The sequence below is a fragment of the Tetrao urogallus genome, assembly GCF_951394365.1.
Source record: "Tetrao urogallus genome assembly, chromosome: 6".
Lineage (NCBI taxonomy): Eukaryota > Metazoa > Chordata > Aves > Galliformes > Phasianidae > Tetrao > Tetrao urogallus.
The window spans coordinates 38,094,679-38,235,308 of record NC_136819.1 but is presented as its reverse complement, the minus strand read 5'-3'; the positions used below and the strand labels follow the sequence as shown (position 1 = coordinate 38,235,308).

The 140,630-nt window shown below is 50.6% G+C and overlaps 6 protein-coding genes across 6 annotated transcripts in view; 4 read left to right on the top strand and 2 right to left on the bottom strand.

The window, feature by feature from the left end:
• The window catches only part of AREL1 (apoptosis resistant E3 ubiquitin protein ligase 1), a gene marked incomplete at its 5' end in the record, with an annotated part of 19,193 nt that extends 12,230 nt beyond the window's left edge, over positions 1-6,963 (top strand). Inside the window, 11 exons of the mRNA XM_079537467.1 lie at positions 679-820; positions 1,212-1,333; positions 2,998-3,073; positions 3,435-3,544; positions 4,395-4,574; positions 4,732-4,857; positions 5,049-5,178; positions 5,266-5,324; positions 5,503-5,592; positions 6,474-6,649; positions 6,828-6,963. Of these exons, the coding sequence (XP_079393593.1) occupies positions 679-820; positions 1,212-1,333; positions 2,998-3,073; positions 3,435-3,544; positions 4,395-4,574; positions 4,732-4,857; positions 5,049-5,178; positions 5,266-5,324; positions 5,503-5,592; positions 6,474-6,649; positions 6,828-6,930 (1,314 nt within the window). The 3' untranslated portion in view covers positions 6,931-6,963. The remainder of the gene's footprint in view (positions 1-678; positions 821-1,211; positions 1,334-2,997; positions 3,074-3,434; positions 3,545-4,394; positions 4,575-4,731; positions 4,858-5,048; positions 5,179-5,265; positions 5,325-5,502; positions 5,593-6,473; positions 6,650-6,827) is intronic.
• Positions 6,964-26,282: 19,319 nt separating this feature from the next.
• LTBP2 (latent transforming growth factor beta binding protein 2) lies at positions 26,283-85,197 on the top strand (the record flags this gene model as incomplete). The annotated part of the gene is made up of 35 exons (XM_079537888.1): positions 26,283-26,731; positions 33,169-33,239; positions 36,808-37,045; positions 52,985-53,166; positions 54,470-54,640; positions 56,087-56,287; positions 56,685-56,950; positions 58,521-58,623; positions 65,983-66,057; positions 70,004-70,126; positions 70,436-70,600; positions 71,200-71,430; positions 71,987-72,009; positions 72,320-72,359; positions 72,607-72,702; positions 73,417-73,542; positions 73,797-73,925; positions 74,217-74,336; positions 75,210-75,329; positions 75,489-75,611; positions 75,740-75,865; positions 77,388-77,510; positions 77,790-77,915; positions 78,013-78,135; positions 78,315-78,446; positions 79,207-79,332; positions 79,930-80,073; positions 80,316-80,507; positions 80,619-80,699; positions 80,877-81,005; positions 81,208-81,348; positions 81,508-81,675; positions 82,184-82,459; positions 82,677-82,826; positions 85,031-85,197. 35 exons carry the CDS (start codon positions 26,283-26,285, stop codon positions 85,195-85,197), a joined length of 5,256 nt encoding a protein of 1,751 aa, XP_079394014.1.
• A 2,012-nt stretch (positions 85,198-87,209) lies between these two features.
• NPC2 (NPC intracellular cholesterol transporter 2) lies at positions 87,210-88,692 on the bottom strand (the record flags this gene model as incomplete). The annotated part of the gene is made up of 4 exons (XM_079537742.1): positions 87,210-87,296; positions 87,883-88,055; positions 88,409-88,516; positions 88,614-88,692. 4 exons carry the CDS (start codon positions 88,690-88,692, stop codon positions 87,210-87,212), a joined length of 447 nt encoding a protein of 148 aa, XP_079393868.1.
• Positions 88,693-92,086: 3,394 nt separating this feature from the next.
• On the top strand, positions 92,087-93,153 carry ISCA2 (iron-sulfur cluster assembly 2; the record flags this gene model as incomplete). Its single annotated transcript, XM_079536608.1, has 5 exons — positions 92,087-92,136; positions 92,248-92,419; positions 92,554-92,669; positions 92,833-92,944; positions 93,040-93,153. The coding sequence occupies 5 exons, from the start codon at positions 92,087-92,089 to the stop codon at positions 93,151-93,153; spliced, it is 564 nt and encodes a 187-aa protein (XP_079392734.1).
• A 32,352-nt stretch (positions 93,154-125,505) lies between these two features.
• On the top strand, positions 125,506-128,977 carry SYNDIG1L (synapse differentiation inducing 1 like; the record flags this gene model as incomplete). Its single annotated transcript, XM_079537387.1, has 3 exons — positions 125,506-125,934; positions 127,077-127,214; positions 128,819-128,977. The coding sequence occupies 3 exons, from the start codon at positions 125,506-125,508 to the stop codon at positions 128,975-128,977; spliced, it is 726 nt and encodes a 241-aa protein (XP_079393513.1).
• A 6,836-nt stretch (positions 128,978-135,813) lies between these two features.
• On the bottom strand, positions 135,814-137,835 carry VRTN (vertebrae development associated; the record flags this gene model as incomplete). Its single annotated transcript, XM_079537740.1, has 1 exon — positions 135,814-137,835. The coding sequence occupies one exon, from the start codon at positions 137,833-137,835 to the stop codon at positions 135,814-135,816; it is 2,022 nt and encodes a 673-aa protein (XP_079393866.1).
• Positions 137,836-140,630: the final 2,795 nt, after the last annotated feature.

Below are 140,630 nucleotides of genomic sequence, written 5' to 3'. Positions count from 1 at the left end.
GGCTGAGGCGAAAATCATGACTTCTCTTGCATTTTTATTGTTTTCCTCATAACCTTACTAAAATGCTGTGACTGTGTCCACTGAAGTCCACTGGGAGCAAGCTTTGAAGCAGACTCCCAACTGGAGCCCAGATACTTGGAAGCAGTGTTCTTGTTGACTGCCTCTACATGAGTGGGCAAGAGAAGATCTGAGAGTGCAGGTGGTCTTGTTCTGTCTGCTGAATGTGCTGTTGGAACACTTCTCCTATGAGGGCATGCTGAGAGAGCTGGGGCTGTTCAGCCTGGGGAAGGCTCTGTGGTGACCTGGTGGTGGCCTTTCAGTATCTACGGGGAAAAAATGGGACAGACTCTTTAGCAGGGTCTGTGGTAATAGAACGGGGGGAAATGATTTCAACTTCAAAGAGGGTAGATTTAGGTTAGATATAAGGAAAACATCTTTTACAGTGAGTGTGGTGAGGCACTGGGACGGGTTGCCTGCTGATGTGGTCGATGCCCCATCCCTGGAGACTTTCAAAGTGAGGCTGGATAGGGCTGTGGGCCTGATCTAGCTATTCATGTCCCTGTTTGTTGCAGAGGAGCTTGAGTAGGTGGCCTTCAGAGGTCCCTTCCAACTCTTAAGGGTTCTATGATTCTTTTATCTGCGTGATGCTTACCATTTCTTGCATCTTTTTGCTTCTAGTTTTCATATCTTGGTCCTGACCCTGTGCACAAACTACTGACACTGGTGGTAGATGATGGGATCCAACCCCCTGTGGAGCTCAGCTGCAAGGAGAGGAACATCTTGGCAGCCACTTTCATTCGCTCTCTGCATAAAAACATAGGTAAAAGGGTAGGGAGGTAGGTATAGTAGTTGGGAAGTTAGCAAAACTAGCAGACTCAAGTGCTTGGCAATGAAGAGTATCAGCACTGAATGAACTTTGAGAATGCAGTGATTCCTGCAGTCTCATACTCTGTTGCTGTTGGTGCTTTCAGTGAGTATATTTCATTGTGCCATCTGTTCCTATTCAGTTTGGCTTTCCTGTAATGCTCTTTTAAAGCACACTTGTGAGTATTTGAATGTTAGCAAGAATAACTGCAGACTAACTTTAGAGTTCTGTCCCAAATGTTGCTGTAACAAACTCTTGGACTGTAAAGCAGTTAGGCTTAGGAATGCCTTCTTACTGTTCCAAGCATTGACAGCTCAGACCTGACCCTAACTTTTGCTGTTCCCAGGAGGCTCAGAGACCTTCCAGGACAAAGTGAACTTTTTTCAACGAGAACTGCGTCAAGTGCATATGAAGAGACCTCATTCAAAGGTCACGCTGAAGGTCAGCCGTCACTGTCTTCTGGAGTCGGTGAGTGAGTGTAGAGGTCACCTCCGTCAAGTCCAGCACTTCTCCATCCTTTTTCTTCATCTCGATGCCTAAAGAAATCCAAACTGGCACTTATTAGGGCTGCCACACTAAAAATGATTAGTCCTTTTGCCCACAGGCAGATGCCAGTAGAAAGCTGGACACTGGAAAAAGAAGAAAATCTTAAGGTGTGTTCTTCCTCTACAGCCAGTGAAATGTTGTCTGTTTCCTTAGTAATGAGGATACTTCAGCTCTGATTAAGAGGAATAAATAAATAAATAAATAAATAAATAAAGCAGGCCCTGAGAAATGTCTCACATAAATGCTTGCATGGCCTGTAAATGCAGGAATGCTGGTACTGTTGTCGTGATTTTGGGGGCTTGGGGCTCAGACAGAGACTGATCATTTGAATTGGATCTGGGGTCAGAACCTAAGAGTTCCCAAGTCCTTGCTTACTCTTTCTTCTATACAGCCATTCAGTGACGTGAGCTCTCACATCAAGTATGACTGAACTGCACACATGCATTGATGAGCTTGTAGCCATCAAATATTCTGTAGAGTCCTTGATTGAGTCTTCACTGAAGCTGATCTGATCTGACATATTCATATAATACATTTCTTAATTGACGTTCTGAATACCATGTAAAGAGAGCAGGCAGTTATCCTGACTTATTGTTTCCATATGTCTCATAACAGAAATGTTATGAAGATGGAAAAGAACATTTCTGGAGAAAGCAGGACTGGCTGGGATATATTCAGTAAATCCATGTTTTGGATTATTTTTTGCACGTACAAGCTTGTGCTGTTTACAAGATTATGTTTCAGTTAATAGCGTGATACAGAATGGCATTAGTCATAGAAATGCTGTTAGAAGGATTTTTTCCTGCTATTTTTGGGAATTCCTGCACCATCATTTGCACTGGTGTTACTGCCTAGTAAGACAAAATAAATTCAGTGCCATAATAATAAGTGTAAGTTCTAATGTACAAGGCTGGCAGGCATGAAAACTGTGACCAGTGCTTATCCCAAGGAATTGACTAGCATGGTGCCTAACCTGTTTGAAGATGGATTAAGCCAAGGCAAACTGTATGGTTGAGGACTGCTAAATAATATTTTCCTTTAATTGAAATCCATAACTGGGACAAAAGAAGTTCTAGGCACCTGGAGGATTGCTACTTTTTTGCATTGTGAATTGCTTTAAGTATGAATTCAGTGAACCCTTCAAGCTATTTTCTAATGTTCTCTGAAAGATTCCTTTTTTGAATCTGACTCGTGGGCTGAAAGTGCTTTACAGAAATTGTTCCTACCCACAAGCATTTTAATACTTCAAACAATACTGCAGCCATGGGAGGGATATATCTGGGTTGTGCTAAGACTATTGTTTTTGAACCTCATACTGGTTTTAAGATGAGCTAGATCTGCGTGGATAGTGCTTCTCTTCCCTTAATAGAAAATGAGTAATTGACTTCTATGGCTTTCAGCAAGTAGGAATTAGACCTCAGGAGTTCCTAGTTCTCAGTTCTGTACTTTAAAGTACTGGACTGTGTTTCTTATATTCTGTGTAGTTTCACTTGTCCATCCACATGTGCAGTATTGGTTACAGGATGCCAAGCAGTAACAGCTGCTGCTATTTTACATTTCTTTTCTTTTTTTTAAATTTATTGCAGTCTTTTAAAGCAACACGAAATTTTTCTGTTTCTGACTGGAGCAAAAACTTTGAAGTGGTTTTTCAAGATGAAGAAGGTGAGTTATCCTGTGACTTTGTTTGAGGAGGAAGTAGAATTCTTAGTCTGAAATTCTGGTTTCACGTAGTCTCTGTCCTTTGTGATTTTCTAGCTCTCACCTTCTCACGGATGTTGGTGAATTAACCTTCTGGTACTATCTATCACCACTTCAGATAGATACCTGAGGCTTAAAGTAAAAATGTGTGTATCAGGACTCAGAGAACAGAACCTGGTGTTCTCGAGTCCCTGTTTACTGATTTTTCTGCTATGAAGAGCTGTTCATTGAGATTAGTTCTCTCATCAGATAGTACTGAACTGCATGCATGAAACTCTTGAACTGATGACCTGTGGGTGACGTCTAAACTTGTTTTGTCTTATAGCTCTGGACTGGGGAGGTCCACGCAGAGAGTGGTTTGAGCTCATCTGTAAGGCATTATTTGATACCACCAGTCAACTCTTTACCCGCTTTAGTGATAACAACCAGGCCTTGGTGAGTCTGCAGTTTTCTGTACTGAATAGTCAAAGCTCTGCATTGGCATGCTGCTGCCTAAATAATGCTGCTGCTAAATTTAGTAAGAGGCATGCAGCCTTACCCATCCCTTAGGAGGCCTACCCAGACACTTTGTTGCCTTTCTCAAAGCTTTGCTTAATGATCTGAATCCACTGAAAAGTGAAAAGCTGGATGAAAAGCAGAGGGTAGTCACTGCCAGAGAATATAGAGACTCCAAGTGCACAATAACACGCATGCAGTTTTAAGATAGGCCAGACAGCTTTGTTAACTATGAGCATAGCAAGAGAGCATTTGAACAGTCAACAGGGCCAAGTACCTGCCTCTGGGAGGGATGGAAGAAAGAATCAAGCAGTGAATTCTTTGTTAATATGGAAAGATGGATCTTGGTGGACTCTGTAGGAATGCCACGTCTGGTATTACCTTAGCTCAGACTGCTAGCTTTTGGTCAGAAAGAACAGAAGTTATTTAATTAGGACAAACTTAGCCAATCCTCTCAAATCTTGAGTATCATTAATTTTACCACTATACCAGTCAGCAGGGAAGACTACATTTTTGGGAAAGAGTAGGTGTTGTCAGAGTGTCTAGATGTTTTATTAGGTCTGACTCTTTCAGATTCAATTTGTTCTCTCACACAGCCTCCAACCTGTGAATGTGAAACAATTGATGTTCTTCACAGATAGACTCAGGCATTTCATTTCTGTTGCTTGGCTCTGAGGGTATTACCCTGAAGTTCCTTGGGCACCTAGTGAGATGCAACCTAAACTTTATTCCTCATACCTACTAGCTGTGATAGCCTTGTCTAGTACTTCAGTATTTTATTTCTTTACAGGTGCATCCAAATCCAGGGCGTCCCACGTATGTACGACTCAAGCTGTATGAATTTGCAGGCCGCCTTGTAGGAAAGTGTCTTTATGAGTCATCACTGGGAGGTGCTTACAAACAACTGGTGCGAGCTCGTTTCACCCGATCCTTCCTGGCTCAAATCATAGGACTTCGTATGCATTACAAGGTAAAAAGCTTCCCAGCACTGTCTGAAGATGGGATCCGGGAAACAGATGAATGTTAGTGTGGTAGGAGCATATTCAGAATGCTAACTAGCAATATATGTAACTTTCAGAAAATCTCTCTTCTTTCTCATGTTCCTTCCTTCCTTTTTTTCTACTTAGTATTTTGAAACGGATGATCCAGAGTTCTATAAATCAAAAGTTTGTTTCATACTGAACAATGACGTGAGTGAGATGGATTTGGTCTTTGCTGAAGAGAAATACAGTAGAACAGGACAATTGGAGAAGGTGAGAAAGGCAGTTCCAGAAGGTGGGACAGTTCAACCCCTTGTACCTGTACCAAGGGAGACCAAAAACTTTGTGTGCCCCAGAAATGGACCTTGTGCTGGGCGTTAGCCAGGGGTGTTTGTTCTGGTTGGGACTTCAGGCTTGGGGATTGCTGTTGGTCATGCTCATGTCAAGTGATCTTCTGTTTTCAGGTGGTTGAACTGGTGACAGGAGGGGCTCAAGTACCAGTAACAAATGAAAATAAAATATTTTATCTGAATCTACTTGCACAGTACAGGCTGGCCAATCAGGTTAGAGAGGAGGTGGATCACTTCCTGAAAGGTAACACGCTGTCTGCTCCCCTCTCTTTTCTGCCTTCATGTCCCAAGGGCAAACACCTTCTTGCTCTTCTCTCCTCTCTTCTTCCAGGTCTTAATGAGTTAGTTCCTGAGAATCTACTGGCTATTTTTGATGAAAATGAGCTTGAGGTAATCACTGCCTTCCTAAGCATGTCTACCCTTACAGTGCCTCCTCTCTGACAAATGAAGAGACTTCTGATGTGGAATAATGTCAAAGTGTTTATTTTCTAAGGATTTATAATTTGGACAGTAGCTGTCGTCTTGTTTCCTGAGCTTCTGGCTTTGACTGCCATCTCTTGCCTTTCAGCTGCTTATGTGTGGTACTGGAGATATCAGTGTCTGTGACTTCAAGGCACATGCAGTAGTGGTAGGAGGATCCTGGCACTTCCGAGAGAAGGTAAGTGGTAGGGTTTCTATCTCTTGTTTGCTGTTACTGGTTAGCCCAGCTACAGCAGAAGACAAGTTAAACTGGAAACAGCTTTGCTTTCTTGGTTGGAAATTCGGCTTTCAGAAAGATGAACACGAGGATCTGAGTCAAGAACAATACTGCAAGTATTATGAAATAATGTTTAATCAAGTACAAGCAGGAAAAAATTAGCAGCAGCAGTCCTTTTACAAAAAGCCAACAATTTGCTAATTAAGAGCAGTTCAGCAGGGATTTGAGAGGAAGTGGTGGGAATTGTTGCTAGTGGGGATGCTTTAAGATCATGACTACAGCCCATGTGGTGTGTTTGGAATTCAGTGCTACAGTAGACTACTAATGTAGTAGTCTAAATTTGTACCCTTCAAATCTTTCTAGTGGGAACAGTATAGGAATGTAAGCCCTTCATTTGGAAAAATAATGGAAACTTCTAAAACACCCAAGCAGAAGAGAGGTGAGAGTACAAGCTACTGTCTGTAAGCACTGGAATGGTTTCACCTTCCTGCAAAAGTAGCAGAGGATGTGAAAAAGCAAAAGATGAGCATTGCACAAGAAGCAAACGAGCTTCTGTGTTGTAAACTTAGTTGGTTGTCTGTACAGGTATTTCTAAAAATAAAATCTGTGGGGAAAGCAGAGGTCTTTCTATCTTAAAGGAATGAAGTAGTGGGAAGAAGTGTTGAGACATCTTTTAACTTAAAGGAACTACGTAATCCTTGTCTCATCCTGGTAACAGCAAATTGTTACTGTAATTAGAACATTAGGTTGTGAGATAAATTGCCTGATCTTCTTGTGATCTGCTTACAGGCTTATCTGATTTGTTTACCTGACCTGGCTTTACCTTTACTGTTTCCTAACAGGTCATGAGGTGGTTTTGGACTGTGGTCTCCAGTTTCACACAGGAAGAGCTGGCTAGGCTGTTACAGTTCACAACTGGTTCATCCCAACTGCCTCCAGGAGGGTTTGCTGCACTTTGTCCATCTTTCCAGATCATTGCAGCTCCAACTCACAGTACTTTGCCGACAGCTCACACTTGGTAAATATCCTGGAGTGATAGGACTTCTGGCACTGTGCTTTGGGCATGATGCTGGCTATTTGTGATGTGTGTATTATACATAATTTGTGGGACACTTGTGTTTACCCATCTAAAATCAGCTGATGGAGATTGCTCCTTTTCAATCTAATCTGAATGGGATTTTTCTTTTGTCTTACAGTTTTAACCAGCTGTGCCTCCCTACCTATGACTCCTATGAAGAAGTGCACAAAATGCTGCAGCTAGCTATCAGTGAGGGTTGTGAAGGCTTTGGCATGCTGTGATTTCCCCTTTCCAGGAGGCCATTTGAACATCGTTCTTCATGGCAAGAGCCAGGTTCAGTCCCTTAGCTGTTCTCCTTCCCTTCACCTGGGCAATGGGGGCAGAGCAAAGACTCTGTATAAAGGAATTTGTCATCCAGTTGTCATGTGGCCTTTCTGTATCTCAAATATGTCATCAAGAGTTCATAGTTTTCCTTTCCTTCATTCTCCCTTTGGTTCAGTGTGAAACAGCAGAAGGAGTGTGGTGCATTTATCCAGGAGACACTGCAGGATTACCCTGCACACCCATCCATCTGTGAGATGACATTCATGAGCAGAAGTTGCAGTGAGGTGCAAACAACATGCTGAGCTGCCTTTATTGTAGCTCTCAGGGAAGAAGAGGGAAGGCCAGTGTGGAGCTCTGCTGGAAACCTGGCTCATAGGAAGCCTTAGTACTTCCCATGTCTTGGCTCAGCTCCCTCACTGATGCACCCCAACAGCTCATCTAGCTCAATCACTCAAGAAGGGTGCAGAGTGATTCCTTCTTTCAGCACCTGGCCCAGAAGAGTTTCTTGTTCTCCTCCATCTTGCTCTGGATACTGTTGTCTGTCACCTGTGCCACAGAGAAAAATGGGCACTCTGCCTCACTGGAGGGGATAGCCCAAAGGGGAGAGCAGTCTCATCAGAGCACAAGTGCTGGCCCTGACAGTCATTCTGTACTACCTCCACCAGGGTCCAGCAGCAGAAGCGTCCTTCTCCAGCACCAGCTGGTAATGAGCCTTTGCAAATGAACTGGAAGAGGAATTTCTCCTCCACTGAATGTCTATGATAGCGATTAATGATGTTGCACAGGAAGCTGTCCCACGCCCTTGCCTTCTTTCTCCTTCCTCAGGAGAGGGGGCACGGGCACGACTGTGATCCCTTATTGCTGAGCACCAATGCCTATCCCACGTTCACCTTCAGGGGTATATATGTTATATAAGAACAGCGACAGGTCAGTAAGCAGCTACAATATACATTGGTCTTGTGTTCGTTCTTGGGGTGATGGCTCTGGGCACAATGCCGTACCTCCACCCCAGCATCCCCCAGGGTCTTGGCTTCTACCTCTGTTGTGCAGCAGTCTGAAGCTTCTCTTTCTTTACTGCATTTCAGGCAGGGTTTCCAGAGGGTTGTTGGTGCCTGGAGAGCAGCTGGCTTTCTGTCCTCCCAATCTTCCTGCCTGCTCTTTCTTGAGCTCTCCTTTCCTACTGCTCTATTCAGGGCTGCTGGCTTTCCAGCAAAAAATGCTAATTAGAACTTCATTCAAATGATCACTCAACAGCCTGCATGATAGTACATTGCACTCACCATTGTATGACTTGTGGGGAGAGGAGTGGACAGACCAGCATGATTGGTTTGAGTTAGGTTGGCAGTTTCTTCAGCCCTTCTTAAGGAAAAAGAAGGAAAATGAGTCTGTGAATGCTTGTAGGTTCTTCAGTGAAGCAAACTTTTTGAAGATCTTTTAAGTGCTCAACAGTCTCTTAGTTCAGGTCAGGAGACGGCGGGCATCCTGCATTGCTAATGCCTGCAATTTAAGCTTTCACTGGATTATGGAATGGCTGGATTTCTTCCAGAGTGAAGTCTCAAAGTGGCACCCCTGAGCTAACTTTAGAACACTGTATTAAATAAAAATTCACATCATCCTCCTTAGCCCTCTTTTATCCTCGAGCTGATCCAGGCGTATTTCTGCACAGTATGGATTATTTTTTTCTTTAGATAAGTGTATGCTTTTTCAGTGTACCTTAGTTGAATTGACTGGGAATTTGTGGAAATGCTCTTCATCTAGAGGATGTTCTTAGTAAGTCAGCATCTTACCTATTCTTGGGCTGTGCAGAAAGAAACAAGCCATTTTGGTGCCAAAAACCAGCAAGCTGAGTGTTGAGTCTACTCAGGGGGATTTCTTTGCCTTGTGAATTCATTCTGCCACTGGCGCCAAGGTGCTAGGAGATTGCCAGCTTGAGAGATTGCCACCATTGCGCTCTGACAGATCACTGCAGTAGGATCTGGACTCCCTTTTCAGTGCAGGCTTCTTTTTGCAAGGTCCTGAGCTTTGGGTAGAAAATGCAGCACTAGCTTTGTGCTTTGGATGGCTTCTGTGGCCGCTGCAGCTGTGGCTGTGTTCTCTGTGCCACCACTTCACTGCTTTCTCTAGGGACCGAGAGAAGGTGGCTTGTCTTAGCTCCTGTTTGTTGGGAGGTGAGCCTGGTGCTCTTCCCACATTGCAGCCTTGTCTTTCCAGCCTTGTAGCTGTGGACCAGGTCTGCCAATGACATCTTCCTCAGGAATTCTCCCTTCTTCTACTGAGCTGGACTGCTTTACTCCAAGGACAAAGTAGCTGGACATTGGGCACTCTTCCTCTGCTGGAAGAAGCTCCTAAAATCCTAGTGCATTGCAGCCAGCATCCTATGCTTCTCAGAAGCTATACAGAGCCAAGGAATTTCTTCTTAACACAAGCGCAGGCGGAACTGTGGTGGGTGCAGGTACTCTTAGTCAAAGAAACCCATTTCCATTGTTGACACAGGCCCCCAGTTGGTTCCGTGTTCCTGGATCTGTCGCAGTGTTTCTAATCTCTAGCTTTATACTCTTTTCCAAAGTGTTCACTTTTTATGCTGCCCTTAACGCTGGCAGCAGGTACGCTCTGGTTACCTGTACTATATGTTTCTTCTGACAGGCTTGTTATTTTCTTTTTCTCCTTATTTATTCCCAGTTTACTAGAGGCACTTACATAAAAAGTTTTAGGACCCTGGTGCCGTGTCAGACAGTTCCATGTTTCTTGAAGTAGCTTTGTAGTGCAGAGGGTCTGGCTTCAGCCTGCACCTGCAGACCATGTTGCATGTTTTTAGAAACCAGGAGCTGTGGATGATACAGATCAAATCCTAGTTCTCTCTGTTGAAGTTCTGGCAGAGCTCAGCCAAAATTTGGAAGCCTGTGGTTGTAGTAGCTGATTTTGTAAATAGTTTGTACAATAAATAAAATATTTTAAAAATGCTGCCTTCTCACTCTGTGTTCTTTCAGGGCTGGCAGAGGTAACCAAGCTGGTTAGTGCTGTCTATGGATGAGGAGCCACTTGGGGTCTCCCAATGTCTCTAGGGCCTAGTGGGAGGGGAGGGAAAGGGCAGGTCTCTACCTGTGGCTTGCAGGTGCCTGGCTGAACCCAGGAGCTGTGAGGTCCTAGAAGACTGCTCTGCTTCAGGGCTTGCAGCCTGCTGTGGGACTCCCAGAAAATGCACAGTAGTTGGTAAACCCAGAATGTATTGTAAGGAATCTGTAATGTGAGTCAAGAATGCAGTTGTTGCAATTAGTGGTTAACTCACTGTGTAGTACCTGACTTCTAAGCTACAGGTCCTGGCACTGCTCATGCTTCATTGTATTGTCCAAGAGGGTCTGCTGAAGTCAGGAAAGATAAGCTCTTTGAGACTTTTGTGTGTTTTTATGTTGTATGGTATGTTTCTATCCTGCAAACATCCTGCTGGATGACTTCAGCATGAAGTAGATACTAAAGTTTCTGCCCCTTACCTCAGGATGTGTACTTTCCTGCCACCGGTTTACGCTGATGGTGTCTTGGAGAGGGAGCAGTGGCACTGACCTGCTGCTGAACCTGTAGCCGTTTGGTTTGGCATGTACTTGGGTCTGTGGCCTTCATGCTGGAAATCTGCATTGCCCCAGCACGTGTCTTCAGTAACAGCAACTGTCTGTCTGATGGCTTGGAGTCCTTGGTTCTACGTGCGGCCGTTTGACCTGAGATGTGTCCAGGTGGCTGTGCCGTTGTCAATGGCTTTTGTGCACTCAGTTCCACTGCTAAGCTTTTCTTGGCTCAGTTGTTGAACAGCTGATAAGGATTTTCTTCAGATACCTGAATGAGTGAAGCATCTGGGGAAATGATGCTTTATTTGGATATGTTTTTTTTCCTCTCTTTCGTAATGTTATGGCTGAATCTGCCAATTGAACCAAACAGTAATTCCTTGTTCCCAAAGTGAACGTGTATGTTTTTGGCTATTCTGTGTCTGACTTGCCTTGCACATGAGAGCAGAAAAAGTCTAAGTATGTGATTATGGGAACTGTAAAAGGAAGAAACTGATGGGAGACCCTCAAGTCCACAAGAACCTCAGTCTGTCTTGGCAAGAGCCTTCTGGTGCCAAATCTGTGATTTTAAAAAGAAAATTTTAAGCTTTCTCCTTGTTTGTGTTTTTCTTTTCTTTTTTTTCTTTCACTGAATGCGTGAGAAACACTAATCCCTGCTCTCCAGAGCATGGAATTTGATTGTAGGAGGGAGGTGTTGCTGCATGAATGTGTTCATTTTTATACATAATTTGCTATAAATTTTTTTTCTTCTGCAGTAAAACAAAACAGCTGTAGTTGAAGTTCACCCAAAATTCCCAACCAGTGTTTCCCCACTACCCTTCAGCAGGAATGGCGTGCTACAGCATACGCTGGGCTGGAAATGGAGAGTGAGGCTGAGAGCCAAGCTGCTCTCGGGGTAATGCTGCAGTGAATGCAGGCAGAGGAAGCAAAACTCTTGCACCAGATGAGGGATGGAGAAACGAGAATTGGCCTAAGGCTGCTCCAGGTCTTTCTACAAGGCACGTGAAGGCCAGAGTAAATTTGGGTAGTTTTTTGGGGAGTGATTCTATGGTGGCCAAAACCACATTCTTCCCTCCCTCTTGAGACAGCCCTCTGATAGGCTGTGAGAAGTGTGCTGGCCCATACCCATCCCTTAATTTAGAGATTTATGCTAACATAATTCTGAAGCCCTGTAAACTGATGCAATTTTCCAAATAATGTTAGAAATCTCTTACCAGAACGAGCAGCTGCTTAGGGCTCTCGTGCTGCAGTAGCTGAAGCGTGGGGCTGCCTTGAATTTCAGCACAGCCACTTAACTGCAGCAGATAAAGAAGTACAAGGAAGCACAACTCTCTCCAGTTCTCTTGGAGGATGAAACCAGCTTTGAGAGGTTCGGCTGTGTCTGGAGAGGCACTTTGCTGGTTAGGGGCTGGCTCAGGTTTGTGGAAACCCTCACAGCTGGTGTGGAGCAGCTCCAGATCCTTGCTTAGGAAGAACTGGCAGCGTCCTTCCCTTTTGCCTGTACTTAAAGGAGCGATATGCAACCTTCCCACTCCTGGGCCTCGGGAATAACATGCCCTGTGCTATTATCAGTTGCTGAAACTAAAAATTACAGTACAGAAATGTCACCTTTGTGTCTATTCAGCAAGAGGTTGGTGCAGCGGCGTGGCCACCAGGGGGGGGCCGACGGCTAGCTGGAGCCTGGCGGGACCAGGGGCTGAGGCTGGCTTCGGATCTCCTGCATGTTGGGGTACTCCTTCTTTTCTCTCTCCCATTTTTTTTTTTTTAATTTCTTTTTTCTCTCACTTTTTTTGTTTGTTTGTTTGTTTTCTCCGTTTTCTTTATAATTTTCTTTCTCTGTTTCTAACCCTCAAATTGGAGTGTGTGAGAAGTTAGCATCCAGGAAGCATCCCCTTGCTCAGCACAAGTCCCTGTTGCACTCCTTCCACTCGCCCTGTTGTTTTCCAGCAGGCAATGCATTAAAAATGCATGAGAGGAAGTTGAATTTACATGTGTACGTTAACCTGCAGCACGCTCTCGGGAGGCTCAGGACAAATAGCTCAGTAAGAATAATGTGCTCGATAGGAACAAACAACAGCAGTAATGCAAACCAGATCAGATGTGTTCCCTTGGGATGTGAGACACAGATTAGTCGTCACTTTGAGAGTGGAAAGGGAATTTTAACGTGTGGACCGGCAAAGTGTAGTTGAGCACAGAGAGCTGATGTTCTCTTTTTAGGGCCTGCTATAATTAAATGGACTTTTCTATTAACTGCAGGCATTGCCAGCTTCTCTACAGAGTCAGTCTGCATTTCTCAACTGCACGCTCATCTTTGCTCTTCAGGTGCTGGAGGCTTGGGAGTGCATGAGGGATTGGAAAGAAGTCTGCATTCTGCTACAGACTGAAGTTTTGAAGGAAAAGTTTATAAAAGAGGAGAGGTGCAGAAGAAATGTGCAGCTCCACTGGGTCCCTTGTCAAACAGGGGCAAAGTGACAGCCAGCAGGGACTGCAAAGCAGCGAGCACATAAGCAAGCAGAGCTGTCTGCTCCATGGATGGACCAAGGATAGGGAAATGTTTCTCCTTGTCCCCCACAGGGGAGGATTAGAGTGTAACAGGGATATGGGTAACAAAACCAGCCATGGCTAAATGAGATTTAAAGCAAATATTCCTGTTATAGCCCACACCCTGCCTCTGACAGGGGTTAACGAAGCTTTCTCCATTTCCTCTCACCTTCCTCACAGCCTGGTGCAGGATGCAAACCTGGAGGAGTGTTTGGCAGCTGGTGGCTCTAGGCAGGAAGAGGAAGGCAGAATCCGCTTTAGCCCTGTCATAGCTCTCAAGATAATTAGGATTGAGCTAATTTAACACTTGATTAGGGAACAGATAGGCAGCTTCTTCACAGAACTGGCTGTTAACAGCTTTCTAGAACCCCCTCTCCTTGGGGAAAGGCCGCCTGCAGCATCCTCCACACCTTTACCTCTCCCCCTGCATTTCATCCCCTGTCTTATTCTCTTCCTGTGTTGCTTCTTCACTGCCCTGTGTGCTGGTGTGACCCTGGGGAAGACCAACTGTACTGATCCTGTCTAGCTTGACTGTATCCCTTCTCCAGTCACTTGCACTGGGAGGGTTCTCTCACCAGCTTTTCTGGCTGTCTTTTGCCCTTCCCATCAGTCATGGTCACTTGCCCTGGCAATGTTTGACAGGGGCTGTACCCTAGCATAGTGAGCAACCAGGGTCAGCTGTCAGCCTCTGAGCCACAAGCCTAATGCAATGGAACAGATGGAACTATTTTTTCCAAGTTTTCCCTGGGCAGCAGGATTAAAGTCTCTGTTCTCAGCTGGGGTTCCCAGCACAGTCATTTCCCCCTATGTTATACAACACCCTATTAAGGCAAACAGCACAAACGTGTTCATTGGGATCCCTTCCCCCTACCCTAGAAGGCCAAAGAACAAGGGCGAGGGAGGCTTCTGAAGGCTGAGAAGCTGCCTCTGATTCAGGACCCCTGAGCTAATCCTGCCCAGATATCTCTCATGGAAGTGTCCTGCCACCTTCTCCCCAGCCCCATCCCTGTGGTGCCAGGGCTGAGGGGGAAAAATGGGTAACAGAGCAGTGGGACCACATCCCAGTTGATCCATCAGGCTCTGCATAGACTTTGGGTGGATATAAGGGGAGAGAATTTTGTATAGCAGCATCAGATCAGTCCTGATGTCCCTGCCTGTGGGTGCGTGCATGCATGTAGCCTGTTTGGAGATGGCTGCAGGTAGCCTTGGTGAGGGAAAAGCTTGCCAGCAGGATGAGGGCACATGTATGGAATGAGAAGCTGCTGCTGCCTCTGTGCACCAATTACTTGCTTTATTGACAGAAGACCATAAATGAACAAGGGAATTAATTAGGCCTGCAGCAGGCCAGGCTGGATGCCTGCAGTGCTGAGAAGGCTGGAGCTGGTTCAAAGGCACAGGGGAGTTGACAGCCCGGAGCTCTGTGTAGCAAACAAAGGTGCTGCTGGTTCTGCTCCTGGGGAGTGCTGTGAAAAGTACCTCTGACCAGAAGGACAGTCTGCAGGAGGGAGAGGGATCACTTCCTGGCATCATCTGTTTGTTCAAGACTCGGCTGAAGGACATAAGCAGCTTGTTAATTCACTCTGTGTCCAGCTGCAGGCTCAGGTCCTGCAGGAGAGCCTCAGGGCTGTGCGTGCGGCTGTGAGCCAGCTCCCACAGCCTGGGTACTTTTCCTGTGCTGGGCTGGGGCACACTGCAGCTGTCTGGCCCGGCTCTAGGAAAGTGCTTGCAGCAGGGCCTTTCCATCTGTCTTGGCCTAAGGGTGACCCTCACAAACCTCCTCTCCCTGTGGTCGCCTCAGCAGATGGTGGGAAAGCAGAGAAAAGGAGGAGTAGTAGAAGCTGCAGTGGTAGGAGAACCTGACCCAATGGTACCAATTGCCCTGATACCCACATGTATTTATTTTCAACCAGCCAATTTATTTACCTCCTGAGCTACGGCCTCTGCGTTCCTCCTCCCACCCATCTGAGCACCTCATGCTCCAGCCTCTGGATCCCCATAAAGGCTGTGGGGGTGTCCACAGCTCCACAGGCAGAGCAGGATGGGGAGCTCAGCCCAGCAAGAGCTGAGGAATGCTAATGCTCTTGATGTTGTGTTGGTGCAGTCTTGGAGCCCATGAGTTTGCTTTGGGCTGTTGATCTCTCGATTCTCCCCTGTGAAAGAGCCTGCTCTGGGAGGAATGCAGGGACCGTTTCCTCACCTATTACTGCAGGAGGTCAGGAAGGTGGAATAAGGCACTTGGTTCACTGTAAGGGAAACTTCAGTTCAGCAAGGGTGTTCAGGACAGCTGAGTCATGTATCACCCACAAGGCTGCACCAGCTGCTCTGCAGTCGGAACTCAAACCAGCACCAGACTTGGTCCTAGTTCCAGACTTTTCCTTCACCTCATTTGTTAGCAGCTTCAGATGCAAATCCTGTGGCCAGTACACAAAGGCCTAGCTAGCATGCAGGGCGCCTGTCCAGCTGCCCTCCTCCTCCTGGCAGGCTTGGATGGATGCGAGCACTGCAGAGGGCTAAGAGGGAATTTAAGGAGTATCCAGGTCACAGCCCTTAGTGCTGTTGTGCTGTCTCTTCAGGTGGCAGCAGAGGCTGACTATGACAGAGAACAGTCCTTCCCAAAACATGACTCAGACAGGTGTGTCCCAGCACAACACAGAGGTGTAAGATTTGCTTTGCAGAAATAATTCACCCTCCTTGTGTTATGTGCAATGCTGATTGCTCGTGAGAGATGACCTTGCCTCCTGCAAAACAGCTTGAAAACAGGCAGTGTGGACAAGGAGCAAGAAACAGCCCCAAAAAAGAATAGTGGGATGGCGGAGAGAAACTTGGAAAGGTTGTCAGGCCTTCACAAATGCAAAAATGTCTGGGGGCCATAAAGAGGGGCTCTATTGTAATGTTTGGTACCATGCCCAGCCTGAACCTCTCGCACCATTTTGCAGGCTGAACCAGTGTTGGACTCTGGCTTCTTTGGCTGGATGGAAGTACTTGTCATTGTGTCCTGAGTACTGCATTGTGCCACTCCTTAATTCTTCCGAAGAGGTGTTGCAAGTAGATATGCATGTCTCGTGGCTATACTTTGGATTTGGATCTGCCTCTGGGGAAAGGAGGTGATAAGTGTTAAGAGCTGTTTAGACCCCTAACTGTTGTTTCTGAACTGGTTTCCAGCAAGAGCAGAAGATGGGAGTGTAGGGAAGCAGCTGTTTCCCCTGCTGGAAGCATCCCCAGGGGTCTGGGAGGAGCTCCAAGCTCACCGTGCCCTCTCAGCAGCTGGGTTAATGGCCAGGCTGAGTCTACTGGTAGCATTTTCTGACAGCAGTTAACTGGGTTTGCCCTTGTTCAGTGCCTGTTCCCGGGATTTTGCTTGTCAGCTGCAGGGGCAGGTTTGGGTCTGTCCAGGCAGTTCCCCTGCGGAAAGAGGCTGCTGTGATTAATGATCAGTGATGAATGAGAGGGAAAGGGGTAGGAGGAGAGACCTGCCAATGCTTTGACTTCACTGAGGGCAAAGGTTCAGTCTGCTTTGGATCTGCCGATGGGAGGGAAAGGCGTGTCCAGGTCCTCAGCCAGCCAGGGTGTTAACAAGCGAGAGGTGAGCCTGGGTGATTAGGATGTCCACGGCTGCGCTGCATAAATCAGGCTTTGAGTGCCAGAAAAAGTCTTCAGGGAAATGAAATGTCTAAGTGTCGTCAGCTCTGCAGAGAGATAATTAGAACCAGAAAAGCACCAGGAGTTAAAATGGTACAGATCAGTGAAAACAGGCGTGTGGGATTGGGATCCTCGTGGGTTTGCACTGTCTGTAAGCTGAGCAGGAGGGAGGAAGGGATGGCCGTGGGGGAGTCAGGGTGTTTATGGAGGAGTCATAGGGGTTAGTCCTCCTCAATCTTGGAGACAATCAGCTCTGATAGAGGAAAGTTTTCCTGCCAAATGAGATCTCCTGCTCATTCAGATACCTTGAACAGAAAGCAAGAAACAGAGGAAAATGGAATGGGCCAGATTCACTATTACTCTGTTTGCTCAGTCAGTAGAAGGAGGAAGACCCCATCTTTTCACTCTGGGCCTCTGTGAATTGATAAACCACAGCCATGTAACTTGGGAGTCAGCATCTTCCTGGTGCAGCTCTGGTGCGACTGGAGCCAGGAGTTATGTGGGCCTTCAGATTGAATAGAATCATGGTGTAGGTACAGCATCCCCAAAAGAGGTACCAGTATCTCCTCCAGTTGTGCCAAATCCACCGTGGGCATAAAGCCAGTAGCCTCCTGTTCTAGAGGTTAGATGAGAGTGAATCATGCAGCAAAAGGTTGTCCCATCTATGGAGATGTCCAAAACTCAACCAGAGACAGCCCTGAGCACCCTGCTCTGGCTGACCCCACTCTGAGGACAGAGGTGACTGGATCTTCTGAGATCCTGTTCCACCTCCAACCAATCTGTGAATGTGGGAGAGAGCACTGGACTGTGCAGAGCCACAGCCGAGGCTGGCTAAGGCAGCAGGAGCGCTCTCAGACATGCTGCGGTGCTGCTGGAAGGCTCCTGCACTGTGCAGACAGGCACAGAGCTGAGCTGCTGCAACACATCCACCTCCAGGCACTGTGCTGGTGAGGCTGTTCTGTGTCCAGTTCTCCCTGGCGGAGAAAAGCTGTGAAGCAACCTGTGGGAATTAAGCATCAAAGCCACATGAGCATCAGGTGTCAAGCCTGACCAGCTGGTAGTAATGATTAAAGTTATTTTGCAAAACAGCAATGAAGTATCTGGGGATGTTTTGTTTTTTTAGCTGCCTTCTTGTTGCTGCCCCAAAGGTTTGTGGTGAAGGACACGTGTTCAGGTCTCCCATTGTACCTGCTTGTGCCTCAAGTGCTTGACAGCGCTGTTCCCATCTCCAAAGGAGCTCCTTGTTGTCTGTGTAACCTCTGTCTGGATTAAGTGGCAAAAGGCAAATCCTCAGCTTATGGGAAGAGCATACTTGACCTCTGCCTCCTCAGAGCTGCACTCTCCCTGGGGAGGAAGGGTTGGCTCAGCTGTGAACAAAGCACTGGCTGTAATGAGTGAGACTTTTTTGCCCTAGCAGTGTGGGGTTGGGCCTGAGGTCAGATCTATGCTGCAGTGAGAAGGAAGAGACAGAAGACCCAGTGATCTGGAAGTTTAGAAGTAGCCAGCTCAACTTACTGAGAAATGTGGAGCTGCATGAACCCCTCCATCAGCAGAAATACACTGTCTGGGCAGGTGGTCCCACTGGTACATCTAGATATGAATTTTCTTAGCAAGATGCAAATGAATTTATTTTCCTCTTTTCCAACCCATTCTCCTCTGTTGTGTCTTACAGTACTTCTTGCCCTGAATTGTGGTGCATTCTTTGCAGGTTCTCCAAGTCCCATGGAAGACATCATTGGCAGTAAACTGTGCCCATGTATGGGCTCAAGACAATGGTACATGTGCTCAGTGGTAGGTGCAACTAAACACATCTGTTTTGCCTAAGAACTGGTTGTGCATACCACTCTCACCTTCATTCAGAATTCTTCCCTTGCACTATGCTCTTTGTTTCAATATAACCTGGCTCACTCCAGTGCCACAAGTCCCAGCAAGGATGTGGGCAAACAAGTTGTGTGTGTGGGATGGTCTCTTGTCCATTTTGTCACTGAGGGCCAAAGCTAGGTGCTTATCTGAGACAGAAGAAGAAACTTGTATCAGAGCCAGACTGAACTCTGGTCCCAGTCTCAGCACCCTGGGGCACTGTCCCCAACCCCATCATCACAGGCTCTGTTTAGAAGTTGTCAGCTCTCTCTGTGCTGATGCTCTCAAGTTAGTTCCCCTGAGTAAGGATGCATTTCTTTCCAGGCCTTTTTGGGAGATCTGTGGCTCCAGCTCCAGACTCTTAAAGTGAATACATAAGGATGAAGAATTTGATTGAATGCAAATTGCTATAGAAATGCATTTGCACCACTGTCGTGGAAGGTACGGTGCCTGCAGGCATGGTGTTGCCTCTGGCCCTTCCACTTGTGTTCCTCCCCAGCCTCTCCCATGGAAGCGTTCTGAACTTGGAACTACTTTGAATTGGTGCCTCTAAAGAATAGGTATGCTCATAGTCAACAGCAAAAGAAGTAAAGGTCTGGTCCATCTTGAAAGTAGTGTCTCCTTTTGTGCCATTGGTTCCTGTAGATATCTGTGCAGAGCTCAGCTGCAGGGGAAATGAAGAGGTCTCCCCTTCAGGGAGAGGCAGTCCAGAGAAGGAAGCAGAGCAGTGAGTGCTGCAGGATGAGAGCATTGCCTTACCTGCAGGTAGACCAGCAGATGGGAGGTGAGTGCAGACTGCAGATTCTGCTGTCAGCCAAGCTGCTGTTGGGTGTCAGCAGGGAAAGAGTGGTTTTCAGGAGTACATCTGTATCTAGTGTCACTTGCTTTACCACTGGGAGAAGGTTTGATCATCAGCTGCTGTGAGCTCAGACCTGGGACATCCAATGGTCTTGCAGAAGCAACAGCTACTGCGTAAGCCAAGCAGATCTCCTGCTACAGCAGCTTACAGGTCTTCTGCACCTCCTGCCCCCTTGTCCCTCATGCTCATAAGTATTAGCTGTGCTTCTGTTGGCAAGGGATGGCTGGGAAGACAACCAAATCAGTGTTTTACTCCGCATTTGTGTGGGAGGTCTGTTGTGAGCATGGGTATGAGCGATGCACATCTGAGAAACTCATATAACAGCAGAGCTGTGCACGTGAAGTGGCCCAGGGCAGCGGGCCATGATCCCTGCTCACATCCGCGTGGTGCTGACAAACCCATTAGTGGCAGTGTGATGCTGCTGGGAATCCTGGAGGTTGCTGACGGCCATGCCTGGTGCAGGACAGAGCTGCCGGAGCACATCCTTACACACAGTGGAGAGCAGCCCCATGACCATCAATACGAGCACAGAGCTTTGGGGAGCTGCTGGCCTGGGGCCAGGATGGGTGCGCTGCATCAGCAGGCTCGGGGTTGGGAAGGGCACTGAATTTTCCCTTTCCTGCTCCCTTCTGAGAGCCTCACTGACATGGCTTCCTGGAGCAGTGCTGTCAGGAAGAGGCATTTTGGGTTTTCAGGGACACGTGGGTTTGTGCAGCTCAGCCTGGCCTGTGCGGAGCGTGAGAAGGGTGCTGAACCATCCACCCAGGCCAGCTGCTTCCTCCAGTAGAGCACTGAGACAGAGCCGCTGCCATACCCAGACTATTTGGAAACATGTTGATAAACTTCCAAGCGTCTATTTCACAATCCAGATGTGCTCGCCTTGGCTGTAAACCCTCATCTGAAGAACAGGTGTGCTATAATGTTTCTAGCAGTGGCCCCAAAGCCAGCTGGAGGCTTGAGCTGAGCAGGGGCCAAGGGGCTGGTGCCATATAGGATATGGATGCCGGGGCAGGGACAGGTGAGGCAGAGAGCTGTAGGTCAGACGTAGTTCATAACAACTGGAGTCAGACTGAGGGAAGAGGGGGCTGTGCCACAATGTCCCCGTAGCCCCCAGCTGCTAATCTGCAGCACTGGAGCCAGCTTAGGAGAGGCAGCCCTGGCTGTATGGGCAAGCACCTGTGGGGTGCACCAGCCCTACGTTTATTTCCTTGCTAAAACAATGAGGAATGAGAGTTTATTTCTGGTGAGAGCCCGCACCCAGCTGTGGGTCCACAAGCGTGTGCCACACCTCTGTGAGGGTGGGTGACAGCGGGCAGCTGGTGGGGGCAGCGCTCACAGCTCTGATGTCAGCAGAGAGCTGGATTCCCAGCCTGTGAGGTCATAGCTGGGAAACTGGGTACGCAGCCTAATCCCAGTAATTACCCAGTGGGACTGTAAAGTGTAAATGAACTACTCATTGCCTGGTGACTGACTACTTGAGCGCCAACACATGCCACCTTATCACTCTCACCTTTTGCAGCTCTCTAAGATTCACTTATTATTAAGACACTTAAAATTGACTTGAAATGATAGCATTGTAACAAACTGAGATCACAGTTCTTCCAGCTCCCAAACTGGAAGGAAAGCACCTAAAATTTGGTGCCATCTTGGGATGACAGAGTAATCAAGCAAAAATACAAATGCGACATCAGCCAGGTTCCTTCCATTTTGGGGTCTGCAGGGCTGCCACCAGTTTTCTCCTGACACATCAATCTGCTGGGCTAAAGGACTTCTAGTCTGAGTTCCCTATGCATTTAGCAGTGGAATGTTGTAAAGCAGGACCAAAACCTCGAAGAAAACAAAAGTCATAGCTTTTTAGGAAGACTGCTTTGAAATCAAAAGCATTTAATCAGAAGATTAAATGACTTTAATCCCAAACACTCAGTAGAATTCAAAGCTTGATTACAGGCTTGTTTGTTTGTTTGTATCTGGTCTTTTTGATGTGCTGAGAAAATGCAGTGCTGTTGAGAAGAGTTCCGTATGGCAGGATATTCTCAGAACAAACTCTTTCATCACTGTCTGGCATTATCTTGTTTCTTCTGTCCAACAACAGTGTTGTGTTACCTTGCTTGGATCTGTCTTTTCCTTCTTTCAGGTCGTGGGCTCCTTGGAAGCACTGTTCCTGGGGTGGTCCCAGCCGCCATGAAGGCAAGCTTTCTGCTGAGAATAGCGGCCCGCGGACCTGACCTCAGGCTGTCCAGTGTGTGACAACCTGCCCCTGGAAAATCTTCCTCACACTCTTTCTTTCCATTTCTCTTTTCCTGAGAGGCACCGAGTGTGTGCTCTGCTTGAAGCCTCATGGGGTGGACACCCTGAGCAGCCTCGCTCCTTTGAGGAAGGCATGATGGAATGGGCTTCGGGCCAGGGCTGTCCAGTCTGTAGGGTCTTCTCCCTGCCACATGCAGCTCCAGCCACAGCTATGAGGAGACACAGAAGCCAGCCCCAGCCTCCTGTGGTGAGGGGAGGCCACAGTCAGATCAATGAAAACAGGACTTCATTAATTATAGATGGACAGGTTCCTCTGAGCTACGCTAGCTCTGCATGAGTCACATTCTAGCTGAGTTTTCTCTCTGTTTTTTTTTTTTTTTCTTCTTTCTCTTGAAGAGTTGTTGAAGGGTTGAAATACCGTGATGGATAAATAAGGAGCCAGCTGTGCTCGGCAGCCAGCTCCACCAGAGCCTTTCTGTAGCAGTAGCCCACAGCAATCTCCTCTCTGCCTCACTCTTCACTCGTATCCCCTGGGTTCTGCCATCTGTTCCTGCTCTCCAAATTTCTTCTCCCTCACAGTGGCATGTTTTGCTCTCATGCTGTAAGCTCCTTTCCAGCATGTGGTCTCAGCCCTCAGTAATACATGGACACATGTTCATATAACAGTATCACCAAAGTGCCCAGTGGTGGGACACCCACTTGGTTCTGCTGCGCCTCTCTCCTTCATCTTGGAGATGGTTAGACAAAAGGAGAAACAAACCCAGAAAACCTTGGCTTTCTGTTAGGGGCTGCCAGACAGTTTTTGTTCTGATTTCTGACAATGTGCTGGCCTTCTCCTCACAAGAGAAGGCTGGGATGCGTCCTGGGGCTCCGAGGGATAGACCCATCAAGAGCAGATGAAGGTGGCTGGAGGGGGCAGCATGAGTGTCTGGACAGAGCTGTTCCCAAAACCTGCCTTGCAGCTTGTCAGTCCTTTGTGAACATCTTCCCTGGGCATCCTGTCAGTGTAAGCACTGAACTCTGTGTCTCTCATGGGAAAGTCAAGGCTTGGAGTGGTGTTTCTGGAGTCTTTGCTGGCCATGCTTTCAGGTCCAGAAACTGCTTTTCTTGCTTCCTCAATGTCCTTGGTTCTAGAAGTGCCCTCAGAGATGAATTGCTGCCTGGAAGCTGTTTCTCCATCCAGCTCTCCGGGCTACTGTGCCTTTGTTCCTTGAGGTGGCTCTTTTCAGAAGCTGTGACTTGTGCCTCCAAAAGACTGGCTGTGCACCCTGATCTGTGAACCTGGGGGACTGGCTGGCCTTCTCCTGCACCTCAGCCTTCAGCCAGGGAAATGCTCCTTCTTAGCCCACGAGCTTCAGGCAGCTCCTGAATCCATGGAATGTGTCCCATCTGCAGTGCGTTAGGGGTCCACTCGCAGCAGAGGAAGAAGCACATGTGGGTTGTGAACCCTTCAGAAGAGGAAGAAAACAAGCTAATTTATCTAAGGGATGTGGTGCCAGGAGCTACATCTGCGGGCCAACTGGCCTGGAAGCATGGTTCCCGGGTGCTACCCAGCCAAGGGGGTGTTGCAGAGGTGATGGGGACATGAAGGGTAGAAGAATGAGAGTGCAAGGGGTCCAGGCACAGTGGGACCCCTGCTCCGTATTCTTTGAGAGGGCTGAAGGAGAACTGAATCTCAGCCATCCCTCCAGGGTACAGACACCTTTTCTCACTCAGCCTCTTTCACCAGGCACTGTGACTTTGATTTTCAGCTGCCCAAGCACTCCTGTTTCTCTACCACAGTGATGGTGGGAAGGACGGGCTATGCTGGTAGCATGGTGCATCCTTGCTCCTCTTCTCTCCAGGTTCCAGTGAGCCTCTTCCTTTCTGCTCTAGCTCCAAAAGCTGCCTCATTCACCTTGTTATGCTGCTAGCCATGGAAAGTGTGAACTTAGGGAGGTGCCACAACTCCATCTGAACTTGGCCTTTCCTTTGGTGCTGTCTCAGTCACCCCAGAGCTGGTGCAGGGAAGTACAAGGATGTGGATGCGGTGCTTCTGCTTTGCCCACCTGCAGCTCGCCCTCCTGCAAAATGCTCTCTGCTGTTGAACTCCACTCACCACCCTCCCCTGCTGCTAATCTCTCTTCCCAGGCATGGGTTTGATCTCGGCGGCGAGCCGCTCGATCGGCCGCTCTCTGTCTGCGTGAGTTCCTGAGAAATGAGGTATTTCATGTTTGTCTGCTGAGCCCCCGCTGAGCAGCGTGCTGCAGCCCAACTTGCAGCTCTCCACGCTCCCTGTGCTTCCCAATTTCCGACTTATTTTCAGGGAGAGCTAAATACAAGGCAATCCTGTACCTGTGCATTGCCCCTGGCTCACCTGCATCGGGGCTGCCCTTGCTCCCTGTCTGATTGGCACACGTGCTGCTGGGAACAAACAGCTCTGGAACACCCTTGGAGGAGTGCCTGCTTGCATGGGGAGATTGGGTAGGGCTCAGCATCCAGCTCCTGGGGTGGCTGTGAGTGTGACACCAGGCTGATTTGAGACGGGATGCCAAGCCCTGTGCTGGCTCTGTGTGGGGTACTAGATGGCCGGTGAGGCTGTGCTTGGTTTGTAAACCTCATTCCTCAGCTGTCAGAGCCCAGGACTGCATCTTCCAGGGGTGACCCAGTACCTCTGGGGGGGGGGATCCCACTGGTGCTCCAACTGAGTCCTCTGCAGGGCTTCCCGCAGGGCCTCCAGCACTGCCAGTGTGCTTTGAGAAGCTTTGTTCATGGCTTTGTTTATGGTATTGATAATTTTCTTGTGTCAGGTTTAGGCACAAACATTCTTTCCACTGCTGCATAAGAAAGTAATTAGGTGAGGATGGAAAGGACATTCCTCTTCCTCAGAACAAAGAGCTGAGCCTCAGCTCTTATCTGGCACTGCTTGCAGCTTTCAGTAGCTACGCCAGATTCTGCCCAAGTAGATGGAGAGGTGATGTCATCCAGGAAATGCCAAGGCACCTACTGTCCCTCGCTCTGATGCCACTGCCCCACACAGACAGCTGCCAGTCCTGAGGTCAAAGTCTGAACCTGCTCAGCCTTGCTGTGGGTACCTGCAATGGGAAAGGCTGGAAGGATGCAGAGGGCAGTCAGCAGGCCCTGTGAGGGCCTGGAGGAGTGGTGAGCATGGGAGGTGAGTCTGTGTTTTATTGCAGCTCCTCCGTGCATCAGGTGGGCAAGGGGGAATAGATAAATTCATGGGTTAACATAACTTTTCTGCTAAACCCAGTGGTTGAGCTGCAACATCTGGCCCCAAGAGTCCCTATCCTGAAGGCAGACATGAGGGTACAGTGAAAGGGCTGCTCCATGCACACTCTGATACTTGTGTCCTCTTGCAGACATTCAGGAACTGCTCTCTGCATCAAGATGCTTCAGTGATCTGTACCTTCCACCTGCCTGAGCTTGGTGTAATGAGTCTGGGTTGGTGTGCGCTTGAGTGCACTCAGTGTGTTTCTCTGCCCTTCTTGCATGCAAGGGCTGCAGTAAGCAGCCTGGAGAGCCCACCCCAAATACCTCATGGTGTACAGCTGACGCTGAGCCTGTGCTCCTCGAGGAGGACCTGCTCCTGCCCAAGATGGCCAAGGGCAGTGGAGAGCAGCAGAGACGTGGCAGAGCATGAGGCCAAACCCTGACCTCCTTCTACCTACTTTCACTCTTCGCCCAGTCCTTCTCAGTGCATTTAAAGCAGCCGCTTGGAGCCACCTTTCCACCTCCATGTGCCCACACGGAGGAAAATGGAAGGGCTTGACGTCTATTGATGGATGCGACTCCTGGGAGGTGTCTCTTAGCCGAGGGACCTGGAGCTTTCAGGTGAGTCCTTTTCTACAAGTAAATGCGTAAAGTTCCGAGCAGGGTTTGGGGCTGTCCGAGAGCACAGAAACCAGACTGCGATGGCAGTAAGGCTCTTCGCACCGGGAGATGCCACCAGGGCAGTAGGCAGGAGACTGAGGAGACGCGGCGGCTCCCGAGGGCCCCAGACGTCGGGGGGCGGCGGCGCGTCCTTCTGGCGCCCGCATCCCCGCTCCGCGCCCCCACGGCAGCAGCCGCGGCCGCTGCCGCTCCCCGAGTGCTGCCGGCAGCGCCGAAGGTCGGCGGCTCGCTGCGGACCGGGCAGCGGGGGCGGCGGGAACGAGGGCGGCTCCCGAACCGGCGGAGCGTCGGCTTCCCCGGTCAGGCAAGGGTTAAGGCTTCTCCGTTGTAGTTTGTTTCCCTTTGCCAAAGTGGGTGTTGCTGGAATGTCTCCTCTGCTAAGGAGGGGGGCTGAGCCGTGTCCTCTGGAGAGGGGGGATGTCAGCATCAAAAAGACGCAAAAGGGGGAGGTTTCCAAAAATAAAACCCTCCATCCCCTCCAGGCTCTGGCAGTGCCAGAGGCGGGCGCAAAGGTGCTCGGAGCCGCCTGCGGAACGCCGGAGCTCGCCGGCGGGACGACCGCGCTCCTCCGGCTCTTCCTCCTTCCGCGGGGCCGCTCGGCAGCCCCCGTCCAGATCCCCGGCCCCGACGGGCAGCAGGTGCTGGCGGAGCCCCGCGGGGAGATGGGGCAGTGAGGCGCGTCTCCGTCGGGCGGACCGGAGCGCCAGCCCCCGGGGGGATGCCCGCCCCGCGCCGCCGGCCCTCGCCCGCCCCGCGGGCTGACAGCATGCGGGGCGCCGCGGCCAGCGTCTTGCCCCTCACCTTCGCGATCCTGCTGGGACTCGGCGACTGCCAGCGGGACCTGGCGGCGAGGCTGGAGCCCGGCGCCTCCCGCCGCGCCGAGCCCCGCCGGCTGCGGGGTCAGGCCGCGCCCCTGGGGGCGACGGGCACCGCTCCCGGCCTGCCCCGGCCGCACAGAGCCCCCCCGGAGCCGGCCGCCCTGCCCGCCGCCCTCCGCCCCCAGCGCGGCCCCGCGGAGAGCCCCAACGACGGCCGCAGGCAGCCCCCCGAACCCGGACTCGGCCCCGCGCAGGGACTGCAGCCCTCCCGGCAGCGACCCAGGAGCGCGCTCAAAGCGCGGGTCGTGCCGCGGGCGAAGGAGCCGAACGGCAGAGGGAGGATGGCGGGGTAAGTGTGCGCCGCGCGCTCGTGCCTCTCCGCTACCCTCCTCGGGCGCGGCGGGACGGCCCTCCGGGAGGGGCGAGGAGCCACGCACCCATCGGAGCCCTCTGCCAGCGCTTTGCCGGTCCCTTGCGGCCGTCCCACGCGTGCGGCGATCCGTTTGTGTGCGTCGAGGTGCGAGAGTGGGGCGGCGCCCGCTGCCCGGCGCGCGGGGCTGTGCTGTGGGTGAGAGCGCTGGGTCTGGGGTTCTGGCCCCGGTGGGTTGAGCAGCTGTGTGCTGCTGTGGGCGGTGGATGCTGCTCTGCCGCTCTCCGGGTGCCGTGCCCCGTGCTTGGCAGGCGGCTCGCTTGGCTCGGCGGGATGGAGCCTGGCTGCCGCAGCTCTTGCTGCAGGTACCTGGCCTCTTGGCTCCGTCCTCCCGTAATGGGCCCCTTGTAAGCACTCCACACGGCAGCTTCCCATGGCTTCAGCTGGCTCAGCTGCGGGAGGCTTCTATGAGTTGCCTGGCAGAGCCGCTTCCAGCTCCAGGCTCTGGCTACAGCCCTGAGGAGGTGGAGAGGAGATCATATGGCAGGGCCACAGCTGCTCTGCAGTGAAGGAGAGAGCCAGCGAGATGCATGGTGCGGTGCCGACATACCCCCAGGCTTCCTGCTCTGCAGATCTCCCTCTGATCCCCTGGGGCTGATGCCCCTCACCACGAGTATCTCTGCTAGCCAGCACAGTACAGGCCACTGGAGCCCTGGCATGGGCGGCCTGACTGACCGTGTGTGTTGGCTCTGTGCATGAACAGTGTGCAGGCTCTGGGCTTACTCTGACACGGACAGACATTCTTCTCCAATATGGGCAGGTATCTTCACTAGAATGCAAAAGGCAGCTTCACCCCTGATGTTCTTTTTCCCTTGCTTGCCTCACTGCAAACTTTTAAGACAGAGGTGTCTCCATGTACCTTCTGCATGTTCCTGTGCTCATGTAGTCCCTTACAACTACACAACCTTGCTTTTCTTCCCTGTTAAGTTTGATACATGAAGTCTTGATCACTAATGGCAGGTAAGTGGCAGTTTCTGACACACCTATGCCTTGTTTTTCCAGCCTCTTGGAGGGAGAGCGTATTGGAATGATTCCTTGGGAGACCCAGTCCTTGGCTCAGGAGGATGTTATCCTTCCTGCAGGCTGATTCTTGTCAGCCCTCCTGTGGTGGGGTGGCAGGTCTCCCTGGGCAGCGTTTTCAAGGTCCCTGTGATGCCCTCAGTGTCAGCAGCTGGACCACAGTGGCACGTGGGGCTGCTCTGAGCCTCACACTGTGCGGAAGGGTGCTGAACCTCCTTGAAAACAACATCCATCCCATAGCAGAGGGCATTGCTGTTGACCTGTTGTCAGTGAGATTCAGCTGCCTGGTGTACCCAGGGCTGCCACAGGCCTTTAAGCCCAGGAGGACGAGGAGCTGTGCCTCAGTGCTGCACTCCCTGTCCGTGTGCGCTCTGCTCTGGAAAGTGAGAGCTGAGAGGGAGAGCTGCAATCCCCATGAACGTGAACTCTGGAACATGCATCTAATGGCTTGTTGTCAATGGCTTTCCATCTCTTCTGGAGTCCAAATCAGCACTTTTTAAACTTCTCTGTGACCTGCTGCTTTTGGAGCTTTCTCACACGAAAGCTGCGCTGAAGTCACCGTCCGTGAGTAACCACATGGCGTTACTGCTCGCCGAGAGCTTGCTGCCGCCTCCAGCCGCTCTGTGAGACTCCCTTCTTCCACCTCATCCATCTTCCTACATCCCTTGCTGCACTGGACACGTTTCCATCCAGGAAACTCAGGGCCCCTAAAGAGCTTCATTTCACGATTTCATTTTTTTGCCAGGTGGGATATTTTCTGTTCTGCTGTTCGCACTGCACTCCCTCTACTCTCTGGTATGGTGACCTTCGGTTTCCCTTCCTCAGGTAGCATTGCAGGCTGTGCTACACCCTGGTGCTGTTTATTTATATAACTTCTTTGGCTTAAAATCCCAGCTGTGCGTGGGTTGCCTTTCCTCGTTCCCAAATCACAGCTTTCTGCTGGTACCTCTGGGGGCCTCACTCAGGTCATTGTGCACACTGTGAGCCTGGGTCCTGGGGCTGCAAAACCTGACTGTTAATTAGCATGATGTTCTTCTCTGCACAGCTGTCCTCTCACTTTGTTTGACAGTAGCATACCCAGAACTGAGTTTCTTGCTCAGGGACTGTTTGGATGTGTCTGGAGCGCTGCTCACGGCTGTTGGTGCTGCAGGTAGAAGCTGCTGACACTTTCCTGTGAGCATACCTTGCCAGAACTGCCTTTGGTTGCTTTCTCCCGTTCATTGTGAGGTGACTTCTGGCACAACAGCAAGTATCGCTGAAAACTGCTGTCCTTTATCACTGAGCAAGGGAAAAGATACAACACATCTCTGCCTGCTTTGCTGTGCCCTCCTTCCCTACCTGTTTCCCAGTCCCTCCAGACTGGCTTGCAGAAATTTACCAACCCCCTCGCTGCTGTGGATGAGCTATTTCTACCCAGTGCCATGGAGCAGGTGGCTTCCCAGTTCAATGTGTTTAGGCCTGTGTTTAAAGTGTTTGTAGGTTCATCCATGCAGCTTCTGGTCCATAGAATTCCTTTTCTCCTGAGTGTCAGGGTAGGCAGCTCCCAGGCCCTCGGAATGACCCTAGCACTTGCCAACTAGTGTGCTGGATGTATTCCTTACTCAAGCTGGTGGTCCTGCTGCACACCATTGTGTCCCCTATGATGTGGCCTTCTTTGTTCCCCTGCCCCATACCTTCAGTTCTTTGAAAACAAGTCCTCAGTGATGCATACAAAAGTAGAGGGGGATCAGTAACTGGGGAATACTCTGGGGAAGCCTTCACTTTTGTTGCCTACCTCACATCTGGGGACATATGGGGCTTTTTTGATAAGTAATCCCAGAGTGACAGGCTGAGAATTCCATCACCTCATCTCCCTCTTGCTTTCTTTTTGTGCCTTGTGCGCCCCAGTTGTTGGGTTGTGGATGCTGCCTGTGGTTGTGCAGTCCTCCTTCACCCCAGCTTTGTGGGATATCAGCTCGCTCTGCAGCGTGTATATAGGACTGCTCAGGCATCGAGGCAGTTAATGCTGATGTGGACTTGGCAGAGCATTTTTGGTGGCTCATCGATGCCAGCAGCCTTTTGCTAATGTTCTTCATTGGGTCTGACTGCAAATATTTCATACGCAGCTGGATGGAGTTCACTGTCATGTAGCATAAAGGCAGACCTTGTGATCTAATAGTCCCCTGGCCTTTGGTGAGGATGCTGTGAATGACCCGCATGGAGCCAGCGGCTCTGGCAGCAGAGCACTGTGCAGAGTTGAAAGATGAGGCATGGATTGCTTTTAAAGCAAATGCTGAAAAAAATGGTTCTGCTGAGTGCTTCAGAAACACTGTGTGATCACCACTAAGGCTGCGCACATGCTTAAACTATGTGAAGCCACGATCTTACTACTGTTTTCTAATTTTCCTTCCCCCAGTGCTCATTGCAGTTGCATGGCTCAGGTTTCAAATAACACTGTGAAATCTTGCTGGCTTCTCTTGTGCTGGGTGCTTGCTTACCACTTTGTGTGATGGAGACCTGACCCTGGCAGTGGCCTCTGGCTGAGGCAGCAAGGTGAGTTATGAAGGACTGGCTTACTGCGGCTCTTTTGCTCATGTTATGGGTTATAATGGTGCAGCGAGCACCATGCATGATATTTCTTAATGTGGAGGAAGCTTGTGTCACTGAGCTGGGCTAGGAGCAGCTCTGCAGGATGATCTGTGAATCCTGTAGCAGTCCAGTGTTACAGACAGCCAGGTCTCAGCACCTGAGAATATCCTGAGCCATCCCCATGGGCTGCCCAGAATGAGGGTGCATTGCTGTCCCATGGGCCAGCAGCCCCCCAGGGGTCGTGACACCATGTTGGACTGCCTGTAGTTCTTCAGTCTGGGAGCAGCCCTGTGTGCCTGGGGTGGCTCATGCCTGAGCTGTGTGCTTACCCTGGTGCTGGTGACAGCACGTGCAGCTGGCCAAGAACCACAGTAAACATGCTGTGCTCCTGAGACCCCCAGGGGCTTGCACTGCATTCTTTTCGAGGCAGGGAAACCACACGGCATTCAACCAGTGCAGATGTCAACTGAACGCTGTAACTAGAGCCAGATGTGCCTGGCACTGGGTCCCATGCAGCAAAGCCCCCGGAGCTGTTGTGCTACTGCACATGCCCCAGCTCACCTAACTGCTGTCTTCGGGCTTTCTTAGTGGAAAACAGATCTGTTCCATTTTTGCCCCACATGCTGCTTCTTTCAGCACTATGCTCCCAGCCTAAGAAGTCCTCCCTGCCTCCACTTTTGCCTGTCCCCTCATCAAAGAGGCTGTCCCCTCATCAAAGTGGAAAGAGGAGATATTCCCCTTCATGTGCTCTCTTTGCCCCCTGCAGAATTGCTCCACTCTTAATGTGCCAAGCTGTCCTCTCTTGAGGGGCGTTCCTCAGTGCTCGTGTTTCCCTTCTTCAGGGGTTGGCAGTGGTTGCCTATAGCCAGTAGGAGAGTGATGAAGGCAGGGGAGGCTCAGCTTGGGAGCAATCAGGAGTATATGTGTGAGACACTTAGACAAACCTTGAACTTTCATTCCATCAAGAACCTACAGCGGGACTCAAAACCAAAACAGCTTCTTTGGAGAAGGTACTTACCATGCCTAGAAGAAGCAACCTCTGATTATGTCAGCAAGTTGAAGTTAGAAAGAGAAAGGGCTCTGCTCTCTGAAGAGACTAGTGGAATGTGGCTGGCAAGGTATGTGCCATGCTGAGGGAAGAATGCGAGATGTGAGAGTTAAAGCAAAGGTGCTTATGCTGATGCTTGTGGTCTCTCTGCAGACCTGGATACCTGCTACAGCTCTAGAATGGTTTTCTCTATTGATTCTTACATCTTTAAAAAGCATAAGGCCTTTTGTGGGCTCTTGTACAGTTTGTAAATGAGAGTTTGCTTGGATACTTTCTTGGGAGGTCTTAAAGAAGAAATCCATAGATCTCTGGGTTCACAGACAAAAAGCTGAAAGTCAGTGCTGTTGCCCAGCCAGAACAGGTGCGAGTGAATGCAGGAATTAATCTGGCCCATGCTGTTTGCAGGAAGACACACAAAGGGTACTTTCTAGGTAAAATTTACCTGGTTAGCAAAGTACTGATCCTGAAATACCGGGTAGCACTTCACAAATTATGTGGCTTCTCAGACCTCTTCCACTTCCCATGTGAGGTGACTGAATCTCTATAGGTGAGTTTCTTTGCCAGCACCAGGGCCATCCTCGCACACCTGCTTGCCACTCTGTTTGGCCCCATACCTGGAGCTCTGGCGCTTCTAAGGCTGCCATCTTATGTTGTGGGTATTCAGGAGTGCTTGTTCAGAGCGGGATCATCTTCTGACCCTGCTGTGTTCCTGTGAAAGTCAGTCTAGAAGACAAATGTGCATGTTTCCATGGTTCCTGTAAATTCTGTCAGAAGCCCTAACTGCCTTGTCCAGCATTAGAAATAAACCACACTCCCAACTTGGTTTGCAGAGGCTTTCCAGGGCCCTCAGGCTGACTGTTTCTAACTTTGTATCTTTTGATGATCATACTTTCCCATCTACCTGGACATGCAGAGGTTATACATTCCCTATACTTTCTCTCCATGGTGAGTAAATACTTTTGGAGAGCAACCTGCAGCTTGTTATCCTGTCTCTTATGGACATGTCAATACGTGAAGTGGCAGAGAAATCAGGGTTAGCTGCCTTCTTCAGCTTTGTAAGGTGCAGTGGTGTCTCTGACAGCTGTACATGGCCTGCAATTAGCACCTGAAAGCAGACAGTGAGGGCTTGTGGGGAGGATGCTGTCTGTATAAGGGCAGTCAAAACATTCTTGCGTCAAAGTGTTAGAATTAACAACCATGGAAGTGATCTGAGCCTGCTGGAATTAGGCAGAAATTGCTTTGCACTGGAGGATTGGTGGAGGCAAATGGTCGCAGGGATATGGCTGCTGGCACAGTGGGTCTGCAGCACTCTGATGGGAGAGGATGTGTTACCTTCAACTGTGGCAGCCTAAGACCGCCAGATTGGAATGAGGCCTGATTCACTCCCCAGTGTCACAGAAAAGAATATAGTGCCGTGAGGTTGTTAAAAATGGCAGCTGCTGGCCTCAGGAGGAGGATGTTTTCTCTCAGCGCTGGGAGCTGAGCGCTGCCCCAGCTCAGAAGGCACTGTGCACACTGCTGCATTCATGCAGCCCTGGGGGGCTCTTCCAGGCACTCAAACAACTCAGCCCTTGTCCGATGGGTTTTGATCTCAGCTGCTGGTCCATCTGGAAGGAAATATCAGATGCTGCAGGAAATAATTTGACGGGTGACTCAGAGGTGCTGGCTACGGAGACCTCAGATCCCCCTTCTCATCACTCTCTTTTGTCTCTGCGTTTAGGCCGAATGTCTGTGGGAGACAGTGCTGCTCGGGTTGGGCTGTGGCTCCTGGCACAAACCACTGCATCAAACGTGAGTACAGACATCGCAGCTCCAGAAAGAATCCCCAGAAAGGCTCCATGCTGGGCAGGGGGAACAGCCTCCATACCCAGCACTTCCCTGAGCATCTGGCCTCGCTCGAGTGGCAGCAGCTGCCCAGATGTTTGGTGGGATGGAGCTCGGCGTTGTTTGCCGCGGGGTCTCACAGTGCTTCGGCTGCGCTGGGATAATTGCATTAGCAATCGCTGTTTGGGAGCAAGGGGCCAAGGGCTGACTCACCTCCTTTCTCCCTCTCCCCCTCATCCACAGAAGCCAAACGGTAGAGTGCATGCTGTGCTGCCAGACAGTGTCTGTAAACAGAGTGGGAGGCCAGCAATGGCAGCATCTTTCTCTCATTAGGGGTTTTTGTAGGAGCCGTGGATCTGGGCTCACAGCCATGCAGGCTGCTGAGCGGCTGCTCAGGTGCTGCTGTTCCTGAGTATTAATTAAAAGGACACCATCAACGTGATTGGGCCTGACAGTGTCACCCCAACAGGGGATGCGAATTCTCAGTCAAGACTTGGATGGAGACCGATGATGTGTAAACATCACCGAGTTTCCAGCTGCCTCCCTCCGTGGGCTTTTCTGCTGGGGATGCTTGGCTGTGTTTACAGCTGCCACTGCAAGCTGAACAGCCCGTTCTGGTTAATTTCTGCACTGTAATGTTGTGTAATTTTTGATCCCATGCTCTTTGGTATGGTGCATATCAGGGAAGTTAGCAGGGTGCAAGTGCAGTGGGGGGAGCCTCTGAGTGTGGTGAAGCAAGGAAGAAATTGGCATTCAGGTTGTGGGGAGGACCTCAGCGCTGGTGGGTCTGACTGAGCCTGGGTGCAGGAGGAGGATGGGCCAAATGCTTACTTTAACCCAGCTGCTGATACCTACTGAGCACAGTGAGTTCTTCCTTTTCCACCAGTTTTTTTGGGGGGACTCTTGGAGCACCTCTGTACAGTTCAAACCTCAGGCAGAATTCCCAGCCTTTGGTTTGCTCCAGCTACTAAGACTAAAAAGTGCAGTAAGGAGTGGGGAATTTTCAGAGAGCCAGTGACTGGGAGGAGAAAAAAGAGAAATATGTCACCTGGGGATGATGGCATTTGCTGGTGAAATGAAAGTAAGCTGATGGAGTTAAGGAGGATGATTTCCTTAGATAGCTTAGCAGATGCCTATCAGCTCATCTTTCACCAGTCAGATTGAAGAGCAGGGGAATGCTCTTGCTCAGACTCACAACATTAATTCACCTATTTCAGAAGTGTGTGCTGCTTCCCCAGGTAGCAGTCCTGGCTGGGCTGGTGAATGAACTTTTTTTTTTGCCATGGATATTTTAAAGTTTAAAGGAAACATTTTTATTTGGCATGCTGGGAAGGACTTAATAAACTCATCCATTTTCTAATCTTGTACGCATGAGCTCATGGTTAAAATACCTGATGAATATACAGAGTTTTTTGCTGTCTGCTATGGTCTTGGATGGTTGCATGAGTACCTAGGGCTTCTCTGCAAAATGGAGATGACATTCACGTGCTCTCTCCTTTCATCTGTCTTCTGTACCGTGACAGTAGGTTTTGTTGAGCACAGGCAGGTTTTCATTGCAGTTATGTTTTCAGTCTCTGATTCATACATTGCCATTGATTTAACTGACTGTCGTCTTGCACAGATCTCTCACTTGTATTAATTGTCTGTCCTTTCTGGGTTTTCTAAGGTAGTCAGAACTTTAGGTTAGAACTGAGATTACACATTATTTTGCATCAATAAACAAGCTATTCCACAAGCAAGTGGACTAAATCACCCCAGTGGTACAAGTCCTTCAGCACCTTCCCGGTTTTGCTGTGGATGCCTCACTGGATGAACAGATTGATTCATATTTAAATGGGACTGAGCAGAAGAACAGCCCAGAGAGCTTACAGTGAAAATCTTCACCACTCTCCTAGACCTGGAGCCTGTGCAGAGGAGCAGGGACCCTGAGTTTGAACACCATCTTGCAATATCTTTGCTTGGTTCCAGACCTGGCTTGTCTGCAAGGTGATGGAAGGTTGATTCTTGTGTCTGTCCCTTTGTGCAGTCATGCCTGCCTTACCTGGCTGGTAAACCACTCCACACTTGTCCTCTGCAACCTTATCTTGCTGCAAGGACCTTGCACACACACATGATGTGCCAGGGAGCTGCTACATGCTTTTGAACAAATGAAGGCTGTTACTGAAAATACTTCAGAAGTGTTCTAAATCTCATCTTTTATTGAGAGTTTCTGAGACACTTGCTTTTGCTTTCTCTAAGACCGCAGCCCCAGGAGCAGATGATTACATGAGACTGTAGCAAGAAGAAAGGAGTAGCTTTCATCTCACCAGAAAGTATTTGTAACTCCATGGATGGGGAGAGAGCATCATCTCTGAGCATCCCTTGAGCTCAGAAGCTACAAAGCAAAGAGGAAGTCTCTAGATGATCTCTAGATCTTCCTGTTGTCCAGAAAAGCAGCATTTCCCACATATGTATTTGTATCTCCTGGTAATAAGTGCAGTGTGAGAACAGAACTGTGGAGAGAGAGAGATGCTCGTGGATCCCCAGCAGCTGTGCCTGGTGGTGATTGGATGTCAGACCTTCTGCAGCCACCTGGGGCAGTCTTGGGAACAGGTCTGAGCAGAAGTGCTGGCTGCACACTGCAACCTGGCCATAAGGTTTCCATGGAGCTGAAGGTTAATATTTGTCTTGCATTGCAAGGTTTCATCACCTCCTGCCATCCAGCCCTTACCTTCCTTCCTTCTTGTAAGGAAGACACTGATTTTCGGTGCCTCCAAGTTATGCTTGCTCAGAATGTCCAACCTGGTCCTACCTGAGCAACCTGGGTTCCTTGGCTCTTGCTAACTGAGTCATAAACCCAATTTGGCATCCGTTAACTTGGGAAGTGTTAGGGTCCAGCTTATAATTAACAGCACTTTCCTCCTGGGGTGCAAACTGAAGCTGATGTGCTGTAATTAGGAACACACGCAGGCTTGGAGAGTGGTTTGGGCATGAAGTTAATGAACTGTAAGTACTTATGGCTGTGAAGGTATTTGGGGATGGTGACTCCAAAATCAGCTGTGGAGGGAGAGCTGGCAAGTTCTGAAGGGGACAGGAAGGGGGACCATTCAAATCAGACCCCAAAATGTAATAAAACAAAAAGGTAGCATAAAAACCACTCCTATGAGGCTGCATTGGAGCACTGTTATCTTTCTTCTCTTTGTCTGCTAGCTTCTTCTCTTGTGGTCGTTGCCTCCCATTGGGTTTGGATTGAGGTCCTGTTCCTGCCCGGAGCAATCAGCAACGCTGGAGGCTGTATGCTCTCTGTAGACTATGGTGCCCATTTTTTTGTCTTTCTTAAGTGAATGTTGCTTGAAAAGTGTTCTGCTGAGACCAGAGGGGAGAAGTGGAAACAGAGGAGTGTATGCCTGAACCTTTCTCCTATTAATCAGAAGACCACCTGCCCACAGAACAGAGATAGAGTCACGTCACTTGTGCTGCCCCTGCCAGGCCCCAGCACCAAACGTGCTGCTGGGAGCCCCGTGTCCTGCTAACTTCCCTTCTATGTCCCCCCCAGCTGTTTGTGACCCACCGTGCCAGAACAAAGGCTCCTGCAGCCGACCCCATGTCTGTACCTGTCGCTCGGGCTTCCAGGGCTCCAGGTGCGAAGAAGTCGTCCCTGAGCAAGAGTACCACCCACCCAGCATCGCCCTGCAGCCCCCTGCGGGCTTCCTGCGGAGGAGGACTGGCACAGCTGAACGGGATGCCTCCCCACGAGAGGCTCAAGCATCTGTCCCACGGCATGCACCCACCAGGTAAGTCTCCCCAGCTTGTGCACTGCTGTTATCCCAAGGGGACTCTGCTTGTCCCCAGAGTGGTATCACAGTCCATAGGTGCAAACAGGGATGAAATCCTACAGGGCATGAGCATCGAGAAGCTTGACAGCTTACCTTGTCCTTTGAGCAACCTGAGTGGGGGTAGCAAGCTGGGGAGTGGGCTTAAGTCTCTTTCCAAAGTGGCAGCGTCCATTTAGCATCCATGGGAAGTTACATAGATCCAAGGTGTGCTGTCGAATGCCAGTATAAGCAAAATGAAGATACATGTAGCACCTCAAAGGTATATTCTCTCTAGATTCTAGACATTATTGGGTCAGATGTTCCCTACTTTTGTGTCACCCTGTTGTTGCTTGGATCATTTTTGTACCTGAGCAGGTGTGGAAGCAAAGACACAGCTACTGGTGGAGAGGTTTGTACAGGAGATATATTGCAAGGAGCACATTGAGCTCAGGGTGTAGCATCATCTGTTCTTTTGTGTAAAGAAGAGCCTGTGGCTTCAGCCCAGCTGTCTCAAGCTGGTTATGAGATGCTCTCACACTGTTAACCAAAGCCAGAAATCTTGGTGCCCAAGCAAAAAGATTGTCTAATGGAAACCAAATTCAGCAAGGCTAAGGTGATTTTGGCATGGAGAGGTGGCCAAGCCTGTTCCATCACTGCCTGAGAGAGGTAGTGCGCCTCTCTCAGCTCCTCCTGAGAGAGGTGCGCAAGTGAGCAGGCAGCCTTAGCACATGCCTGTGATCCCACTCATGGCTGATGAATGTCCTCCTGGCAGTGACCTCTTCCCACCCCTCTGTGTGCAGAGGACTGGAGAGGAGGGGAGGAGTGGTGCCCTTGCAGATACACCACCTGTTTGGGGCTTTCCCAGTAAGGAACATGACCTCAGACTCTGTGCAGAGGCACGAAACCGTGCAGGCATCTGCAGAGTATTACTGGCCAGACAGACTCAGTGCCTAGTGATTGCTGGGCTGGGAGAGCTGAATGCCCAGCTGCCTGCTATACCTTAAATCCCTTGGCACCATCCCAAAGAAATAGGATGCCGTTAAGAATCTTGCCATGCCTTTCTCCTTCATTCCCTATGAAGGCCATAGGACGTCACCCCATTCCTCACATCAGTGAGAGCTTTGGATATTCGTCCTTTGCAGCACTGTGTGGACTAGTGGAGGGCTGCCTGCACTCTGCCACTGGTTCACATCTGTGTGCCTAGCTTCAGCCCCTGGGGATTTTCCTGTACTACTAAGCTGCTTGGGTTTTGTCCAGGGACAATGTAACATACGGTATACAACTGTCACACAGAAAAATCTTGCTGCTGTTTGACAGATTGTTCCCAGTTATTTTTGAGTGTTCCCTCCAGCCAACTTCTGGGCTAGCTGTGGAGCAATGCAAGAGGGATATCCTAGGGAGTGCTATGCTGCCTAAATGCCTGCAGCCAAGGGTATTCCTGCTGCTGTTGCACCCAGTTGTGCCCTCCTACTGCTTGCTTTGCACTGCCACTGCTGTAATCTGGCCTCTGCATGAGCTGGCTTAGTTCGATAAACCAGCAAAACACTAACACAGCAAAATTAAGGATAATTTTCTGCCTGTTCAGTGGGCTAAACTGGATTATTGAGAAAGCACGAGGACCAGAAGGAGTGAACAGAATTGCAAAGCTAGCAGTGAGGGAAAGGAAGGAGATGGACTCCCCTTCTGGGGGAAGCCACTTACCAGAATGATCATTTGTCTGTCTCATAAAACTGTGCTCTCAGAGCATCCTGAACTTGGAGCCTAGTTCTTGCAGTTGCAACATCATCTATCTCTATGCTACTGCTGAAGTACTTTATGCGCTTCTGCATCAGCTTTCCTCAGTACAAATGCTCTGTAGAAGCAAATACAAGAGGTGTATTGGCCTTCTCAGAACTGGGTAGATATTGCTCAGATTTGCAGGTACAAGGATTGGTTCTTAGGTGCTGCCAACACTGGTTCACTTTCATTGGGGCTCAACTGAATCAATCTGAGAGCAACAGCTTAAGCAGACTTTCCAGACCTTGATCGCCTCCTGGGTAATGATGAGTTGTGCTAAGGGCACACTGAACTCTTCATGTGAGCCCACTGTAATCCCACCACAGCTGGCTTACTTGTCTGGTTATCAATAAGGAAGTGTAGAAAAAGCTTTTGGGTGTCCCAGTGAACTGAGGACACTGGTGGTTAGAGGTCCCAGCTATTGTGGGGTGGCTTTTAGATCCAGGACAAACAACCAGTCTCCAACCTCCCTGCATGTTCTCACTGCTAACAAGGAGGAATTGCACAAGAGTAGGGGCTTATAGACCTCCAAGCCACTTCTTGCTGTGCCAAGACAGGAAATCAACACTCACATGAGTGAATTTGCTTTCTGTTTTTGTTTATTTGTGTATATATTGGCTTAATATGTGTTTGTTTGCACGGACGTAGCAATCAGAAGCTCTGAAGTCATGCACTAGAACAATGCTGCATTAGATGTTGCATAAACACTCAGCAAAACACTTGAATTGTCCCCAGAGACCTGCTCTCTGAGCAAAGACGGCGTTGATTCTGCCTTCACTACATTCTGAAGGGAGTCTTCAGGCAGAAGTAGAAAAGCAGAACATTTTTGGACCAAAATATTCCCTACTTCCCTGAGAGGTGGGGCTAGCTTAACATGGTTTCTTATCCTCCGCTAGTGAGACTTGCCAGTGATTTATATTTAAAATTGCTACTGAAATACTTAGAAAAATTGATGAAATTTTCCCAGTGTAAATGAAACCAGCAGTTTTGTTCTAGTTACTGTGGTGTGCCAGTGGCTGTGCTAGGCTGCAGCTGGAGAGCCTGGTGTCAGGCTGTCCTGTTGAAGGAGGCTCTTAGGGGTGTTTTGTTCAGGAATAAGAGCTTCTGCTGGCACCACTGCTTTGGAGGGGCACAAGACTGACAGGAAGAGGCACCAAATGGCTTTCCACCTGGAACTTTAGTCCTCCTGGGACTACAGAAGAAAAACACCCAGCCTTCTCTAAGCTCAGCACTTGCAGAGGAGAAGATGTGGCTAGGTGATGGGCAGCTTTGGGATTGCTTTGCTGACTGGAGCTGGTGATGCTCAAACTTTCATTCCTCACAGTACAGGCTGGGAGATGCATACCATTCCCCAGTCCCTTCAGCAGGCTGTGGCTCAGTGAACATTTGGAGCTGGACAGCTGAGAGCACATGGGGACCTGCTAGCTGACACAGAAGCTGAGAGAACCTGGTGCTGAGCTGTTTGGAGCAGAGAGTACTCTGGAGAGCAAAATCCTGGGAGTGCAGGAGGCCCTGTCAGCATGGGCCAGCAGCAAATCCTCTCTCATCTTGATCTCAACCTGAATCTCTGCCCGGGGAAGCGAAGTCCCGCTGGACGATTGCGCGGGTGGAGCTGCACCTCAGCCCAGAAGCTGAGCTAAATGGAAACAGCTTTGTTTTCCTAAGGCTGGAGTATCAGAATAATTCCTGTTTGTATAGCAAGGGGTGGAGAGGGCTCGTGCCCCTGGCCCTCTGGCTGGACTCTTGGCTGCTCCGTGGCCACCTGCCCTAGGCATGGAGAAAGGAAGGGACCTGCCACAGCCACCTGAGAAGGTCACTCCTATGGAAGCAGGGTGCCAGGGTGCCTGTGTGCCAGGTCTGTGCCCGTGAGGCCCTCTTGCCTTGGAAGGGTGCATGCGCTGAACTAGGCAAGCAAGACACCCTTTCTCTTCAGAAAAAAGGAGGGGTAACCAGGACCTGCAAAGCGTTTTCCCAGCAACCCGGGCAAGGGAAGAGGAAATAGCTGTGGTACAAGGTGCTGAGACAGAGCGCAGACAGCTCAGTACAGCTAAGCCCTGGAGAGTGGGAAGCTTCCTCTGAGAGGGCTGTTTGGGCAAGGCAGTTGCTAGGAGGTGCCTGCTGTTTTCGGGATGGAAAAGGAAGAAAGCTGAGTTGCAACATGCCCACTGCCCTGCCTCCTGATCTCAGAGCCTCTCTCCAGCACCCAGGAGGAGCCATCTCCTCCCTTCCTGACTAGAGGACAGGCTGTATGCAGTCCTGGAGGAGCTGTGGCAAGCGCTGCTGGCCTGGAGACACTGGGAGCCTTGCGCCAGCAGGGAGGCTCTGCCAAAGCCGCTCTTCTTTCTCTGGGAAGCTACTGATGAGAAGAGCAGGGAGCAAGCAGGAGGCAGGATCTTGGGTGCGCGGCTGGTTGCTGGATGGAGAAAGTATCTTTCCCCCTTTTTGAAAAATAGCTGAAATAACTCATCCTGGTTAAAAATCAGCTCCTGTTGTGGTGACAAGTGCCCCGTGTGCTCATTTACAGAGGAGAATGAAACCAATAATAGTCACTTTTGTGGTCAAGGATGGTGGTAAAGCTCTCCGCTCTCTCAAAACATGACACTGCAAGTTGTGACTCAGCAAAACCAGCTTAATTAGCTCGTTGTCGTTAAGGACTAGCAGATAGAATGAAAATCGGAGCAATATCTGCTATTTGAATATGCTGCTCCAAGCAGACAGATTTGTCTCTGTTGTTAAAGCAGCATCTGGAGCCTCCTGACTTGCCAGCTTTGAACTTTCCAAGCTTATGAGAAAGAGAGGAGCTTTCTGACTGCTGCGCTTGGGCTGCTGCTGAGTGCCCAGGACAGTTTGTCCACTGTGACAATACGAATAGTTCCAGGAGGAGGTCAGTACCATCCATGCACTTATGGAACACACTTGTGCACTTCTATTTATTTACATCACATTTCATTGGTGAGAGTTACAATGTATTCATATCCACATAGCTGCAGAAGTAAAAGCCACCCTGGTTGATAAGCCCCTGTCTGGAAACTCAATCCCATTGCATGGGCTGAGAGAGGTTTCCTCCTTTACTTGGGTTGGTACCAGCTCAGGAGGTCCATAGTGCCTGGCTTTGAATTCATGGTGAAAGGCTGGTGCCAGCCTTGCTTTCCCCATTGCAGCATGTTTATGTTCATTACTCAAATGGCATATTTTCCCAATGCAGATAAGTCCTAATTGCAGCTTTCTAAGGTGCTTCCCTGTGGCAATATAGGTTTCACAAGGTGGCCAAGCATTTATGTTCCTTGATCCAAAGCCAACTTTGAGTAGATATCTGAGACCTTGTTAAAAAATTGAAACTGAAAAGCCAGTGCCAGTCCGTGTGAGAATATGTGAAAAAGAGATTCCACTCAGGGCAATGAGATCTCCATAAGTTCCAGGGCTCGGCCCCTCTTCTGTTTTGACACAGCTGAAAGCTCTTGGCAGGCTGTCTGGGAAACCTAAAGGAAAAACTCAAGCTACCCAAGAGGAGTGTAAATGTCATTTTTCTTACATAAAAATACTTCTATTTTTAAATTATATGATACACCTTCTCTAGCCTGGCACTGGATACACTTGCTCTACTTTCTAGTGCTTTAAAGCTGTCAGCACCATTCTGTTTTATGTGTTTTATGTATTTACTTCCTAGGGGGTTGCATACGGTTCAGAGCAGCAGGAGGATAGCTAGCTTTTCAGGCTCCTTTTAAACTCCAAATATGGTCTTTATATTAGGCCTGGTCCTTCTGCATCTCATTGGGAGTAATTTCTATAGCTTAATTCAGCCTCTTGGCCTTGGGAGAAAATGTTCAAATGCATTTTTCTTTTTACCTGAAGGAAAAATCCTGCTGCTGTCAAGAGTGGGGTGCATGGCAAATGCAGTGTGCTTGTAGAACAGAAAATGCAGATTATAGCCTATTTTATATACTGTACATCTATCATTTGGAACATTTATGCCAATACAATTTATATAGTAATTTTTTTAAAAAAGAAAGATGTTAAAGGCAGTAAGGCTACACAATCAAACACTGGAGAATTTTTCCATATTGCCCGTGTTTGGTTTGTCTCCCAGCTTTTGTTCAGTTCCCCTGTGCATGTGCATTGTGCTGTAATCTGTTGTATCTGATCACTTGCTGCCTTTTTTGGTTTAAGCTGGTACTTACTCAAAATCAAAGTGGTTCTCTTTGGTTTTGAGTGTTTCTGTAGTTCACCCAGTGCTGGCAGGATACAAGAGGTGGGTTGATACTGATTTGGCACAAGGAGTGGTTGAGATGAAATGTAGAATTCCCCATAAAAAAACATGTGCTCCAACAGTGCTCTGAGTTGTGCTGCCCTAAGTGATTGGTACAGGTGGGACTGGTACCCAGCTCTCTGCATCACTCCATTTTTGGCTCGAGGTGCAAACACTTGTGTGGAAATGTTTCTTGGGGACATGCAGAAACTAAGTGTATATGCAGGGACTAAGAAGAGGTTCAGTCTGGAAAAATATTATCTGTTACAGCTGAAGGAAAAAATCCTCCATGGGAAGAAGAAATCTGGAAGAAGGAGAGGCTGAAGTTTTTCAGAGTAGAAGTGAACAGCAAATTAGGCAGTAGAGAGTAATGTGGTGTAGCTTCATTTAAGAGACCAACCGTGCTTAGGACATTGAAGGAGAAGACTCGATTGCATGGGCTCTTTCTCTGTGCTCCCTGGGGTCCTACACTGGGTCAGTGTGGTTTTCATTGCCAGAAAATTTCTTGACAAACTGGGAGGAATTCTGAGAACTGCACGATGCTGGGGAGGGAGCTGAGTGAAATGGTTAACAGACCCACGTCTGCAAAGCTGATCCGAAAATTGGCCTGAGATCATGGGGAGCATGCTCAGAGGCTGCAGCTATCTGGAGGGAGCAAATGGCATGTATTACAACTGCCTGTACCTTGGCAGGGTGGCCTTGATAATTTTTCAGCTGCAAGGCTTTCTACAACACTACACTCTTCCAGGGATGTAATGACAGACTGAAAATGACCTTGGAACTCTGCCTTTGCTGTCACTGAGGGGCTGCTCTGCTGAGCGCTGGAGTCCAGGTAATGCTTACTCCTGGTCACTTCCCACTGTGCCAAAGTCTGCTCCTCCCTGCTGGTCCTCAGTGTGCATGCTGAAGGTCACGTGGGAGAGATATGGGAGCAGGTCCATACCCCTTGTAACATGGACCTTGCCACCAGGCACCACATACATGTGACCAGAAGTGCCCCTGGCCACCAGGCGGTGGTCTTCTGACTGTTGAGCAGCTGGAGGTATTTTGCTTTTTCTGTTAAAGAACTAATCTTTGGGATGCTCATTCCCCAATTCCTGGTGATACTGAGACATAGGATAGGATAGGATAGGATAGGATAGGATAGGATAGGATAGGATAGGATAGGATAGGATAGGATAGGATAGGATAGGATAGGATGGGATGGGATGGGATGGGATGGGATAGGATAGGATAGGATAGGATAGATCAATTAGAAGGGATCTTCAAAGATCATCAACTCCCACTGCCTGATCAATTCAGGGCTGACCAAAAGTTTAATCATGTTATCAAGGATTTTATCCAAATGCCTCTTGAACACTGACTTTGAGAATGGCAGGAAAGTGTATTGTTCCTACACAGCTGTCATGGTTCAGTACTATAAGTGAAGGAGTGCTGTGTGGGGCAGGAGATGGAGAAGCATGGGGAGACTTAACTAAGTGGAGCTAGTAGGTCGAAAGGCCAGAGTGTTCAATCCACATACAAGCCACTACTTCACATTGAAATACATTTTAGTCCTGAAGTATTCCCACCGTGAGTGGGTGTCTTTCATCACTGTAGATAAAAAGCATCTTAGGATTAAACACATTTCCTCTCCACCTTGTGCCCTCTGGGTATACTTTACCCCCACTGGCATGCCTGCAGTGGGAGAGGCTTTGCCTGTCCTCTTTATATCCTGTGTAGAACAGGGGAAGGCTGCTGTCTGCCACTGCTCCCCAGGGCATGTGTGGGTGTAGGGATGAATAGGGTGATGTGTTTCCTCAGGGCTTTGAAGCTGGCAGACCAGTGGAAGGAGCTGGTGTTTCTCATCAACAGGATGCACATGAGACTCAGCACTCTTTTTCTCCCTGCTGTAAAGGGGAGAAGTTACCCCAGCTCCATTTCGTCCAATGCCTCTGCCAGAGGACTCCATCAGATGGAGATGGAGTCAGCACCATTTGATGGGTCAGATGGACCTCACCAGTAACATGTGCTGCTGTGCCAGCCCAGCGCCATGCCCTTGTGCAGGGAACCTGCCTGCAGCCACTTTGGGTCTGGACTGCTTCCAGGGAAGCAGTTGCTTGCTCCCTAATGTAAGAGAGTGAAGATGAGCAGTGACAGAGTGGCAGATGGCATGTGTGGCACGTGTGGCAAAAGAAGGACACTGCACGTCAGTAGAGAGTGGAGCAGAGATGTGTGAGCAGCCGCTTCGGCCAGGGAACAAATGAGACCTGCAGGGACTGCTTAGGAAGAACCTGCTAGCTGTGTGTGTGCTCACAGAGGTTCGTTTATGTGGTGTCTGGCAGCTTCTGAGCAGATAAAAATAGCATTCACAACCCATCTCCTCTCCTCTTTCTCTGTGCAGCAGCGTTTGGATTAGATGCTGAAGGGTTTTTTTAGTTGCTTTATGTAAATGCATGCAAGCAAGGGTGGAGATACTTCTGGTGAAGATCTCAGTGAGGTGCCAGCCTGCCGCCCCTGTGTGTTGGCTTACAGTGCTTTAATCTGGTCTGCCCTCTGCATCTCTGCACGCTTGAAAAGTGTTTATTCCACACTGGGGCAAGCATAGATGGAGCAGGGCAGTAAATTCCAGCTGTAGAAGCAGTAGCACCAGGCAAGCTGACTTGAGTGCTTCAGGCTGGGTGGCTGCAGAGGACAGTGTGGGAAGCACAGGGGTGGTGGTCTAGAGCTGTGTGTTTTGTTGTTGTCCAGGCTCAGAAATGAAGGAGGGCAGTGACTGGAAATAGGAAAGGAGACCAGCATCAAAAAAAGGTGTTGCTGCACCACACAACAGGTTTTGGATGGCCCTAAAGCATCTGCACTGCTTTGGAAGCCACAGAAAAGAAGATGCCAGATTGGTGGTGGAGGGACTGAGTGTGGTGTTTGCCATACTGTGGGCTTGCACACCTCTCACTGTGGTTTGCACTTAGAGATCCAGAGAAATCTAGACCAGCCACTGTCATACGTCAAGGGGAACAGGAAGATGGAGGTACTGCAAGGTGATAAGGGAGACAGCCTGAAGTGGGGTCACGCTGGGTCAATGGTGGCTCATTGCTAGCTGTGGTGAGGGGCAGATGAGGAGTCTGGGTGCTGCATTGCTCCTTGGCTTCTGAGCTTTCTCTGTTCCTCGTGGGGTTAATAAACTGAGCCAAGATTTATAGGCATTGTGTGGGTGGGCTTGAAGTCAGGTGCCTTGTATGGTGTGGTTTCCCCCCTCCTCTGTGAGTCCTAACAGAGCTGTCTTCCTTGTCAGCATGTTTGTGAGCTAATTGATAATAGGCTTCAGTGCTCTCTAAGCAACGCTCCCCCTCTGTGCTCCACGTCCCGCAGCCTGAGCTGTGAATCCTGTCTGCCTGCTGAGGAACCTGCTTGGAGTCCAAGAAAGGGGAAGTTTCTGGTCTGCGGTCAATTTGCTGCTTTCCAAGGCTGGCTGCTTCCCTCTTCCCCTGTAGACACAGACATTGGTGTGGAGGCTGCCCATTCTTCTGTGATGTTTTAGTGGAAAATCAGTAACCGCAGAGCATTACAAAGGGGGAAGTGAATCACTGAGTTTGGTCCCCATGGCCCCAAGCGGCGAGGGCTGCAAGCCAAGGGGGCAGGCGAACATACAAGACAGATAGTGAGCATGTTGTTTGGTGTTTCAAAAGCAAGGGAGAGCCCTCTTGTTGTCCTGGCAGGTTATCAGGGGCTGAGCATGACTCAGCCCCCGTCCTGGCTGCGAGCTCTCCTTCTGGAGCAGCCCGTGCAGGCCGAGGCTGGAGGAGCCGGGGTGGATCCCTGCTGTGGGGAGCTTTCTCCATGGCTCTGTGGACTGCTATGGAGTGCCCTGAAGGTGATGGTCCCTATCGCTTGCGTCCTGCCAGAAAGGCACTGCTGCCCTCCCTGCTCCCCAGGCAAGGAGCAGCAGCTGCCCTGGGAAGGGCTGGCCAGCAGGAAGCAGGTGGCTGCAGCTGTTTCCCAGGGGAAGGGCGGCCGGCTGGTGGTGAGCAGCCTGTGGAGCATGGGTCTGGAAATGGGGCTCTTGGGAGAGAGTTCCTTCCCTGAGGGTATCCAGACTTCTCTTTTGATTTGGCCAGCACCTACCCTGCTCCCCACTGTTTTCTCCCAGCACACACCCGTTGCTCCTTAACAAAAAGAAACAAATCCAGCTGAGGAAGTGACTTTCCTACCCTTGTCCACTGACATCTGGGGTTGGCACCACTGCCTACACTGTCCAGGTTTCACTCTCCGCAGTGCCTCTGGCTGTTTACCCTGTTGTGGTCAGCCAGACTTTGACTAGGGAAAGGGTGAGACAACCAGGATGAAACAACAGTAATACTTCTGTGGCACTTGGCTCTGCATTTCCTTTTATGCAAGACGCAAAAAACACCCATTTCCAGGTTGCTGGCAATCTAGCCAAAATCAACATTTGAACAAAGAGCAGCCGATAGAAGCAAAATCCAGGAAAGACTGAGATGTTGCTGGTGGGGAGAGAGAAGCGCTTTGAAGAATTTGCCATCCTTGCCTCCAGCCCCAAGAGCCCCAAGGAGGATAGCTGCCCTGAGGTCACTGAGAGAAGCCACAGCTGTACATCTGCTTGGATACCTCGTGGCTTTTGCTTACCCACATGGACCAAAGTCACTCAGAGTAACCAGCACATTCCTCAAATAACTTTCCATGTGCAGTGGGTTAAGAAAACAGTATTGTTTTTTGGCCCCCAAGTTCTTGGTTATTTAGACTTGTTTATTGTAATTTGGCTTATTAGACTTGAAATTACAGGCTTTTAAGGAAAAATGTGGTTATTCAGAAAACAGCAGTCTTGATGTTCATCAGCATGGTTGCCAGGAGCCTGCCAGCTCTGTCTTTTGCTTGCTGTTTTGGTGGGGTGGGAGGTACCATAGAGCAGGCACCTTGCAGTTTTGTTTGGGACTGGGTAGGATAACTTTTGTACCAGGAATGCATTTTTTCTCTTACTCTGACCTGTTCTCTAAAAAAACATACCGAGCAGACTGTAACAAGCAGCAGAAACTTCATTAAATAGTTCATTTTTTGATGTAGACATTATTCTCTCTTGTGCCAGTGACCAAGGTCTCTTGGCTAGTGATCCCTTAGTGTCATCCAGGTGGAGATCAGCAGTACCCTGCTCTCTGAGGGATAATACTGCTCTCTCCACCTTCCCTCCTGGAGCCACGCATCCCCTTGGAGTGCTGCTGATTTAGCTGGGTGCCTCAGGGCAGCACAGAAGGAGAGGTGTCCCAGGAGCCTGCAAGCTGTCTCTGCCCCACGGGCTGTGCCTGACACGGAGCTAGCTGTCAGCAGCTCTGACAGATGAAGAGCAGGGAAACCAGCTGCTTGGCAGGCGGTTGCCTATAAAGGAAGAGACCACTGCCTCTCTGCGGAGGCTCCATGCTGTAAAGATCTATGCTGGCCTTGTGCCTAGCTAGAAGTGTGGAAGTGAGTAATACTGCTTTGGGGGAGGTTGTAAGACTGAATGAATGTGAAGCCCTAGAACTTTAAATGTCCCAAAACATACTCCTTCAGGTCTCAATATCCTCTTCAGTGCCCCTTCTTGGAGCAGGAACAGTCATGAGGAATGATAGTACAAGATCCCCCCTCTACTGGGAATCCCTTCAGTGATCTGGAGCCACCCTGTCTGTCTTCTGTCTTTGCTTTTAGTCCTAGGAAGATCCCTGGGAAGTGGGCACAGATTTCAAGTTCTGGCCATATGTTAAGGCCCACCGAATTGTTGGGGGTTGCTAATGCCTATGGGCTGACCTGGTGAGCTTAGGCCCATATGCTGAGACTCTACAAGTGAGCCAGTCCTCATCTACCCAGCATGGCCTGATTTTGATATTTTGAGGGGAAAACTTTTGTATTCCCTGACCCTGAGCCAGCCACTTGCCGTGACTTGGGGAGGGACTGGATCTGACAAACTGGGATAGAAAGACTCCCTCTGCCATTGATTTCTATGGCCTGGGGTAGGAGGGTGTTACTCAGTGCAGTGTACAAATCCCAGAGCTCATCTGCCTAGAATAGAACCAAATAAACACATTAATTCAAAGCAAATCTGCCTCGCTCCACTGCGACACATACAGGAATGCTTTGCCAAGAGAATCCCAGTAGGATGGCTTTTCCTTTAGTATGGTGAGGAATGGACTAATGTTCCTCCTCCATTTTTGCTTAATAAGGTTGGCACTGCCTCCCTGCAGTGAGCCCAAATAATCCAATTTTCTTCAAAACCAAGATGCTAATTATTATTTTTTCTAAAGCCCTTAATATTGGTGGTTTTTTTTTCTCCCTACCAAGTCTGATGATCCTGAGAATCACAAGAGTTGTCCCCAGAGCCAAGGGCTGGAATTCCTTTATGCAGGCTATGGGCTGTGCCCAGCCAAACCCTGCTGCTTGCACATAGCATACTCCCTTCCTCAAGGATAGACATGGTGTGTATATTTTCTAGCACCAGCGCTTGTATCTCCCTGTCTCATTCCACTGGCCACCCTTACCCAAGAGATCTTCAAAACTCGAAGTTGCCGTAGGGTGATCAGCACTAGGACAGTGAGGGTTGCTTGGCTGGGGAGCTCTCACCTCTCCTCCTTTGAATGTTTCCACCTATACAACACAAGGTCCCAAAGACTCAATCATGTTTACCCACAGGGCTATGTTTGGGATCTCTAACCAGAGCTTGGAGAACAAGTGTGCCTCAGCTTTTAGGGCTTTGTGGCTCTCATATGCCCTCCCTAGAGCTCTGTATGTCTTTTCCTTCTTCACTAACAAAGGCAGCTGTAGCACACCAAGTAGCAGAGAAGAGGGTAATAGAAACCAGAAGTTTCCTGGTTGGCAGCAGAGCTGAATGAGTAGCTTGGAAATGTGTGGACAGGTGATGGCACTTGTGGATGCTGGGGTAGTCTGTACTCTGCAGAATCTCAGAATAGCTTCTGGTTGAGGCTGCTGGGGAGTGATGTGGTGTTGAGATAATGTTCACTTCTCTGCAATTATTCTGGTTGTTCTTACCAACCACCGAGAAATAAGAACTGCTTGCTAGTCTCATCTCAGTTTAGATCTTGATTTTAATGAGGCCACCTGCAATGCTCCCTTCTCAGGATTCACTCATACCTCCCTACAGAAGCTCAGCCACTTCGCTCTCAAGGCTTTCCTGTATTAGAGACAATTAGGTTACAAGAAATCCAGAGACTTCTGTCACAGGAATAAAACTGTTCCTGAATTCCTACAGCTCAAGGTCAGAAATGATCAGTGGATCAACAGGTGATCTGAAAGAGCTTCTCTAATAGCATGGATTATCTTCATTCAGCTCTATCTACAGCATTTCAGTGATCTCTTCTGAAGCAATGGTATCAGGGAGTTCACAGCTTTGGTGGTTTTTTGCAGAAAGCAAGCAGTTATGCTGATATGTGTAGGCGTGATTTCTAGCAGGGAATCATTTAGCTTCAGTTTGCAGCTGTTGTTTCATGTTTTGCCTTTTTGTTGTTGTTGCTGTAGTTAAATTACAAGGCTCTTTATACCTGGCATTTTGTTCCTGTGGAGAAACCTGTGCCCTGTAATCAGAACACCTCTTCATCTTCTTTTTGCTGAATGGAAGAGATTGGCTGCTTTAGATTTCTTACAGAAAGGCATTTTCACCAGCCCTCAAATTGTTTTTGTCATGTTTTTTTTCCCCTATCCTCTCAGTTTTTCAAGATCCCTTAGCAAATATGTCACATTTCACATCAGAATTAGAAGTGATATTTTAGCACATACAGTCTCTACCATGATGAGGCTGTGCAAAGAGGTAAAAATACCTCCCTGTTCCTGCAGTGTTTCAGTACCCTGATGTCAGGGTTTTGAGATGACAGCTCATGTTTAATTGCTTGTCATTACCTCTGAAATCTTTTCAAAATTGCTGGTTTCCAGGATTGTCTCCTTCTATCTGCAGCTGCTGACTGCATTCCTCCTTCCTAGAAGAGTAATTCTGCATTTGGCCGCATTAAAATCCCATATTGCTTGAATGTATTTGCCCTACAAAGTGATCCAAACTGCTCTGTATGATTGCTCTGTTCTCATCACGATACACCACATTGCAAATTTTTGTGTCAGCAGCACAAATTATCAGTGTCAATTGTATGTTTATTTCGAAATAAAAATATTTATTTCCAGATGAAATTGTAAAGTCATGCCAGGCCTCTTACAGATCACTTTGGAACCCATCTAATTCGCTCCCCAGTGACAATTACTTCTTGTGTCCTGTCACACCGCCAGTTTGTTATTCGTTTCACATGTGCCTGATTGACACTGTACTGCTGTGTTTATTTTTTTATCGGAATAGCGTGAGCTCTAAGCCTGTCATGTGTGTGCATGTAATTCTATCAGATGATGAAAACGGACTCTTATGAGATGAATGGTTCTCCATAGACCCTGTTGACTTGACATCTTTTATATATTCCTTTCCTTTAGTTTGCAATCAATTGACCCATGCGTCATCTTTTCCATTTTGTTGCTCAGGGCTGATTTCTGTCTCGTTGGCCAGCAGTTACCTTGTATTGTATTTTGCTTGACCTGTTTGAATACCAGCACTGCATTAGTTGCCTTTCCATCTCTCCATTATGCCAAGACATCTAAGCCAGGATGGTCTGTGAGCCAGAGCTACTGTCAGCCAACTGTTGTTGGATTAGCCAATCCTGATGATTTTAGAAAACTCTGTTTCCAGCACATGCTGTGACACCTCCTTTTGCTGAGTTTGACAGGGAAAATGGCAAAAGCCCTAGAATGAGACGCTCTTCTGTAGGATGCTCTTCAGTGGGAAAGACTAGCCTGAGAGCTGGAGGTGTTGGTGTGGACAAACAGAAGTCCTGTTGGTATTTAAGTATGATTTCAGTGGAATCTGAGGTTGGGACATTCAAAGAAACTTGAGGCATATAGGCAACCAACCCATTTTGGGCCCTGGAGTTCTGGCTTCTTTTTCCTTGCAGGTGGTGCAAGCAAGAGTGAGGCATACACTTGATGATAAGCACAGAGCACCCTCCTGGGGGTTCAGTGCTGCCAGTAAGTACAAAGGAATGGGAGTGAATGCAACAGATAAGGTGTGCTGTTGTGCTGGTTTCATGCAATAAACTCTGCCTTGCACTCCACATTTCCTATTCCATACGGTGTAAGAAGTGTTACCTTGTTAGTCAAATGACTTGGTCATGCTTAGCCTCCAGAAAACAACAAAAGCCATAAATACAATTACTGCAGAAAGTAGTAACTACATTTATAGGGATGACTTCTTGGTCATTTTCTCTTGTTTGTGACTCTCATGAGACAAGTTTGTTTATTTGCTTGGCCTGGTTTCACTTCTGACTGCCTTTCTGTTTTTCAGCATTTAGCTGGGGCTGGGAATACAGGGCCAGAGGGAGATCCCCACCATAAGAACAAGCAGATTTGAAGCTGCTTGTGTTTGCTGGAGACTTTGTGGTGGGTCAGGCAACAGCAACAGTATACAGAGGTTCTGAAAGGCAGCTGGGGCATTCCAGCGCAGTGAAAGGCTGATGAGACCCTGTGGAAGTGGGGACTGGGGTGAGCAGTGTACCTCAGCAGGTACAGAACTGATGACAGCCTTGGCTGCAGTGATGAAGTCAGTTGATCATTGGGAATGGAGTCCCTGCAGAAAGCCAAGGTGGCTCTCTATATTGAAGAGGGCAGAGGGTCAGGCATAGGCAGGTCTTCTGGGGACATAGATGTCGAGGACATGGGGCAACATCTCTACAGTGAAATGTTGGCTGGAAACAAGTGAGGAGGGAAGCTAGCAGAGCTCTGTGTGAAGCCGATGGCTCAGCTTGATGCTGAGGTGCCCACAGGACATGCTGGGCACTGGGATCAACACAATTACTCGTGAAGAGTATCGGTTCATTTCTTCTCATCCACAGGACTCAGAGCAGAATTGGCTCTCCTGTTTCAGCCCAGCACACAGTGCCATCACGGACTGTCCGGCGTTACCCTGCCAGCAATAGCCAGCTCACATCTAACACACTGCCCAACGGGCATGGGCACGAGCAGGGCAGCTCTGGGCCAAATGCAGCTTTCCAGGAGCACACAGTGGCTGCAAGGGGTAAGACATCCAGGGCTGTGACTGCTGGGGTTTCTTGTTGGGTCCTGAGGTGTCTGTGGGAAGGGCAGTGGTGTGGGTGGGAATAGCATAGTGAGGGGGTGACAAGTAAAGTCACAGGAGGTGCCAACCATCTTCGTAGCACTTTGGAAGTGGGGAGTGGAGGAGAAGAGAACCCATCTCCAAAGAGGAGAAGAGAGCAAAATGGAGAAAAACTGAGAACTGCAAAAGAGGAGTAAGAATGGTGACTCTACAGGTCTTGGCAAAGAGAGACTCCACTGAAGGGAAGCTAAACACTGGTGGCAGGGGAGATGTGACAGATGCCTCCCAGAGCTTTTGAACATTACTCCAGCACACTGCCCTGAAGGGGAATTGCCTCAGCCTGTAGGAATGGTGCCTCCCAGCTTCTTCCTCTATTAGAAGAGCCCTGGGGGTCAGATTGTGTAACCAGCACCTAGTTCTTCCCTTTGGCTACCCCTTTTGTGCCTTCTGACACAAGCAGGGATCAGGGCAGGCTGCCTGCAGTTTCTGAGGCAGTGTCAGCAGCTCCCCAGCTAGGACAGATGCAAGTTGTCTTCTGCAGCTTGGCTTCCTCTGAAGCCGTGGTTCCCCGAGGAGGCTCCAAGGCATCTTGGCCCTTATGAATAGGACTGTGAGCCTGATTAAAGTTGTAATCTCAAGGTGGGGACTGAAGTGGGAAGAATGAGGGGGGAATACAGCAAGGGGAGGAACCCGAAAAACGGCTGTCTTGCTGGGCAGGAATGGAGAACTCTGGTGTTGAGCCAGCTAGTTCACAGTTGGACAACAGTTCTGCCTCTTGTTCCTTTCCTACAAGCCTCCAAGAGCGCTGAGTACAATTCACCCCCCTACCTAGTGGAAGGATGGTGAGGGACTGCAGAGGGGTGCAGGGTGCAGGAAAGCAGTGGACACTTGCAGGAAGACATGGATATTCTCAAAACCTGACGCTCTCCTTGCTGGACCAGCATGGTTGTGTGGGAAGCCTTTCTTGGCTTAAGGGCAACCAGCATCCAGGCTAATGAAGTGGCTTGAGAAAAAAATCCTTTTATACTGGAGCTAGTGGGAGTGTGGCCCCACACAGGTCACATGAACTGGAGTTATGGCAGAGCATGCTGTTGGAGATTTTTCCTATGTTGACAAAGCCTTAATGACACTGGAGCAGAGGACAGGCTGGAGTGAGCGGGGAGCAAGTGCTTGCTCTGGGAATGGGTTGGAGCTCGAGATGAGATTACCTGCCCCCTGGCCTAGAGATCTTGTTTTCACTTAGCACTGTCCTTCTCTTCTATAGGGGCAAATCTGACAGAGAAGATTAGGAAAATAAAAATCATCTTCACACCCACCATCTGCAAACAGACGTGCCGGAATGGACGCTGCTACAACAGCTGTGAGAAGGGAGACACCACCACTCTCTACAGCCAAGGGGGGCATGACCACGACCCCAAGTCTGGCTTCCGCATCTGTGAGTAGCCAAAGGCTCCCAGCTCACCTTCTTGCCTGCTGCCCCTCTCTCCTCCTTCTGCCTTTCATGTCTCTGCAGACTGAGGACTTGGGCTGGTTGGGGATGGAAGGAGATGGCCTCTCCCAGTGCCTAGAAAGATGTCTCCTGAAGTCCTCGGGGTTTACTCCATCTTTGTCTCTGGGGTAGCAAGACAGACCTTGCCTCATTGCTCTCTTTCTTGGACAAGCAACTTCTATTTCCCTAGGTAGGGGAGACGTGTGTATTTGAGCCAGGCCTGCAGCCAAGCCTCGCCGCCCCTTCCTTCTCCAAGCCAGCTCACTGCTTTCATTGGCATCCACTCCTGGGGCTGACTTTCATCACCTAATTTCCTCCTGTTCTCTCCTTTCACTCACGTGGCAGCCAGGAGAGCTGGCTGCAGGTTACAAGCCATTCCTAAAGACAGGGCTGAAGAAATCTCTGCTTGCCTTTGAGAGCTGCTGGGATTGCTCATCTGGTCACTGGAATACCCAGGTGTGGGTTGGGCACATCCTCTTGGATCCAGCTGGTGGGAGCACCCACTGGCCCTATCATATGAGCCTTTGTGACTCAAGCTCTTCCAACACTGAGTACATTGTGGACACTAAGTGATATGGGTTTGTGGGAATTTTTGCCTCTCAGTCCAGAGATGCATCAGCTCCCCCCAGAATTGTGCTCTTGACTTGAGCAAATGGAGCTCTGAGCAGGGTAGGAGCTTGTCCTCTGGGGTGAACCTAACAAGCCATCCTGGGATGTGCAGAAGCAGTGTCTCATCTCATGCTGAAATGAGTCAGGATGATCTGTTAGGAAATTCCATGCCTTGCCTGAGTGCCGCTTACACAGAATTGCTCCAGCCATCTGATGAGACCAGAAAAGACGTGACTTCAGTTTCATCAGCAGCAGATGCTTTTTCCGAGCCTGTGCAGATGAATTGCTCCCAGTTCTTCTGTCCCGCTCCATGCTTTCCCCACTCCAGCTGCTGGCAGGCCTGGGGCTGGCCGAGAGAGAGGCTCTGCACATGTGGCTCCCTGCCCATTCTCTCCTCTGCCTCTCCCATCCCCACTCACCTCCTTTCTGGTTGGGAAGAAAGTCCTTGCCAAGTTGGGAGGGGGTTCAAAATCCCTCAATGCAGAAAAGCAAGCACTGTGCTAACTCAGCTGCCTGTGGCTGCCACAGCTCCTGCTCTGTGCCAAGGGATGCTACTGGGCCAGCAACATTACTCCTCAGTACAGATGCCCCACGCTGGCTGTGTCCCCTAGAGAGGGCTCATCATCAGCCCATGGCTCCAGCTCTGTGCACAGTTCAGGGAGGACTGTGATTTCTATGCTTGCACAGCAGGGTTCCCGGGGCTCATGCCAGCCACGCTCCAGTTCCTCAACTAAAAGCAAGGGTTTGGTGTCTCCACTGAGCAGGCCTCCCTTTGCCTTGCAGACTTCTGCCAGATCCCCTGCCTGAATGGAGGACGCTGTGTTGGCCGTGATGAGTGCTGGTGCCCTTCCAACTCCACGGGGAAGTTTTGCCACTTGCCGGCCCCCTCTCCAGAAAAGAAGCAAGGAGGGAAGGCACCAAACACCATGGCCAGTGGCTCTATGAAGCACTCCACGTACACCCTGCCCTTGTCCAACCAGCTGGGTGAGTGCAGTTCCTCTGGCCACTGAGGCATCTGGCTGGAAGAAGGGCTGATGCTCACGAAGCCTTGCCCTGGGGATCTAGCTGTGGACAGGGGACCAAAGGGTGACCAAGACAGTGGGTGTGGGAATCAGGAAACTTAGGGGAAGTGCTGTGAGGAGAAAAGAGAAGGAAAGCGTGAACGGTGGCACAGATGGAATTAGAATTAGGGTTAAGCTCTTGGTAGGTTTGTCTTGTTTTCAGGACAAAGTGGAAACAGAGACAGGACAAAGAGAAGCAGAGAACTCTGCTATGTTCAGTCTACCTTTCCTCCCTTGCACTTTTGTTGATGAACAGAACACTCTTCAGGTGCCAAATTGTTGCCAGATCATCACAGCTATGGTATGAACTCATCTTCCAGCTTCCCTGAACCCTTCCCTGGTGAACGTCCACATCAACCACCCTCCAGAAGCCACCGTACAGATTCACCAGGTGGCCAGGGTGAGAGGTGACTCAGAGGTGTCAGAGGAGAACAGCGTGGAGGCAGTGCTGGTGCCTCAGATGGCCACGGTCCCCTGGTACACCTACAGTAATGGGAACGGCAACAGCATCGCCACTGAGGGAGGCCAACAGCAGAGATCCCCAGGGTTACTGGGGAGGTGCTTTCGGGAAGCTCTCCATGGGCAGGTAAGGGGTCACTCATCAACTTCGGAAGTGTGTATGGACATGTTTCTGTTTCTGCTGTGTGGGTGTGTTTGCATATGGGGCAGGAATGGTAGGCTTCCATTGTATGAATCGGTTCAGCATGATGTGTGGACAACATCCAAATACTACAAGCATGGGCAGCAATGTGTTATGTGGGAAGAATGTATTGTATGTGTTACTTGGGAAGAAAACCTCTTGTTTTGGCCCAAGAAAGAGCCCATGCTATCTTGCCCCGAGCAGGCTGTGCCCTGGGGCAGCATAGCCGAGGCTTGATAGCTTTCACACACAGTCTCGTTTAAAATAGGGTGCCCTATTTATAGCAACATTTACAGCCACGCTCTGTGATTATTGTAGGAAATGTATAAAACATAGGAAAATTCCTTTCCCTCTCAGACGATAAATGAAAGTCTGATTTCCATGGAACGTCGCCTTCCTGGGCAGCTCGGTCACGGCTTGGGAAGCAAACGCTCATGAGGGGCTTTCTCACCCCCAGCCTGCAGTCATCGTAATTTCTTATTTTGTCTCTCCCCATATGTTTCTTTTGCGTCACTGGAAAAGTATTGGAGGTTTTTGGCACCCATAGGAACACCTGTGAGTTCCCTGGAGCAGCTCGCTCTTAGCAAGACCCCGGTGGGGCAGTCCAGGACTCTGCCTCCTCTCCTCACTCAGCCTGTTCCCAGGGCTGCTGCTGGTTCCCATCCCATCTTTTATTCCATCCCATCCAAGATACTTCTAACCAGATTCCCTAGCACAAAAATAAATGAGATCAGACCGTGAGCATCTCACAAGAGGGCTGGAAAAGCCCTGTTCCTCTGTGGGCACGGCTGTCTGACCCCTGAGGCAAATTTGCCCTTCCTGCGACCAGCTCAGAGATGCTCTTGGGAGCACTGTGACTTACTCCAGCAGTTGCAGAATGGGAGAAGCACTCAGAGGGGTTGGGGGAGGAGGCAGGCATACCCCCAGTCATACTTGCACCCCACTAGGTGGGGCCAGTCTGTGGAGCCTAGTGGGACATGCTTGCCTCTCCCTGCTCAGCCTGCAGCCTAGCTGATGGGAATGCAAGTGCTGGGCACACCGCCATCCTCACGTGGATGAGGGCCAGACTTGGCCTGCAGGCCATGGCAGCTTGATTCTGATGGGGAAGCCTGTAATCCAGAGAGCCTTGGCGAGGAGGAAAGAGAGACTCATTAAGCAAAGGAAAGTGCCTGACTGCCAGCTCCCCACAAGGCTGGAGTGGTGCACCCATTCTGCCGGCTAATCACCCGGCTGAGCCAAGAGCTTGGCTGGGTGATACCATCCCCAGTGCACGTTCTGCTCTGCTGGATGTCCTCTTCTCCTCTGATGGGTGCAGCTGTGGGAGTTGTGTGTTTTTCTGTCTGCAGAACTGTTTACTGTCTTAAAATGCATCCCCAGCCCTGTGGGAAGCTGTGCTGCAAGCACGGTGCTGCCATCTACCTGGAGCCCTCATCACCCTTGTGAGCCAAGTGGGACAGATGCTCAGTCATGACTCCAGCCTGGTGATGCCTGACCTCCCTCCTCTCTCTCTTAACAGTGCACCAACCCGCTTCCAGGGCTCACCCTGCTGGAGGACTGCTGTGGCAGTGTGGGACTCTTCTGGGGGGTGGACAGGTGCCTGGCCTGCCCCCCTCGGCCAGGTATGTGCTGCTGCCAGGGCTGATGCCCACCGCACTGCTGGGCACAGCAGCCTGCTTAGATGTTGGCTCCACGTGTGGCACTTGCTTCTCACTGCCTGTGCAGCCAGTTGTTCTCTCCATGCCAGACTCATTAGGAGGGAGAAACAGGAAAACAACATCCATGGTTTTAGGAGGTGCAGTCCTAGATTAGCAGAGGAGGCTGTAGACTCGGCGCTATAGAGTTACGGGCTTGCTCTCAACCCGACACAGGCTTGGCAGGGGCTCTGGAAATAACACTACATCAAACAATTGGCAGGAGTGCACCCGCTGTCCGTTCCAGGGGCACAGGCATCCAGTATTGCTGCTCCGTGCTGGGGAACTGGACGGGCCCACCTGGCCCCAGCAAGGATTCCTTATTGCCACAGCATACATTTGTGGGGGGGGGCCCCCGGCGCTGGCTGGAGCAAGATGGGATTAGTTGGGGGCTCAGCCCATCGCATCTTACCCCCTCACACCTCACAGGAGAATGTGGAGGGCCTGTTCTGAGGGTCTCCTCTCTGTGGGGCAGCCCCCCATAGGAGCTGTTTGCTTTGCATACGGCCTGGCTGCCTCCATGAGGTGGGGTGGGATGGTTTCAGAGCAACCACCTCCAACCAGGTCTGGTGCAGGACAAGGTGCTGGCCTGTGCCAGATGTGACACAGTAAGGTACAGAGGGTGCAGCTCAGCTTGTGCAGGCAGGGAGCTGCTCTCTTCTGCCCAGCTTCATCACTCTGATTGCTTGTTCATGTGCTTTGCTGCTCATAAGCGCTGAAGCAAACTTAGCAGTGCTTTGACCGAGGAGAACAGAGGTGTCCAAGACAGGAAGTTTTATGTCAGCTTGCTATTGGCTCCTCCTAGCTCTGCCTCTCTTTCACATGCATACTTCCCAGAGCTGCTTGCATCTCTTTCTCCTTCCTATGCTCCCTTCATTCAGCTCCTCCTCAGCCAAGCTGGAGCCAAATTCTTTGCAGCCACAGACTGGATTCTCAGCATCTTAGAACCCAGAGCAGCTCCAATGAGCTCTGATCACTGTCATCTTCCGATTCTGCTATGAATCGGCCCATCTGTGCTTCTCTATGTGCCAGCCCCAAGGGTGCAGGTGACCATGCAGCTGTTAGAGTCAAGGCAAGCAGGGAAATGTCTCCAGATGCCTTAGCCTCCTCCTCTTCTTCCCGTGACATTCTAGTGTTTCCTCACTAGTGTGCCTCACTTGCACATCCCTCCCTGGTCATGGCCTTTTCCTGCCCATCTCATAGTAGTCTCCTGCTCACTGTTTCCTCTGATCCCTCCATTAGGAAGCAGGACAGCTGCTCAAAACTTCTGTTAGGCTGCATATGGCTGCAAAATCTCTGCACCTCTTTTCTTGTTCACTGTGCCAGGATGTCAGGTTTCTCTTGGCAGTTATGCCCATAGCTGCAGCAGAGTTGGTTCTGCTGGACTTAGATCTTCAGAATTCCAAAATGCTTCCTTAATCACAGGCTACCATGAAAATGGTCATGAAATACCTGCATTTGTTCTTTGCAGTCATCCAGCAGAGCAAATGTGTTTAAGAAATGCCAGCAGGTCCCACTCCCACAGCTCAGCACATGCCCGAGTTCCAGCTGCAACTCCAGGAGGTTGTCACTGCTGGTCCTTGCTGAGTGAGCAGATGTTTGTCTGGCTTTTTTTTTTCAGGTGAATTTCATGGTAATATGAAAAATGTATCCCCTGGGTCTTCTGTCTTCCAGTGCCACAAGAAAATCCCTTCCTCAGTCCCTCTGACTCTGGGGGGATACAGTTCCCCCTTGCAAACCGAATGACTCTTGTTGATTTTGGCAGGAATTCAGGTTAGCTGAAAGGGCTGTTTTCATCCTTTTTAATTGTGTGCAAATATCTTCCACTGTTGGCTACCTCTGATTGACTGCCTTGTAACCATCCCCACATGCAAGAGACCACACAGAGCAAACGATGGACGATGTAGGGCAGATGCTTGATGAAAGTATGCTTTTCTCTGGCGAGGTGTCTTCACACACAAGAAATCTCACTTGGAGGCAGAGCCAGGGAAAAACTCAATTCTCCATGATCTTTCTGCTTTAAAAGAGCCACTGAGTACTGTAACCTCTCAAGGACCTCCTGCTGGGGTTCCTGGGTCCAGCACGAAGGCATCATTGCATCATTCCTGCTGCAGACCATGACCTGGGCTCATGTCTAGTCTGTCTTCTTGTCTAGCTGGCTTGGTTTTTGCTCACTCAAAGTTGCTGGACTGTCGTTCCGTAACCTGCGGTCATGTGCGTGGAGATAACATGTCCAGTGGATGCTTCCAGCTTGCTTCTTGGCACAGTAATCTTTGACGAGAGCTCTGCGCTGTGCTCATGCATCCAGAGAAGCATGCACCAAAGCAGACTTGACAGCTCTGGGAGTTTCATTCCAGCAACCAGAGACAGAAATGGCAGAAGCAAGCTCAGTGTAAACACTTACAAATGTACAGAAGTGCAGCCAGGCAAGAGCTAGACAAATGGAGAACTTGTTTGGATTGACTGTCTGCCCGAGACACTGATTGTTAGTAGAGTCTGGATATATCCGGATGTCTCTGTCGAGTGCAACTTTCATGTTTGGTGTATGTTTGTGCACGGAAAGACATCAGAGAAGAGGAGGAAACCAAGGCAGGCATCTGTCCGAGTGAACCTGCCATGATCAGTCCTTAGTATCCTTTGTGTTTTGCCTTGTGTCAGAAAAGTAAAGGTACTCCAATGCTTTGACTGCATTCTGCTGAATTCAGAACAGAGGTAGAAATGTGGTGTGACCTGGCCAGAACTTTCCGTAGTGGGTTTTCCTTTGCAGCAGACAGAAGATAAAGCTTGAAAAGGAAATCAGGCTGAGGAAAGGAGGCCGAACATAGGCAGGGCATTTGGGCAGTATCAAGGGACTCTGCTGGGCAGAGCTGCTCCTGCTTCTCTCCTAGACCACATACAATTTTGGGGTATGTAGTTGCCTGCAGAGAAGAACATGCTGGTGCATAGACAAGAGTTGGGCCATGCTAAGTATAGCCAACAAGGCCGAAGAGAGTGTTTCGTCCTTCCCTGGAAGGTACAGGTCAACACAGACTTCAGAGGGAGCGTGAACTAAGATGCTGCTTTTCCTTGAACATTAGGTTGCCTCGGTCCTCCTCAGGCACATGGGAATAAAGGAAACTGGTATCATGGAGTTTTTTTCTGAAGGCAAGGTGCTTACTCTGATGTAAGGTCACATTTCTTCTGTCTCATGTTCGTTCTCTTTCCCTTTTTATCTCCAAGATTCAGAAGAGAGGCAGGCTGCTGAGATGCGCAGCAAGAAAGGCTCTGACAGTCTGCAGGGTTTCACTGGTAGAGAACACAGTGGGAGAGCATCTGGCTAGGTGGGGAGGATGATGCTCTTGCTGAGATGAAGCCCTGTGTGGTGGCCTCCTCTGTGCCTCAGCCCCTCCTCTCTTTTACCTCCTCCCTGGTTCTGCAAGCCTAACTTTTCTGTGTGGGCCTGGGGGATTTTCTGGCCACAGCAGCAAACCAGCATCTTCTAGGTTCTGTTTTTAAAGCTTGCATCAGGCTGAGCATGGCCTTGGCTGTGCACTGACTGGCTGTGCTCGCTGCTGATCTTCCTGTGCTGCTTTCCATCCTTCTGCCCAGAGGTTTTAGCAGCATTAAGAAACAAGTCTTTGACGGCTATTGTTTTGTTTTCATTCCCATCCCCCATGTTTTTTCAAGTTTTTTGTCCTAGAGAAAAGTCTGAATTTCACTGGAAAGTTGGATCTAGTAATGTCTGGCTTGGCATCCACAGCATTCCCCAGGCAGACCTCCCACTGAGAGAGGGGTGGCAGCTCACCCATGGAGCCGCCATCATTGGGGGCATGGAGCAGATCTGCCAGCCACACGCTCCTCTGTGTCTTGCCTGCAGGCATTGAGACAGCAACAGGAATCCCCTTGAAAATCATCCCCTGGTCTGCTCTTGTTGCAGTCACATTAGGGAGGATACAAAGAGGGGGAAAAAAGGAAATATGGGAAGGAGGCTGCTGAGGGGGCTGTTTCTGTCACTGCTGCACCATGTGCCATACAGAGTCTGGGGCAGTAAGGAAGGGCTGGAGGCAGGGAAGAAGCTGAAATCTCTACAAGATTACGACAGTACTGCAGAGAGCAGTGCCTACCCTGGGCAAGTGCAATATTTTTAGGACTGCCCCATTCTGCAGAGCTCCCGTTTTTCCCATCAGCTGTGTGCAGTATGTGGTCTCAGTGCATGGCAGTGCAGCATTGCAAAAGTGTTTTATTTTTAAGTATGGAAGTAACTTATACTACTCTGGAAGCAGAATTATGTTCTCTCTGCTGAATGACCCCAAGGGCCAAAAACAATTACTTCTTTTTTTCCTTCAAGTATCTTTTCACCTTGAAGATCTTTGCTGAACATGCATGGACCAGAGGGCTTGGTTTTGCATTTTACATTGGCACTGGTGCACTCCCTCTGCTCCCCAGCTAACACTCCCTTTGCTGTGGCACTGGAGAAAGCTGTAAGGGAGCATGGCTACAAAAGAGCATCCAGAGGAGAGGATAGAGGTTGTGACAGAGCTCAAGGATTTATATTGTCTCCTTGTCAGCTTATCCCCACAACCACAGCCTTTGGCCACAGGCCTCTTGGTCTGACATGTTCAGACTGCTTTTCTCTGGAGACTGCTGGGGGGTCAGAGCTGTCCTGCTCTCCTGTCAGTGGCTTTCGTGTCTGTGACACCATGTTGGCTCCTTTCAGCACCCATGTGCTGAGAAACTCATGGCCAGTGCCTGCACAGGGAGATGCTGAGGTCCAGTAAAGCTAAGGCTGTCCTGTAGAGCCCGGCCAGGGTCTCCAGAAATGGCTGCCGGTCCTTAAGGTGGCAGAGGAGGTCAGCAAGACAAGGTTTTGCAGAGAGAATGCTTTTGGTTTTTAAATGGAAAGAGTTCAAAGAAATGGGCTAGCTTTCAGCATCCGAGCATTTCCGCACTGCTCATCTAACCACAAGCCTGCCTCTTCCCCTTTTAATAGTGATATTGGCTGGCTTAATGTAATGTATTATCTCACACCACAAACCTTGCTTCACTCAAAGCCTTGCAGCTACCACCACTAGCAGCAGTTTCTTTCTATTTCACAATCAGACTGAGCTTCTTTGTCCTATTTACCTTGTCCCCATTCACCCTACTGTGTCAGCACCACATCTACCCACTGACCCAAGGGCTCAGGGGAAGCCAGGGTTCCCAAGCAAAGCCTCTGCTCCTGGGATGGCTGACTCCAACGTGTGCCTGGATGCTTAAAAATCATCCTACTAGACTGCAAAATGCCTATTTCCATGCATTTGTTTTTTTCTCATTCTGTGCTCAAATATTGTCTCAGCTGAAGACAGAAGAGTTGGAGGTGAGGAAGGGCAGAGGGGTATGAGGTCTGTGCAGAGCCCATCATGTCAGTGCCAAAGCCACAGGGCAGAAGTGCCCAGGAGCCGAGGCTCTGAAATCACACCCTTGAATCAGGAGCCAGGGCACCCTGCCCAGAGCATGCCTGAAATCCCTCTGCCCAACAGATGAAATTCAGCTGCTCTATCAGTGGGCTCTGTCTCCAAGAGAAACTCTTCCCAGAGAGTGTAGACAGACAGATAGACAGACACAGGACAGGATCTCTGCCCTCTCCAATGAACAGATCTGCTCTTTCCCAGGCATTGCCCTTTGCCAGCTTCCAGTGGAGCAGCCTCCAAAGCCACTCTCTCATTCCTCCCAGTGGTGTGGGAGAGAGATGGACACCGACTCCCCTTTGCAGGTTCTTTCCAAGGAATATATGTTACTTTGCAAGACTAGGATATCCACCTGCAGCCTTGTGAGAGCAATTTGCTGCACTAATGAGCTGCAGGTTTCTTCAGACTTGCCTTTTACCGCTGAGGTGGCTCCAGACCTGCCTGCTTACCCCCCATCACCATTGCTTTCTGCCTTGTCTTCCCCCAGCAGCATCTGGCTGCGGGATGCTGCACAGGCTTAGTTTCTCTGCAGGGGCTTTTTGGAGAGGGAGCAGAGCTCTGACACGTGTCATCACTGTTTGATCTCCAGCATGCTTGGCTCCCTGTTGGAGGACTCACACATAACGATGCTGCTTCATTTGAGTGTCTGTTATCACATTGTGCTGAGGCTGACAGATGCATCCAAGCACAGTTAATGCCGTCGGCAGCCCCAAGCCTGCAGGCTGTAGTGTGGGAGGACCTGGAATCCTGCTAGGGTGCCAGAGGTTGTTTTTCCCTTCCGGGAAGGTTGGAAATATATCCAGTGATTCTTAGTATCACCCCTCTCCCTTAACATCCAGATATTTATGTGCCCCTGCTGCCTACAATCCATGATTGAATTGCTGAAGGAGTTGAGCAGGCTTTTCTTCTCAGTCATTCATTCAACAACTGAAAATCTCTTTCTGCACTTGGAGAGCCTTGCAACTCCATTAAATGCACCTGGGGAAGTGAGATTTTCTCCTCTCTTTTCTGCTGCAGGCTGGGGAACAGCTTGTGTTCCTCATATTTGCTCTTTGCCAAGCCCAAGTGTCCTTGAATTGCTTTAAGCTGCATCATAGGGTCAGAGTGTCCAGGACAAAGAATTATGGACAGCCCTATTCTGTCCCCAGAACATTGTCACTGAGCTGTTACATGCTCTCCTCATTTCCGCTCATTTGGTCCAAAACATTAAAAAGAAACCCCGCCCTGGGAAAATCCAATCCCTAGGCTAAGTACCCTTCTTTCTACCCCACCCCAGGCTTACTCACTCCCCAGTCCTTCACTTGCTCCAAAATACAATGCCTAAAACTACCTTTGAATTTATGAATTTATTTTACTAGGTTTTAAAAATTTGGAAAGAGATTGAATTGTGCAGGTTATAGGCCATTTTGAAACTTAGAATGGCATTTTAAGCAACAATTGGAAATCTTTGGTGAGAGTGATTGGGGTAGGATAAAAAAGAAGGAAAATGTAATAAAGAGGCCCCAGGCAGTTATTGCAGCATCTTATCATGGACCTCTGTCATTTTCTCCACTCTGATCCTCCTTGTCACATGCCGTCTGACTCTCCAGACTGGCCAGGGTGGAGCTGAGGTGGCACAAGGGATGGATAATGAAGCACACGTAGCACCTCTGGGCCACCAGGCTAGCACCTACCAAGCAGTAGAAGCTACCGTTTGTGAAATGTGGCTGCTCCCACCTCTCTCTCTGCCCTGGGCATCATCTCAGGTTTGTCCAGTGCACATCCAGGGGCCTTATTCCCTTCTGCAAGGAGAGCAGGGGGGAAGGTAGGACCCTGGTAGATCTCTGCTGCCTATGTCTCTCACTGTTTGCTTTCTTCCCAGCGCACCCCGTCGTTGAGAATGGACAGGTGGAGTGTCCCCAGGGATACAAGAGGCTGAATAGGAGCCACTGCCAAGGTGAGGATGCTGCTTTCTTCTCTCTCTCTCCATCCACTGTCAGACAGAGATGTAATTATCTACACAAGTAAAATAAAGTCATCTAACTTACCTGATACAGATGTACCAAAAAGTTTTGTGTTTCCATGAAACATGGGGAAAAAAAAACAGCTAACACTGATCTCCATGACTCAGCCTGTACATGCAGTCAGCTCAGAGCTGGGCCAGCATGAGAACGCTCACTGTTTGGTCCTGCTGATGGGATGCTCACCCCACTGTGCTCACAGTGAGGATCTATGCTTCTGCTCTGCCAAGAGTCAGTGCATAGCTGTTCTCTTGTAATCTGAAGCAACAGCAGTTGTGCTGCCTGAAAACTGTTTTGGAAGGCTGTTTGTTCTTTTGCTTATTTATTAAGAGTAAGAGTCCATGAAAGCAAATCCCTGTGTTTTGAGTGTGTTGCTGTCAGGTTGCTTTGCTGTGCTGCTGGAGTCTATCTGTTTCTTACTCCCACGGTCCCCCAGCTCAACATGAGGATGGCACCATCCCTCTGTGTTTCTCTCTGGTTCATGCTTATTTGGCATTCTTCAGCCTACAGTGTTTTCATTTTCCATGCTCTGACTGAAGTGGAATTTTTCAGTTCCCTTCTCATGATTCACGGTAAGATGCGAGGTGACATCTAGAAGATGCAGCAGGGAGCCTGGGCCCTGGCCATGCAGACCCAGGGCTGGTAATCTAATGACTCATCTCTTGTAGCTGGGACTTTCCACCATGCTTACTTAATTAATGATTCAACCTCCCCCATCATCCTAGGGGAGAACTTTCAACAACACAACAGCTTCTATTCTCTGTGGTGCTCAGTTCTCACCCACTGTGTGGCCATGGGCAGTGCAGTGGGTATGAGGAGCCACCCAAGGACATGCAGTCTGAGTCTGAGGAGCAGAGCAGCTGAAAGCACTGATGTCAGTGAGCAGAGGCCTGCTGCCTTGCTTGCTCACCCTCTGGAGCAGGGTGAGGCTCAGCATGCTGAGGAGCAGTGTGTGATAGTGTGGTGTTGGCTAGGAAGTTGTTTGTATGCAGGAAGAAACATGGAGCAAAGACTTGCACCTACACGTGTTGCTTTGTAAGTTGGGCTGGAGCATTGCTCTGCAGTCTGCTGCCTCGAGGTGCTTTTCTGATCCCTGCTGTTGCTGTGGAACATTTATCTGGAAGCCCAGAACCTCTGTTCAAGGTCTGGAGCAAGCAATTTGGCTGGTAGTTTGTGGGAGAAGCTATGTGGGACCTTCTCTTGCCAGCCCAGGTAGGAGGGGAGCCAAGGGACCAGATGAGAGCTTCTGGTTCACAGGACCTTAGGAGAGGAGCTACCAACTGCTCTGCTTTGCATGCTGAGCAACTGGCAGAGGGTCCTGGCAAGAGCTCACTTTGTGCTGGTCTATATGGACAGTGAGGATTGTCTGATGCCTTCCAGCAGAGGAACAAGGAGCTCATCTCTGTGAGAATTCCTTTCCTTCTCTCGCTGCTTCCCATTGAGCAGGAACAGGATTTAATGAGAGAATGGCTAGAAGATCCAGCCTCGGCTGGCATTGGCCCCACAGTCCCTACAGACTCGAGATGTTCTCCAGATGTTCTCCAAAAGAGCCTGACCCAGCTTGGCTGTTTCTGAGGGGCACAAGTAGACTTGTGTGGGGTGAGAGGAAACCATGAGACAGTTTATGGCCCTTGGTTCATGGCCCTTGCTGTGACTCTGGCAGGCTGCAGGGGTAGGAGTGTTGGCACGGAGTGCCTGCCTCTTGGGATTTCCACTATGGGTGGGTCTTCTGCTGCAAGTGGTGTTGGAGGCAATGCAACAAAGTGGAAAAGAGGGATTGGGCTGAGGCCAACATGTGGCCCTGGTTTAAATTAAGCTCACAAAGCCTAGTCCTTAGTGCTTGTTTGTTCTGTGCTCTCATTACTCTAATCCCTTCAATCCCCTTGTTTATTCAGAGGCCAAACACCTCATCCCTTTGGTGTGTCAGAGTGACATGGCTCTCAAGGGGTGCTGGGCAGTGACAAAGATCAGCTGGCAGCTTTATAGAAAGACCAATCCCTTTATAGGAGTGGACTTGTGGCACATTTGGGGTCTGGCCACTATTTTTTTCTCACTAACTCTGTCTTGTACTTGGCACAGAACAGGAAAATGCCTGTCACATCACTGTCGCAGCCACCCCTTCTTCTCAGAGCAGCAAGGGACAGGTAGGCAAGTGCCACTGCTGTACACAGGGTGTCTGCATCACCTGGGACACAAAGGTCTCTGTGGATCCTTTTAGAGGATGCCAAGCAGGGTGCTTTGTTGATCTTCCCTGTGCTAGTCTTTTTTATCTCTCAGCTGAATTTTCTGCTCTGAGGCCACCATTTCTGCTCAGTGCACAAAGAGTCCCATTCTTGGGACTCTTTTGCACTTCTCTGTCTAGAGAAAGTACAAGAGATGTCCTTCCTCAGGACATGGGATGATCAGTGAATATGCAGATGTTGTCTGTGCCTTCCTGGTAGGAAGACTTCTTCAGTCCTGCTAAGCAGCGATGCTTCAGCTCTGAGGAATAAGCTAGTAAAAGCTTTTCCTGAGCCTAGCTCAGGAAGGGTCTTCCATATCTCCATTCTTATAAGTGTCCCAGCAGCCCCACTCTGCAGCCCTCCACCTTGGGACAGTCTCTAGAAGGCACCTGATGTTTCACCAGGGCTTTGCATACTGGCAGTAGGACTGGGTCATTGGAAAGTAGTTGGCATGAAGCTGCTTAGCATCACATTGGCACTTCTTGCAGCAGCATGATCTGAGCTCTTACTATCTTTTCCCCTCTCTTAGCTGGTAGCATATGTTTCTTAAAGTCATATTGGAGTACTGCTGAAGCTCACACAGTTCCTGACACCCAGCTCTTCCTGCGCTGCTTGTGCCTCCTGAGACAGCACATCCCTTCATCATGCTTACTTCTCTGGGCCAAGGTCTTTAGCAGAGATGTAAAGCTGGATCAATCCATGTGGAGTGCTTCCTTCTTGCCCCCCATCCTGAGATCTGCCCTCAGCTTCCCCCCTTTACACATCTTTTGCCAATCCTCATCTTCTCCAGCTTAGCTCATACATTCCTGTGTGGTGCTGTAGGGAAGGCTTTGCTGCTGGCCAAATGGATGAGACTGATGGTTTTTCCCTGGGAGAAGCTCAGCTCCATTCCAAAGACTGTGCCTGATGTGTGCTGAGTCAGAGGCAGCACTCGAAGCAGTGCTTGAATGTGGTGGCCTCCCACGTGCATGACCTGTAAGCCAGGAGACAGCACAGTGGTGAGCTGGAGTCTAGCCCATCACCCCTTTGCCTGGCACTGGGCTCTGTGTGGGGATCAGACCCTCCTGTGTGTCCACACTGAGTTTCTTATCAAGGATCCTATGCAGATTATGTGTCCTGATGACCCAGGGTGAGATAACAGGACAGGATCTGCCAGCCAAGGCTTGCAGTCATGACCTGGATGGCTGTAAGAGTGATCCTGATGGGGCAGCTCTCTGATGGATCTATGTCTGTTTTCCGTGAGGACTGCAGAGCAGTTGTTCCAGATCATCTGCAACTGCAGCCAGTGAGTCCGTGCTGCAGATATAGGACTGCTGTCACCATGGAGGTTCCTAGTTCTAATGCCTCATTTAAATTAGAGAGTTTTCTCCCCAGGTTTTCCAATGACACCATCATGCTGCTTCTCAAAGAGATTTGCAGGACAAGTATCGCCTCCACCCTCACTTTTCCCACATCTCATATCCCCAGCTAAGCTGGAGCCACTGCCAGCACCTGGATAGGGCACTGGCTTCTGCACCCCTCTGTTGTTCTTCTGACCTTGAGGCACCAACATGGCTATGGAGGATGCTGAGCAGCAAGAAGGGAGAAGCAGGTCCACCTCACAGCCCTTGTTACACAGCCAGAAGCTGCCAGTTGAGCTGGTGCTCTCTCTTCCCCACAGATATCAATGAATGCTTGATGCAGGGCTTGTGCAAAGATGCCAAGTGTTTGAATACCCGTGGCAGCTTCCGCTGTACTTGCAGACCTGGCACCATGTTGGACCCCTCCCGCAGCCACTGCATCTGTAAGTGCTCCAGGGGCAGTCGCAGCTCAGTGAAGCTGCAGCATGCTTTGTGCCTTTTGCGTATGTGGGAGGGTGCACACTGCCCACACCTGTGTGCAGGATGGGTGTCCAGGGAGCCCTCACGTGGTGTTTGTCCATGGATGTTTCATTGCTTCCTGCTCTTGTTCATGGTGCAGCCTGGAGGAAATGTGCCTGCAAGGGGGTGGGGATTCCTCGGGAGGCAGAGATTCCTCGGGTAGGTTCCCAAAGGGGAGGTTTTTGTTGGACTTAGAGCCAGCCCTCAGACACTGACATGCCATTGTGTTTCAGCTGACAAAGCAGTGTCGATGGAGCAGGGGCTTTGTTACCGCTCAGCAGCTGGAGGTGTGTGCTCCTTCCCCCTCTCCCACCGAATCACTCAGCAGATCTGCTGCTGCAGCCGCGTCGGCAAGGGCTGGGGCAAGAACTGTGAGGAATGCCCTGTGCCCGGCTCAGGTGAGACCAAGAAACTGCTCTGCTCCAGAGGGAGAGCATTGCCATGTCTGAGCCTGGCTTTGCTTGGCAGCCCTTCTCTCTGACTTGCCTTCCCTCATGTCTTCTGGAATGGGGATGAGTTGTCTCACATGGGGTAGGATAGAGGGAAGGTGCAGAAATCCTCAGGGCTGGGGAAAAATAGTATGAGAGAGAATGGCCTCAAGTTGCACCAGGGAAGGCTCAGGTTGGATATTAGGCATAGCTTCTCAGAAAGAACGGTAATGCATTGGAACAGGCAGCCCAGGGAGGTGATGGAGTCACCATCCCTGCAAGTTAAAGAAACTTGTAGATGTGGTACTTAGGGAGATGGTTAGTGGGTGTCTAGATCTACATCTAGTAGCCTAGATGTGTTTCTAGCATTATGTAGCCCTTAGACACCTCCAGAAAATGTTAGGATCGGAGAAACTGGTACCTGCATTCACATAGATGCCTCTCTGTTTTCACTCCTTTCCCCTATATGCTCCATCATCGTGTCTGAGTGCTATGAGCATGTGTGTTTGTGATCCCTGCATGCTTCTCTTTTCCCACCTCCAAAACTTTTATTTAATTTTCCCCTACAGAAGCATTCAAGGAAATCTGCCCAGCAGGACACGGCTATACCTATTCCAGCTCTGACATCCGCCTTTCCATGAGAAAGGCAGAGGCAGAAGAGCTGCCCCTAAGCCTGGAAGAGCACAGTGAGAGCAGCAACTGGACATTAGACTGGGCAACAAGGAGACAGCAGCTGCAGGACAGTTTGCATGGGAGTGTCCTGGAGGCATTGCCCCACCCTGACATCTCAGCAGGAGAGGGTAATTAGAACTGCTCCACCTGGTTTCTCTAGCAAGGGAGGGCAAACTCCCAGGTTCTGCTACATCCTCTTGGGTGAACTTGTAGATGATGTGGGCTTTCTGCCCTTGTGTAAATACACAAGGTGTTGCTCTCAGCCCTGCAGTATTCATGGGGCAGGAGACACAACTTATTCAGGACTTGCAGAGGAGGTTGAATGCTTCAGGCTCTCGTGACTGCAGTCTTACAGTTGGTGCTTACCAGCCAGAATGCCTTTCCTGGGACTTCGGGTGTGCGTGGGAGCTCTGGCACTGTAGTCCTTTGGTGTTTGTCCAGTGCAGCTGGGGAGAAGCATGACCAAATGCTTGTGCCAGAATCTGCTGGAGTGGGAGCTCCTGGGGTCTGTGAAGTGCCGGGAGAGGAGTCCAGGGGTATTGAATGTGGTAAACTTGTGCAGGGAGAGTGATGAATTACTGCAAGGAAGTGGTTTAGGGGTGGGATGATCTTTGAGCAGCCAGGGTATAATGAAGGTGCCTGGCCACCTTGTCTCTACTCACGATGCACTGTTTCACTTTCCAGGTGAAGTTTTTCCTGCTGGGCAGGTGAGTAACCTTTGTCTTTCCAAATCGAGGTGCATCCATAGTAGCACGTTGGCTGAGTTGCTGTGACTGAGGGCGCTGTGCCAGTTACCTGCTCAAAGGCTGTTAGCTCACAGCAGGAGCAGCTGGAGACTCTGACCGGTGTTACCTCCAATTCGCTGGGGCTGGGATTGCAGCTCAGGCTGGGGTTGCATCTCAGGCTGAGGAGTGAAGCGTAGATCCTCATTCCCCACTGTCAGACCTTGGTGGACATGGGACACTGCATCTTAGCAACATACAGGTGCTTAGAGGCGGTCTTGTGTTTCAATCTCAGGATGCTGCTGATACCACCCCAGAGCCTGAGGCGCGCAGAGGTAAATACCTGGCTGGTGGGAAGGCAGGGTGGGAGTGATGAAGAAGGGGCAGCAAGGAGAGCACAGAAGCTCTGAGATACCTCCTCTGCATGGCATGGGCAGGGGTGGATGATGGAGGGCTACAGGGATGGGGGGATGGTGCCTCTCCAGCGGGCCACGCTGGTTCTGCAGGGAGCGAGTGGATGAGGTTGAACAACATAATGCTGAGGTTGCTGCAGCCACTGTTCTTCCTGCTCGCTCCCCTCAGCGGTGGAAGAAGAGTCCCGGCATGCTCCTCCCCAGCCTGGCCCTACTACCACCTGGGCTGATGCTGCTCCAACACAGATACCTGCGCAGGGCTCAGGTGTGTGTTCCTCACCTTACTGCCTGCCCTTATGGGGACATTATGAACTAAGCTCTATTTTGGAGCTCTTTCTCTTCCTCAGCTCTCTTGCCATCTAACACCTGGGAGTGTCATCCCAGCCCTGCTGTTGTGTCCCAGCCCGGGGAAACAAGCCAAGAATGCGGAGGCCTGAGGACAACCCTATATGGGAGCACATAGCTCAGCTTTCAGGGCCCTTTCCTCCAGCTGTTCATCCGCTGGGCAGCGAGCGCCCGGTCAGGGGTCACACGCCTGCTCTGGTGGCTGCAGCGTGAGCTGAGTCACCGGGAAGCTGGGTGGAAGGGGCGGCATGTGGCTGCCTGGGCGGCTTGTTTACTGCATGGAAAACAAGAGGGCTGTTGTTCCAGGGTTGTCTAAGTGTCTGGGAGTGCAGCCCCAGCCCTCCGCCTGGGGCTGGAGCACCTTTGGGAGCAGGGCTGGCGAAGGCACCTTGCTAAGGAATGCGTCTCCCTCAATAGCCTTTTGTTTGGGGTTGGGAGGCCATGCTGCGGCCCTCTCCTTGCTCCCTACTGCCACCCACTACCATCTGCACCCTACTTAGCAGGGGAGGGGCCTGCTCTCACCCCCATCTTCCAAGGCCTCCCACCCTCTTCATCTCCACCCCTCTGTGGGGCTGGGGCTGCGGTGAGCACTGCAGGCGACTGCAGCCCCTAACCGCATGCTCTCTCCACCCAGGGGCCAGCGGCTGTGCCTCTTCATCCCTTGCCTGTGGAGCTGGTGTGTGTGTGCTCACCCCAGATGGATACAGCTGCTCATGCCACCCAGGCTATACGCTACACCCCAGTCGTCTGCACTGCATTGGTATGTTGGCACCTCCTCTGGTGCCAAGAGTGAGAAGGGCAAGTGGGGCCAGAGCAGCTCTGAGGCTGGGGCCAGTTTCCCCATTCCTTTTGCTCAGGGACCCCTGCAAGGTACACTCTGTGGTCCTCCTGGAGGAAGGTTCTTTGGCATTTCTGCTGCTGAGCTTCTGCCCAGCCACTGCACAGTGGGGCTGGTTGGGAACAGCAGGAGCTGCTTATGGTGACAATCTGTCTTCCCTCCTTGCCTGAGCACAGATGAAGATGAGTGTCTGCAAGATCCTTGCGCTGGAAAAGGTCACTGTGTCAACAGCATGGGCTCCTATTCATGCCTCTGCTATTCTGGGTACGCTCTGGTTTTCTTGGAGAGCAAGCAGAGTTGTCAGGGTAAGTGGTGCCTACCTGGCAGTGCACTGCCACCTCTTTAGGGCCTCCACATCCTTCCTCCATTGTGCTCTTCAGTGTGCATGCATATACTGCTCACTGCTTCATGGCAAAGGTGGGGCAGTCAGGGATAAATGGGATCTGGAGCAGAGCCCTGGCATGTGTTCCCTGGGCAGATTTGAGCAGATGGAGCAACTCTTCTGCTGCACCCAGCTCTGAAGGGGGAAGGCTTCAGAACTTCACAGAATCACACAGAATTGTAGGGCTAGGACTTGTCTCCTTCTGTGTTGCCAGATCGGGATGAATGTGAGCAGCCCTCTACCTGCCCAGGACAGCGATGTGTCAACACCCCTGGTTCCTACCGTTGTGAGTGCGAGGAGGGCTTCGCCATGGGCCTCCGAGGACAATGTGAAGGTGAAGCTTCTGCTGCCTGTCCACCTTGCTGCAGGGTTGCTCTTTCTGGAGTGGATGATGGATCAATCCATGTTTGCCAGTCCTGTACTTCCCCAATGGATGCCTGTCCTCTCCTCTATCTGTGAGAGGGACAAGCTTTCCTGGGCAGCCAAAGGGGACTTCTCCCAATGTCCTCTCCAGGGGCAATCCCCGCAGAGCATTTGGACCAGTCCAGTGCTCACTTCCCATCCTGGAAGGAGATGCCTATGCATTTTTGTGCCAGCTTAACTCTGTGACCGGACACCTCTGCTGGCCAATAATCTGCAGGGAGAGCAGGCTACAATGGCTCAGTCCACCTATCCCCACAGCATCCCTCTCGCTTGGCATGATCCAGGCCCATCAGAGAATTTGACCTCGTGAATACACATTGTGCCTTATCAAAGATCCCCCTTCCTCAGTAGCTTGTCTCCAACAGAGTTATTGGGAGTATATTTTAGGAATACTGGGGAAACAAGGTATGCACAGAATGCTCTACCCCCGCACGGCCTCCAGAAAGCACACGCCTTAAGGACTTCCTGAACTAGAGTCTGCCTCTTAATCATAGTTATGAAAGTCTCCTGGCAGAGCAGCCCTATGCAGATGTTGGCTGAACCTTTTCCATGCCCATGCACGTTCCTGGCCCTGGCAACATCCTCTGGCAGCAAGTTTTGCTGCTGGATTATGTCAGCCCTCAGGTGTGGGTGTAGGATCCTGAGACAATATGAAAAGCATTGCCTGAGCCCTGGCAAATCCCTCTCACCACCCTTTGGGCATCCCTGTCTTGGAGGGGCACTCTGAGGACCCAGTTGCAGGGGGCATCCTAGAGGTGTCCACAAGGTGTGTGTTTCTTGGCAGATATCAATGAGTGCATGGATCCCAGCCTTTGTCCCCATGGGAAGTGTGTTAATACTCCAGGCTCCTACAGGTGTGTCAGCTGTGCAGATGGCTATCAGCCCAGGAATGGAAGATGCATTGGTAAGGATTTCAGACTGCCTCTGAGAGGCGCTCTTACCCTTACAAAGAGCCAGGAGCACATGCAACACGCTTGTCTGGCACAGTGCCCTCCTGACTTGGGTGGTGGGGACAGACCTGAGCATCCTGCTGTGCCATGTTGCCCTTTGCTGTGTAACACAGATGTGGACGAGTGCCTGGTGGAGAGAACCTGTGCCCATGGACAATGTATCAACTTGGATGGCTCCTTCCGATGTTCCTGCTACCGGGGCTATGAGGTGGCACCTGATGGGAAGAGTTGTGAAGGTACAGGGGACCTTTTGCTTCTACCTGAGTGCTGACTCTCTGGACCCTGTGTTGGCCAGTTCCCTCAGCTCAGCTGCCCTTAGTCATGGTTTCTTCATGCCCTCACTCTTCCTCACTTGCTTACACAGACATTGATGAGTGCGCAGCCCAGGCTGCCTGTCCCTCCAGACTCTGCCTCAACACTGAGGGCTCCTACTCCTGCATGGCTTGTGATGCTGGCTACACCGTTTCTAGAGATGGCAGCACATGTGAAGGTATCCCTCTCCCTGGGACAGATGAGTGGGTGTCAAAGGGAAGAAATACCCAGGAGGAGGAGAGGCATAGCCATACCTAGGTTGCTGGTAGGGCACGGGGACCTTTTTAACATCAAGATCCTTCTACAGCTCTTCAGCTTTCCAGTCAGCAGGTACCATGGGGGCTGCAAGTGGATGCCGCCTAGGGCAGCAGGAAGGAGATTTTCCTCACTCAGGAAAGAGATGAAAGGAGGGACTCATAGATGAGACTCCTGGACTAATGGTGACCTGGGGAATGTTCGCTAAGGCTGGAGGAATACATAGAAGCTTGAAAACATGGGCAGAGAGGAGCTGCGTGTGGTTCAACTCAGAAGTGGGAGAGAAGAGGGAAGCTTCTCCTGCTTCTCTTCTGTGTAGGTGTCTGAGGAACCCAGAGTGAAATGAAAGTCACATTCCATCTGATTTTTGCATGCTATTCCTCTTTCCCAAGACTTCACGTGCGCCCTTCTCAGCCACCTTGCCCCAGCCATGTCACAAGGGCATCTTATCAGGGTTCGATACTGTTTGGATCACACTGACCCAATGGCAGTATGGCATGTTCTTCTGCCTTCGCTGGTGGCCTTGTCTGTGGATATGGGTTTCATATTTGAAAAATGATAAGGGTTTCATGATAGTTTTGTGATAAATAAATTAGGTTATGGTTCATCTCCCAAAGGAAATGCTACTTGCACCCTTTCGAAACTGGACAACTGGGTACTCCTACCCTCAGATGCTAGAGAGTGATGCTCATTTACGCTTGTGGCATGCTCATTGCTCTGCAGAGACAAAGAGAAGGTCCCTTCCTTGCCTTTAGAAGCTGCCAGACTCAGTGCTTTAGCTCCTGGCAGGGGAGAAGAACAGAGCAGGACCTCTTCCACTAGCATGCCTTCCAGTGCCTGTGCAGCACCTATAAAGGGAAGTACCGCCTTCTTTCTGCCTTGCACATGGTTTCTGAGAAGGAGAGCAAAATCCCTTTAGGTAACAGCCCAGCAGAATGACAGTGAGAACCATTGCTGCATTGGGGCTCAATGTGGGGACTTGCCTCCTGCCTTGAACCTCACCTGCAGAGCCTGTAATGTGGGGACAGGTGAGTGGAGCAGTCCTGAATGATGCGGCTACATGAGTCTGGCCAACTTTTCCAGAAGGACATCAAAGCAAGGCTGGCAAATAGGAAAGCAGAGCCACGGGATGCACGGCTGATGCTGGGGTACTTTCCTGAAGTCTGTTCAGATGCAGTTGGCTAGAGAAAGGCTCTGCACTGCCCTCTTGGTGGTGGTATGCAGTGCTGAGCAGGGTATGGACAGTGGGACTATAGCCCTGCGTCTGTAATGGAGGAGGGTGAAGGATGTGGACTGACTTTTCACTGTGTTTGATTACTCCAAGATGGCAGCCCAGTCCCACTTTGAGGGCTGACAGCTGTGTGACAGCTGCCCTAGATGGGGATCTTCTCCAGTGCTGGCAATATTTGGGACCTCACTCTGTGCTGTACCCTTCTGCTTGGCAGATGTGGATGAATGTGCAGACCTTGCTATTCAGTGCCTGGGGGGAGAGTGCCGGAACACGCTGGGCTCCTACGAGTGCCGCTGCCAGGCTGGCTTCGAGCTCGTCAATGGCACCGTGTGCCAAGGTACAAACCCCATACCTGCAACCCTCGGGGTCTAGGGCATGCATACTCCCTATGGATCTCCTTCTTTCTTGACAGGGAGGATGCCTGTGCCAAAGCGGGTGATGCCACCACACATGGCACACCCATAAGATGGTAGCCAAATGCAGGATCACTGTGGATAGGGAAGGTCTCTCTCTCCATGTCAAGAAAGTCAGGGACCTGGAGCCCTGTAAGAGACCATGGAGAGGAGATCCACGTGGTTCAGGGCTGGGTGAGTCTCTGATTCTGCTCCCATTGCAGATGTGAATGAGTGCCTAAACAGTGAGATCTGCAGCCCCAATGGCGAGTGTCTCAACAGCCATGGATCCTACTTCTGCATCTGTGCACCTGGCTTCTCCAGTTCAGCTGGAGGAGTCAACTGCCAAGGTGAGCTGGTGGGTGGTAGGGACATAGCTCGGGTCCTGCACCTTCCTCCCTCACTTGCTGCAATATCCAGCTTGATGATTTGGGCCTGATTTTGCAGATGTGGATGAATGCACAGAGAAATCCCGGTGCTCACAAGGCCAGTGCCTGAACACAGAAGGCTCCTACAGGTGTCTGTGTGAAAATGGGTTCAAACACTCCCAGGAGACCGATGATTGCATAGGTGAGAGCTCATTGCTGGGGAGATCATCTTGAGAGCTTCCCAGCACCCAAGTTTGCTGGTGACTTGCAAGGAGGACCAGCAAGGCTGAGGATCTGGCAAACTGAGCCTGACCTAGGCTGTGCCCTGAGCAAGCAGGACCCCAGTTGACCATCCCTGTCCCTTTGCCGCTCTCCCTGCAGATGTGGATGAATGTAAGGAATATGGGGATGCCATCTGTGGCACATGGAGGTGCCAGAACAGCCTGGGCTCCTACCGTTGTATCATGGGTTGCCAGCCTGGCTTCCACTGGACACCCCTGGGTGACTGCATTGGTGAGTTCAGCCTGTGTCCCCATCCCCTTCCTGGCAGGGACAACATGCCTATGGAACATCTTTGCCAGGGATGTAGAGAAGAAGAAGGAGGAGGAGGAAGCGTGTGGCCAGTGGGGAGGCAGATAATGCCGGGAGTTTGTTTTCTTGGCTGAGCTGCCTGCTTGTGTCTAGACATCTCTTCCTGGCATCTGGAACAGACACTACATTGTGCTGTCTTCCGCTTGGGGAGAGTCCTGGGCAGGTTACAGTCATCCCAGGCTCGGGGCTGGACTGGAGCTCCCAGTGCGTGGCAGCACTGGATGAAGGGAAAGCTTCTGCTACGCTGTACTAGGCATGGCTGGGTTTAGCATTTCCAGCTCCAGTATCAGGCAAAAGGAAAAGTGCAAGAGGAGTTCTGCAGTTTCCCTGTCTCCCCCAGCTCAGGGAAGGCTGCAGCAAGGAGGAGCTGCTTCTGGGCTCAGTGTTCTGCTCAGGACCAGTGAGTGGGACCAGTGGGCTGTGGGCTCTGTGCATTGCAGGGAAATCTGCCCAGTTCAGCAGCAGGAGGGATGTGGGATGCTCATCCTCAGCCCTTTATGCTTGTGTCATTGCTCCTGTCCCTCTAACCCTCAGACTCATAGTCAGGGGATGAGCCATATCCAGTCCTTCACATCAAGGTGATGCTTGCCCTGATCTCCAGGCTTCGGGGTCAGAGCAGAAGGGGCTGGGCTGAGGGCATCGATTAGGCTCAGGGTAATTGCTGCAATTCCTGCCGCTGCAGACATAGATGAGTGCGCCAATGAGACGCTGTGCGGGAGCCATGGCTTCTGTGAGAACTCGGATGGTTCCTTCCGCTGCCTCTGTGACCGTGGCTATGAGAGCTCGCCCTCTGGCCACTATTGTGTTGGTGAGTTACTTTCTGGGACCCCTGTCCCCTGTTATCTCTCTATTAGTAGTGAAGAAGATCCATCAGCCAATGCATGACTGGTGTGGCAGTGACCCTGCTTTGTGATGACTCCCAGACCCAGAGCATGAGCGGGGTCTACATCCATGCATTGAGAACTTCAGACACAGATAGGAGAGACCTTCTGGAGGAAAAAAAACAACCCTCCTGTGCTGTTCCCTTAGCACAGCAGACCCTTGACACGTGGTTAGATCCGTACGTGACCCTGTTTTGAGCAGGAGGTTGGCCTAGATAGAGACCTTAATCTGATGGAGGTTCGACCCCCCTCAAACTAAACTGATCCTGTGGTGCTGTTGCTCACAGCAGCTGGAGCTCTGGCTGCTTGGATCCCCTGAGAGCAGGGCAGGAAGCTCTTCCCATCTTTGCTTTGAGTCACGGTGCCAAGAGAGCTTCCAGCTCTCCCCCAGCAACTTCCAACCTCACCAAAGGGTGCTCTGCTGCTGTAGACCCACAGAGCCTGCCCATGCTGAGGCAGGGCTCCCAAGCATGCTCTGATCTCCCACCTGTGGTCTGCTACCCATCACTGCCCTTGTTCTGCAGATGTGAACGAGTGTGAGCTGATGGTGGCCGTGTGTGGGACCGCACTCTGTGAAAATGTGGAGGGATCGTTCCTGTGCCTGTGCCCCAGCGACCACGAGGAATATGACACAGAGGCAGGGCAGTGCCGGCCACGGGCAGCCGTGGGTGAGAAGCAACTAGGGCAGGGATGTGGCGGTGCTGGCTGGGGTGGGGAGAGCTGAGAAGGTTGCAGAAGGTGCCTGGGCTGTAAGAGCCTGTGCAGGTATGGGAAAGCCTCCTTCTGGGGAGAGCCAAGGATTGTGAAAATGAGAAGGCCACTGATGGGCCTGCTCTGGGACCTTGTGGCTGGAAGGTATTGTGCTGCAGCATCAAGGGCTCCATCCTGTTCCTGCTCCACTGTTTTCTAGAGGGCCCTGAAGGACACACGGACCAACCCTCTGACAGCATGGAGCGCAAGCAGTGTTACTACCACATCAGTGACGTTCGCCTGTGTGACAGTGTCCTGGCCAAGAACGTGACGAAGCAGGAGTGTTGCTGCACCGTGGGGGCAGCCTGGGGTGACAACTGTGAGACCTTCCCCTGCCCCATCTTGGGTACAGGTAGGACGGTGACCACAGCACTCCCAACAGGGCCCATTCTCTGCCCAGTGGGTTGGTTGCGCTAAAGAGCTGTTTGCTTTCTTCCCACCTTGGCATCTGCCTCCTGGCCAGTGGAGTATCAAGAGATCTGCCCTCTTGGGAAGGGCTATGTTCCTCAAGAAGATCCACTCTCAGGAAAAGTCTCCTTCACAGGTACTAGCAGGCACCATTTTCTCTCTTTTCTCCCAATGGGGAGAGGGAAGGCACTGCACAACGACCTGCATGGAGATTGAGCCCCAGAAATATCTCCCTGGGGTTGCGGTGCGGTATGCTGACATCCTGTCAGAGAAACCTCTGAGACGTGCTCTCTCCTCTCTCTGCTCCTCTCAGACATGGATGAGTGCGAGACCTTCGGCTCTGAGTTCTGCCGCAATGGACAGTGTCTGAACACGGTGCCAGGCTACAAGTGCTTCTGCCGTACAGGCTACTTCTATGATGCTGGCAGGCTTGAATGCATAGGTAAGATGACCTCAAAGAGCAGCAGCGCCACCACTGAGTGGAGATACAGCAGAGCTGTCCTTGCAGGGCCAGATCTGGCCAAGAAGCTCAACTGTGATCCTCCAGGGAATGGGAGAGGTGGCAGGATGCATTTGGGAAGGGAATGAGCCCTGCTGCCCCTGCCTGCCAGCCTGAGACACTGTTCCATCCTGCATGTGGGCAGATCAGGATGAGTGCCAGAATGAGGTGTACTGCATCAATGGCGAGTGTCTGAACACGGTCGGCTCCTACCACTGCTTTTGCAGCCTCCCACTTGTGTTGGATGCCACTGGCAACCGCTGTGTGAACTTCTCTGGCAGGGCAGGTAAGCTCTGGCATGCCTTGGACCATCCCACCTGCAGCAGGGTCATCCCTGAGGGTGCAGGAGGGACTGGGGCTGGGGTGCATGGTCATCTCTGCCAGGACAACAAGTGGCTCTATTCTGAATGATTTCCGCAGCATTCTTTGCTCATGTCACCTGCAGATGCCCTGGAGGAGTATGAGATCCACCTGGACGTCTGCTGGCAAACTGTCTCTGACTACATCTGCCAAGACCTGCTGCACGGCGAGCAGACAACCTACACCGAATGCTGCTGCCGCCTTGGTGAAGCCTGGGGCCAGAACTGTGCGCTCTGTCCACACAGGTCCTCTGGTGAGCAGGGTGGTGAGGGAAGCACCTCTCAGGGGAGCTGTGCTGTGCCATGCTGTGCCATGCTATTTTGTGGCTGCAACCAGGTCTCCACTTGTCATCCTTGTTGCTGAAGCCAGCCCAAATGAGCTACCTGCCTGTCCAGGGCTGGGCAGCACCATGAGGCAGAATGTACCTTCCAGCTGTTTTGAAGTGGTCTGAGGTGATGGAGGGAGGAGTTGCTCCATCCTTCATACTGCTTCCCTCAGGTCTTGCAAGCACCAGACCTGCTCAGTCTAGGAGAGGAGAGGCACTCAGCCTGAGATGGGAGCACACTGGGGATTTGGGTTCTCATTGCTCAAGGACTTGCTTTCCCCAAAAAGAAGTTGATCTCCTCCAAGATGGGTTTCTATCAGCAAAAAATGGAGCTGCATCTTGAGCCTTCTGAGTCTTTGCTGGCCCACTGTGGGTGCACCCTCTATCTGCCATAGCAGCCCTGCTGAGCTTTGACACTACTTTTCTCTCAACACAGCTGATTTTGCTTTCCTCTGTAATGGAGCCAGTGAAGACAGTGACAGAGGGTCTGAAGTCCGAGAAAGACCTAGGTATGAGTATGGACCAGGCTTGGAAGATCCCCACTACGGCCTTCCCAACCCAGACATGGGCCCCTACTACAACTACCTGGAGTCAGAGTATGGAAACCCTGATGCGGCTTTCCCTCGGAGAGAACTGAGCAGCGAGTTTCGCGGCAGCCCTTTCCACCATGGCCCAGGGCGGCCCCCACCCCGCTACCTGCCCAGCCAACCCGGTGAGTACTGGGTTACACAAATAGGTGCTTTCTCACCCAGCCCGTATCCACCCCAGCTGGAGTGCTCCAGGCTTCCAGCAAACTCTCTCCCTGGCTATGCTCCTGGATGCTCTCAGTTTTCCCAGCCCCACCAGGACCATTTCGCCACATGCCAGATGTCCCCTCTGTGGTCGAACAAGTAGTCTTCCCACTCTGACACATCCTTGCCACCCTCCAGGTCTTTATGAGGGCTTTGAGGGGCTGCAGGCTGAGGAGTGTGGCATCCTCAATGGCTGTGAGAACGGACGTTGCGTGCGCGTCCCAGAGGGCTACACCTGTGACTGCTTCGATGGCTACCAGCTGGACATGACCCTCATGGCCTGTGTGGGTAAGTGGCTTTTAGTCCCGTTAGCGACATGGTGGCCCAGGCTTCCCTTATCTGTTGCCGCTCTCTGGTGGTGCTGCCTGGGATGGTTGTCAGAGGCTTCCCTGCTCTCCTGGGTGCTTTGTGGCCTTGGAGCTGGGAATGTTGTGTCACGGCACCTGGGGGCATCAGGGAACAGCTGGTCACTGCCTTCTTAGTGTAGCACTCCTGCGCACAGATGGTTTTGTGCTTCTGTTTTCTATCCTCTAAACTCACCGTGACTTTCCAGCCTGTCCTACAAGTGAAGGTCTCTAAAGTTTCTCTCGTCATCTGCTCTACATCCCCACTCTGTATCCGTTCTTTCAAAAGTGCAACTCCACAGGCCAGCCCCAGGCACCCAACAGAACAGATGAAGATGCTCTTTCCTTAGACAGGGTACTTACTCCACTCCCCGGCATCCTTTCTGCATGACAGTGTAATGCAACTGCTTCACACAACGCCTGTGGCCTCTCCTTCCCCAGAGCTGCCTAGCCTCTTACTCCCCCTTCTGCATTTGTGCACAGTTTGCTTTTCCTCAGCTGCAATGCTTTGCACTTGTCATCAGTGAATTTGACTTCTCTGAGGGATCAGAGCACTCACAGTTTGGCGTCACATAGGTCTTATGAGCACAAAGAGTCTTCCTTTGTCCACACAGATGACAGCATTGGCTGGAGCAGGGGTCAGGATTGATCTCACAGGCAACATTTTGAATGGCTGTCATTTTAACAGCCAAGAATTCATCATTATCTCTTGGGTGCAGCTTAGTGACCCATTGTGCAATTGCCGCAGTTTCATCTAGCCCATATTTCCTCAGTCCACTTGAGCGTGTCATGTGAGAGTGTGTTGAAATCCTTATCCTGGCCAAGAGTTATACCCACTGTTCCCCCCTTATCACACAGATTGCTTATCGGGTCAGTAAGGGGAACCAGATTGTTTGACATAATCAGGCCTGAAAAGATCTGTTCCAGCTATTTAACAGCCCCTATATCCTTCAGGGAAAGGAGGGCAGTGACCTAATCATCCAGAAACCTGCTTTAAGTGGGTGGGAGTGAGCAGTCTGTAATTCCAGATCCCCCTTCTCTATTTGTGGAGGCACTGTATTCCTCAGGGACCTCCTTGATCCTCTGCCTCAGAGGGAACTCTCACTCCTCAGTGCTGGAGTACCAAGTATTTGCAGATGAGCTGCAGCAGCTTTACTTAGCTGACTGTCAAGCTAAGTGAGATGTGGAGCTCCCAGAGCTCCTTTAAACACTTGAAACATCCATACTGAATCTGGACAGAAGGAGCATTTTTATGGTGGCTGGAACAAGGCCTGCATTGGCTACACCAGCCAGCTCGTCATTGTCTGGCTTTTGTTTCCTCCTCTGATAAGGCCCAGACTTACATTCCCCATTGTTTCCTGTTAATGTATTTATGGAGCCTTTTCTTGTTGCTCTTTCTGTCCCTGCCCAGCCCAGGCCTCTGTGTGCACTGCTAACACTGCTTCTGCTGCTGCTCACCCTTGGGTGCCCCTGACGAGGCTGGAGTCTGTGGTCAAGGGGCTTGGGCTCAGGCTCAGCACAATGGTCAGAGTGACAAAGCCCCACTGCTGCCTCTCCACAGTTTGGAGTGGTTCAGGGCTGCTGCATTTAGCAGAGCTGCAGCACAGGGCTGCCTGCAGGGCTCCCACATGAGCTCTTTGGCACAGTTTGCAGGTTAATAAAACAAGCCCTTGTTTGCATAGCATGAGGTTCCTTTGTGTTCTGGTCTTGGAGGTGATAATCAGCCTCTCAGGGTCGGCATCATCTGCCTCCTGACCTTGTCAGACTGGAAAAGGACATATTCTAAGGCTGGAGGTGGCCTTTCTCCCAGATATTAGGCTATCATGACTTGTCAGTGAGAAGCTGCTCTGCTCCCCCAGGGTGTCACCAGCTGAAGAGCATGGGAAGGGCCTGTTCTGGGACTCCAGCCTGTGGCTGGATGCCATACCTGGGGGGTTCTGCAGATGTGCTGAATGCAGCATCAAGGCAAAGGAGTCAAGTGCAACCCAGTGTGACAGAGGCTGGGGGGGCACAGTGGGCAGCCTGGATGTGCAGGGGGACACAAGCGAGCTTGAGGAGCCTGGACAAAGGAGGGCTCCCCTGGGCTACAGGGACATGCTGGGGCTGCTTGCTGTGCCACCATCTCACCCCCTCTTTTCCTTCTTGCAGACATCAATGAATGTGAGGATGTGGATGTCCCAGTGCCCCTATGCCAGGGCGGCACCTGTGAGAACACAGAAGGCTCCTACCGCTGCCGCTGCTTGCCAGGCTATGTGGCACTGGCCCAGCCCCACCACTGTGTGCCTCAGACAGCCCAGAGCCCGGCAGCAGCATAGCTCTAAGGGAGTGGCAGTGGGGGGTACCCCCCTCTGGTGGCACGCTTCTCCGGGACCTGGTGGTGTGGAAAAGGGTCCCCGGGGCTGTGGCTGCTTCTATACCCTTTGTCCCTTCACCTCCAAAGCGCACAACTCCCCTGCCACCTTTTCCTGGCTGTGAGTGCCAGGGCTGAGCTCCCAGCCTCTGTACCCCCATCCTCACCTCCAGCTCCTGCTTCTGCCACAGCAGAGCCCTCCCCAGCCCGGCCCCCAGCACCTGCCGCAGTGCCACATACCACGGGGGCTCGCAGGACACTTTCTCTTGCCGTGCAGCCCCAGCTCCTCCCTGCACCCTGCAGAGAGACTGGGTTCACCTCCCCACGATGAGCATCACTGCTGCACTGACCTAGCGGCGAGCCTCACTGCACCATGCAGCCTGCCCCAGGACACAGCCCTGGGGGAGCAACCCCGGCTCCCTAAAGCTGCTGCCCAACCTCAAGGTGTGGTGGAGAGGATGGGGGTCCCACAGCCGGCTCACCCTGCAGCCGTCCCAGGCGCCTCCCTACCCCTGCGCTGTGCCTTTGTGCCCTGCGCTGGCTGGGGGGAGTGGGCAGGGTTCCAGCTTAGTTTCTGTAAAGTTGGTGACTTTTTTTTAACCGAGTCTGCTGGAAACTTCTCTCATGTTGTTAAATAAAACATTTATTTTGGGCCCTGTGGCTCATGACACTGGGGCTGGGTCAGAATTGTGCTTGTCTTCCCTCTGCCAAGGGATACCACCAGCCTCCCCACTCCTGGGACAGAGGAAAACCATGCCAGGCCAAATACCCACTTACCTGCCCCAACTGGAGCCAACTCCTGCCCCTGGGGGCTACACAGCACATATGGCTGCTAACACCCTGCTTCCTTCACACACCCTTTGCTTGCAGTTCAACAATCCTTGTGGCTGGCTGGAACCCCTGAACAGGTCCAGGAGTTGCTTTTCCTACCCCAGAGCCCCTGCTGGGAATGCTTTTGCCTCACACTGCAGCAAGCAAAGATGTGTTCTGCACAGCCATCTCCGTAAGGTGTACTGCTCCAGAACAGTGCAGGACCAGCAGAGCTGATGCAGAGCCTGATGCTGCCAGGTAGACACCCCAGCATTCAGCAGCAAAGATGCATGGTTGCTCACAACTCACCTACACTGAGACCAGCAAGCCACCACCTGCAGCTTCAGCCAAAAAAAAACAGATGGATGACTACACCCAGCCAGAAGATGCCCAGACACTCTGCTTGTCCTCCAGCCATCTACTCCCAGAAGACAACGCAAGCTGGTTTTGTCTAGCCTTTATTAAAAGGAAAGTTATAAAAAGAGGTTCAGGAGCTCCCAGCAGCTCCAAGTTAGTTGATAGTGCAAACCATTGGTTAGAGAAAGAATCATCCCTGCAGAAACACTGAATGCCATTTGGCGTTGCATCCACAAAAAGGACTTTTCCCAGCTGCAGTCCTGCAGGCTCCAGCAGGGTCCCAGGACAGACTCTGCTGCCAGGTCAGGAAAGCTTCCTCCCCTCTTCTTCAGATGCAAGGATGGAAAACGCAGTTCCTAGGAGCATCCCAGTCACAGCAGGGCAGAAAAAGCACAGGAGGGTGGATGGAGCCAGCATTCTACAAGAGGCACTGAGGGGTTATCAGGTAGCAGCTTAGAAACTAGCCAGGTTCACTGCAGAGAAATCTCTTTGTGAGGACAGACAGCTCTGTTTCAAACAACTAAAGTGCCTCCACAGAGCATGTGGAAGACAATGTCCTAATGCTCAGTCTCTCTTGCTGACAGCAGCAGACACTGCTCCCCCATGAGCTGCTGTGGGAACACGCCAGAGGGATCGTGGAGAGGGGCGAGAGCCTTCTGCCCGCAGCTGGCCTTGCAGGAACAAAGTACTGGCTGCCCAGAGGCTGCAGAGTTCGGAAGGAAGCAGTAAGAAATACTTATATAAAAGATTTTGGCTTGTGTTATTTTCTCTGTTTCTCTCTTCCCCGAGCCCAACTCATGGCAGAGCTCCTCAGCTGGTGATCTGCACTGGTATCTTCCAGCAAAACAACATCTGATCCTGGTCATCCACCAACTCCCATTTCACTATCAGCTTAATCTGCAAGAGAACAATGAAGTAAGAATAGTTAGGAGAGACCAAAGCAAAGACAACAGGCAGCTTCAGTCGTTTGTGAAGCAGAGGGGTCCTGGTGATCCTGTGGGAAGAAGGAGCTGGGCCACCTGCGGTGACTCCTGCAGTATTGTGTGGCTGGAGGGCACTGCTGTGTAACACGGAGACGTCCACATGCTAAATTGAGAACCCCCATCTGAGAGTGCAGAGGAAACAGCCAGCACGTCCCCGCTGAATGGCACCTGGAGCCAACTGCCCCAAATCTGAGTGCTTGGCCGGGAGCAGAGCCTTGGCAGTGGGGCTGCATGCAGGCACAGCACACAAGGAACACACACGGGGATAGCTGAAGCAGTTTCTCAGCAGCTGGAGTCAGGCTGCTTCCTTTGACGTGTTTGTCCCAAAACAGGAACTGTGGACAGAATCCCACTCACAGCAGAAGTGAGAAGCAGCTGAAGATCCTTCTGACCTCTTCCCCATACTGCGAGATGAAGCATTCTTCTTTACAGATGGGCTGTGGGTTTGCCCCAGGAAGGAGGGCAGCCGCGAAGCGCAGGTGGGGTTCCTGTTTACTTACACTGGGGTACTCGCTCTTCACAGGGAGCTTGTTCAGGTAGCTGTATGAGTGGCCCTTCTGGATGGGGCACTGGATCCCAGACTTGCATCCATCAGGCTCGGGGATGGGGAAGGGTATGTCCACATGCAGCATCTCACCATACACCTTAGCCTTACTGCCTTGGCTCTCGATCTCTGCAGAACATGGGAAGAGTGAGTGCAGCACCAGAGCAGGGAAACACTTCCACTTTGTGACCTCCCCTGGACATATTGAAACCAGATGATCATTGTGGTCCTTTTCAACCCAGGCCATTCTATGATTCCATGACTGTGTACCTGGAGGACAGTCTGCCTGAAGGCTGCAGAGAGCACACTAAGCAGTTCTCCTCTTCGGCTACCTCTTCCCATTCCGTGGCACCCTCCAGCCACTCTGCCCAGTTATTCCCGGACACAAAGGCACAGACTTAACGCTGTCACCCCCTCTGCCCACCTCATCCCTCCTCACAGGATCCCACCAGCACCCCAGACCCCACGGAGCCGATGCTTACTGCTGGAGAAAGTGACGTTGATGCTGTACGAGGTCCCTTTGACGAGCTGGCAGGGCTGCGTGGGACAGGGGCTCACGTTCACCTCTTGAATGCTTCCGTCTTTGGAACCTAGAAGGACGAGCGAGGGGTTAGCGGTGCCAGGACCCCGGAGGGCAACTCCCGCTCGGCCAAGGAACCGGGCCCCCGCGCCTCGTGGGACACTCACCGCAGTCCACGAAGCGGAGCGGCTCGGCCAGGGCGGCGGCAGCGAGCGCCAGCAGCAGCACGAGAGGCGGCGGCACCATGGCGGCACTGCGCTGCGCTGCGGAGGCGGAGGCGGTGGCGGCGGCGGCGGCGGCGGCGGCAGCGTCACATGAGAGCGGCGAGGCCGCCCCGCCCCGCCCCGTGCCGGCGGTCAGCTGAGCGCCGCTCCGCCCTCGGGGCCGGGCCGTGGGCTGCAGGTGGGCTGGCAGGCGGTTCCGCCGCGGTGGCGGCGCTGCTGCTTAGATTCCCCGAGGCAGCGTTCAGCAGAACAGGCAGCCGCTGGCAGACCTTGCTGTCAGGTACGTGCCCCTTGTGACAGCTGGTACAATCCGTGGGCCTCTGGGTCACCCTGGAGCCACCGTTGCACTGAGAAAATGAAAAGATACGTTCATCCGAGACTGGTGCTTGAGTTCTGCACTTACATATCCCACCAACTCCATTACCCGAGGAAAAAATCTGAAGTTCCGCTTGATGAGCAGCTACGCCCAATGAATGTAAATTCCTGTAACAGCACTGCACTTGCAGCTTGGTAAACACACAGACCTTCAGGCACTGTAGTGGCAGTGAATACAGAAACGGTATTCTAGAGAAAATCCATATCATCATCATCATGCATCAGTTTCTCCTGCTCTCTCAGCCAGTACATGCTCCTTTTGTTGTAGATCACCAGCATTCACAATGAATGCACCACGGGACACTCACATTCCACAGCCATGGCAGTGGTTTCTTGTCATCAGTTTCTGAATCACTCAAACGAGCCCAGTTTTCCACTGAGATAAAATGCCTTAAACACACACTGTAGAAACAAGCAGAATAGTTAGAGAACCCAGCTTGCAGGCAGACCTCATCAGTTCAGCAGGCTTAAAGAGAGCTTAAGGAACTCCCCAAAACATGAAGTGTGCAGAATGAGGAGGGGGAAAAAAAGTACAATCAGATTATATCAAGTTATCAAGAACCACAAGACCAACAAAGCCACAGTCTAGGAAGGGAGAAAACATGGATTTTAATTCTGGATGAGACAATAACACCCCCTGACTACATAGCTGGCGGAAAGAAAAAACGATCACTGGTAATAGAGAGGTGCAAAGAAACAGCTGTTCTCCTTCCTTACATGGCCTGGCTACTCCGAACATTTGCCTCCAGCACATGAATCACTCGCCAGAGCAATGGATTATTAATCAGACTAAATTAACTCTGATTGAGGCCAACTCTCTCATTTTCTCAATCTAAAGTAATGCAACAACATCCAGAAATGCCTTGAAAATACTTGTACCATTTCAGACATCTGACGCTGGTAAAACTGAGGGCATGTAGAAAGTACAAGTGTTTTTTTTTTAAGGGAGCAGGCTACATCAAATATCCAAAAAGAGTTTGCAATGAATATAGATGCAACACGAGGCCATGAAATGTCAGCATTCAGCACAATAAATTCTTCAAGAGAGAGAAAAGCATGTGCAGTGTGAGAAGCAGAACCATCCTTCTCCCTTTTTTTCCCAGGAGCTCTTGATTCATTCCTCCAAACGCAGAGGTGCACTGATAATAACTCAAAAAACACCCCCTATATGTGTTTAAAAGCATCAACTGTTCCAATACGCCTAATCTGAGCATCCAGCTGTTTGCAGCTAACTGGATGAGCACCAGCTCCTCTGGGACCCCACCTGTGATACTTTCCTGGTTTTATGTGAACATTATCAGAGTTAATCCAAGAGTGAGAAAAACTAAACAGCTCAAACCAGTCTTTATTTACATGTGCAAGGTGGTATACATAAGCAAAAGCATGTGGTTGCATTTCTTTAAAGCACTGCCCCCTCAGCCTGGCAGCCACATTCACCGTGGGAGTGAGCCTTTTAGGATTTATACACATAATATTAACTACATGTTTACTACTCCAGGCACTCCACCACGTGCTTGATTTCTATGCCTATGCCAAAGAAAATACTTTTGCTTCCTGCAGTTGTTAAATCTCTGTATGGAGCTGCCTACTACATGCTTAATGGACAATAACTTTGTCAAGCAGATGTCATCTTGGATTTAAGTACTTCCTCTGCCTCCACTGTGCTGCAAGGAGGTCAAGCTGTTCTAGGCACTGCCTTGTTCCGATTGAGATGTGTGAGAAAGCTAATAGTCACCAAGTCCCGAGCTGTGCTGACTTTAAATGATCCCCTCCTACTGGGATGACTGGTTTTCCTCTGTCATGCCACTGTATGACTCTCCACAAACCTGACTGGAAGTGAGGGAACAGGATTGCAGCCTGGAATTCCTCCAGGCGAAGCACGTGAGTAAATGATAAGCAACCCTTTAACTGTAGGCACACCTTTGAGCAACAGGCCGGACCAGTGTCACATGTCAAATGATCAGGTTTAAGGGAGAGAAACGAGGCAGAGCCGCTCAGCTTCAGGCTGGCAGCCAAGTTCTGGACTCGGTCAGGTGAGTGAAGATTCATCCTCCACAAAGCCCTTGATACAAGTTTTTGAAGAGGAAAAGCACCTTTAACAAAATGCACATAACCTTTCATTAAGCATGAGTTCCCTGCTTTGACTGTGAAGAGTTAATTGAAGAATCATTAAACACCTACACACGCAGAAATGCGAGGCAGGAAATATGAGCAGAGGGGGCCTGGGAGATGGCAAGCGCTGGTGCTAACGCAGGCTCGGTGGTGAAACCATGGAGACTGCGTCTGAGAACTGCGCCTTACGCACCCAGTGCGGGGATGAAGGCTGCACATCTGCCCAATCCTGCTGGATCCTGTTCTCACAGAGATGTGAGGAGCGGGAGGGGGCCGCGCGGAACTGCAGCACATGCAGAAAGCTGAGCATGTCTGTGTTTGCAGTACCAGGGTCATGAATCCCAACCCAAAGGAAAACTGGCCTCCCTGATAAAGAAAGTAAAACAGAAAAGTCAGTATCGGGAAAAATCATAAGAAATCCTTCAGAGCAGGCCCTGTGTTTGTTCTTCTGTTTGCGTAATTCCCCCTGCAATGACATCTTGATCCCTGTCAGGGTCTCAGGGCACTGCTCAGTGCAAATAACCCTCACAGCTAAGTCCACTGCAAACACACTCTGCTGAAAAGCGCTGCATTATTTACAAAGTTATTTTTCTTTGCTGCTTTCAAAAGCAAACACTTTCAAGGACAAATACGAGTTACGTGCTTTCAGCCACAGCACGTTTCCAAACCTAGGACCGGGCTGACACAGCGGTGTCAACGTCTTCCCTATGCGTGGGCCACCGCTCCCCCGCAGCCCAGGTCGGGACACAGCCAGACCCCGGCGGGCGCCACTGCTCGCTCGACCCACCCGCACGTCGCCTAGCAACCCGCCCCACCGAACGCTTCCGCCTCGGTACGCGCCATGGCGCCTCGCGCCGGAAATAACGGCGCCGGACAGCCAATGGGCGGGCGGGGTGGGGCGGGGCGCTGAGGAGGGAGAGAGAGGCAAGATGGCGGCGCTGAGGCGCTGTTGGTGGATGGCGCGGTGTGGTCGGGTCAGGTACCGACTCGGCAGCGCCTCTCTCTGTGACAGGGGGCGGCGAGTGCGGGGCCGGGGGCTCGGCGTGGCCCCGCTGAGGCTCGCCCTTTCTTCCCCTCCTTCTCCCTGAAGCAGTTGGTGTTCTGCTTCGTCGCACAGAGGACGAGCGCCACTCGGCCCCCCGCCGGCCCCTGTCTGCGCGCTGGGCCGCTCGCTGCGGTGTGCATCGTCCTCCTCCCAGCCGGGCCCGACGGAGAGCGACTCCAACGAGGGACAGGTCTACCTCAGCGAGAGCTGCGTGAAGGTAGGGCCCCGAGAGGGCTTCCCGAACCGTCCGGCCTGCCGCGAGTGCACAGCGGAGGTGTTGCAGCATTTGCCTGTTCGTTCAACATGGCTTGAGCCTTTGTTTGTTTGTTTTTAATCTTTTCTGTTTCGTAGAGGCTGCTGGAGATTGCAGAAGGATCAGAGTTTCTCAGGCTGCAGGTGGAAGGAGGTGGTTGCTCGGGGTTCCAGTACAAGTTTTCTTTGGACACGGTTATAAATCCTGATGACAGGCAAGGACAGAGGGGCTGTTCTGTGCAAAGGGGGCAAGATGGGTGTGTGTGTGGTACAAAATCTTGGAAGGACAAAGACTGCAAGATGAGAGAGGTGCTCAGGCTGTGCTTCTTGGTTGTATCTGTAGCACAACTGATGTTTAAATGTGCTGCTTTTCTGCAGGGTTTTTGAACAAGGTGGTGCCCGTGTAGTTGTGGATGTGGACAGCCTGGCCTTTGTGAAAGGTTCCATGGTAGACTTCAGCCAGGAGCTGATTCGCAGCTCATTCCAGGTGGTGAGCAATCCTCAGGCAGAGAAGGGATGCTCCTGTGGGACTTCCTTTTCTGTCAAATTCTGATTGGACTTCTTATGGATGACTGCTGGCTGCAGATGTTTCCTGGCAGTCTTCAGAGGGTTTTGTTTGATCATTTCCCAGTTGATCCTTCTCATCTTCCTAACCCTGTAACACAGCAGTTACAGATGACACCAGCTGTATGTGTCTGAACTGAGCCTGTTTCCAAGACTTTTTGGCCTTCCTCTCAGAAATATGAAGTAGCCATAATAACGCAAACAGAAGCATCCTCAGTGCTTTGTGAATCACCTGCTCAGTGGCGCAGACTCACCCTGCCTTCTCCAGAATGTGGAACCACTTGTCTCTACAAGAGATGGCTGTATATATGTGTGTGTTTATTGAGAGTTCTTACTAAAAAAAAAAAAAATATGTATTTGAGGTTGTTTGGTATTACTCATGCATTTCTGGTGGGTGGAATCTGGGTTCATTCCAGCTAGGACTGTTTACCAATTTTTTTTCATCTGAATTGGATTTATACCTACCAGTGTTGCTGGCTGTTCAACGTTCTGTGGGCTTTTCTGGACACTTAGCTTTTTCAAGCTGGTCTCAGTCCCAGGAACCCATAGTAGTTTTGCTCTCAGTCCTTGGAATGAAAGTTTTGACATGTTCAAAGTAAGTGAAGCTCAAACACTGAGGTAGGAAGAATTAATAGCTATTTGTTTTATTTTAGAAGCAAAAAAAAAAAAGTGGTGTGTGCATATGTATATAAATAAAATACACAGCCTTCTATCCCCAGTGCTGTTCTAGGTTGTTCCTAAACATGTCTTGGCTTTTTATATCATACAATCTCTTAAGTTTCGTAGTGAATCCACTGTCTTCCTAACAGGAAAGGAAGTTTAGGTGACAAAGGCAAAGAAGTTCTGGAGTATTGCATGAGTGACCTTAAGTCATTGTGACTTAACTGAGAATAATTTGCCTCACCATTTATCCTGTCTGGTGTTATGAAAGAGTTAAACAACTCCTTTCCTTTCTGAAATTTCCAAAAAAAAAAAGGGAGAAATAGAGGTTTCCAAGATAACAACATTTTGATTAGTTTTCTGTATCTTTTTATCTGCCACTGGATGTCTTTTAAATCACGTGCTTCTTTTAAATCTTTAAATCACGTGATTCACATGCTTCTGGGTGAGAGATGGAAAAACTATTTTTGTTCCCTCTCGTGTTTTATCTGATCAAAACCAAATTGTCGAAGACTTGAATCATTCTCGTGAGTCTGGGAGGACTGCTTGACTTTGGTTTCAGGGGAACTGCTTAAAGCAAACCATGAGGTTTTGAGGACCCAATGCCATAGGCATTCTTCATGTTGTTAAGCTTACAGAATTCCTTTCTAAGCTAGTCGGCAACACATACATATACTTTGTGTCCGCCTGCTGATTTCTCATGCTTAGTTTATAGCCAGACAATGTTAGCTTCATCCATAAACTATGCAATTTTGTCACTTGAGGAATATGGGTGGGCTTTGGAGCAGCAGTTCCTTTGGTCTGGTGCTTTTGATTTGTTCCCTGCAGTCAACATGCTTATGTCCCTATCAAACAGAGCTGGATGTGGTGCTGTAGTGAGCCAAAGGATATGATGAAAAGACTTGCCTAAACCCCTGCAGGATACCACAATCTCCTAGGTCTTGAATTGAATGTCTGCCAAAAATGCCTTCAAAAGATAGAAGAACTAAAAGCATGTGTAGGTAGAAGACATTAGATATATATTTTTTTCAGGTGGGATAGCAGAGCAATGAAAAATTGCTTTCTGAAGTAGAAGGTATGTAATCTAGCTCTTGGTCTGTTTCATACGATTGGACCTTGGTCAAGTCTCTTTTGGCACTTTTCAATGGAAAATGTAAGTGCAGGAGTAGTGAAGGGAAAAGAGGAAACCAGCAAATAGCAAGGGTTGGTTTTTGTTTTTGTAAATGAAAACCTTTCTTTAGCCCCTATAAGTATTCCACCTGGGTTACTGTACTTAGTAAATGTGTACAGGCTCTGTCCACAGAACCTAACCAGGTGCCACTTGCCCACTCTCCACTGTTCAAGTAAATCAAGCGAGTGCTGTCTGCATGGAGTGCAACCACTTTCAGATAACTTCCCTCCTTCTTTGCAGGGACTGTATGAAGGATGAATCATAGAATCACCAAGGTTGGAAAAGATCTCCAAGATTATCCGGTCCAACCATAAATGAAATGTTGTGTTCATACCAGCGTCACCAGCAGCCTGTTGCTGGGCTCAGGGGAAGCTTGCATGCATGCCTTGCTGTGTGCACTTTTGGTAGTACTGCTGTAACTGCACTAGGTGGACCCCTTACTCTTTAGGATTGGCTGTTCTGGACAAGACTTGCAGCTTGAGTAAGGTTGAATGTGCTCCTTGCAGGACCTATGCAGGAACAAAAGTTTCTTTGGAGGCAGGCTAGAGCTGATTTTGTCTTAACTCCAGACTCATAGTCTTTATGTCAGAGAAATTGCTCAAAGCTGGAGAGGCTTCATCTGTACAGTGCATTGCTCTTGACCTGCTAGTCCTGCTTCCTGTCAGCAGCTAAAATCTACTGGCCAAAACTACTAGTCTTGCTGTACCCAGTATGGAATGGATGCTAAAGGCTTTGTTATCTCTGTAACCATGTTGTCTTAAAAAAGTATATCTGAAAGAAACCCATGTCAGTACATTATAAATTGGAAACTTCTGTGTCTAGGAAGCTGGCAAGGGGGTCATATTGCAGAATGGAATTAAGGTGACCTTGGTGAATTTTGCCTATATAGGCAATAAAGGCTGGATTCTGGCTCTGGCAGAAATTTAAAAAAAAAAAAGAAAGTTAAGGTTTGTACATGGGCTAGTCTTAGTGGGGGGAAGATTTCACCACTGTACAAAGTAAAGAATGCAGAGGATTAGAGTTCTGCCTGGAGAGTGAGGGACTGCTTTGGCACATCTGTGTGGTGCCTGTAATGTGGGAATGTGTTGCAGCCCTTGTACTGAAACTGTGAGATTAGGACAGCAGTGTGGAGCTGAAGATGCTGGCAAATTCAAATTCATTGCAAATGAGAAGCTGCAGTGGAAAATCTTTTCTCTGCTCCCACATGAAGGATTCTCTCGGTTCACCCACCTGACAAGGAATGATCAAGAAAGATATTTATGGAAACCTACGTTAAGATAAAACTTCAAGGGAAAGGGCACAATCATCAGTACCAGTGACAGGTGGATAGAGACAGATGTCATAGAAATCCTTGCTTTGGTCAGGGCTTTTTGGCTCTCCAGGGACTTGGTGGATAACCAGCATGTTTTAAGAACAGCATTCCAACTCCGTTCTTAAAACTCGATAGCTTCTGCCACTTATTAACTGGGGCAACTTGCACCTCTTCCAGGGAGAGGTGGAGAAATAGTGCTTTAGGGATATGCGTGGTGATACGGTGCTTGCTTTGAGTGGGCTGCTGTAGGTATTGCTTGCTAAACAGAGCATTTGGGCTGGGTGGCACCTAGGCAATCAGCCAAGGGCCGGTATTAAGAGAACAAGTGCTTATCACACCCCAAAATATTCTTGTGTAAAATTTAACTAAATTCAAGTCTTCCTTGTAATATTCTACATCTGTACTGACCTGTTGGATGAGTCAGGAAGATGGCTAGGGCAGAAGAGCCAGTTCTCAGAGGCACCCCATTGGGCTTCTGCTTCCTCCACACGGTAATATAATTTCCTGCTTTCTTAGGACTTGCCTGAATCCAATGCATGGTGGAGGATTCACTCAAAGGCAGTGACAGGCAAGCAGAAGTCTTCTCTTGTCTGTGTCCCACGCTATGAAGGCAATACTTTTGTATCACAACTGCCTTCAGCTTTGCAAGCATTCTGAACATCCACTGGCAGCACGGAGTAGAAACTGGAGTGGTATAAACTCCCCTATTCACACCCTTAGTTGGGATTGGCCAGAGGAGTTCTCTAAATTCAGGGCAAGCTCTCTGTATTCCCAGGATGCGTTGTTACATCGTGTGCTTGAGGACTGAACCGCATGCTGCTTCCATTCGCAAACGCAGCAGTTGGGTTCATTAGCTGTGTGTAATAGGATACGCAACATTCTGATGCCTCATTCTCTGCCTGTTCTTCCACGCACACCAGCAGGGGCTCTCAGGACATCCACTGTCCTCTGGAACAAGCCAGATCAACAGCTCCTTGATGGATTGGCAGTAGAGAAAGGGATTACTTTGCCTAATGGCTTGTTTGATTTGAATGTCAGCCAGCATGGAAGAAGGACCAGGATTCAAGGAGACACAGCTTCCATTTGGGTAATCTTTTTATTGCTGTTGTTTTTTGGTTTTGTTTTGTTTTAGAAGAGGATGAGTCTTTCAATCAAGCACCATCAGGGGCTAGGCACATAGGATTAATGGCGTGGTTTGGCTCTTGCTGGATTCTGAGAAGTATGCTTGCTCTGCTTGACTTCCAGGATTAGATTGTTACTGGCTTTGATTTGTGCAGATATCCAGCCAGGAAACAGCCTAGCAGACCGTGGATTTGGGGTGGTTAGCATCCCACTACAAACAGAAAGACCATAGTTAGGCAGCTGAAGCTGGGCATGGCATTGAGCTGGGCCAATACAGCAGGGCTGTAATTCCTGGCTCTGCAGGGAGTAGTTTGTGTGCAGGGCTCCCTGCCTCTGGCCTTCCCATCACTATGAAGCTCTTAATATTTCCTGCTTGAGCAATAGGAGTTTATGGCCCTACTCTTTGTGGTTGATTAGAGCCCAAGTTTGTGCCCCTGTTTTAATCAGTGCTCATTTACCTTTGGCATCCTTCAGAGGAACAGAATGGTATGTCTTTCAGTTGCCATGGAAACAGTGAGACTAAATGCACATTTCCATGGCAACCTGCCATTATCTCCAGCTCTATCTGTGGGTCTCATATTCTGACCATGGGGGTGGGGTGATGAAAATGGAGCTTCCTCTCTTAAAAAAAATAAATAAAATTTAAAAGTGTGTTATCACCACCACCATAGCCCCTTCCCTCCTCTGGTCAGGCATGGGGCTGAGGCATGTGCATGCTAAGAGAGGCCCTCCTGTTGCCACCATCCCATGCGCTGGGGCTCCAGCCTACCCTCTTCAGCTCCCTTCTCTCCTTCTCACCGTGCTAAAAATAGTGATGTTGAGAACGATTTGATGACAATGCTCCAGCACTTCTCAGAGCTCTTTGTTTCCTCAACCAATGCTCCCAGAAAAGGTCCTTGAAGTTGATTGAACTTTCCAAAGGTTCCAAAGGTCGGTGTGTTCCAGCTCCTCCCAGTCGGACAGGCCAGGTGTTAATTACAAGGTCAAAGATTCTGAGGAGAAGCCTTTGTCTGCTGGGCCTGGAGGCCTAGGGTGCATCACCTTGACCTGAGGAGCAAGGGACCTTCTTGCAGCGACAACACAGACTGCTCTGGGAGGTTGTGACTGTCAGCTGGGATCAAAGGCAGTGCTTACAGCTTTGTGTGGGACTTGGTGTGCACAGAAGGCGAGGTCTTCCTGGACGATGGGGCTTGCAGCCCCTTGGCCAGAACTGCTCTGCCTCCCCCTGCTACTGAGTCAAAGAAAGAGAATTTGCTGTACTTTGAGAAATTGCACACAGCTGTTCCTTAAGCCTGTGTTCATTATTCTTGTTCTAGCTGGCTTGACCTTTAGCTAATTCCTCTTATTCACAGTCTAATCTTGGTTACTGAGAGATAAAGCTTGTGTCTTGCCCTGTTCTAGCCTGGTGTGATTGAGTCATCCATGTGCAGGATGTAGTGGAGCTCTCCTTCTGTATTTGCCCCACTGGTCTTTCACAGATGCTAAAGCAGAGGATGATAAGCTCCGTTCATTCGGGAATTAACATGTAGGCAGAGGTGATCCTCAGAGCAGGCAAGGCAGAGCTCCTCCAGCACAGCTATTTCCCTTGCTGCAGTCTGCCACAGCACTGATTGCATGCAACAAAGCTGAGCAGGCTGTGACATGGGGCCATGCAGCTTCTGTTTTGACACACAGGGTTGGTTCTCCTTGCCAGCATCCTACACTGTGTCTGGGTGAGGGTGTCCATGCCCTGGCCAGTGTGTCCCAGCAGCCCTTGCTGCAGGCTTCCCCTGCTCTGTGCTTACCCATACACACCTGTAGAAACTTCAGACTTGGTAGATGTGTTAAATATAGAAACTTTTCACTGAGGGGCAGGGAAGAGCTGATAGCATTTGGAAAAGAGAATGCAGTAGTTGGCTTTGGTGGAAATAATGGGAAGATGCTATTGTTAGCAGAACTCTATCTGCAAACACCTGCGTAAGCTTTGTGGGGAGCGGTAGGGCTGTGTGGCAGATCCCTCAGCCCACTAATAAAACACTGTTCCTGCTGCTGCTGCCCTAGGTTCGCAGATAACAGGTACAGGACAGAAATAGGACTGCTGTGGTGAAAGAAGTTACTTAATCCTCTTTGAGCAAAGCAAAAATGTATCAGTGAAAAGCCAATTCACATGGTAGAGCTGAATTACATGGGAGAAAATGGCAGAGGAAAGAGAAAACAGACCTGATGTGGGAGAAGGGTGAATAACCCCAAGCAGCTCAGAGAGTATCCAGCCTGAGTGAGCAGCTATGGGAACAACAGGGGCAGGAGGACAAGCGGATGAGTGACCTGTGTGAAACCACAGGCTTTCTGAAACAGCAGAAAGGGAGAATGGTCTGGGGAGAGAAAATGGGAAAGGATACAGTGTGGCTGACGAGGAGCTCTGGGGCATATCTCCACTGAGCTTCCCCTGAGGAGGGAAATGAAGTATTCCAAATGAAATAGTTCAGCAAAGGTAACTGTTCGCCTTAACACAAGTTGAGGACATGGCTTACGCTTCTTGCCTTGTGCTGAGGTCTGCCAGGTTTGCTGCATGTGACTCTGCAAGCTTCTCTGACATGGGGGAACCTGAGAATCAGTTCTATTCTGCTGATTAGTATCACTTTCTTTGGAGTCTCACCCCCTCTGCTCCTGCTCCTGTTTCCCATATGCATCTGATTTATGCATCTTTTTTCCTCACAGCAATGGGTTTTGGTGCATGTCCGGTATGTGAGAGCAAAATTGATGGAGCAGGCTGCCGAGCAAAGCAGCTGGAATCTTTCTTAGGGGAGCCACAGTCGTTAATTATAGCAGCCTAACTAAGTCCTGGCTCAGGCAAGAAGCATATCTAGGTCTCCCTCCATTAATAGAGTCAGCTCAGAGCTGGCTATTTTGACTGCAAGCAGCCTCACATGCATCCTGGACAGAGCTGGCAGCACTGGAAGGGATTCACTCTTTATGAATTCACTCCAGAGGAAAGAGAGTGGGGGAGAAGTGGGAGGAAACAACATTTGGACACGTGTCTCTCTGGTATGTTTCTGGCTGACAATCCCAGCATATGCCTGGGACTGTCGCTGCCCTGTTTCAGAGACTGCCTACACAGATAACCTTGTCTTAATATCTCTGGTTTGCACTCAACCTTTGCTCATGTCACTTCATGACCTGTAATACAGAGATAAGAGCACATCCTGCAGCAGGAGCTTGCCTGCATTTACAGTCGAGAGATACCGAGAGGAAAGTGTGGTAAGAATGTAGCTTGGGGAGAGGCACTGGTATGGGCTCTGCAGTAGAAAGTTTTTCCCAAGTGTCTGTGGAACTACTAGAGGTGTATGAGCCTGGCCCAAGGAAGTATGGGTGACAACAGCTGATTCTGGTGCCCAGACGGATGCTCCTGGCCTGCTGGGGCTCAATGGGGAGAGAACAGAAGGGGCCACTACGTCTCTAATTAGGGGACTTTCTCCCCCTGTTGCCTTTCAATCTGTGTTGCTCAGAGTAGGGGGAGGTAGGACCCATGTCTAGTGAGGAGCAGTTCACCTGTGCTGGTACCCCTCTCAAAAGCAGCTAAATATTTTATATATATATATACATATATATATATATACATATATATATATATATACACAAGAGCTTTGATAGTCCTCACAAGAAAGTGAAACAGAAGAGTCTTTGAGCTGCATGTAAAAGAAAAGCCTCTATGCACTTTTGAGGTAAGAAAGGCTGGTGAAGCTGAATTATGGCAACAGTTCCCAGCTGATGAAGGGTCTGCTTCTCTGCCTGGAGCTCTTGTCCCTTCTGATGTAGGAACAGTGAGAGGGGTAGTGGGAGGCAATAACCAGCACCTTCAAAACAATGAGATGAGGAGAAAGAGCCAGTGCTCATCCTCTGCTCCTGCAATGCTGCTTGGTTCCAGGTCACCTCAGCATGGGCACCCGCCCTCACCACATCATCCCCATTCTGCATGGCCCCTTCCTGCAACAGCAGAGTGGAAGGCAACCCTTCTCCACATCCCTCAGATTTCCATAGCAATTGGTGGTGGCATCCAGGTGGGGAAGCCAATGGAGGGAAACAAAGGTTTCTTTGTGTTCGGGGATGGTGTGTGCTGGGAGGAAAAGGGGAGGGAAGATGCTTCAGCTCAGCCTCAGCCAGGCCAGAGCACAAGGTGGGGCGTTGTACCTCACAGGGCAATTACTTGGGTACTCCCCAGCCAGTCCTGTGCAAGTCCTGCCCTGTTGGGAAGGCACCCTCTGGAGTAGCAGAGCTGATGCTGAGGAGATACCAGCGCTGGTTGCCCTCTTCTGCTTCTTTTTCCCTGCAGCCTGCTCTATTTTTCCCTTCTTGGTACTTTTCCAACCAATGAAGTCAGAAATTAATCTTTGCCTTTAACAGAAAGCAAGGTGTGGGGGCAGGAGAAGTACGTGTGTCCTTGATGACAGCGTTCGTAATAGGGGAATGGGGCACGGGAGACAAATCTCAGGGAGGGAGAGGGCTCAGGCGGCTGATGGAGGGTGAGCATCCAAGCGAAAAGTGAGGGGGAGTCCTGGGGTGCTCAGCACTGTGAGAAGAGCAGGCTCCATCATGCGCCCACCATCCCTACCCTTCCCCACACACAGGAGGAAGGGGCAGACCTTCCCCTTTCAAACAAACAGAAAACTGAGGGAAGGTTTTCACAAAATAAAAAATTTAAAACTCAATCCAAAACCCAAATGTTTTGTATTTTGCAGTTAAAAAAAAAAAAAGAAAAGAAACTAAGAAGCAGGTCAGCTTTGATATGCAGCTTTCACCTTGAAACAAAGCCAGAATGCTTTATTAGAAAATATCTAAACAAAATGTTACAAAGTTTTTCACAAAAAAAAAAAAAAGCACTAGTACATTTTCAGACAAAACGTGTTAACTGCAGACTTTGGAAACCTGAACATTTATACTCTTAAGACCAGCTTGCCGTGCGCGAGGTAGATTAAGCTATAGCTCAACTGCAGGGGAGAATTGAGGCCCTGATCATTTTCAGCTTATGATGATGGGGAAAGGAACTACAAATATGACAGAGCAGTCCTTAAATAGCTCCTGCAATGCATGGAAGAGAAACACAGATATTTCTGGTACGATCAAGTCTCCGAAAGAGACTCTTGGAGATACTAAGTGCTTTATTTCCAGATAGGAGAGGAACAAACAAGCACAGGCACAGGATGCTGCATCCCTGCCTACTTTAGTGACAAGTGAATGTGCTTCTCGGCAGCAAGATTAGATGTCGTGAGGAAACTGCCATTTATGAGGGCAGTGCTCCACAGCTCCTTGGAGACCTCTCCCACAGCAGCTCTGCCCTGGGCAACTGCTGTGGCATAGCATGGCCACCCCGACCATGCTATGAGAAGGGCTTGTGCAGTTCTCAATACTGCCCATATGAAGCAGGGCCAGGATATTTGGGCTTATTTCAAGCTTGGTAACACAGACCTTTACAAGATATGCCCTTGAAGCAGGAGGGTCACTAAAGCCTGTGTCAACCAGGAGCCTCTCTGTCATTTCCTTGCTTAAGCAGCTCGGTGACCTGCTCTGGCACACCTAGACACCTCAGGATCTCCCACCCCTTCCCCATGCCAGCCAGTTTTTCATTGCTGACCTATTTCCATGAAATCAGCGTTTTCCTGTCTCCACCACTTTTGCTCCCACAGCCTGGAGGAGGGGCCTGACAGAGGGAACAGGAAGAAAAATACATCTGCAAAGGTAAGAGATGCAAAAGCAGCTGGCAGATGTGAGTTGAGCAGTCTGCAGATCCCTGCAGGGGCTGGTGGGCTGGTAGCAGTGGGGCCAGAGCTGGGCACAGTGCAGGTGCTGCGGAGATGCCTGACCCTGGGCAGAGGCCAAGCAGTGCCAATGTGGTTTCCTGCAAAGCCTTTCAGAAGGAAATGCTGTTTGTTCTGACATTTAGAATAGATTAAAAATCGTTACAGGCTCTTCTGGAACATTTTAGAAGGTGAGGCTATTGATCTAAAAACATCAGTTTTGTAGCAGGGGGAAATCTGTTTGGCTTGACACAGAGGACTTAACACTGGTCACCACACCTCCCTCTGCTCATGGAGACCTGTCTGGGGATGCAGGGCCCCGAGAGGGCTGCCAAACATCATCAGCTTAGTGATGAAGCTGTGAGGCCTTAGGGCACTGTCTTGTGCTGAGCATTTGTGCCACCAGACAACCTGGTGCTTTCCACCATCCGTGCCTTGGTATTTTGGGAGATGAGGAGCACACAGCCTGCCCCAAATCTCCCCTGGTGGGGACGTGGACTTGATGGTGCCTCTAACCACCACTGAAGACAGAGAAGATCCAGAGCATGTGGCCTCATTGCCACGTGTGTTCATACCCCAGCTCTGGGGTTTGCCTGGTGCTAGGCTAGACAACCAGAAACCAGAAGGCCAGTCTCAAGGAATTTAGGCAGTGCTTCTGGTAAAGATGTTATGTTGCGCTGAGATGAGGCACCAAAGACCTCACAACAGTGCTGCACTGGATGTGGAGGTGTCTCATTGACAGTCAGGTTGCTGCTGGCTTAAACACATCCATATGCCACCATAAACTTCTTCACCCATCTAAGTGTTTTGTACTCAGGACAGAGGAGCAGAGATGGAGGGGTGCAGGCAGAACCCTGGGGCAGGAGGCGGCCAGAGGCAGATTATTAACATAGCCAACAGTGGCAGCATTCAGCCCCTCAAACTCTTTCCTATATCAGCAAATAGATACAGTGAAATGAAATTGCCTTCATGGTCAGCTGCGGAGAGAGCTGGTATCTCTCAGCCACTAATCAGGGCAGATATGAAATTTCCTATCTGTGAAGTAAAAGGGTGCTGCACTTCAATCCATCCAATTATTTTTTCTGTGATTGCAGATGAGGGCTGAGGTGCCAATTGTGGGGATGTCACCAACTCAGCAGCATGCAGGGGCACAGCCTTGGCTGTGAAAACACTCTTATGCACTCATTTTACTGGCCAAAGCCACCTGGAGTCTGTTGGTGGGAAAGGGTTTGGGTGGGAGCTGATGAGGCCTTTGCAGATGTGCGCACAAGACCATGTAGTGCCCCCACCTAGCCACAGCTGCCTCATCCTCAGTTTGCTGAGCAGTAGGGAAATTAATACAATAAAAATGCAGATACGCATAACAATTCTCTAGTGAGCTCTTGGCCTTCCTCTGATGGTGGTCTTTGAGTCTGAATGGGATTAACAGGACTTCCTTTCCCACTAGAAAGACAGACTTCTGTTCCCCCAGCCCCTCCACAGCACAGCACCACCTGAATGGAAAATGCAGGCTGACAACAATCTAAGTTCTTGGATCAGAAAGGCTCCCAATTTCTGTTCTGAAATTCCAGCCAGGGGACTCATTCAAAACAGGGGTCTTGCATCATCTCTGGTCCTTTAGTACTTGTTGGCATTTCACCAAAGCTCCTCTAAGGGATGAAGTGTCTTTTGGGAGGAGAAAGTAAGGTACTAAAATCCTAAAACCCATCCTTGATTTCTGGCTGTGACTATTTGCGTCACAAGAAAGACTTAGGCCTTTTTTTCCAGTCTTTTCATTACTTTTAGTGACACATTATTAGAGTAAAAATGCCTGTGAAGGAAATGGAGCATTTAAGTCCCCTGGAAATTTAGGCCAGCTCCTCTGGTGAGAAAGAACTTGAAATGCCAAGGGATGGGCTAACACTAAGGGACTCTGAGTATGGGCTGTGTGTCAGATGGAATCCCCACGGATGTTATGAGAAGTGATCAAACAGCTGTGAACTGGTTCAGCCTGCAGAAAACAGACACCAACTGATGCAGACTGCCCATCATCCATGAGACAAGCCCCTAAGAAGAGATAAAACACGTATGTTTCCCAAACGTGTGTTTTTATGCTCAGCACTTCCTTGCAGAGGTGCTCCTGACATTTTAAACAATTGCATTTTAGACCAGCAGACTTTAGGGCACACAAGGGAGGTGTTTGCCCCGACTTTGCTCTAAATAATGCACACGGGCTGCTCCTCAGAATCACAGCTGGCATCCCCCCACGCGTTAGCCCAGAAGCATTGGGTTTTGATGGCCTGTCAGCTGCTGCTAGCACTGACATCCTCATCTGGAGTGACTGGGGCCACAGTTCACTGAGAGAAACAGTGTGCCAAGAATGGCGGTGCTAAATTTTAAAAAGGAATCTTCAAAAGGATGAAGAGGAAAGCAGCAAGATGCCAGTGCAAATATTGAGGACCCTGGACGCTGCATAGGATTTCTTAGTCACTCAGCACTGAGGCAAGAGCCTGGGCTGCACACTTGAGAGAGGAGGCGTGAGGGGAGCTGTGTTACAGTTCTATGGAATAAAGGTAAATATTTTCACTGGCAGCCACAGCACACTGACCATCTCTACAATTAACCTCAGCAATCAAAAAAGTCATTGGATACATAGCCAGGGCCTCCTCCCACACGTGGCAGTGTGCAGACCCATCTCAGGAGCTGCTCATCCTCCACGAGACACTGCACAGCTGGGCCCTGCATCCCGTCCCAGGTCAGGGGACCATAGTGCCCAACAGCACCTGGAGATTCTCTTTTGTGAGCAGGAGCTGCACTTTTGCTGCTGTTTGCAGACAGGCAGGGGTTCATGGAAATGCTCACTGCCGGTTCATTGCTTTGACAGCAATGTTTACATGATGGCCTGTCAGCCACTGATAACAGGCACGTTCTCACACTCAGGAGCACAAATCCCACGCTGTTGTCTAAGGTTGTGTGGCAGAGAGATGAAACTCAGTCGTGGCGTTTGCGGATTTGTCAGTGAAGCTGGGGACATGTTCAGCAGAAAACTGGTGGCTTGAAAAGGCTCTAATCTTGAGGTGCCTCAGACGTGTATCGCAGCACCAATGGGCTGCTGGGCCTGGGCAGCAAAGTGTGCAAAAGCCTCCAAGGAAATAAAGCAAAGAGGAAACAACAAACATAAATGTCATCTAGTGGGAGAGCAGAGGAGGAACTATTTCTTCAGCTGTCAGGATGGCTGGTTAAGAGGTATCACAATGGTGCAATGATCTCGGTTACAAACTACACATGGAAAACAGGTCCAGGACATGATTCTGAGTGCCCTGGTGTATAATCAATGGATATTAAGATGTTATAATCACAAGAGAGTTAGGCAAAATAGATTAGGACAATAAGGAGAATAAATGGAAGGCTTACCTACAGAAAGCACCAGAAGAAGGGATCTCCAGATGAGATCCTCCCCCCCCCCGGGCAGTCAGCTCTTAAATAGGTCTAGGAGGGGTGCAGCCAGGCCCCACCCCTTCCGGCAGCACAGGTGAATTGCCTTCACCTGTGCTCCTCTGGCTGACTCATGGCTCACCTCAGGTGATCAATCAGAGGTTCAGGCCGTGACTCAGCAGTTCCCATACACCTGGTGACATGATCTCAGGAAAGCATGGCTCCTGCTCTGGGGACAGAGACAGAATCAGGAAAGCAGATGAAGTAAGTACCCCCTACCTCTGCCAGGCAGAAAGTGGTGCAGTGAAGAGCAACTTAGTCATGTACATTTTCACAGAATGGGAAGCTTCCCAATAACTCAAAGGAATCCTGCTGTTGGAAAAGCAATGGCTTTGATCAGAAATGGCTTTCAGATTGTGTCATCACAGATGAAGTCCTTTGCTCCTGAAGTCTGTCTCACCAGCATACGAGGGAAACCGGTGAGAAAGATGATGCCTGTGGACAGAACGAAATGACTTCATTTTCTGAAGATGACTGGGGATGAGTTTTCGGGGCCAAGAAACAATCAGTGCAGCCAGCTCTGAAGCTTTCCCACTGATCCCCATCAAGACATCTGCTGCTGCAGAATCTAGAAGTAAAAAAGCAAACAAACAAACAAACCAAAATCTCTGAACCAATCTGACCACTTTAATGTGGCCCCAGCTTCAGGCAGCCCTCTTTCTACTACACAGTTCCCTCAGGACTGCCAAGGGTTAAATCTATTTCTATGGCAGACAGGTCTTTTTCTACTTGCCAAGCTATGATTCAGAGGAAATCCAGAGGCAACCCAGACTTTGTTCTATAGAGACTTTGAATCTTATGAACTCTGATCTATAATAAGGGCTCTGAATCCAAGAGCTCTTCCCGCTGTGTATGTAGGCTATTTCTGTTCCACATAATTGTCTTCTGTGCCCCGTGAAGTCCATCACTAAGTTCACATCTGAATTTGTTTTGAAAGGCATTGAAATGAGAAGTGTGCAGTGGCCTCATGGGCCAGGGACATGGGTTTCCTTCTCATCCCAGAATTCACTTTCTGGCTCAGTTGCCTCTTCTGCCAAAGAAGCCCACCAGCACAGCAAACCTCACCTTGTCATGTCCAGTGTGGAAATTTGTCTGAAGACAAATGGCACATGTTTTGTCACATCACATCAGCACCTTAATAGCTAGCAGTGGCTTACTGGAAAGGCTTGTTTCAATGATGAAGCAAGCCCTGCATTCTTCAGAAGGAAAAGCATCTGTTCATGAACGCTTGACTAATTTCTCATAATCTTATAGAAACAGCTTTCACCACTGGAAAAGCATCCCCAGCACAGCTAATGTGCAGTCAACAGTTGGCTGCCTGTCTTGTTTTACTGAGATCACCAAGAATGACACAGACGATGTAGGAACAGCACAGGCATTTCAACAGGAGAGACAAGTAAAAAGCATTCACTTAAAGTGAGGGCAAACAGAGTAAGCTGAAGCAGAGCTGGTGGCTCTGGGGACACTATAGCTCAGGTCAAGGTGTGACGCTAGGCCAAGGCAGTCCAGGGGCTGTAGGGGCAAACTTTCAGTAGGACAACTGCTCCCAATGACAGAATAATGTGAAGGTGGGAAAGTTTCCATCTGGGGGTCTGTGAGTTGTCCCAATCTCCCATGGACTTTGCCATGCCATGTTTGTACCCACCATCACTGTCCTGTGATTGTGTGCAGCTATGCTCCATCACCTTCCCTATTACGGAACTGCTCCCCTTGTCTTCCTCAGTGTGCTGTGGCAGAGGCCCTGCTCCCTGCGTACAGTCACTGCTAGTCTGTCTCCTGCCATGTGAAGAATAAATTGGAAGCAGAGGAACATCAAACTTCTGTCTAAATTTTACATTGCAGACTCCAGATTTGCAGCAAAAAGCTTTGTTACCTTTGTTCCCACCAGGAAATTCAAGCACGAGTATGGCTGGTCCCTGAGGCTAGTCCTCTTCAGAGATATTTCCCTTCAAAGCACAAAGAGCAGGGACACTCTACTTGTATCCCTCTCACTCATCGTGGAGCACAGTGATTTGTTTCAGCTCCTCCATCTGTGCCACAGAGATAAAGCGATTTGCCTATTGCAGTACAGCACTCAGAGATAGCTGGGTGGGAAGCACTCCGAGAGCCAGCCCTCACCTTTCTCCATCTGCAGTGTGATGGGTCTCCGAAGGAGATCAGCCAGGGGAACTGGACCTTCCTGCCATCCTTCATCACTTCCACATCTGCTGGCACCACGCCGATGCTCCCAGGGCATGCCAGTTCTCCACTGCTGTGGATGCAGAATAGAAGAAATGAAATATGCCTCATGTGTGAGGGGAGGAGGGAAAGGGCAGAGAGGGAAATGATGCCTGCTATTTCCACATCTCAGGTATTTCATCATCATTACAGTTGCAAATGACAGTATACCATTTGCCAGGAGACAGAAGTAATGAGGAAGCAGAGGGGAGAGGCTGGAAGAAGAAAAAGAGAAGAGATGGAGAGAAAGAAGATAAATACGTGCACAGTTTAAGAAAACGAAACAACAAACACGTACAAAAGAAGGAGCAGGGGCAGACTTTGAAAGCAACAGAGCGAAAATGGAGGAAGAGAGAACAAAAAGGTCTGACTGGACAACGTGGGAGAAAGAAGAAAGGTTCTCAGAGAATTAGCTGGCAGAGGCAGGAGCTGGCTCTTCCCGTGAGTTCAGAGTACTGATAGGTTATTGATCTCAGAACCCAGTATATTTCATACAGCAGTATTTTACTGCTGGGAAGGGCAGCTGATGTTTGAGAGGACAGGGGATGGGGTTCCTGGCAGGTTGCCTTCTGGCTGCAGGCAGCAGCAGCCTCATAGCCTTAAACCTGGGCTGCAGAATGCCAAATGCACAGAACGGGGACAGGGATTTAGGAGTCATCCGACCCTGCGGGATGGCGCTTGGAAATAAAATTAAAAATAAATAAATTAGCAGATGCAGAGAAACACAGAGACAGGCAGAAGTCATTTGCCTAGCAGATGCATCTTCTCACAGAGGTCAAGCCACCACCTAAGGCAGCAGCCTGGGAAAAATGCACTAACGCTTATTTGATGAAGAAATATTTTGGTACAGAATAACAGCATTTGCAAATACTGACAGAGAAAAGAAGATGGCTGCACTGAAACTAGAGAGAAGTAAAACACAGACCTAAGCTATCTCAGCTCACATAGCAATGCAAGAACCCAGAGCACCACTTCCTGTTTGAAACAAGCCTCTGGCTTTTTGTCCACATCTGCAAACCCCTCTCAGTCCCACCAGAGGTACCAGCTCTCCTGAGTGCCGTTTGCAGCCTCCACCCGGAGACCCTGCTACTTCCTTTCTCCTTCAGCCTCTGAGCCGTTTTGTTTTCAGTGATCTGCAGCGCTTTTATCCCTACCGCTAATGTCAGAGCTGCAAGGCAGCTGGCTGCTTGTTGACAGCAGCATCTCGGGACAGGTAGCTGCAGACCTCTGGGCAACTTAGCGGGGTGCTCACTCAACAGCTCACAGAGCACGGCCTCCAGATTGATTTTGAAGCCCACAAGACCTCTGTCATATGCACCATCAGTGGTAAATCAACAGCAGCCAACAGGGTTTTGCACAAGTGTGCAATGAATGCAAATGGTGGTAGGTCTGATACGGGTGGAACACAAACCCTCAATTTGTTGTTTCTCATCAGAGTTATGTGGGTATCTGAGTAGCATGATACCACACCTGGGTGCTCTCTCACGGCAAGATCAGAAGCCAGAACACCACAATAGGAAAGGAGCAGACTCCCTTCTGCTGCCTACCCACCCTTATCAATAGTCTAAATAGAGAGGTGCTAAAAAACCATCCCACGCTCCATCAACGAACTGCAGGTGCTGGTTTTTCCCCAGGTGAAGGCATGCTCTTGCCCTGCTCCTCTCCCCCTGGGAGCCACTTTTCCCAACTGTGGTCTTTTGCAGTGGCTTTTTACAAAACTCTTAATGAATTCCATGGTTTGCCCCTTGCAGAGCCTGGATTAAACAGAATTTTAATGAATATTAGAAGTAATACCTTTAATTGAAAGATAGGCTCCATCTGAAGTAAAATCTTGGCTCCACAGGAGTCAGCGGGCAGCTTGCCGATAACTCACTTGAGCCAGGACTGTACCCATTAGTGTCAGGGCAATTTCAGCCCTTCCAGCTTTTTCACGAAAATGCCACAGTTTGTTTTAATAACCCAGCTCCCTTTAATGAGCAAATTAAAGGAAGTTGGTGCAGAGCAGGAGGGAAAAATGGGATGGTGAGCAGAATACTAAAAATCTTCTGGTGGGGCAGCAGTATTTTTGTGATGTCCCTCTCCCTACAAATCAAGTGTGATGGCAGTGACGGCACCTTCACCCAGGCTCCATCTCTTGTGCTTGCCTCCAATGGGGCCTGGCTTCCCCCCAGTGAAGACCCCTTGCTGTAGCCCAGGTGTTGGTCTGGCAGGCATTTCCATTGTATACAAAGAAGGGAGAAAGGGACTTTAAAGCAATCAGAAAAATACTATCAATAACTTTAAGGACTGGTGAAGCCAAGTTGGTCAATCCACTGCTTTCATGGCAGAAGTGAAGATAATATGATCAATGCGGCTCAAGCCAGCAAGCAACATGCTGCTGCTTTCAGAATAACCTGTAAAGCATGGTGGAGGAGTCCTGTGGAGAGGGAATTACAATAATTGAACCTAATGGCCGTGTGGGTGTTTGCTGCTCTTGCAAGGTCATTGCGGGATGCAGTCAATAAGACTGTAAAGCCTGTACAAATTGCCCAACTGGGGACAGAATTGGAATATACGTTGGTAACCCTGCCACAAGGCCTGCAGGACTGGAAGGACTGCTGCAGGATCCCTCACGCTTTGTGTGTGCAGGGCTGGGGGTGATTCCTGGCTGTGAAAAGGCCAGTCAAGGCAACTTAGCAAAGCTTACATGTGTGGAACAGGAGCCTGTTCTTAAAATTATAGGAGCTCTGGGGTGCTGAGAGAGCTGTGGGAGGTCATGCTGGACCATCCCCATCTTGCTGTAAGTAAAACACACCAACCACCTGACCACCATCAACTGGGCACTGTTCCAGAAAGAAGAGAAATGAGAGGATTGCCCAGGCAGAGTACCTCAAAGATAACAGTATCTTGAGCCAATGGATTACGGCTGGACTCCTGCAAGCTGTTCCCATTTATATCACAGCTCTGCTTTAGGAAAACTTGAAATATTTTCCTGTTCATAAATGATCCCTCGTTGGAGGTTGAGCCCATTATTGCTACAGCTAAACCTATAACCCTGAGAACAGACCTAAGTGAAAAACAAGTGGCTGCACAGACTTCATGCACAGTTGGCTGCTGTAGTTGAGTATCCACAAGAAAGCAAACACACTGGCTACGTTTTCTTTGAGTAAGCCTCCCTGCCCCTCCCTGCCTGCTTGTGAGAGCTCACAGAGCCCATCTGAGCCAGAATGGATCCAGAATGGCTGCAGATGCTGAACTTGTCACTGGTTGAGCTCTGAGGTATCCCAGGTTCAAGGAGAGGATGGTAATTAACATGACCAGTGCATCCCATTGCTACTGTATTTTTGTTTCTAGCTCCAGGCAGTCTTGCCTCCGAAGGTCTGAAAGCCCTGTCTCCCATTATCCTGTTCTCTGTAAGGTATTTCAGCATCTGATGTGAGCATCTGTTGACTGTTGGCCGTTTTCTGATGGTGCATAAGTGCCCTCTGTGGTCACTCAGTCTTCAGTCAGAAGAGCACCATGCTGGTCCTGCTGCAAGGACTGGAGAGACAGCTTCAATTATAAGCACTTACTTTTGGTAATTCATCACTCGGTACAAATGCTACCCTTTGAGATGCATTTTCTCTTGCTTCCTTTAGCCCACAGGTGGCATATTTTGTAAAGTCTGACAAAAAATCTCTTTGGCTGGTTTGTTCTATTCCAACTAAGAGGCAGGTAAAGCACAGCGGGTTATCTTCCAGATGCTGCATTTTCTCATCCTCCAGACTGATGCATTAACTTCAGCACATCTCTTTGGCTACTCTGCTCTTGCCTAGATCCAACGCTGCCATTATGCTGGAGGGTGATTTGGTTACAAAGAGCAGATTTAAGCTAATGTTATGAGCTTTAACACGTACCAGAGCCACCCACATGTGGGCATTCACTGTCCTCCCCAGGAGAGGCTCCAGCTCCCTTGCTTGCCCTGAACAGCCTAGATGGGCACGTGCCATTGAACTAAGAGGTTTGGTGGGACATGGGTTTTTTGAGGTGAGGTTCAGCAAGGGGCTGGGCTGCAGGAGCTGCAGCATTTTGGAGAGGGTTTACACCAGTCAGATTTGCTGTGAGGATGCTGAGGGGTCCGTGAGGTTACTGCAAAGAAATTGAAGGTCCTTCTGCGGGGAGACAAAAATGGAAATGTTGACCTTGTCTGGAGATCAGAGATGGGCTGCAGAGCCAGGGGTTGACTTTAAGGAGCAGAGAGCAGAAGAAGGGCCTCTCTGTAGGTGCTTGCCCTCAATTTATCCATTTTCTCCCTATTAAAGTCATGGCGCTCCCTGGGGAAGGCAGCTCCAAAGCCAATCTCATTTTGTCATTTGAATGAAGTGTTTGATCTGAGAATTACTATTATTTAATATCTGACAGCCGATAATGCTTTTGGCACTGAACCAAAACATTTGGGAGAGCCGGCTCCTGGCCCCATGCTTTAGGACTACTGTTCCAGCTCCCAGTTAGTCACAGGACACCAGGATCCTGCTCCTAATGAAAAACGATGTGACGCATATGTGCTATGAGTCATTATAATGTTAGCTACTGTTACTTCAAGCCCAGACATTGCCAGGATCGCTTTCCTCCCTGAAGATGATTCATGTGCCTCATGCGTGACAGTTCAGCCATTTTTTTGCTTATTCAAGTGAATTTCAATATTTTTAAAGTGTCTGGGGGACAAGACCCTTCTGTTGCTGCTTGCTGAGCTGAATTTTCTTAAAATTTCCACTGCTGGTTTGCCTGGGAGCTTGACACTGGGAGCTTGACACTGGGAAAGAGACAAAGAGAAAAGCCCCAGAGCTGCAGGTCATCGAGCACAGGGGTATGCGGTGGGCACCTCGCCCTGCAAAAGGCTTGATCCCAACCCTCGAGTGTGAGCCCTGGGACAGGGCAGCAGGATGCTGGGGGTCTGCATGAGGCCCCAGACCACATGGGTGGGGATGAGGCCCCGCCACCCTGTGCCAGCACAAACGGGGTGCTCCCTGCAGTGCTCACACCACTGCCGCTGGATGTCTTATTTCCAACCCTGCTGCTTCCCTTTCATCTCAAGCTTCGACAGTGCTGTAAAGCCTCATTTCCAGAGACTTTGCCTCCTGCCAGTATCTGAGCTAGGCGCTCCCCGGGGCTCTGTCTGTCAGAGTGCAAAGACAGTTTGTTCAGCAATTAGTCGGTGGGGAAGCTGCTTTCCAGCAGGTGACCGCAACCACAGGTGGTCTCAGATTTAGCTGTGGCTGGACGCAGCCCTCTGTGCTCATGTTGTGGCACAGGGGCTACTGCAGATTGAGGAACCTATGTCCACTGTGGGTCCTTCCCATGTCCTGTGGCTGGGACGCACCCACACCTGACACAGCCTCTTTATGGGCCAATTCAATCTGGCTAAAACCAGCAAGGTCAAAAGTATTGGGTGAGCATTCAGCTAGAGAAAGCCCCCAGTGAGTCCCTTCCCACATGACCTCCCTGCATGGTTAACAAGCAGACACACATTCCCAGCTTCCTTTTTTCAAGAGGATATTACCTTTTATGTCCTGATTCACCATAAGGCTCTGTCTGCCAGTGAAAGCACTGGAGCATATGGTCCATTCGTTATTCTGGGTTTAGAACTGCTTTGCTTTGCCAAAGCGATGCAGAGCAGCAGGCCTGCATGCAGGGTTCCCCTGTCTATGCTCTTCTCCTCCAGATGTCCTCCTGCACACACCCCTGCCCAGAATGCACGCACCCATACCCACAGCTCCCTGCCTCTTCCTCATTGCTCTAAACCATGTCCCAGCACTGAGGATGCTGTTCTTCACTCTTCAGACTCCCTCTGGGTGGCTCCAGTTCAGGACAGCTCCTAAGAGGATGTTTGGGATTCACAGAAGTCTCTCACCCTCATAAGAATCATCAAATACCCCGAGCTGGAAGGGATCCACAATGATCATCCAATTCTTCAAAGGAACAGCTCCTCAATAAGGACCTACCCTTTCCCTCAAGGACCTCCATATCCCATATGGGAAGAGATCCAAGCAACCATCCTTGAGAATGGGAATTGCCATCACTGTCACATGCTTCAGGCATCTAGCAGGGCTTCCTAGCTGAGCTGAGGAAAAGGAAGGTACTGCTGAATGGCTATTCATGATATGCAAATCAAGAGCATAATTACCGCAGGATTCAGGTGCTCTGAATGGCTTTCTGAAGGCAGCCTCCCTGCTCCATCCATTTTCTGCCACGGGCCCTGCAGCAGCTGTGGAGCTGAGGCCTGTCCCAGAGACACCGTGGGGGCTGGGGACAAAGGGACGTCTCCTCAGGCTCCGATGCATTCAAGTGCTTCTGGCAGCAGCTGTCATTTCTGCTTAGCAAGAAGGAGGAGAATGACACTAATCCCAGAAGGAAGGTGTTCAAACAGATCGCAGACACAAGCTTTTCCTGGGCTTTAACTGGGGTATCCAAGCGATCAGGTGCTAATAGTATTAGAGGCATGACACACCTTCGTGCTGGCTGTTATATTTCGGGGGATGGGGGGGGGGGGGGAACACCTGTAGCTTATATCTGCCTTCCTGAGCCCTCTGAGATGCTTGGGAACACCACAGACTTCATTCTGCACCCGCGGGCCCAGAGCTTCACCACTACAGTAGGCTTTTTAAAAACGCTTTTCTGTGTTTTTCATCATAAGCGATCAGAATTTGTCTTCTAATTGAAAACCTGGACTCGTCCATAACAGCTGAGTCACTACCAACACATACAGTAATATTTTTATTATTTTCTGTACCCCTTTATGAAAGCAAACTGACAACATGTGTGTTTTTTTTCCCCTCACCACTGTACACTAACCAGATGGTTTTCACTCTATTGTCCACAGACCCACCCACATCTTTCTTCCCTTAATGCTTCCAGTTAATTTAGAAACCACGAGCAATTATGAAGAGATGAAGTCGTTCCTTCCAATATGCTTCTCCTTCTACTTGTCCACACTTAATTTCCTCTCCCACCACGCTGCCCAATTAATTAGGTTTGGCTGATCCCTCCAAAGCTCCTCTCTCGATTCCAGCTTTCACTAAGCCGATCATTTTTAACAGCCACAAATATCAGCTAATCTCTGTCGCGTTCCCCCATCTCTGCGGTGCGGCTCTTACGGACTCCTCCCGTCCCCAGTGTGGCCCCGCTGCCCCTCTTGAGCGCTGTGTTTGCCTTTCATCTCCTCTTGCTTGCTTTCGCTGCTTTCTGAGGATGCGCCGCAGCTGAGCCCTCACCTTCATGGAGATCTTCCAATTATTTCAGGTTTTAGTAGATTCGGTCCATTCCTGGCGGTAAATCTTTCATCTCGGTGCTCCTCTTGTGGCTGCTGGCAGGAGTTCAGGCTTGCAGCATGCAGTGATCTGGTTTTTGGCCGTCAATAAAGTACTGTTACCAAATTTGTCGTGGCATATTTATCTGTTGCTATGTCTGTAGCTAGATGAAGCCTGTGAAGCTCAGGACACGTTGGCAGTGAGCTTATAATGTTTGATAGAACATAATCAAAAACAAAGGCCCACCTTCCTGTGCACGGCATCTCTGGAACGCAACCACAGCCTTTTACTCACGTATTCTATGTCTACGGCAACATTTTTTTTTCTGATTATTTTTTTAAAAGAAGCATCACTTAGCTGGTATAACAAGCCCAATGTGAGAGCACATCAGCTAATATTTAATGTAATGACATCTTATTTCCTTCTGCTGGATCCGTTCTCACCAGAGGACTCCCTTGCCACCTGCAGCTGAGAGCACGGGGCCACTCATATACCCGTTTTTCTTTCCTTCTCCCCAATGGAAGCATAAATACAAAGCGATGCTCAGCAGGACAAGGGCTCTGGATACTGTTGCTGCATCTGCCTCGAACCCTGGCCCTGTTGGGTGGTGAGGTGCCTGGCAGGTGGCTTGCCCTCACTGCCCTGGGGTGCCCTGGCTCATTGCTGACTGTTGGTCATGTAGCCTTTACAGGCAGGATGGCACTCTTGTCACCTCCCAGGGATGCTGCCCCGCTGTGACACAGGCTGGAGAGCTGACCCCCAGGCTGTTTTATACCACGTCTCCCTTAGCACAAGCAATGTACATCCCATATCTGTGAGTGTCTATGTTTCTCTTGGAGCTGCCTGAGGTCAGCGAGGTTTAGATTTGCGATGCTAATGTCGCCTTATCGCTGCGCAGCCAGGAGAAGCAGCTCTGCTGCTAAGTACCGCCCGCAAAGTTGGCAAGGGCTAATCCCCCACCCGGCTGAGGAACTGCAGCGCTGCATTTTAATCCAGTGATTGCACACGGCCTTTGTGAAGGATGGCACTGCCGAAGCCTCTCGTGGGGGCAGAGGTGCCACACGCCAGCAGAGGCAGCACTGGCAGCCATCAGCTATGCCCAGCTCCTGCTGGGCATCTAGGCTCCTCAGCAGTTCTCTGGGCCTTGGCACGCCAAGGATTGAGGTGGTTCTTACACTCCTGAGTTTACCATTCCAGCTACCCTCCAGCACGCAGACCCTTTTCCCAGCAGCATCAGAGCCCCTCAGGCCTTGCTGAAGGGCTGGCCATGTGTGATGAGGTTCTTCCTTCCTGGCCGTCTCTAATTAGCAGATGCTGGCTGAATGTGGCTGTGCAGGGGCTGACAGTGGAGGCAGATGATAGGGCTGCCTGCAGCTGTGTGCATGCCCACTGGCACCAGCAGCTCCTGGAGGAAGCCACTGCCACCAAATCTTGCCCACAAGCAGTGAGTCCCACACTACCACCTGGCCTGGCAGACCTTTGCCTACAGAGATGCTGTAGGACTGCTTTCCCCTCAACCTCCTTTGTGGAATCTCAAGCCCCTTCTCATTTGTCCCACTCTCTGGAAGCATGAACACTGTTTCCTTCTCAGGGTCTGAAGGTTGTGTGGGGCCCCCCCTAACCACTCCCCAAGCTATGCCAGCTGGGTCTGGCCAACAGGGACACTTTTCTCTGGGGACTGCTAAATTAACAGCAGGCACTCTGTGCTCCAGTTGCCATCCTTTTCCTGTGGCTGGGACCACCTGCCTTTGGCTGGGTCTCTGGGTTCAAATCTTCCCCAGCGCTGTCTGGGACACACGCTCTGCCTGCAGAGAGCTTGCAGCCAGCTGCAACACTTGTCGCTAGTCCTCGATGTGAGGACCAGAGCCTGGTCCTGCTGCCAACCTATATGATACAGTGCCATGTAGCACCTAGACAGACACATACCCCACTGGGAGCCTGAGTCGATGAGGTGCCCCAGTCCCTAGCCCTGGATGAGCCACTCTTCATCCTCGTGCGCTCCTGCTGAGCCGGGGGAGGAGCTGAGCTCTGGGGAGTTCAGGAGCAGGTGGGGAGCGCAGAGCTTGAGGAGCTGCTGGAGCATCGCCTGGACAGAGTAGGGGAGTGGAAGACTCGCAGAGTCGGTGCCATCTCGTGTCGTACTGGTGTGAATCTGGACTCACTCCCCTCAACCAGAGCGCTGCCCAGCGAGTGTGAGGCCAATCCTGCCGCTGCCCGGGGAGGGGCAGGAGCTGTCCGCTTCCTGCAGAGGAAGGCAGGATCGTACTTGGCTGAAGGCAGAGCGACAAATCCCATTCCCTTCTCCCTTTAAGCTCTTGCAGGGGGCTCCCTCCGGCCGATCAGGGGAGCGGCAGGGGCTGCGCGGTGCCAAAGGCAGGGAGCAGAGAAGGCAGCGACTTTCCTCTTCTCTCTCTAACCCAGCGGGAGGAGAAGCCACGCCGAGGAGAGGAGCTCAGAAAAGGAGCGCTGGCGACGCGCAGATCTCGGTAGCGGCTGCCGGGAACCAGAAACGGCACGGCCGAGAGCGGCGGAGCACGGTGCAGCCGCAACCGGGGGCTCCGCTGCCGCACCGCGCCCGCCGCGCTGCTGCACCGCCCGCCGCCGCCCGCCGCCCGGGGCTCCGCCGCGCCGCTTCCCGTAGCCCTCGCAGCCCTCGCAGCCCCGCCGGGCCCCGGGCGGCCCCGCCGCAGTCATGCCCGCCGCCGCTCCGCCGCCGCTTCAACTTGGCGGCTGAGCCGAGGTAAGGGAGCCTACTCAGGGTGGGGGGGATGCGGTTTGTTCTGGGGAGCGCCTCGGGCTGGGAAAATGTGTCGGGGGCTGTTAGGGCTGCGACTCGGAGAGAGTGGGTGGCGGCGCCCGGGGGGATATTACCGTTCATAGGTGCCGGGGTGGACGAAAGGGAAGGGTTTCGGTAAAAGTTTCTGAGGCTGACTACGGCCGAGGGGCTGCAGAGGCACCTGGGGCTGCCGCGTGAATGGGAGGCAGCCGGCGGGTCTCCGAAGTTTGGGGCTTCCCTTCTGCTGGGCTGTCCGAGCTGCCCGGGCCGCCCTGGAGTGTGCAGGGCGGCGGCAGCGAGGAGCTCGGCGCTGAAGGGCCGAGGCAGTGCGGAACTGCGCGGAACACGACCCGTACGGGCTGAGCCTCCGCGCGTGTCTCCGGGGCAGCCCTGCCGGGCTCGCGTCTGCAGCTCGGAGTTTGAAAGAGAAGTGCTCTCTGGAGCTGACCATCGCTACGTTGGTGATGCGTTCTCCAAAGCTGCTGCAGGTTGCACAGGACCCACGCTGCTCTGCATCGACACGCTGTACTGGGTTGCTTGTTTTGCCTCCGAGAAGCAAATTTCCTTTGCACCACCCCGGGAGAACCCTTTTCCACGGGAAGACTCCGAGTGGAAGGCAGCACTGGGCAAACAACGGGGGCGGCCGGGAGAGCAGGGTCTGAGGCTGCCTGCAGGCACAGGGCACGCAGCCCCAGCCTCCCGGGGACGAGGCTGGTTACTCTGGGCTGTCAGGAGAAGGAATTACCCAATCAAAAAGGCACCGACTGCTTTTCTCCAGCAAAAGTTTCTGTTGTCATGAAAATGGCTGGCAGATGGAAAGCTTTGGGGAGCTGAATCGGCTTCGCTTCAGCTCCCTGAACCACCATCAGAGGCAGGTAATAAACACCGTTATTAAAGAGTGAGTAATTTGCTGCAGCTCCAGCACGGTGAATTTGCACAGCGTATCCCTGCCTTTGCTTGATGCAGATCCCCTCCCTGCCCTGGGGCCCTTGCAACCAGGCCTGGCAGCACTGCTCATGGCACTCCTCTGCCCACTGCTCCGAGAGGGTCTTTTTAGGCTGGACTTTGAGTCAGCTTCTCTCTGTCTGTAGAATTAGTGATGGGCAAAGGATTGGTGCTTTTGGCTGAAAAGCCAAAACACGGTGCTGGGAGGGGGGAAAGCCCTTTATAGGTTTCCTCTCAATAGTCCTTACTGCTGCTGTTTGTCAATGAAGTGAAGAAGGCAGCAAAGCAGTCCGAGTGCTCCGGTGCTCCGGTGAGCCTGGAGCAGAGTGCTTAACAGAAACATTGAAAAACTGTGTAGCTGCCACCAGTGGGAGCCTCCTAAGCAGCAGGGGCAAATCCCCACCCGATGCCTCCATTTCTTTGGCAGTAGCAGATATTAGCACCATTTGGCTTGCACGGCACCTATTGGCCGGGGTACCAGCTGAAGTCTGCGCAATGTGCTCATATGCTGGACATCAGTATGCTATTCACAGGCCATGGGGGGAAACTGGGTTTGGAAAAGTGAAGGAGACATGTGCCATGTCCACAGTCTAAGGGAGAGCAGATTATTGGCAAATAAGTGAAACGTCTGAACTGCGAGGGGAAGAGTGATGCCCCAGGAGAAGGAAATCCCCCTGAGCTGAATGAAAGCAGATAGAGGATAACATAAACAGGCAAAGTGAGGAAGAGAGGTGATAGCAGCGCCAACCTTCAAGGAGCTCATGAATCATTTGTACATATGTGTTTTAAATAGAGACAAATGAGCAGTTCCTAATAACTGATGTACGTTGCCAGCCTTGTCTGATAGCAGGGGGACATGGAGAGAGCACATGGCTTCATCCCATCTCAAACCCTCTGGAAGGGGTGGATGTTTCCCTGTCCTCACTGGTGACAACCACTAGCTGCCTGTTGTGTCCTTATTCTCACCTTGTGCTGCCCTCAGCTGGCCCAGGCCTCTTGCCTGGGTAAAAGTGGGGTCTCCTTTGCAGGTCAACCCGAGCTGAGTGACAGGACGTGGTCGGGGTACCATAGCCCTGGGGAGCTCACAGACAGAGGGAGAGCCTTGAGGTAAATATGATCGGTCTGGAGTAGAGGATATGAGTGAAATGAGAAAGCTGAAAGAAGAGTTGGAGCCATGTGGGGTGGCAGTCATGTTCTGTTCAGTGCTAGGAATAAACAGCAATGGAGAAAATCTATGTGAAACTGAAGACTGGAACCACTAGCACAGAGAAACCAGCCATGAGTAAAATTACAACCCACATGCATGAGCTTCTGCTCGCCTTCCTGCAGCAGTGAGAACATCTTGGCAATAAGCACATCCTCAGGGAACTCTGTGAGATGCTCTGTGGCTGGGGCTCACAGTGCATGCAGGTATCTGGGCAGAGAGCTTGTCTGGGCCAGAGCACCAGGCTCACAGTTCTAATTCTGAGCAACTCTGCTCTCACGGACATATCTAAGCAGACATTAGCACTGAGGGTAGGGTGCCAATATGCGTCCCTCCAGAGGACAGCAGCCAAACAGTATGTCCTTAGGATGATCCTGAGCTGAGCAAGGGGAGTTTGAAGCCTGAACTTGGTCTGAGCTGATGTTCTTCTGGGGCAGAAAATGTGAGAAGGCACTTTCCCCTGATGTTGGGCAGACCTCTCTCCTGGGCTGTTTCTTCCAAGAGCTACGATGCTGAGCAACAGCCTCCCCGCACTGGAGTCATTGTGCTGACTTGCACTAGCCCCTAGCGACTCCTCTTGGTCCACAAATCAACATTTTGCAACGTGTAGAAGCATCTGGTGAGAGCTGTCCATCACTTCCGATTGGCACAGCTCACTCCCACTGGCTCACTAGGGCTTGCTGCTGGGGGCAAAGATTGGCTGGGGGCAAGCGTTCCAGTCCTGGGAGCTGAGATGAAGGTCCCAACGCAGCTGTCGGCACCTCGAGAGCTCTCCTAGCCTCATCCTGGCCCCATCCAGGCACAAAGCAGGCGGCTGCCCCATGGCACCCCATTGCCTCCAGCAGCGGGGCATCCCCTGTATTCCCCCATCTCCCTTGCCATCTTGCAGGATCTCCTGTTCGCAGCGTTGTTTATTCGTTTGCATCTCTCCAGCTAAAAAAGGGGACACCGAGAGGGCCCAAACGTGCTAATTTTACACCTCACCACCCACACAGCCAGGCGTATCATCGCTGCCGCCCTCCTCCAACCCGCTGCCCCTCCCCAACTCGCTCCCGGCTCACGGGGACACCTGGGGACCCCGCAGCCCCCGCGCTGCGTGGACCGCCTGGGACACCTAGCGGCCACCTCTACCCACGGCGGCCGGGGGGGATCGCTGCAGCTGAGCCACCCCAGGGACCGATTTGCTGTTTTTCCCCATTTTTCCTGAGCGCTCTGACCTGCCCGGTGCCCTAGGCCAGGCTAGGCTGCCCTTCTCACTCGGGAAGGTGAGGACACATAGCGCAATCACGGCCTTCTAATGAGCCCAAGGAGTAGGGCAGAGTGTTTGCTTGACAAGGCAATTAGCTGATGATTGATTCCTGGAACAACCATTTAATTCATCATTAACTGGACTAATCGCAGGCAGCATCTGTGCGAGGGTCTCACTGCCAACCTGGGGCAGCCATAGGGATGGGCTGCGGAGGTGGTCTGCGTCATGCACGGATCCGAATTTGGTATGTTTTCATTGTCGTGCCTTATTTTGGTTCCTTCTATACCTGGTTGAAAAAGACCGCAGTACTCAAAGCAATTTTCCTGCTCTGCAGGGAAACCAGGAGAGCTAGGGAGAGCCCAGCCCAATGGTTTATAGAATCACAAAAAGGCTTGGGTTGAAGTCCCCTCAGTCCCAAGGCATGGGCTGCCCCAACCAGGTCAGGCTGCCCAGAGCCCCATACAGCCTGGCCTCAAGTGCCCCCAGGGATGGGCTCCCACAGCTTCTTTGGAAACATGTTTGTGGTGCTCAGGGCGAGGAGGCAGCTTGCAGGGACAGCACTCATTGTCTTGGCCATAGTGCTCAGCCTGACTATAGAGAGCGTGCAGGGCTGAGGCATGGGGCGCTGTGTTCCCCAGGGTGTTATGCCCCTATGCCATGTGTACACCTATATTTGGGCACCTTGTGCCTGAGAGTTTCTCACTGCTGCTGCCTGCTGCCAGCACCATAGGGCTAATTGGTCTCCGTGCTACACTGTCTCCATGCTACACTGTCATGAGGACAGAGAATGTCTGCTCTTTCCAAGTTGGGCTTTTACATCTTATTTGCTTTCATCAGCCTGCTTCATTCCTCTTCCCCCAAGCCTAGATAACTATTACCAGGCTTACTTTGTGAAGTCCTAGTGTGGCTAAATCTTATGTACTATCCCAATAAACCACATAGGGTTTGGGAAAGATCTTTCCATTCCTGCTGGCGTAGCTGGCGCTGTGCCTCCCTCTTCCTGCAATTCCTACCTGTAGTGTTTTTATAGCCTTGATCTCCACTAGGCTCTAAATCGTCATATGCTCCTCAGAGTGAAAGACAACAAGGAAAGGAGTTTAGTGCAGGTCACTCTACAATCCTGGGATGCTCTTAGATGTGACTCAAGTCAGCCAGCCCATGTCTCATCATCTGACTCCACCCCCTGAGATGCCCTACGTGAGCAGATCTCTGCCCAGCAGCAGCCCAGCTGTGTAGGGGTGCTCTTCCTGCTCTGCCCCATCATTTCTAATGGCTTTTTTTTTTTTTTTTTTTTTTTTTTGCTGAGGTTTTGCTGTGAGTTACTGGTGGCTTCACTGTGTCCAATCTCTGCTTGTTTTTCAGAGCTCCCATCCTGAACACTCCCTGCTCCCTCCCAGGCTGGCTATCGGGTTCTTAATTCCTCACAGCCCCTTTCCCTTCTTTCTGTCCCTCACACTGTGCACACTACCCAGTTCTGTAAGCAGTCCTCTCTCCCTCCTCAAAATCAGTGCTGATGGTCTCGCGTGTGATAAGCAGCAACCTCCACACCTGCAGCATCCCCTTGCCGGCTCCCTTCCAGGGAGGTAGTGCAGCCACATCTGGTAGTGCAGCCAGAAACATTCTTGGAGATGCTGAAGCCTCACCACAACCAGCAGCTTTGCTGGAGTTGGGGTTCTAGTTGGGCTGCTACACTCAGGTGATGCAGAGACTGGTCAGTCCTAATTGTTTATTTTATAACGAAAAGTTCCTCCATCCCTGGAGGAATTCAAGGCCATATTGGATGGGGCTCTGGGCAACCTGATCTAGTTTCTGATTTAGCAGATGACAACCCTGCCCACATCAAGGTGTTGTTTCTTTAAGGTCCCTTCCAACCGAAGCCATTCTATGATGTTGTTATAAATCTGATTTGCATATTGAGGTGAGCATAATTATTTTGGTCTGTGCAGGAAATGAAAATTTCTGTGATACCAACGTGCATCACCCTTAAATATTGTGGAAATACTTCCTGGCCATCTGCTGCGTGAGCCACCTTATTGGCAAGGTGGGAGGGCAAAGAAAGCAGACAATGATTTTGGGGAGGGAGGTGTAGAGAGCACTCATGCAGTGTTTTAGCAATGTGGGAGTACTTCTGAATGGCTTCATTTTCCTAAACAGCTTTCTAAAATGTGCCAACTGCTGCCAACACAAAGCCCATCAACAGGGACATTTACAACGGGCTGTGGCACTGAAAACTGTGCAGTACAGCAGAATTTGGCCAAGTGAACAGGGCCTTGTGGGAAGCAGTTGGGCTTTTTGCTCCCTGGAGTCCTCAACTTCAACTTCTTCATTTATATTTTCTTTCTGAGGATTGATTTGAAGCCAAACAAATGCGCCTGCCATCGGTAGGGCACCACAGGGAGCCCTATGGCAGGTAGCAGTGTGCTCTGCTTTGCAGCATCCAGCAGAGGAAGCAGCTGCAGAGGTCTCTGGGGAGCAGAGTGACATTTGGGGCTGCAAGGCAGGAGGGTGGCACGCTCCAGCAGCTGGGAGCATGCAGGGAGGGCTGGAAAAGAGGGCACATGGATACTGAGCAGCGCAAAGCGATCATTCCTCTCTCCTGGGGGATTCTGATATTTCACTACACATTTTCTATGTGCTGAGGTGGGCTGGAAAGCCAAAACAGTAAGCGCTCCTTTGAAGAAATAGGGTTGAAATGTTTCATCTCAGAAAATTTCATGTAAAAAAAAAAGAAGGCAGCAGAGTGTTTCAGCGCTCTGAAATGGAGGAAGGGAGTAAGGATTGGAATTTTCCTGAGGAAGAAACCAGTGTTGGCACCAGTAGCCAAAGGCTCCTGGCTTTCCTCAGCCGTTGCCTCCCCACACCCCAGCCTTAGCCCAGCCACAAAAGAGCCCCTAGAGACTGTCCCGTGTCCATGAAACCACTGTCTGAACATGCTTTGTAGCAGTATAGATTATGAGCCAGCTCTAAAGATGCAGAGGGACTGCTCCCATCAGGCTGCACATGGCCATATCGAGATACGTTATGGACACAGCAATCTTAATCCAGCCTGAACCAGATCACTTGGCTGCATGGCTGGATCCTTATCTTTCTACCAGCTGGGAGGGATGAGAAGATGTTCATTTTGGTGGGAGAGCGTTCAAGCTGTGGGAAGTGGGGGAGGGCTCTTCTTTTCCCTCACACTGGCAAATCCTATTCCCTCTTGCCTTGCTCATCTTGACATTGGCTCTGCACGGGCAATGGCTTCCCCACTGCCTTGCCATGCGGAGGTTACACCCCCTCTCCTCTCTGCTCCCACAGGATTGCTCTTACCCTGCCAACAGCATGGAGAGTGTGCGTGAGCTCCAGGACCCACTGTTGGCCAAGGCTAACGGGCACCTCCACAGCAGCTATTCTTACCACCAGCACCACAGCCAAGACTACCCCAGCCACCACTGCCAAGGGAAACTGTACTCCTACATCTTCCAAAACACTGGCGGAGCCAGGACTCACCAGCTGCTGGATGCCAGCTCCCTGCAGCTGGCTGTGGAAGCCTTGTACGGCCCCAATTTCATCCTTGTGAAAGATGAGACTGCTCTCAAGGCAAAGGACAGCAAGACAGAGAGCTGTGAGACCACTTTTACAGAAGGTAAAGAGGTTCTGTCTGACAGTCCTGATGGGCATGATGTACAAGGGTCCTGCCTGGTAGAGAGTGACATCCGCATCCAAACAGTGTCCTATGAGGTGGAGGAGGAGGAGCTCCAGGAGTACGAGGTGAGCTTTGTGCAGAGGGTTGGTGTAACATACCTCCCGTGGTGACTGGGCTGTGCTTGGCTGCCCTCCCAGACCCCACTCTCTCCTTTCTCCTCAGTCTCTGTGCACCCAGAACTTCTTCTTTCTGCTTAAAATTCCTTCTCTTTCCCCTAAGAATGGACCTCAGAAGGTCACCAGCTTTTCTGCTGGCAGCCTGGAAGCTGGGGCCATCTCTGCAGCTTATGGTGACAGGAACCCTTTGACAAGGGCAATCTGTGGCCACCGTGTTGCTGAATGTAATAGGAAACAGCACTGCTGTTGCATAACAGCGACATTCACATGCATGATGTCAGTGCAAGAAAGCTTAATATATCAGAGCAGGATGGATCTTGCAGGGAAAGAATAAAGCTGGCAAAGCAGCCTCATTCTGCACGTTACCCAGGACCTGGCAGGTCCCCAGAGCATGCTGGAGCCAGTGCCCATCTGCTGGCACAGCTCTGCTGCTACCCTGAGGGCCTGTGGCATGACTTCCCCGGCTCTCCCCACCTCTCCGTGGCTTCCCACAGCACATATCGCTGCCAAACAGCTCAGCTGGGCAGGCCGTGGCCAAACACAGGCAAGCTGATGGCAGTGACGTGAGAAATGGGATTGCTAAGAGGGCAGAACACACTGCCACCGTGATGGAGGCTCCAATTCAACCGCTTTCCTTCAATCTCTAAATTAGTTTAGCAGGATATCGATCTGCCGGTCCCTAATGGGGTTAAGGCACTTTGTTTAAGTTTGTTTAAGCTGACAAACGGCCAGCTCCGCCAAAGCTCCAGATATCTCAGTGTAAGAATATCTCGCAGGGAAATCCTAGACCCCAGCCGGTGAGCTCAGCAGTGTTCTGGCAGGGAGCCGAAGTGCCTGAATGTGCTGAGCCACGACTTTCCTCACCAAACCCGGCTGAGCTGCCAGAAGATTTCTGAAACTCAGGCCTTGGATGTGAAGCTGGGAGGTATGTGAGGACCTGGAGCAGGACTGAGCAGGAGCTGGGAGGAAGGACAGGGCTGCAGGGCATGTGGGGTCATTGGGAGCAGTGGCTGGGCCAGCTGGGCTGTGGGGCAGCTCATGGAGGTGCGGGTGCAGCTCCTTGCAGGCCCTGACTTTGTTTATCTTTGCAGAGCGACTCCTCTAGTGACAGCGAAAGTGAGGACCAATTCCTGATGCTCCCCCCCCGAGACCACCTTGGCCTGGCCCTGTTCTCCATGCTGTGCTGCTTCTGGCCCTTGGGAATTGCTGCATTCTACTTCTCCCAGGGGGTAAGAGATTCCCGGCCGTGGGCTTCTTTGCTCTCTTGCATGTGCTCAGCCCTGCAGCAAAGGGTCCTGCAGGGCGCAGGACATCCTGTTGCCCATCTCTGTGCCCAGACCCCTGAGGGCCGGGGCAAGGGGTGCTTCTTGCTGCTGGATGTCTGTATAGCTGCTGTGAAAGTGCAAGTCCTTCAGCTGCTGGCAGCTGAACTGCTCTCCTGGGCATTCAGGTGCAATTCAGGGAACTGGGGTTCCTGTTGCTCCTGGGTCTCACCCTCCAGCAAGGCAAAGGAACATGGCATTTTCCATCTGCCCTCCCATTCTCCAGCAGTAATGAGACCCTGCTCTGTGATCCCACCTGCTACTCATGCTCTGCAGACCAGACATGCTGGAGACTCTGGTCCCCATATCACCATACCTTTGTTTCTGCTCCTCACACATTAAATTCTGTGTGCTTGCACCAGGCTGTGTGAAGCTGGAAAGCTTCGTAAGTGTGTAACAGTAGCTTCTGGAACAGAGCCAGTGAGAGGACTGGGACCTGCAAAGTGGCTGATTTCATGTTTCTGCACGTGGTACAGCATGGCATGCTGCATTCTCCATGTGATAATGTGCTTCATACAATTCAAATGTAGCTCTGCTATAATTACCACTCGGGCTCACTCTGTGGGGCAAAGAATATCTTTTTGGCTGTATCTATGCACAGTGTCTACCCTGATTTTAACAGGTCAACTAGAGAACCAGCCATGAGCAATGCTGACAGCAGCTCTGAGTGCACCCCGAGCATACAGGGCAGCTGGAAGTTGCCAGCCGGTGAGCTAGCACTCACATCACCTTCATTGCTGGCTTCACTGGCCCTTCTTTGTCAATAAGTTTCAGCTGAAGATTCGGAATCTTCAGATTCAGAATCAAACAAAATATTTTAGATGTCATTAAACATAAGGTATTCAAGAAACGTGTCCATGTGGCACAAGGGACATGGTTAGTGGGCATGGTGAGGATGAGCTTCTGGTTGGACTGGATGATCTTAGTGGCCTTTTCCAACCTTAATGATTCTATGATTCTAAATGGCCTATTGTTCCCTCAGTTTGATGCTCTCCTAGCACTCCTGGGATAAGGTAGCCAGCTGATTCAGCTGTACACTTAGAAAGCACATAAGCCGCAGCTCCTACATAGTCACAGTATTCTTCCTGAGATCTTTTTAAATACAGAGTGATCAGCAAAAATGCAGAGCATCAGCAGACTTCCCACTTAGCCCACTCAAGGCAACAAAATCTGTTCGCAAAGCACAGTGACATAACCACATTAGAATGCACTCCACGATAAATTTAAGTATCAAAAAACACAGCACTAGCCTAGGGCTCTTCTCAGGTTCATACAGAGAGGGACATCTGCAGAGGGGACAACAGTGAGGCCACTTATCTGAGACTCCTTGCTTTGAATAGCAGAATATGGACCTCTAATTTGGCATGTTTTTGGGTGCCTGTACATCCCACTTTTAGCTTCAGCAGTTGAATGAGGCATGCTCCAGCTCGTGCACATCCATCCCTCTGCGTGTGGCTGCCTGTTGCACACAGGTGAGAAGGTACAGTAGTGTGTGCTTCTTCTCCTTCCAGACCAGCAAGGCTGTCTCCAAAGGAGATTTCCACTTGGCCAGCTCAGCTTCCCGCCGAGCTCTCTTCCTTGCCGCGCTCTCTATAACCATTGGTACAGGCGTGTACGTCGGGGTGGTGGTGGCACTCATCGCATATCTCTCCAAGGGGGGCCACGTGTAACTGCTGCCTGCACACCAGCATGGTCCCCAGCCACCAGTCTTCCTGGGATCAAGCCTTCCTGTGGAGCACAGGGTGCCAGTGCTTGCAAGGGCTTCTGGCATAGCAGGACCTTGGATACCCCGTGCCAGCTCTTTCCCTTTTCAGACACACAGTAGATCCTTGGAGATACTCAAAAGCCACCTGGACGTGGCTGTGGGCAAGCAGCTCCTAGGAGGTCCTGCTTGAGCAGGGCTTGGACCAGATGCCCCCTGGAAGTCCCTTTCCAGCTTCAACTGTTCTGTGTCCTCCCTGGTACTGTGGGATGACACCATCTGACAGCAGGGAACTGAGTAGTGACCTGACCGCTGGGGCCAGGAGGACCACACTGGAAAATGTGTAAAAGCTGCTGCTGGCTACTGCCACCATTCTGCTCCAGGGCCACCACTTGCTCTCCCAACCTTGCAGTGGGGACAGCCACCACCGATGCCCAGGCTTTGCCCATGAAGGGGACAGGCAAAGAGGAATGACTGCTCTTTCTTTTGGGCATCTGGGGCCCTGGTGTGGATTCAGGACTCCTATGATGGGGACAACAATCTCCTGTCAGTGTCGTGAGTGGCACCTGGCCCTCCAGCTGCAGCAAAGGAAGAGGGTGCAGCATGAACATGACCAAAAGGCATGCTCTGGGGTGCTCTCTGCATCCTTTCCAGATGGACATACAGTAGCTAGCCTGCTCCAGATGAGAACCAAGAAGAAATGCAAGCTGGTGCTTGCAGACAGTCGACCTGATCACCAAAGATGGTAGCAAAATCCACAAGGTTTTCCAGCGTTCACAATGATTGTGCCAGTAACTGTAGTTCAGAGCTCTAGAAGGGCTGGCATCCCATGGTGATCTGGAGATATTTGAAGTGGAAACTGCTGCCCACAACAAGACTGCGGGGTGTGGGGGGAAGATCTTAACTCTCAACACTGAGTTGGGGGTTTGCACACCAGGAGTGGGGAGCACAAGACTGGCACGGCATGCAGAGCTCAGGTGGGTGCTGGAAGCAAGGATCCAGAGAGGCGGAGGCCTGGGGGGAGCACAGGAAATGGGGAGACCCCAACATACTCCTTCCCACATCTTGGAGAGGGGCATCTCCATCTGTCCAAAGGACTCTGCTGACTAGGAAGTACGGTACATCCATGCCTACAACTGACTTCTGTCAATTTGTATGTTGTCAGTGACACACCAAGTGCTTCAGGGATGGACACTAAGGCAGTGACTGCCCCAGAGCGCTCGGTTCAAAGGCCTTTCCTCACCCCTTCCCTGGTGCCCTCTCACCCCTCTGCCGCTGGCTCTGCAAGTAGCACAGTGTGCTCCTCACATGTACATTTCATCCTAAAGAAGCATGTTAGTATCTGCAATTCCTGTTGTACTCGAGCCATAAAGGAGAGAAGCACATCAGAGACCTGTTCAGAAGCAGTTCTGAAAGTTCCCATTATGTTTTATAATGTGGAAGAGCTAATAAAAGAGCAGGCAAAACAACACTTTGCGCTAACGCAGGTCTGCAGAGTGAAGAGGTGAGCTCTGCAGGCTGCTGTGGGAGTGCTGAGATGGCCAACAGCTGAAGGTGTTCTGTGGCTCCCCATGGAGATGAGCATCCAGCTGGTGGCTGGGCAGCGTGGGGGGAGCCGTGCTGCAGTGTGCATCACAGCCAGCAGCCTGTGCTGCGATGGCATGGGCTGTTAGCCATGAGGGGGGACAAGAATTGGGTAGAGAGAGGCTGGAATATTGCTGTTCAGGCTGTTCTGCCTGGAGGAAAAGCTTCAAATAAAATGTGTTCAAGGAAGATTTCCCTGCACACCACTGGGTCCAGCTCCTGGTCCCTGCAGGAGCATTCCCAACCTTTTCCATGTCTCATTCCTGCCCCTTCTTTAATTGGAGGCACAGGGGAAAGGACTGGGCTGAAGGGCCAACAGAATTAAAGTGTTTTCCAGTAATAGCCTGAATCTCTGATGAACTTGTAAAGAGGGGAAAAGGGGCCAAGCAAGCACATCCCTAAGGGAGGTATTATGCAAATGGAGAAATTAGTTGGAAACAGCCTGAAGGGAAACGTGGAAATTGAAATCTGAGGACCAGCACAGAGACTGCTGCTGAATAACTTATCACAGACGCCCAGCGTCTGCTGCAGCTGCTGGAGCACAAGCAGAAAGGCAGTGAGCACAGCAGTCAGGGAACAGGAGAGGTTCAGAAATGTGACTGAGCTAAGAAAAATTAAAAAAAAAAATCAAACCCAATCAGTAGGCACAGAAGAGATTATTCCCTCCTGTTCTCCCCCAGTACCCCTCGGCATCCTCAGCTCCATGGCAGAGTTCCATAGCTGTCCTGACCCCATGGGGCATTAATCTAAATTATGACACCTATTTGCAACTGAGCCTTCTCCACAGAGGCTGCAGGTTCTGCTGCAGGTTCTGCACCCCCAGCCCCAACCTACTGCATGGGCAGGATCCTGCAGCCCCCCAGGCCCACTGCTCAAAAATGCCCATCTCAGCACCGTGGTCCTACCAGCACCTCTAACCCTTACCCTGGGCTGGTGACACCACAAGGCCAGAAAGGGCACAGTGCAGGGTGTCCATCTGCCCCACCTGTGTGTATGGGCAGACAGAGCCCCTTCCTAGGAGGAACTGATCATCTTGGCAAAAATCGCCACTGCCACTCCATGTGTGTCCTCTGGGGATGGCAAAGAAGGAGCTGGAGGAAAACAAGCACAATCCATTCTTCTCCTCTTTTAACGGCACAGCCAGTGTTCTTCCTTCACATCAATTCAGTGTGGAAATAGCTAATTGAGATTGGATACATTTTCTATTCCTGCTAAAAAAAATAATCAAGGAAAACAATGCATCTCAGCACATTCCTGAGGCAGCCTCCCCTCTCCCCTTGTCTTCCCACAAACAGCCTGCAGCAGGGCACCCACAGCCATGCCACTTCTCTGTGACCTAGGGGAAGATTTTCAGGAGAAAAGCCAATCAAGGGCCACCACTGCAGCATCAACTCTGAGAGCAGGGTGCTCATTACCCCTCCTCCACCATCCTCAACACAGGAACGTGCCATGGAGCTGAGCTGTCCCACTCTGCTTCTGCCCCTATGCCCCACCATGCTGAGGTGGGGGGATGCTTGGGAATGGTTGGGCACCACTCTGCAGGACTCTCATGGAGTTCTTTTCCAAAACTCATGTGTTTTCCAGATGTTGATTGTGCTAAAACAATATGACACATCAGCATTCTTGTTGTGTAGCAAAGGAACAGCAGGGAATGCAGCACCTGGATTCTGGCTGAAAGGTACGGTACCGGGTACCACTGTCAAGCATAACTGGTCCAAAACAGCTATGATGGGCTTTAAAGGGTTATTAATATTGCAGAAGATCTGCATGTCCCGATGACAAAGTCCTTAAGGAATAGCATGAGGATTGATCTTCTACCACATTTACATTAGCAAGTCAGCATAGGAAGGAGGGATGCACTGGTGACATTTGCTAATGAGACAAAATCAGGAGGATCTGGAAATACAGAATAGAAGTAAAACAACTCAGCAGACCAGAGCAGCAGTGCTGGGATGGGATTGAGCAGTGGGAAATGCAAAGGAGTTGAATGGAGATCCAGATAATCTCCTTTTCTCCTCATCTTCTCATCTTGTCCTCCCTTCCCCACATACATTTTCTCAATAATTAATTGGTTTTGTGTTTGCTGGCTTGGATCTGAATGGCAGCACTGACTTCTCTGTCCTGTGGCTGCATGTCTTCCCAGTGGTTCCAGTGAGGCCCAGGAGCTGTTCATGCCCCCAGGAGCTGCAGGAGCCTGGGGCAAGCAAAGCCCCACTGCAGGACTGCCTAAGGCAGCTCTGCTAATGGGAAGGTAAGGGGGACCACCGGGGATCCAGGAGCTTTTGTAAAGATCACTTCTATCACAAAAAACGCATCTGGAAAGCCAACTGCTAACTAGCTGCAAGCTAAATTTCAAGACTGCTAATTTTTGAGCCCAGGGGAAGGACAGCTTCCAGGCGGAGACTACTGCCCACCACAGCCACAACAGCAGAGCTCCTGCACTGCCAAGGAATGGCACCCAGACCAGCTCTTCCCAGCTGCAGGCCATTACCGCTCATTAAGTCATTTGGAGTAGCATGCTTTATGAGGCAGACTTATTGCCCTGCTAACTGCCACACTTAACATCCTGGTTTAACAGGAGCACTCACCTTGTAACCCATTCAGTTTTACTGCAGGGATGATCTTCTGCCTCCATCAGCCAGCATCTGCCTTTGTTCCATCTGCTTGTGTTGTCACCAGGTGGGATGGTGCTCTTACCCACCTGAGGACAGGAGGGAACGGCAGGATGGCATCACTGTCCCCATACTCCAAGCACCCCTGCCAAACTCTGGCCCTGGTAACATAGCTGTGACCCAGGCAGAGCCTTACTACCTCAGTCTGACACAGCATGACAGATGTGAACTATGCATGGGCAGGGGCTGCTCCCCATAAGCTTCATGGCCCCCAGCCTCTGCATTTCAATCTCCTTTTACTGTTTTCATTTCCACCTTGGCCTTGATTGGTGCTTCAAGTGTCCACCTGCAAGGGATCTCAGTGACACTGGAACTAAACACCTCTCTGCGCTGGCAAAAGGAGAAACTTATTGCACAGCACATGGCAACACATGGCAGAGCCACTAGGACTGCCTTGATTCACGTCCTACTGTCATTTAGGCATGAGAATAGCAGGTAGCCTGCAAGTTCTACCCCCCTACCACCATCATGCCATGCAGGAGCTGCTGTCTCAGCACTGGAGGGAGGGAGGTATCTGTGAAGGCTGCTGGAAAGAGAACAGAAGGTGTCTGCCTTGAGCAGCACAGCTTGCAGCCCCCTGCAAAGGGAAAGCTCAGAGTGCTGACTGCTGAAGAATCACCTTGGTCCCACTTTGCAATACTAAAGCATGGAATACCCCCCATCTTCCCACTGTGTAACATGTATAAGTGCACATGTAAAACTCTTGGAAGAATGTTATTTTTACATGACTCCCCATCCAGGCACCCAGCTAAGGACAAAGAAAGCATAATACCTGGATCTCCTCAAGCATTTTGCAAGAAAATAGTAGATTACTGAGCAGCAGCCTGATGCAAGGTGTGCAAAAATCCCCTTTTGAGAGGAGTCAGACAATGGTAACAAAGATGAACCATCCCTCCACTCTGCGGAGGGCTGGGAAGTCCCCACAGGCTCTCCTGCTCTCCCCCAGCAAATACACAGTATGCTGGATGTAAATCCCAGCCCCATCCCTGCTGCTGCCCACAGCTCAGAGCCCCCTGAGGGACCTGAGCTTGGTGGTCACACAAACCATCCTTTGTCCCCTAGGTTCAGTAGAATGAAGGCATAGCTTTGCTCTAGAGGCCCTGTGCACCTTCACGGCTTACTGCTGCCATGGAAAGCAGTTACCTCGAGTCCCCAGCAGTTCAGAGACACAGATAGTCATTCTAGAGTAATTACCAGCTTACTCCCTTGGAGGAGTTCACTGGTGAGAAATCACTGGCAGCTAATTACTCCAATTACTTCCTGACACACAGAGTTCAGAGCTCTCTGCAGTGACACCAAGCATTGCTCAGCATCTCCCTGCACCCCAGTGCAGGGGCCTTCCCACAGTGCATGGCTCTTCCCGCAGCACCCACCACCCCCAGATCCCTCCTGTGAGACCACACACAGTATTCGTTCTCCTCACAAAGAACATTTTCTAGGGGTGTATCAATGGTGGTGAGATCGTGCTGGCGCTCAGCACTGTTCCATCACATCACTAGGGCCTCCTAAGGGTGCCCACAGGACCATTCTGATCCCTCATGCACAAGGGAAGAACCACACAGGACTGGGAATGGAAGTTTTTATTGCTTTTAATTCTTACAATTTGGGTGTGCACAGCCATGACTGCCACAGGCATGCTGTAAAGTGACAGCCACGCCACACTGGACTTGTAGCATGATTCAGGGAAAGCAAAGACTTAGGGCCTGCAGCACCTGGTCTCTGCCCTACAGCAGGCAGACACCTTCACACAGGCACTAGGGAAGAGACACAGAGGATAAGGCAGCTCTGAGAGAGTTAAGGACCACAAAAGAGGTAATTGCTACAAGACCAGAAAAGTCCTGTCAAGATGCTTCAGTGCCTACAAAAGATGCCAGCTTCTGGCTTGCTAAGGGAGCCCAACATGTTCCCAGCATAGATTGCATCAGGGACACAAAACAACCCCCCCTCCCCTCTACCTGCCTCTGTTTCCTCTAGGGGAAATCAGGGCAGCCAGGACAAGCATTAAAAGCCACAAAGCCCAAGCAGCATCACATGAAGCCTTCAACCTCCTTAACAAGGAGGAGCACAGATCAGAGATTTATACCTCAGTGCTGAGCACTCCTCCAGCCCCTCCTTCTCACCAAGGGGATGCTGGGCACCTCTATGCTGAGTTCTGCATGTCCCCATCACTCCTTCACACAAATTCCCACGACAGAGAGGCCTTCAAACCCTCTACCTCAAGCATGCACTGGAAGCCTGACAGAATCCTATGACCCCTACTTGATCCCTGAGTGCAAAGAAGGCAAAACCCTTCTGCCCCTCTCCTTTGGGGCAGGCAGTACCTGCCTCCCACTCCTTCCATCTCCAGGAGCGGGCACTGTGTAGGCATTCTCATACCTGATTCAATCACATAGAGAGAAAAAAAAAAAAAAAAAAAAAAAAAAAAAAAAAAAAAAAGGAGATTACAAACAGAAAAAAAACAAACCAAAAGTTTGACTTGGGCCCTGGCTTGGACACCCCACCAGCAGGTCACAGGGCACATCAATGGAGAACCACGGCCAGGTGGACCTCATGCATCCACAAGGGTCAGCCCATCATGCAGGGCACGCTTCCACATGTAGTAGGTGGAGCGGGCTGTGAGGGGGAAGCGGGCACTGAACTCCTTGTAGGTGGGGAAGGTCTTCGACTCAAAGCGCTGCTGCAGGAACAGCTTGGCTTGTGCCTTGAACTGGGTGGTGGCAATCACATCCATCACAAACATCTGACTGTTGGCTCTCTCTGACACAGGGTAGCCTGAAATGGTGGCATTGTATGGAGTGGCTGGTGCTGACTTGTCCAGATGCTTGGTTGCTACCTCCATGTGGAGCTGGGGCTTGACACTTGGCTCAGATCTCTGCAGTGCCAGGGAAGTAATCCTGTTCAAAGGCCGATTGGAGCTGCAAAGGCGATGCTGCCCAGATGCTCGGCTGCTACCCTTCCAAAACCAGTAGGTTGTGGAGGAGAGTGTTGGATAGCGTAGGCAAAACTTGCTGAATGGCAGCTGCCACTGCTGGACCTGTCTCCTGGCCACATCTCGCAGCCGCTTCCTCCAGCACAGAGAGGGCTTGAGCTGCAGGAGACTCCTGGCTGCCGGCTGATCTCCATTCAGCTTCTTCCTAGCAGGCAAGCTGCTTGGTTTCAGCTGCAGAAGTGGCTTTTCCATGGGTAGAGGTTTCTGGTTATTCAAGGGAGGCTGGGGGGGTTTGAAGTTGGGGTTCTCTTTGATTGCTTTTCTTCGCCAATTGTAGTAAGTGGACCTGGAGATGCCGGGGAAGCTGTGCTTGAAGCACCTGTAAGGCACCAGAGTGTTCATGGAGATGCATTTCTCCAGGTAAGATTTGGCTCCTCGCATGAAGATCCCTGCTTGGACTGGGTCTAGGGAAGGACTCGGGGGCCTTAAACTTGCCTCTGCCTTTGTTGGCTCATTAACATCAGCCTTCTTTGGAACCTCCCTGTGAAGCTCCCGCAACCCATGGGCCTCAGTCAGATCAGAGGTATCACCATTGACCATGCTCTGCATCTCATGCTTCCAGGCATAATATGTGGATCGGGAGATTTCCGGAAACATTTGTCGGAAGTGCTGGAGCGGGACAACGTTGCCCTCTTGAAAGCAGGACTGGAGGAAGTGTTTAGCTGCAAACCTGGCAGCCGCTTTCTGCCGGTGTTCCCGAGACTGGCGCTTCCAGCGGTAGAAGGTGCTCTTGGTGATGCTGTACCTGTCACGCAGGTTGGAGTAGGTCAGCTGGGGGTCACTATTCAGCAGCTCCAGAGTCTTCATGGGCTGGACAGGAGGCTCTGATGAAGGTATGGTAGGTTCCAGCTCCTCCAGACCAACTACAGCCACAAAGTACTGTGCTTTGAAGACCTGCCTGGAGAGCTGCTGCCCTGACCACATGATGTGGAGAGTGGAGGTCTGAGGGCCACACTTCCTGGGCCGGATGAGCCGGTTGAAATATGGCCGGATCTTCAGGTTGCTCATGGGATAGATTGAGTAGATGTTACACTGCAGCACTGAGGCAAGAGCGTAGACATGCCACATATTGGCAAAGGTGCCAGGAAAACAGGTAGCTTTGATATCTGCATCGAAGATAGCCTCCAGGATAGCCATGGGGAGGCTGGTCATCTCTGGTGTCTCCTCCGTGCAGAGTGAGTAGCGGGCAGCCTGCAGCATCACCTTGGAGTCAATCATGCCATTCAGGTAGTACTGCTTGTGCAGCAGCATCTCCACCACTGTGCGCACCTGCAGCTCCAGGCTGAGGCTGGGGTTGCCCCAGAGCAGTACACTGGCTGCCTCAAAGAGGCGGTTCCCCTCACCTTTGCAAACCAGAGGCAGCATGTTACTTGGAGCATCCTCTGGGTACAGGCTCCTGGCTACTCGATCAACTTCTAGCTCCTCTTGAAATTGCCTCCTGCAATAGCCAGGCAGGGAGAAAGATGACAGGGTCCTCTCTGCCTCCAGTGCAGCACTGGCAAGGCCCTCCAGACCAAAGCATTCGGTGGCTTCCTGCAGCTCCTGCAGCACAGACTGCACCAGCTGGTGCCGCTGGATCATCCTGAAGGACAGCAGAAAAGCAGAAGTCACTTGAGATCTAGGCAGGACACGCTCCAGACTGACAGGGCCAGCTCTTCCCTGAAGGTTAGGAAAGGGGAAGAGTATAGAGGAAAGGTTCCTGTTCTCCCCACACCCACAATCCCCCCCAAGGAGAAAGGACAAAGCCTAGCCCTACAGGCAGACCTGGGACAGGGACGTGGACTCTGCCTGCTCTCCAGTGACCTCCTGTGGGCAGCAGGAATGGCACACGGCCTCCAGAGATGCGTGCCTGGGATGGACAGTGAAACTGAGGACTGACTGCATCCATTGGGGAAGGAGATGGGGACACTCCCTGCCCTGCACAGCTGGCTTTGTACCCGGCCTCACACCTGCAGCTTGGGCCCTGCTGCCAGTGCCTACAGTCAGCAATGAGAAAATCTTGGAGGTAAAGCATTTGTCATCTCATCAGGGACAGAGCAACGCTGTACAGGGGCACAGAGGGACCAGACTACAAAGTGTTCAGCCCAGTAGAAGGTACAAAGAATTTGCTCCCTCCCTCGAAGCAAGGCTCTGCTTCTGCAACCATCTCATGCAACTAAAAGTCACCACAAAACCTGAGATGGGAGAAGCAGCTGAAGCCAATGCAGGCATGGTTACTACTGCCTGAGCTGACACTAGGTGTCACTTGCTGCTCAGCAGAGAAGCACTGTCAGCCGAGGCAAAGGAGCAAAAGGAACCCTAACAGTTAGGAGGCAGCACAGAAGAGTAGATGGGGCAATAGCTGAGTGGGCAGCTTAGAGGCTGTGTTGAGTCCTCTTCCTCCTTCCAGTTTCAGCAAGCCCCAGTCCTGTGAGCCACTTTTCACTCATGCAATCCAAGTAGTCAAACTTGCATCCCCTGCTTTGTTAGTGCTCCTATCACCTGCATGGTTCTGCTTCTGCCACTCCCAGAGTTCCCAGTGGGCTACACACTTTACCCCACAATCCAGCCCTTTCAGTACATCCCTTTCCAGCACTGTTTTGCCAACAGCCAGCCTCTCACAGCCCCTCACTCCGCCTACCCCCATTTGCCCACAGTTCACAACACTTCCTCAGAGCAGCCCATTCTGGTCCATTTTCTCCTCATGCATAGCCCTGCTCATTCACGTGACACCCCCCACATATCAGGCATCACTTTGTAGTCTGCCTCATTCCTATCCCAGCTGGAGACTCACCTTCCCACAGCACTTCAGAGGTATCGTTATGCACTCTCAACTCTGCAGGGAGATGGCAAAACAGCAGTGCCAGGCAGGAAAGGCAGCAGTCCTGGAGCAAAGCAGATGTCCTGCCTGACCTTTCCCTATTCTCAGTCCTATTACTACAGTATCTACAGCCTGGTCACAATCAAACAGCAAGTAGAACAAGGTGCCACATATCACACTGCTATACCCGAGCTGCTTCACCCCAGGGAGCCTCTGTTCTGCTGTTGACCCTTCCCTTAACCAAGTCAGCTCCCCTCCCTGCCTCCAGGTCCTCCACATCTCTTGCATGATGGAGGTCAGCTGTGGGGAATCACCCAACAGAGTCAACACAGGAGACAGCACACAGTTAAGAAAGGCACAGACTTGCCCTCAAAATCCTCAGTCCAAGTCAGTATGGGGTTGTCTGCTGGGTCTGGCTGGGATGGAGTTAATTTTGTGCACAGCAGCTCCTGTGGTGCTATTTTACATTTGTAACCAACACAATGCTGATGACACACTGAAGTTTTAACTATTGCTAAAGAGTGTTTGCAGAGCATCTAGCCCTTCTGTTTCTCACTCTGCCCCTCCAGTGAAGAGCAGAGGTGACCCTTGGTACAGTCAGACAAGGAGGGCCACAGCACACCCAAGCCCTCATTCTCCATGGCCACATTGCCCTACAGCCTCCAGGAGAGCTGAGCGAGGTGAGACAAGTTTTTCCCTGGCAGGAATGAGAAGCCAGCACAGGCTAGAAAGCACCAGGCATACACCTGGTCCTTATGGCCTGGTGGCCATTTCCCATTCCCTTACAGCTTGAGGGGTGAAAATAGAAGCATGGAATTAAATCATTTTAAGTAATACTCCACAATCTCAATGTCACTGCCAGCTTCTGCTGCCTGGAGCTGGAGCAGCAGGATCTCACAGGCACGCCTAACGCAAGAGCCACAGCTCAAGCATCACAGATAAGCTCTGAGCTAGCATGCAAGGGGCCAGGCAAGGCAGCAGCAGAGGATGTACAGTAGCCAGGGTAAACTCCTTCACTCTCAGCATGGAGGAGCTGCTGTTTAGTGGTTTTCCCCTTTTTCTCCTGCTGAACACAACAGACAAGCACTTCCCAAACCATCCTAACCCCAAGAACCAAGCAAGGGAGCTTTTCCCTGCTGATAAAGGAGGCTTTAACTAACCTGGCCTCTTTTGCATTGTAACAGATAAGCAAGCACTTGTAGATCACATTCCCTCACCTAAACCGATGGGCTGGTGGCATCCAGTAGTGCAAGTTCCCCAAGCCAGCCCCAATACGCTCCCACCAGCAGGAATCCAGGAGACTGAGACCAGCAGCACCCAGCAGGGCCGTGCTGGAGCCCCATCATGCTGGAGCCCCATCGGCTCAGTTCCTTCTGAGCCCCAGCTGCAGCCTCAGGCTACCATAGCAGCAAGGGCTTTCACCAGAGTCCAGCAAGAGAAGCCTGCTCCTAGCACTCACATTCCCACCTCTAGGAAAGAGGTAACACTTGAAGAGCAAGAGGGGAAAAAAAAAATACAAGAAGAAAAACAAACAAACAAAAAACCCACTGGTACTAACCCAGGCCACAGCATCACA